Source organism: Argiope bruennichi, chromosome 3, assembly GCF_947563725.1.
Source record: "Argiope bruennichi chromosome 3, qqArgBrue1.1, whole genome shotgun sequence".
Taxonomy (NCBI): Eukaryota; Metazoa; Arthropoda; class Arachnida; order Araneae; family Araneidae; genus Argiope; species Argiope bruennichi.
Genome location: NC_079153.1, coordinates 143,605,777 through 143,727,672, shown reverse-complemented (window position 1 = coordinate 143,727,672; position 121,896 = coordinate 143,605,777). Strand labels below are relative to the sequence as shown.

At 31.3% G+C, this 121,896-nt stretch overlaps 3 protein-coding genes across 3 annotated transcripts; 1 reads left to right on the top strand and 2 right to left on the bottom strand.

Annotated features, from left to right (window-relative positions):
• Nucleotides 1-3,520: 3,520 nt before the first annotated feature.
• Nucleotides 3,521-90,780, bottom strand: LOC129963350 (uncharacterized). Its single transcript, XM_056077676.1, has 31 exons — nucleotides 90,668-90,780; nucleotides 83,949-84,003; nucleotides 65,095-65,183; nucleotides 60,513-60,841; nucleotides 56,662-56,772; nucleotides 53,001-53,291; nucleotides 47,999-48,202; nucleotides 46,133-46,304; nucleotides 45,752-45,877; nucleotides 42,856-43,040; nucleotides 41,697-41,990; nucleotides 40,081-40,251; nucleotides 39,127-39,398; nucleotides 38,447-38,687; nucleotides 36,503-36,794; nucleotides 35,057-35,235; nucleotides 33,764-34,017; nucleotides 31,596-31,686; nucleotides 30,456-30,614; nucleotides 25,595-25,898; nucleotides 22,732-22,975; nucleotides 21,797-21,977; nucleotides 21,186-21,411; nucleotides 19,248-19,364; nucleotides 17,980-18,152; nucleotides 12,823-12,997; nucleotides 12,221-12,265; nucleotides 8,143-8,218; nucleotides 7,327-7,373; nucleotides 5,764-6,003; nucleotides 3,521-3,945 (listed from the first exon to the last, which is right to left on the bottom strand). The coding sequence occupies exons 1-31, from the start codon at nucleotides 90,723-90,725 to the stop codon at nucleotides 3,866-3,868; spliced, it is 5,481 nt and encodes a 1,826-aa protein (XP_055933651.1). The 5' UTR covers nucleotides 90,726-90,780; the 3' UTR covers nucleotides 3,521-3,865.
• A 9,973-nt stretch (nucleotides 90,781-100,753) lies between these two features.
• On the top strand, nucleotides 100,754-108,133 carry LOC129963475 (ribonuclease H2 subunit C-like). The gene is made up of 2 exons (XM_056077882.1): nucleotides 100,754-100,982; nucleotides 107,255-108,133. Exons 1-2 carry the CDS (start codon nucleotides 100,822-100,824, stop codon nucleotides 107,547-107,549), a joined length of 456 nt encoding a protein of 151 aa, XP_055933857.1. The 5' UTR covers nucleotides 100,754-100,821; the 3' UTR covers nucleotides 107,550-108,133.
• A 5,024-nt stretch (nucleotides 108,134-113,157) lies between these two features.
• Nucleotides 113,158-121,260, bottom strand: LOC129963211 (ankyrin-2-like). Its single transcript, XM_056077397.1, has one exon. It carries the CDS (start codon nucleotides 121,040-121,042, stop codon nucleotides 117,809-117,811), a length of 3,234 nt encoding a protein of 1,077 aa, XP_055933372.1. The 5' UTR covers nucleotides 121,043-121,260; the 3' UTR covers nucleotides 113,158-117,808.
• Between the last annotated feature and the right edge of the window lie 636 nt (nucleotides 121,261-121,896).

Here is a 121,896-nt window from a genome sequence, read left to right as displayed (position 1 = left end):
CCTTTGCTGGCATTGATATAGTTGCATTATATATGTTGAAATTAAATATCGATTTTTTTTAAGCCCCAAAGAATGTCTATTGATAGACATTTGCCAAAAATTTATATATAATATACTTCTTCAAAAACCTGTAACCTAGGATTAATAACCAATCTGCTTTCATAAATTTCTCTGTTTTAGGCACATTGTGTTTTTCCTTCTGGTGTCCATTCTTCTGGTTTTATATCTGCTTTTCCAGAAGATTCGCATTCATGACACATGTCTGTAGAAATAGATATTTCAGCATTTTCAGAATCGAATTGTATTATTCTTGAAATCGATTGATTTTCCTTTATGTAATAATTCTGCTATACTTTTAATATCTGAAGCACTTTTTATTTTATTGTACGTTTTATGTATTTACCTAGATTATTCGTTTTATGAAGTTTTGCTTATTTTTTTGTTTCAATTGTTTGTGTGTCATGCCTGAGTTCATTATCATCATTTATTGGTTGCCTGCATGTGTTTTTTGTTTTTAGCAATATTTCCCTATCATCATTTTTATTATCAATATCAGTTAAATATGATGGTGGGTGCAACAACAGATTTTGACAACTTGAGGTCACAGGCCCTAAATTATTCTAAGGTCCTCTTCTATATAAATTGTATTGATTAGAAAGTGACAAGAACTAAACTTATTTGCACCTTTAAATTTATCTTTATGTATATTTTATTTACGTAATATTATATATCAAATTAATAAAGTTGCTAGTTAATTATTCTAGAAGTTCTTTGAAATGTCCTCTAAAGAAAGAATACTGAGCAGGAATGTCTAAACATTTACTCTCCTAAGCATAAATCTTGGCATTCTGGGTTGGGAAGGGAGATACCAGCATCCTCCATTTCTTTGAAGTTACATGATCAACTCTCAACAAGATCTTTTATTGCGACAGTCTTGCGCCTTTTCATTCCTTTATGGAAAATGCACAAACCGAATAGTTTTAATCTCTTTCCTGAATGGAAAAAGCAGCTGGGATGCCAAAATAGTAACTCCAAACTGATGAAGGAATAAATTACTTCAAAGAAACATGACTATCCTTTCAAGACAAGGTTTTTCAAAGACGGTGTAGAAAACTTTATCCACCAATATGAGAAATGTCTGAATGTTCACGATGATCATGACTTTTGATAATAAATTCAATTTACACATTTTTGTAGACCATCATATTATGGAAGGAATAAAACGGCTCTCTCATATACTTATTTCTTTAGATTGGTTATGCTGCAACGAAACTTATCTTATGTCCAATAAACACGACAGAACCAATCAAATCAACTCTTCATATTGTTTATAATCGCTGCAATCATTTGATGGTGAATCTGTACTATTATCCGTTATGGTGTTTGTCTTACAACACTTTTTAACTTTCAGTAATGAAATGTATTAATCGATGTCCACACGTTTCTTTCATTGCTGACAATACTTACAACAATGAAATCTAACTATCGAAATTTGCTGTAAGTAATAGTAAACAGCATGTGATGTTGATTTGTGATATTAACACAAAGGAATACACTGTCAATAGATTCTGTACACTAGAAATTTTAAACTAAGTTGTTGCAATTAGATTCAACAGTATCTTAAGTTATATGATGAATTATAGCTGTCGTTGTAAGATATAATATGAAGAGCTAGACTAGATTCACCATTTTATTGTAAGGATTTAATTGTGCCTCGACTTTTCTTGCACACATTTCATGATACCTGAGAAGTTTATAAATTTTTGTTTTAATTCCTTCTCACAAGTTCAGGATGCTTTCTTGGTTTAAGTACCATTGCTTTGTTTTGTCTTCGGGGAAGAAATATTGATCGGCTAGGTACATCAACCGAACTCAACTAACTTACTGTAGAACTCTATCGTATTCTTTTACCCATATTACAATTGGCTTGGTTTTTTTCTGTCTTTTTTGTTCTACTTTTCGCTTAGAGAAATGAAGTGCGCAGTTAAAATCTATTCCTCATAAATTAACACCGGTGAAGAATTTTTTCCTGGCATCTCCTCAAATTTGGAACAACGATGCAACCGTTCTTAGTATGTGATTTAGCAATAAATTAGATTTAATAGCTTGAAGTCGCTAGTAAGATAAGAAAAAGAAGCGAACTTGCGAAACTCAGAATTATACATTTAAGGAATATTCTAGAATAATTATTCAAAGCTTTAAAGAAACATATAAAATCGGTTAGAAATAACATTTTGAATCAAATGCTAGTTCTTAGATTAAATTATTATGGCCTGGATTCGAATCATGGATGGATTAAAAATTCAATGTTCTACCAACTGAGCTACGGGACTACTAGGAAAGTTTATTTCTCCATCTATATTTGGACTGAATTGATGAAAATTATAGTAAAGTTTATTTTCATTTTAAACATAGGGCTTCCAATATAATTTTCCAAGCTAGTTATTAAAACTCCAATGCATAAATTTTCGTAGATATTTTAATTATTTTTTCGGGAAAACCAAGATGTTGATCTTCATGTTAAAAACTTATTGCATGTAGATGCTAAGTTACAATATCTTTTCAAACTACCCTTCACACTCGGATGTCTCTTCTCAGACACATTTCAAGATGGTGCATCAGTTTGGCGTTTGATTTATTTATTAATTTTGATTGTTAAAAATGCTTACAGGATGGTAAAAAGATGCAAATTTCTTTGGGAAATTCAACTTAAATAATTTATTTTTCGGAGCAATAAAGAAGTCATTGTATTGGGTGAATAATTTTGCATCGAATTACTTTTCCAAGTGCAAAGGGTTACTTATTCAAAAGGTTTATGAAAGCAGACTTCAAGACACAAAGCTTCTTAGAATATTATTAGTTATTTTGAAGTTAATAATATCGATTTGAAACATTATTGAAGGCAGTCTTTTGAAAATGAGAAATTGTGTTAAAGATAAGAGTGTACGGGCTTCTACTCACTGCTACGACTTCAGCTGGAGAATGTTACATTATGGTAAAATATTTTTTTAATACATTGCAATAAATGTAAATGTACTCCGCAGTATTCTTCCTAAAAGGGAAAGCATTCGTTAAATAAGTATATTCAATAATAAAATATTGGTAGCTTGAAAACAAATATAATGATGACATATACAGTTAAGTTTATAAACATATTATTATGATTTTTGTCGTTATTGTTAGCATGAAATGGATGTTATTCTCGAAACTGCCATCGCAACATTTACCATTAGAGCAATGACCATTGAATACACTTTCAAATTTTATTTAATCCTTTGGATTTACTAAGGTGTTTTGCTGTATCGATTTACTTCATGCCTTTCTATAAAAATAAAGATACTCCATTAACAGATTATAAATAAAAAAAAAAGGGGGTAAGTAAAACTGCTTACAGACTGCTTAACATTTTTATTTACAGTATTTGTACATTTTTCAACAATAACTTGATAAAATACATTCTAATAATTATTTTTTCTGTTTAAATATTTCTTTTTAAAACACATCTTCTCTCATTGTTAGACAGTGAAATATATTGATTTAATCAACTGATGAAATTAATATTCATAGTTTGATGTCGAAAATAGTCACGTAATATTTTAAAAACAATAAAGAAAATGAATATGATTATTCTCAAAACAAACCAATTGGAATACTTTACAAAGGCACTGGCCATAATAAAAGATAAAACCTTCTGGAATAAATGAAAACTCTCGTTTTAATAACACAGAACAACTTCAACTCTATTTCACAAATGTTTCATCGAATCTATTTTTATCGGAAGTTTTTTTCTTGCTTCGTGCTGTAAATGTGCTTTTGTGCTACAAATACAAAACTTGTCAACTATGGAGAGTCGCTCTGCGGCGCATCACTTCCCCATTTTGCAGCACCGGCTCCATCGAGCTCTGGGATCCGGTTTCCCTTCATACATCAGGCCCTCAAATGAAGCTAAAAGAAACGATATCACTGAGCTGTATGGACATCAAAAAGCTTCACACTGTAACTACTTTTCTGAATTATAATAAATTTAATTAAATGTTTTTCTGAATAATAATAGATTGATTATATTTTTATCAGGGTAACAGGCGGCAGAATTTTTTATTTTCTACATCTGAATGTTGTTTTTCAAGCTCCACTGATGACGGAATCAAAAATTAATGTAATGAATGCTTAAGTGAAAGCTAAATTCTGAAAAATATTAATATAATGAAATGTCACTGAGAATGCTGCACAGTGTGCAGCATTTCATATACCTAGCACTGAGACAGTAAAGCATAAAACTGATTACAAAATTCCATCTTTAAAAGCATGAAAAAGTCAAATTAAAAAAAGTTTAATCAGGAAAGAAGTGGATATTTAAATCCCGAGCAAAAATGCAAAGGGTATTAAATAATATTCACTGAAATACTTTCCTTTTCCAAGTAAACCAAATTTAGACTTTTTTTAAATTAGAATGTAAACACAAAGCCGTGTGCAGCTACTGTGTTCCATGAATTACGTATGGCGTTAGCGTGACGCGAGTCAGCGTGTAAGTAAACGCTTGCATTATTATAAAAAATTATCATTGTTTCATTTAATTATCACTGTTAATTTTTTATAGAACAGAGTTGCAATGTTTGACTCCTAATTGATATATTGTTTGAAGAACTTTGCATGCGCATATATACAATTTTCTATTTATATCTGCATCTGTGAAACATTATCTGTCGTCTGGTTTACGTTAAATTTATCAGGATCGGCGTCAGTCAGTGCGAGTTCGCAAATTGTACAGACTAAGTCTATATCAACGAGTGAATATCAACACGATCTAATTTTTATTAATATAATTGTTTTCTCAAAATATTACTAGTAATACTACTAATACTAATTATTAATAATTATTATACTAATTATTAATAATAATAAATATTACTAATAATACTAGTAATACAAGTAACTAATGTTGTTTATGCACAGAAGTATAAAAACTAAATAAAAGTAATTACTCAACATATGATGCAGCAATTAAATAATTCTTATTTTTCTATGATTTTCGTGCCTTTATTAGATAATTTATGCAGTCATTGAAACTTGTTGATGAACGTTTCTTACTTTCCCGTTAACTACATATGGGGAGATGATTACTCAATGCCCAAAACGTGTAAATATGTAAGCTTTAACGGAAAATTTGATTTCGTAGCTAATTTTTTTAGTTATATCAAAATAATATTAAGAAGAAGCACACACAAAAAATATTTTAAATAGTAATTTTTGTATTTCCTGAATTTAGGTTTCAGGATTTGATCTTTACTGCCGTTAAACCGTAAAAAATAGGGGGGGGGGATAAATTTACAAATTTTATTTTTATAAAAATATATTTCGGTATGGCATTTTTTTGGCAAAACATTGCCAAAAAGATGCCAAAGCTTAAACCAATCAGAGCACGTCGGTATCCTTTGCCATAGACTTAGTCTGTACAATTTGCGAACTCGCTCAGTCAGGATTAAATTTATCGCTGGAGCGATTTAATAGTTTAAAGAAGATTCAACATCATTTCATTATGGTTCAGAAATACGAGGTTTGTCTCATAGATTATAGATCCAACACGTTACAGAAATCTAATAAATTAAAATTTTCAAATCTTTGAGTTAGCATTAAGCATGACAATCATTTCATCCTGATATCAGATTTATTATCTTTCTCTGGCAATCTTAACGGCATCGTTTATGAGATGCAAAGGATGATTTTATAAATACATCTGTGATATTGGCAACAGAGGATGCCTACCTTCCCAACGTCCCGTTTTGGTCTCCAGCATGTCGATATCTTCGGAAGTGAAGGCGGGCACCGGCTGGCTCCTGTAGAAAGTCTTCCTGATTACGGTGTTGTTTACCTCGATGTCGTCCACCGCGATCCAACTCATGCCATCATCACTGGCAATGTGGGCTCGCTTCCGCTTGTCGAAGGCGTACGTCCGGCCTGTCTTCTTATCCCATCCCAGCACACCACCAATGCTCTTCGGCAGAACTGTTGGAACGTTGAAAATGTTATTTATTCTTGGAAAATTTACCCGATGCATCATTAAAGTATGAGATAAAATTTAGTATGTATATAGAAATTTACTTCAGATACAAAACCCTTTAAAATCTCACCATTTAAAATAAAGAAAATTGCATCAAGTTTATAAAAAAGGCCATTTTAAAATTGTTCATGCAAAATTTATCTTTGACAATGTGAACGTATACAATATTCAGTTCTGCAACTAAAACTTTGGTATGCGTGAAACTATTTAACACGTGGTGATCAGTAGGACTTTATTTTCTATATACTTCAAAATATAATTAATTAGGAAAATAACTCCCTATTACAAACCATAGAATCAGTATATTTACTACTAATAACAATGAATATGTGTGTGTTGATGCCAGATCGCTTGACATAGAACTTTCAAACTTGGTGCATATATACTTCGGAGGGTAGTAATGAGGACCTCAAAGCGTTTTTTTTTTTTTTTAATTTTTAATAATAATTAAAATTAGTTGAAACTTGACGTTTTTACACCATAATTTCCGAAATTTTAGCAACACAAAAATGAATTTCACTTCATCTTAAAATTTAAAAAAAAAATATTTTTCATGATACTAATTTAATATTCGTGCAAAGTTTTTCTAAATTTTGGCAATTAAAAAAATTTTTTTTGTTGCCTTATTCCCAACGCAGACTGCGTTATTGTCCTGAAATTCGAACCGTTTTCATTGTTCCATCAAATATTTAATCGCGCGATTTTCTTTTGTTGTTGAAAACTATACGAAGATTTTATTTAATATCGGTGTAATTAAAAAAAAAAAGAAAGAAAGTGAAATCACAATACCACAAAATTTAGAAGAAACTGAACATCTATGGTTTTTTTTTTTTTTTTTTTTTTTTTTTTTATCGCTATGATATTCTGGAACTGGTATCCATCTGTTAGCAATGAAGAGAACATATGTAAGATAATTAAAGTAGCACGGTTTTAATATCTGGAAATTCGTCGAAATAATGTAAATTAAATTTTAAACTGAAATGAAATATAATTCAATATCTCTTTTGAACCAGCTGGTCGCCAAAGGCGAGTAGTGTAGAATAGAACATTTACATTCAAATTAAGTTTTCTTTACTATTTTAATAACGGCAAACAAAGCTTATTTCGGGTGAGAATAAACAGCTATATAAATAAGGATATCAAAAATTCTTTTGCTAAGCAATTGCCAATGTTTGAATTATGAATCAGAAACTCAAATAGAACAATCAGACAATTTGCAAAGTTTTTAAAGCCTATTCTATTCATATTTATATCTATATAAAACTTACTTTTCCACGAACTTCCTGCATCTACAGATGAAAAGCAGGCCAATGTCCTAAAAAGAAATGAAAGCAGCTTAACACGGAATGTATGACAATGAAATTGTGAAAAAAACTATTTGCATATAATTCTATAATTTATTCAAACACGAATATGAATTCATAATTTAATCAATGATAACTCTTATTAGCAATACTTGAGAAACTATGAAAGATCACATCACCCGCACATATATAATATATATTTATGTGCATTTAAGGGCAAATTGAGAATTTGTATAACTTTATCTTTAAATAAGGGCTTTTATTTAGGACAATATTGATTAATAGTGTTAACTACTAAATTGAGTTGAAATACGTTACATATTACTTTTTAGTCTTATTTAACTTTCAACTGGAGACTCTAATGGCGTTTTCCATAAGTGAAAATTTGAGTTGTCACTGTCTTTAGTGATTTGATAGGCCGCGGTGGCCTGGTGGTAAGGTCTCGGCCTGGGAGCCGTAGGGTTTCAGGTTCGAGACCCGATTCCACCGAAGATTCGTCGTGTAAGGGGGTCTGTTGCATGTTAAATCCGTCATGCCAAACGTCCTCCCTCTGGTGTGGTGTGGCGTGGAGAGGGGGGTGCCAGCTCAGGTGTCGTCCTCGTCATCTGACCGCGCTTCAAAATTGCGAGGTCCGTCCCAAAATAGCCCTAGTGTTGCTTTACAACGTTAATATAACTAAACTAAACTAATGATTTGAATACAGTAAATTTCTAAAATAGAATAGTTTAAAAGCAGTGAAAAAAAAACCGATTTCATTCAATCATAAAAATAGGAACTCACTCCATGTCATATTCGAGATCGCAGAAGTAAATGATGTCCCTCTGAAGGTCCACGGAGAAGTGCCTTCCATATTTATCTGAAAATAGTGAGAATTTTCAAAATGGAGCAAAAGCATGTGTTTCAGAGGAATAAAACTTGTTGATGACCATTACATAGAGTGCATTTTTTGAAGAAGAAAAGGAATAAGAAAATGAGAAGTGTAGATTTGAAAATGTCTAGAACTAAGTGAACTTCTGCTGTTTTGATGAAATTAATGGATTCGAACATTTCTTGGGAAGAAAATAATGAATGTCGAAAATCGATATCTTTGAGAGCAAAACATGATCCGGAATTCTTGAGGCAAAATGCAGCGAAGTATATGCTCTTTATGAGGGGGAAAAAAAAAAATATTGCCATTCAGTAACGATACAAAATGGGTGTCTAAATAAATGTCAACTCACTACAAAATGTTAATATTTAATCTAAGCTTGAAACTTTATGTACTCTCATGATTTGAATGACGATAAAAGAACGAAAGACTTCAAAACTTATAAAAGGAAGTATTTATGTGACGTGGTGGGAGGGCCGGCGCTCTGCAGGACCAGTCCTTGAGCCACCAAATTCACCATACTTATTTTTGAAAATGGGAATGCACGTCCGAACCGATTTAAAAAAAAAAAAAAAATGATGAATTAAAAAGTGAGTGAAATTTTAAGAGACATCAGATAAAAAAGGATCGGCGATAAAGACCCCAAATTAGTTGTTATTTTTAATTGCAGATTCTTTCGCACTGAAACATTGCTTAACCCTTATGTTCATTTTGTATAGTATACCATACATACAACTTTATAAAATTATACTATCACTATAAAATAATTTTTAACTTATTAATATGTATTAATATAACTTATTAATATATTATATAAGTATAATAACTTATTAATAATTTTATAGCGTAAAGAAGCTACCTATATACATTTTTTTTCCTTCAAAAAAGCAATCTTGCCACGATAAGGGTGAATGCAATTCAATCACCAACTTGTTGCCATTCAAATTGCCGTTGAGTGACTATCCGTCATCAGAACCATCATATATGTGACTTTATATCTACACATTATGAAATGTAATATGTATCATGACACAATTAAATGCAATTTAATAATTTAAATTGCATTTAAATTATTAAATTGCATGCAGTTTAATAGTTTGCTTATTAATTATTTGCATTTGCTTGCTAATTTGCTTATTAATGAATTAGAATAAAATGCATTTAAATAGAAAAGCAAAAACTTTTTGTAATATGCTATGCATTGTAAAATAGAAAAGAGTTGTATTTCTGCCTCATTGCTGAAAATTGTAAACGGTATCGTGAACATTTAATAGCAAAAATATTATCTGTAAAACGTGTCCTGGCGTCTGTAATAATAGTAATAATAATAAAAATAAGGTGTTTTTCTTTCCTTTCAGAGATAACTTTTCGAACTCATTGTTTTATTGTTTAAGTTCAACGAACTCCTTTATGATAGTTTTAAAATGAAAAGGCCTTAGCACAATATTTTCTTTTTTACAAGGATATCTAACATGAATTTTATGGCCCGAATTTTAATACTGCAAAAGCGATAAAGTTTCGAAAACATCTGCATTTTTTTGTAAATTTTTATTGCTAAAGTATCTTGGGTTTATTTTTCTTAAAAAGATGAGAAATAGTCAGTGAAGCATTTTAAAAGTGGTGATGTCATATGTTTTTCTTATCTTAATAAAGGCATATTAGTGATAAAATATTATCCCTTTTATTGAAAATATGTATCGCACTAAATCTGTTTCTAAATAATAATAATAATAAAAGCACGCTTTTATTTCTGATATAAACTGATGCAAATAATGATTGCATTTTTTTCAGTGCCAGAGAAATTTATTTCAGTAAATGGCTATTAGCTAGAATAAAAAAAAAAAAAAAAAAAAAAAAAAAAACACGATTTCTTTCGAAGTGGCTTTGAATACGAAGGATTAATCACAAATAAAAATAATTCTGTTCTGCAGCATCATAACATTTATTTCAGATCTTGAATCTTCCGTTCAATAAGCCTCCACAAAAACATGAGGAAAGTCTAGCATTATAATTTTTAAAGATCGCGGATATACGATAAATTGTCTAATGCGAATTATGAAGGAAATTATTAGCTTTTTATGGAATAAGAAAGAATGTAACAGCACGCTCAAAGAACATTTAAAAATATACTCATCATTCACTTATTTTAAATGGGTTTTAGTCATAGAGGTAATTTGTTGTTGAAATATGATCAAGAAATAACAGCAGCTGTTCGGAGCCCTGTAGCGTGTTATGTACTGGGCGAAATATAACAAAATTTGACCACCATACACATTAACGTATGCGGTTGATTTGTCAAGAAAAAAAATAGTTCCAAAAACGCCGATAGGAGAAATTCTGGTGTTGCGATCGAAAACTTCATTATGTAATTTGTATATACGGGTACTTTGTGACATGATATCGAGGATAAAAGGAAGGATTGCCGGAATTTAACTCATTCTGCAAAAATTCGTCCGTAGATGGTGTCACTACATAAACGTATCTCATTAGTCAAGCTGTTTTATCAGCGGAGTGAAAATGCCAGTGCTGCTCTTCGCGAATACCGGCAGTTAAAACAGTTACATAGAGGACCGATGACCATAACTAACTTACGAAGATTTGAAACAACAAGAATTCTTGTTGTACAACCAAGCCGTGGATGATTTCTGGTTGCAGGGCTACTTGACAGGCATTGTGTATCAAGATATGTTCCTGACATTCCTACTTTAAAAGATCAGCTAAAGATCATGTCAGACGAATGCCGATATGCCGCGAGCCACCGTCGGAAACCTCGTTTACCGCATGCAGCTATTGTAACATCAGGCTATTGGTCACCTTGAACTAAATTGGTAAGTTGCTATAATAAACGTTTTCCATTGGTATTTGGTGTGTTATTATTTACTATTTCCATTGGCAGTTATGTATTTTTTTTTCAAACATTATGCGCTTGCAACGCCAGAATTTCCCCTATTGCGTTTTTTGGTACTAATTTTTTTTTTTTTTTGATAAATTAAAACCGCATACTTTAATGTGTATGGTGGCGAAATTTTGTTATATTTCGTCCAGTGCATAAAACACTACCGGGCTCCGAACACCTCCTGTTATTTCTTGATCATCCTGTATATTTGTTTCATTAAATTAAGTTGCTGTATAAACAACCAGATGTTAAAGTATAAAGACCAAAGGAACGAAAAGAAATGTGACACAAGATTTTAAATTGTCCTGATCTACAATTGGTCTAAGAACGGCGAATTACGAATTTGTAATAAAGCTGGCTGCATAAAAATGAGTTTTATTAGTTTTCCACAGAAGCCAGTGCAAAATTCATCCACAAATTGCGTTAATATTTTTTCCTTCCAGATTTCTCGTTCATTAATTCTGTTCTGGAAACAAAACGTTTTACATTCCGTTTGCAGATCATTCTTTTATGAAATGAAACATAAGAATTTCACAAGATTTATTTTGGATGTTAATTTAAATGAACAATAAAATTTTGAATAATATATATGTAAACATATTTTAGCATTACGTAATCAAGAAGACACTTTTGAATTTTTAACTTTAATTTATTCCAACCCGGGAGGCAGGATTTATGTACTAGAACAAGTAGTAAGAAATACGTCACAATCTATATCGCGACACAAGAACAGAAGAGTAAAAGAGGGCGAAATTTTCCGTTCAATGATTTTTACAATGTGATTTTGATAGGGATTTTTTTTTTTTTTAACACGTGTAGACTTAGGGCAATTTCGGTACCTTTAAAAGAATGTTTCAAACATTAATGAGTTTTATTCCTTCGCTCAGAGCGTGAGAACTGCTGAATTTACAGTTTCTTAGAGCACGCGTTAAAAGTAATTAAAAGTGAGATTGGATCTGGAAATAAGAGACCATTTTAGAATGAAGTTAATATGGGTTAAATTAAGATAAAAATTTGGAAATTAATTAAGATTAAGAGGTATCATTACGTTTATATAAATATGTATAAAATCTTGCAAAATTTGAAATACTTACTTTTGTCATCAGAGTACCATGTTGGATCAAATTTCGCACATGTGACTGAAAAATGAAACAAATTATGTTAGAAAATATTTGACAGAGATTCGAAATGTTTCAGTTTAGAAATAAAAATGAAATCATGGCTTTTAAAGAAAAGATTTGTTGCATTAAGAAACTTAATCAAAAAATTCTGAAAACACGAATTTGAAATAAAACTTTCTTGATGATTTATAGATTTTCCGTGAATAATTAAAAGAAAAAAGTTCCCAATATAGTTTATAAAGTATATAAAAATATTCTGAAGAAACAACTTGAATTTATTTTTAAAGCGTTGAATTTTATTGCAGTAGGAAACAAAAAAAAAAGTTGGGGGGGGGCACAGTAATTAACAGAAAAAAAGCACAATAAAACATGGTAAACGACACCAAAATTGAAATGATGATAATTTTTCATCATTTGTTTTATCGATTGTACTTATTCCTTCATACACTATTTAATTTATATCAATAAAAGATTTTTTTTAAAAAAATAATATGAATGACGAAAGCCAGTCACATCCTTTATGGGCTTTATAAAATGTCTATTTAAATTTTACTACGCTTTTACATTTTGCTGACCTGAAGAAGATTTTTCTGCCAGGTAGCAGCCGTACATCTCCATCTTGAGTACGATGTACTGCGTATCCTCATTTTCTTTGTCCACCTCTTCCAATACTACTCGGACGAATCGTGTCTGCACAGGTTTTTCCAAGGTATCAAAGGCCTTGTTCTTCTTGTAAGTCAGCTCAGTTATCTGTGAGATGTAAAGACATTACTCTTGCTGTACATTACAATGGCAGTAAGTGTGTTGTATTAAGTGTTAAAAGATAGATCTCGATTTTCTACTGATTTTTTTTTTTACCCAACAGATTCAGAATCACAAACTTATAACGAAAATAATTTTTTCCTCGGAAGTTTCTGGATTAACACTAGCCTTGGTTTTATGCTCCAAAAAATGAGTCAACTCGATTAACACTTTCGCTGCCACGACTCACACCTAACATCCGGGTCCTCTATCTAGTTAGATGACCCCTTCTTTGCTATCTCTTAACTGTAGTAGAGAAGGGGTCATCTAATAACATAGATGGTTTGGTACAATTACATATTATCTGTAACGCACTGGCGCGTCACGCGGCAGTCAATGTGTTAAGCAGCGAATACGATTCTATGAGAGTATCATTGCGCGATAAACTTTCATCTTTTCGGCATTAAATTTGTGAAAATTAACGAACTTCATCTTTCAGCGAACTTTTTTCCAGTTTTTGGAGTAAACTGTTTGCTCCTAACCTTTTATTTTTCTATTTTGCACAATTGTAGAATACCGTTTCCTGTATTATTTATTCCCTATGGTATTTAAATGAATCATATTGTTGTTACTTATGTTAAGAATATATAATTAAAATGCTGCCAATATCATCAGAAATCACTATTACTTAAGTAAAGCAAGAAGTATTTCTGGCCGAAAATGCTTCAACTTCTGATATTCGTGTTGGCGATTACACGAATTTCTTGTGCTCTTTGCTGCTATAGTCGTGTCCTCAGCCTGGATTTGAGGAATTTTATGTTGATTCGCTCCTTCACCAACCAATCATCTGACCCCGTGTCAATGACAAATGCGTAAAAATCATTGAAAGAGAGGGAGTGAATGAATTTATTACCCAAGGATGTTTGTCAAACATGAAAGGACAGAAAGAAAGATATTCCAACCGGAAAGGGTTTAGAGCAGGGGTGGCGAACATTTATGGATCAACGTGCCATTTTTTCTAAAGAAATGTCTAATGAGGTATAGATGTGCCGTCAAATAATTTTGGCCTGTGATTATTGTGAAAATAATAAAACTAAATACTAGCAAAAAAACTCTTAATTTACTACGAAAAAATACATTTTGCACTGTATAGTAGTAAATGTTTTAGTTATATGTGCAATTCAAGTTAAAGTAACATTAATGTGACTTCTGTTGTTGCAGATTAGAAAACGCGAACTTATATTAGGATTGTACGATGTTCAGAATGCACGCTGAATTGGAGTCATCGGCCAAACGGTTTCTAAGCGAGTCTTTAATGTTATTCCTCTCTGAAAATGATTCGCAGCCATAGATGAAAATATGCTTAAAATAGAATGAGCCAGCTTCTTCAAACAGTTAAATGTTTGAATCGAATTCCATGTTTCCAAAATTTTGTTGCTGGCATTTTTACTTACGCTGCTTGTTAACCTTTCTGTTTCAATCCATTCCAACTTTTTTCTGATTTTTGAATCCACATTGAACTAGACTGGAAATCAATCAGTTGCATTTCAAATTCTTCGATTGCCAACCAATTGAATTGGGACGAGTTCAGTTTATCAAATGAAGTCACATGCAAGCCATTTTGCAAACCGTTTTGATCGGCGGCGTGCCCAAAATATTGTGTCGCATTCCATCGATGGCACGCGTGCCACTGGTTCGCCATCCCTGGTTTAGAGCAACTGCTGAGCAACCTCGCCGTGAACGTCGGAAATCCCATAAAACAAGTCGAAATAAAAAAATGAATTTTGGGATGAAATCGTGTACTGTTTCTGCGAATTTGGTCAGTGGTGCAATCACGGATTTTTTTTTTAACATTTAAATGACATTACTCCTGTTGCCTTACTTTTGTTTCTAAATGAATATCATTTGAGAAATTGATTGCAGAACAACTCATAATATCTGTAGATTAATTTGCGATGTATGCCATACATTGAAGGTTTTAAAATTAACGATTAATTTTATTTCTGATATTATTAAGAATCAATATCAGAATAAACTTGTTGAAATACGTGTTCATTTATGGAATCTTTTGCAACCTCTGTAATGCGAAATGAATCTGAATTCAATCTTTAGATGCTGCCGGCTGCACTCGGGAAAAGTTAAAAGATGCGCGGTTATTCACATCCGAATAGGCTCAGTGCTTAGAAAGCAGAAAATAAATATATAATTATTTATTTGTTTTAATTCCTGGATTTTTTTCTTGTTTAAAATTTTTATACTAATTTATTATTTTTTATTATTATTTCTTGCCTTATTATTAGGGTACTTTCACCATCAAAGCCTGTTATCTATAAGCCTCGTTTCAGACGAGCGAATATCTTTTGTCCAGCTCGCAAGCATCACCTGCTTCTCTGGTCCAAGGAATTGATCTCTCTATTGTAATCCCGCATCGCTTTCAATTCACATTTCAATGAACTGTGCGAATCGCACAGTTCACTGACGTCATGAAGTTTGTGAACTTGCAAATCTTGAAAAGAACTTTCATATTTAGCACCTGCCAGGAAAGATTGACTGGTTCAATCGTGCAGTAATATCTCGAATACATTTGTTGATTGGTTCACTTAAATTCTGATTCCATACAAGTGACACGACTTTGTAGTGAATCTGAGAAAATTTTGATTTTAAGCAGTTTTCTCAAGATTAAAGTGAAAAGGAAAATTAAAGTATTTAGAAACTCCATGCTTGCGTTACCTGAGGTAGTTTCATTACGGATAGTTTATTGCTGGGACCAGAAAAATATTATGGACTTATTCACTTATTTTTATTCTTGCTGCTATACTATCAATATCTTTCGATAAGCTAGAGTGTTTGATATGCGATGCTCTGCAAGTATCCGGTTAAAAGGGATAACAGTCCGTATTGCTTGATTCCATTTTATTTTCATTCAAGTATCTGCCTGAAATAGGAAGGACTTTGTCCTGGACATAACTAAGTTTTTGGGTAAAGCAAAAAGGAATTAATATAAGTAATAATAAGAGAAATTTATTTACAAAGTATGAAAGAAATCATGTAACTGAAGTAAAAATAATAAATTATTAGTAGAGAGTTTCAAAGCTTCTTTGATATGAACGTGAGCTGAATCGGGAACTGAAACGCTGCCGCTAGGAAATAGAAGCTCCACTTCGGATTATCAATAGGAAAAATATAGTTAAAGCGCTAAAGCAAATAAATGATGCAGTTTTCTGGGTCCAAACAAATAACTAGTAGGAACAATAGATTTCTTTAAAACCTATAATACATATATCAGTGAATGTCAAGTTTAAACTCAGATGACTGAGAAAGATTTAAAAAGAGAAACTAAAATCAAGTCGAAACACCTTAAAAATAACTTCTTTTATGTTCTAAACATAAATTCGTAATTTATATTTCATTTACATTTTAATGGGCTTGAATTTTGAAAATTTTTACACTCCTATATTACCTAAGACAATGAGTTTTTTAAAAAAATATTTCCAAAACTTAATTATAAATCTATTGATTGATATGATTAAATTTTGATTTCATACAAGTGACACCACCTTGTAGTGAATTTTGGAAAATTTTAATTATAATCTTCCATAATATTTATAATAATAAAGTAAAAGCTAAAACGTAGAAATTAATACGAGTATTTTTAGCAAACTGATAAAAGTGTGCTTTACATTTTTTTTAATGAAATAGAGGGCGCGTATGAATCTCTGCACATTTTCCTGAATTCCAGATATGTTTGGAAGCAAACTTTGCGAAAAAAGAGTCTCTGACGAAGTATTACTCGCACTCTACAGGGCCTTAGAAGTTTTTTTTTTTTTTTTTTTTTTTTTTTTTTTTTTTTTTTTGTATGTTTATGCGTCCTCTGAAAAAGAAATCGAAATGTGACAGAAGAGGCTCGCCAAGATCAGTCCGGAGATTTTCATATCAAATTCTGTTTCAAATAACTTTCTATACTATCTATTACAAAGTGATTTTAAATTTTTTTTTCTTAGCACTATTCAGTGCCATGATGATGGTGTGTGTAGGGAGGGTGGGGGTGTAGCCGAGTACATCAGGCTTAAAGGGAGCCAAGGAGATAAAATATTAAACCCTTTGCACTCGGAAGAGTCATTCGATGCGTAATTATTCACTTGTATATTTATTTTTAGGAGCAATACAAGATTATTTTAAATCTAATTTGAGTGAAAATGCAAAATAATATACTTCTTACTCTTCTATGAATAGTTTTTAATACTAAAAATTAGAAAAAAAAATACATAAATAAAACATCAAAATGATGAATCGTCTTGAATGGTGAGTGACAGGAGATATTCCAGTACAAAGATTAGTAATATGTATATTTAAAAACTCAAACATGACGTTTGGGGGAAAAAATTAATACCGTGTCACGATTGCTTTGTTATTTAACGTGAAACCTCTCTCGCCATTTATCTTAAATATGAAACCAGATTTATTACCATTTACAATTCGGTTTGGATATTTTCAAAACATTTTTTATAACAAATTGCGCAATGATAGAATATTTGAAATATATAGAGCTCATATGAATGAATTAAAAATACAATAAAGTAATACATTCTTTGAAAAAAAAAGCGTTTTGCTTAAAATCCAGCCGTTGGAACACTTTTATTCGATTTCATTAATTTTGGATTCGTGTTACATGCCAAAAATGATAGCACAATAACATCGAATGAGAATCGGGTTCCTCACAGAAAAAAATCCTGATCTGAATTCCCTCCTGAAAGTGAACTTTGATGCAGCTTTGAGACCAAATTTATTTTTAACCCTATTTGTTTTTAATCGTCAGTTAGACACAGTTCTCTTTTGGATAGCATTAGAACACTTTTAATCCCATATTTAATACAGGCCCTTTTGCAATATGTTAATCTGTGAAAAAAAAAAAAAAATGTGACATGCCCCTCTAACCCGTGTATACAAAAATAATAGAAATGTGTTTTACTGACGCTAAAAGCAATGCTTACTTCGTTAGCATAAAGCCAGTCTGATCCGGTGTGGCTGTATTGCAGACGATACTTCGTGACGCTTCGGGCGCCTTCGACCTTAATGAATTCGAGTTTCGATACTCGAGTGGTGCGCAGGAAGTCGATCTGCAAATAAGGTTTGTACGGTCCTATTCGAAGAGCAGGGGACCAACCTACAGAATGAAAAAAACGAGATCTTCAATTGGGAGAATTCTTTCCGTCGCATGAAACAGTGGTTTTATTGCTGCAAAATCATAATGGGACTGGGATGTTCTCGACAACGAAAACTTCAGTTGTAAATAACCAGTTTTTTTTTACTTCTTTTTTTTGCAAGTACATTTTATATCTGAAAACAAATTTAAGACAAAACAGTAGAAAATATGTGCCTTTTAATGGCAAACCAAATATGTATTGTGATGCGATAATTTTCAAGTTCATAACCACAAATCGGTATGCTCAGAAAATATAATTCTGAGTAAAAATGAGCATAATTTATGGGCTTATAATTATTTATACAGTTACTTTATTTTAATTAAATATGCTAATAGTAAAAATTTTAAAAGCTAATGAATGCCATATAATTAAAAAATATAAAAATATGTATGATATTTGGCGTAATAAATAGTCTTTAAATTTTAAAACCATTGCACGAAGAAAAAAAAACTATGCTTAACAGATGTATAATGCTAATAAATATTGTTTATGAAATTTTGTACGATTGTAATGAGTAGAACGCTTTCAGTGCGTACCGAAATTTGAAGAAAACGGCTTTTTTTCCCCCCTTGAAAAAGGCAAACAATCTATCTACCATAGGAGTTCTTGTTAGATTATTTTTTTAAAGATTATTAATAAACTTTCTTAAAACTTTACAAATTATATATTTATAAAATCAGTGAGATGTCCCCATTTTATTAAACTAAAATTGGAAAATCAATCTTTCGAAGTTACAAATGTTTCCAGTTCCCTTAAGGTCATTTATTGATTTTTGTTTCAGTCTGTTTGACTGAGTAACATAATACAAATTATCATACTACCGGCTACCAAATGAGTTACCTTCAAAATTGATTAGAGAAACCTACACTCTTAAAATTCGAAATTTTTTGAAAGAAACAGTATAATTAACCACTGATTTCAAATACAAATGAAAAAGAACAAAGTTATGTTAATCACTGACGGATTTGACAGCATTGGAAAAAGCAACATCATTGTGTTTCTGAAAATGTAGCAGATTTGTAAAGCATTGCATTTTCGAAATAAATTCCACTAACCTTTGCCGCCACTTCTGGAATAAGAAGGCCCCGTTTCTCTCTTTGCTGCAGATGATGCACTAAACTGACATTTGTAAACTTTGTTTTTACTGTTCAATCCCAGATTGTTGTAGCACTCTGCAAACAAAAGGAAGGGAAAAAAAATCAGATAACAGACATTTTGTAAGTGATATCAACCAATTTTATGTGCAAAGATTGAGATGAACTGAGAATGTATGGATATAAAACGCTAACATACATGACACGGAAATCGCTCTTATTACTTATTGTAGAATGGCAACTGTTAAATGTAAACAAAGCATCGTACAAATTTTAGACTGCTTCACTTAATATTTTTATAGCTGTCATGCTTCGGTTAGCTAATTAACGAAGCTGTAAAACGGAGGAATTAATGTTATGGAAAAAGTTCACCGTGTCGTCAAAAAATCCGTTTAGTCAGAGGAAAGAAGTCTAGAAATAGGTTCAAAACAGAAAGCTTAGCAGAGAGTAAAAATGGATCTAACCATCATCAGGTGAGTAATCGCCGTGACTTGCCTATGAAAATTGACGTTCATATCTTAAAAACAATTATCTTATAAAATTGTTTTTTGTAATAATTTTGTAAGATAATTGTCGGTTTTCTCCTCTATACTCAAAATATTATCTTTTTAGCAATATTTTTTGAAATTCAATTTGCCACACCGTCCATAGCAATGTTATGTTGTAATTCAAACTCATGCGTCAAAACACTCAATCGCATGCTGCTGATCACTAACTCCGTAATAGGATTTCCACTTCCGCTTGTATTTCATTACAAATATATACGCTTTTTAATTTTCAGTAAACTGATTCAATTGAATTCACGATTTTCAATCGTAGTAAATAACAAGATAAAATTTTTAAAAATATGCATATTAATCATTTCACAGTCTGTAAAATAAATCTAAAAGAACAAGTTGGTCTCCAAAGGCGGCTAGTATTTTAAATTTTAGAAAGGGTATAATTAATGAAATTCGCTTTCATTTGTTTTTTGATTGTCATTACATTTCTTTTGTACCTGTCACAGGTACATCTTGCGGTACGATTTCGATTCTTTTTCTTCTACAGAGTAATTATAAAATAAACTCACCTGTCACATAACGCCTTAGAAGGGGTAACGCACTGGGGGTAAAATATAAAATTTTGAATGAACTCAAGAATGATGGGTGAAGCCCTTGTTCAGCTTTCACAATTAAGGTTACGGTGTCGAAATTTCGAAATCTTCAAGCGACTGCTTCTAATGTTTGCTTTTTCGTATACGTAATATACAAAGAATCAAATTACAAATCAAAGAATCAAATTACAAATATTTGTAACTGAAAAAAGAAAAAAAAAAAGACTTCAATTTAATATTTTGACGGATTTTCATGTTTTATACCTCGTATCTTTCTTTGTCGGAGAGACATATTTTTGGAATTATGTTTGTGAACATGATACCTCTAAAACGCATTAAGACAGATGCATGAAATTTGGTTTGTGATCTTAAAATAAGATTCGTAGATTTCTATGAAATTTGGAACGAAATCTAACTGTCTGAAAAGGTGAACATGAAAACTGCAAAATATTATGAGATAGACGAATGGTGCACAGATTTAACATCTCAAGTGCAGATAATTTCAGCAATTGGTTGAACATCCATCGGTTTGTACTTTCGAATGTAGGTAAATATAACTGAAAACCGCGACGATTTAAATGAAATAAAATATAACATACAACGTCAGCATTTAAAGAGTGGAGTTTATCAAAATTTAAACTAAATCCGACAAAAGGTTGACAGTTTTTCAATACGTATTTTCGCTTACACGTAAAAACGCAACAACTTAGATGTATGAAGTTTAATACAAAGAATTTTAATATCTGAAGGGCAGAAATGACCCTGCAGACGTAATCTTTTAGGTTGATTGAAAAAGATTGTCTTACCTTGACTGTTGACTATGTACATGATGTGATCGACAGGACCGCAGCTGACGATGGTGTCTGATGTTTTAGGGTTCACTGAAGGCTCCTCCCTGAAGTTCTGCAGGCAGAGCACTCTAAAGGGGGTGGTAGCATTCACTTCACCTCTGCCGAAACCCCTCTCGTTGCGGGGATCGGCGAGCAGGCTGACGATTATGGTCGCCGAGTCAGAAAACAGGAACTGGGGAATCTGAAAAAAGGAGCATTTTGTTGAACAAGAAATGTGATAAAACTAAGATTGGAAATAATTTAAATTGATTTGAAATGAATTTAAGTTTTATTTCTTTTTCTTTAATAAGGCTTGTTTTAAGAGTACAGTAAGGTAAATTTTACTAAGAATAGGGCAAAGAAAATTTTAATTTAATATTTTAAAAATTATTTTTTTAACAAAGTCATATCAAATGATATCCTAATCACGAGGAGGTCATGTTTCTAATGAATTTAATTGTATCTCTTAAAGTCTCTGCCATAAAGCCTTCATATATTAAAAAAATTTTACTATTTCTCTGATAGATATATCTAACCATTCATTCAGGTCTAAATGACATGCAAATTACAAGTAGCAAAATTCTTACAACAATGTCCAGTCCACCGTATTCTGTTATAAAAGATACTGGGCCGACAGTTGTTGCATTGCTGAAGACTTTATTTTCGAATTCCACGTAGGGTGGCAAGTACAATCGAATGGTAGCATTGATTGGCTCGGCTGTTGACTCAGTCTTGTGAACAACGGACACCGACACGTTGATGCGTTCTCTGGAAATAAGTTGGCATAAAAATCAAATAACGATTAACATAACAAAGGTTATTTTGATGCTCATTTGAAGAACTGAATGAGGCGTATCACTAAAATAGTCAATAATAAATAATGAAGAATATAACTAAAATAATCCCTCGGCCATTTATAAGGTCTTCATCAAACTCTGCAGTTTCACGAGTTTTTTCAATCCCGTTTTAAGAGTGTTCTAATAGATTAAGTTTTTTTGCAGCATTTCGTGTACTGAAACTATTTCACCCACTGTCCGATGTTTTGACAATGCAGTGGTTCTTTACCAAAAGACGGAAAAAATGTCTTTGAAGAAAGGCAAATGAAGATGATTTTGCATATTTCAAAACACAGAACGTTTTCTGCTGCATGAATGATGCCATTTTGTTAATAACCGATGGCACCGCTGGAAAGCATTCCAGTGACGATTCCATTACAAATTTTCTCTATTGCCGGATAAAACTCATATAATTGCAGTTTCAGAATAAATTTGTTTCGGTTAAATAAATTATAGAATTCGTAATATGCTATTCTTTTACCCTATTCAATGTAAATCACCCTGAACAAGTGATAGTTTTCTTTACTCTACTGCAAAGCAATCTGAGAGTTCGTGACGTTCACAGAGTTGCCCACGGTCTACAATTTCAGTCAGAAAGAAGAGGAATACCGTCTTTAATAGAGAGTAAACGAGAAAATTTCGGGAAGACTAGTCTGAAGTCGATTTCAAACAAATGACTCACTCACCCACTCTGGTAAGGTTTCTTGTTATCCACTTGAACTCTGACGTCCAAGTCTGCTCGTTCCTGTCCATCTCTAAGAACTTGCATCGGCTGATCGATTTCTGCAACGGCTTTGCCTACCTCTGCAATGAATTTAAGTGGGAACACTTTCTCATGCTCTGCCAGGGGATGATCGGTCATTTCTACCTCTACCTCAATGGTCAAATCGTCGTCGCCTTCTTGGGCCATATTCATTTTGTGAGACAGACCTGAAAGCAGAGGTTTATTTTTTGTGATAATATTTCTGGTAATGGTTTTCTATGCTAGAAATCTTGATGCATCGATTTAATACAATCTACATTTCGTTGAAATTTTTGGAAACCCAAATACTGGTAAAAATAATTTATAAAACTTTGCTGAAAACTAAAAAACTAATTCAACAGTTACAACTAACATTTTTTGAAAGAAAACCTGCATACCCTATTTACACAAAATGCCCATCAATATTGTTACGATACCTTCACGATATTGGTCGGTGTTTAGAACATCAAACAACATCGTGAGTATATCGTATAAATCTTTCGCTATACGATAAAGACAAATTTCAAAAAAAAAAAAATCTTTACACAGAAATATTGTAGCATAATTATGTTTAAATTTTAATTTGTCTGTCTTGTCATCGCCTGTTTTGATTTCTTCAGTTATCTTATTCAGTGTGCAAGGATTGAATGGTGTAAGGAAAGCAGTGATTGAATTACAATCTGATATAATAGATACTGGCCTTTAAGGCATATATTCCTTGGATGTTGTCATGCCATTATGAACGTCCTGTAGGACTTGTTTTCAATTAAGTGGAATTAGTGAACAGGCATATCTCTGATTCCGAATTGATGGAAATAAGTTACACAGAAACGCTGATTACTACATCGAAAGATATACACATTACAAGTAAGTACCTGCATTGTAAAGGATGTAATAATACCGTTGCTATTGTTAAATTTACAGCCCTTATATACGCTTCAGTTTAAAAAAGGCTGTTATCCTCTGTTTCGTCTGTTTCATAACAGTTATATATAGTATAAGTATTTTCCCTTTATTCTTATTTTCGATGAACACATTTTAAGCAATTCCATCATGAGGATATTTAGAGGATCGAACAACAATAATAAAGAAGAAAAAGATTTTGGTTCACACCGTTTCACAGGAAGAAGCTAATGAATTCAACAATGTTTTTATTTGCTGGGGGCAATATTTACAAGAAATTTTGGGAGAAAAAAAAACAGTAAATACATTTGAGAAGGTCTAAAAATTAAAAAAAAAAAAATCAAAAGTTTGCTTATAAAATGTAAGAGTTTTCAACCAAATCAAATGAAATTTACAGAATGAGTGGCAAATTAATTTTAAAGTAGTATTAGACTTTAAACTTTAGGATACATATAATTGGAGAGATATGATTTTGTTTAGTAAATAAGTTTTAACTGTGCGAAATATAGTACCATTTTCTTTTCAAAATTATAAAGGCAATTATACTGGACATCTTATATAAAGATTCCAGTTAAATGCTTTTAAAAAGCCCTTCAAAAATGAAAAAATATACACTCAATAAAAAAATTAAAAGACCCCGAAATGTCACTCTAATTCAACCCTCTGCGCACCCATTTCCCAGTCTTGCAAAAAAAAAAAAAAAAAAAAAAACCGTCCCAGAATCTTATGTTTCGTCAACAATTATCCTCCCTGGTTAGGGTATTGCTGATTGATCCTCAGAGAACAAAATATTATTCGCCACAACCAGCACCTCCATCTTCGAAATTGTTCCACTTTTTCCGGAAAGCATGTGAGCAAGCCAAAATTCCATCTCCTTGACTGACGATCCACTCACTCCACCAAGATACTTTCTTGCTCTTACCCAGATTTATTGTTCTCAGCCAGGCGAACTACTCTCTCCATCTCAAATCAGGCCAGCAACACCGCCAAGTGCATCGAATGACTCCTATTAGCACCGGAGGTAGCCTCAGGCTCAAGGCCTTTACTCCGTGAAATCATCATATTGTTCATCCATCTTCGGAACCGATGGATTTCAGAGCCGATTCCACGGAAGAACCGTCTTGTAAGCGGGTCTGGTTCACGTTAAATCCGTCGAGGCCAAACGTCCTCCCGCTGGTGTGGTGTGGAAGTTTGAAGAGGGGCTTGCCAATTCAGATGTCGTCCTCGTCATCTGACCGCGGTTCAAAATGACGAGGTCCATCCCAAAACTGTCCTAGCGTTGCTTTAAGACGGGATGTTAATATAACTAAAGTAAACTAAAATTGCTCATCCATCCCACTTATGTGAAAAGAGTTTAATCGGTTTAGTTATATTGGTTTGAGTTGGTGCTTGCATGGAGAGGAATCTCCAAATCTCATAACCCAGCTGGAGGAAGAAATTGCTAGAATTTCTTCGCAGAATAACCTTCTGGAATTTCTAACCCAAACCTAGTTGGAGCCGAGTTTTAATATTAGCCAAGAAATTGTAATTATAAGAAAACTGCTTATTTTGAAATTCGCGTCAAGTGAACCATTGAATTACTGAATGTGCATCGGTATCAAATGAACTAAATTTCAGTTTCCCGGGAAGAGAAGCTGAATTACAAGTGGTAAGCCAAAATCTTCTTCTTCTTCATCAACTTCTTGTCGGTCCCTTCATAGCAGAATCATCTCAATACAATGTGAGCTCAAGTATATTCCTTGCGAAGTTGATTTTCGGATGTAGTTCTCTACAGTTGGAGGAAAACGTTTGCAAGCTTTGTCACTTTCATCTTAAAGATCCTGGTGATCTCCAAAACAATCCATTAGAAAATCGTGATGTGCACCCTTCATCGCTTATGCGGATTTCTTTTACTAATCACTTACCTAGATTAGTGAAATAGCCAATGTAGGCCCTGATAACGTCACTCTGCGTCGTGGGACCGGTGGGGTTGAAGACTACTTTCGGTTGGGGATAGAGCATGGGACATGGGATGTTGACACCTCCCGACACTAGCCTCATGTTGTGGACAGTGAGGACGGCCCTGTCTTTTTTGTGGTAGCCCCGGGCCTCTGCCTCCACTTTCACTACTGCATCGATGGGAATGGTGATGTTGAAAGGAATCCACAGGCGCTGATGGATTCGGATCGGAATGTTCTCAGGATTCACGAGTTTCACCGAGGCATTCACCTAGGAGACAGAAAATAATCAAAGTTTCTGAAGTTTTTCAAATCTGTGATTGGACAATAATGGGGACGATATAAAACTTTGACAAAGAAGCACTTCGGGTTATTTCCTTTCTCATTCGAAGTTAGTTTAATGCACACGGAAAAGCAGAAAAAGGGAAGAAAATTCTTATCTTTCTCTGATAGACTAAAAAGATTGATTTTTTTTCTTTATCGATGAAAACTCTATTGAAGAGCATGCAAAACTTGGTGCCGTTTGAAAGTCTCATTTATGTGTTAAACAGATATAGAAAGAAAACTTTGTTAATAAACGTAATAAAAGGTATGACAAATTATATTCCTCCACTAGTAGTCGCCAGTTGTTTCCGAAGCAAACAAAATAACTGCTTTAAAAGCATTCATAAATGTAGAATTGAATGAATATAGGGGTAAACGTTTACGAAACAACACAGATGATCAGTTTGTTCAAAATATCTTGAAAAAATCTCATAAATTGTTTTTTTTATTTGCTATCTTTATTTCCTAAAACATATTATAGTGTGTGCTTTTATTATGATTATTTTTATTATTTACCTGTTGCTAATATATTACTATTTCTCTAACGGAAAGTAATGTAAATTTTTTAAAAATTCTATTTGTCTTCCGTTTTTGATATTTTTTATTCTATAAGTAAACGAAAAAAAAAATCATTTCATAAAAAGCTGAGCATAAATACATTGTCAATAAAAATAGCTAATATGCAAATGCAAAAAAAAAAAAAAAAAAAAAAAAAAAAAATATGTCTAGTATCACGCTATATTTTTTTCGCAATGGCTTTAACATACATAGACTGGCGCTTCTTTTTGAAAGATGGCTCGCATTTTATAGTTACCTTTATTTAAATTAGGTTAAACAACGTGCAGTTTTGAAGCGCGGACGGACGAACCTCGAAATTTGGAATCGGATGCTGGTGTCTGCACAACCTTTCCAAACGTCTTTACCACGTCAGCTTGAAGGCAATTAACCCTTGGAGTTAGATTGTACCAGGCATCACATGCCATGGGAGGCTCTTTAATAGATCTACTTTCGGGCCTGGAATTTTCAGTCCTGAAGCCGAGACTTTCCATAAAATTATAGAAGAACAGATGATTGTTCTTTTTTCTCTACTTTAGGGAGATAAACGGTTTCATCTCCCCCCCCCCGAGAAATTGTTATTTTTAACAGTTGAATGTTTTTCTGTCACTTTTTCTTTTTTTCTTTTTTCTTTTTTCTTTTTCCTTTTTTACAGTTTATCAAAAGTTTCTATTGAATACAGTAATATTTCGATACGATAAGATTGGATAAGCGAATTCAATAGATAATGCCCAAAATAACCGAAGAAACGGAGATTTTCATTTACATTTTGGGCCAATACGTACAATTATGAATCGATAAACAATATTTTTCTGTGCTTACAACTTAGTCAATTAAGTTATTATTTTTAAAAAATCTGCTTTTATTTGAACAATCTTTTTTTTTTTTTTAAATTCTGATTGAACTTTTTTCAACATTTTGTCGCAAAAAGATGCCTTATTTTTTCCTTCAGGCATTGAACAAAAAAGGGTGGGTGAAAGGAAACCGTGGGTAATCGTGAGCATTGTTGTTTTTTCTCACAAATCCATGGGATACTCACTTCATAACTCCAGACATTGGAAGGATCTCAAAATGAATTCGATATCAATCACTATGCTGGAGCAATGCCAAGTATATAGCACTGGGTAGGGAGATAATTATAAACAACTACTCCCGACGCGGAATGAGGCATACGGAAAAATCTGAGTGACCGGACACCGCGACAGTATTGGCGAGAGCAAAAATTGAGTCCTAAGGACCATCGCCTGTCAAGGTACAACCTCTCCCGTAGGTGGCACGTCCTGTCATTGACCTCGCACCATGCGCCCATCAGGGCAGAACGAACCAACCACTATTCCGGAAGCTTCTCATTCCCATATCTACAATGAACCCTCGGGGGGCGGGACTGGGTATAAAAATAGACCATAAAACAGGGATGGGCAAACTTTCTTCGATCGCGGGCCAAACATTGAAAAAAAAATTTGGTGGGAAAAGATAAATTTTTCTAAAATTTTAAAAACAATATAAAAGTATTACAGTTTAAATATATATTAATGAGATGAATGAAATTGCGATTTCATTTTTAAAATTTATATTGAGGTTCGAAGTGAGATGCACTGATTCTAAGGAACGAGGGTAAATGATAATCTGTCAGTCTACTTCTGAATTAATTCTTTCTAATGTTCATAGTTGAAAACACTTGTTCACATATATAAGATGAAGCAAACATAGCACTGATTTCTGAGCTTGAGATATTAAATTTGGGAAACTTACTTTCGATAATGATTTGAAAACTCTAGCTTTTGTATATTTAGAAACATCTGCTTGAAATGATTGTTGGATTGCAACTCAATTAATTGAAGCTGCAAATAGACCTCGCTGCTTCACAATTTAGGTTGAAAAGCATGGCAAAAAAGATCCAATTTTGTTTGAATGGCACTGAAATCTTGAAATCTGCGTTCGAACTCAAAGTGCAATTCTTTCAAGCCATCTTCATAATTCTTAAGCTTCTCGTCATTCACTAAGGGTATTGAATTTAACCTCGGGAAATGAGAAAAGCAAACATATTTAGTTTAAAAGCTTTGAGATGGGCCCAGATTTCGTCGATAAATTGATTTTTCTCCTGCATCTTGACATTCAAGTTGCTTATATGACAAAGAAGATCTATGAAAAAAACGAAGTCCGAAAGCCATTCTGTATCTTCTAACATTTCGCACTCCGCAGAACACTGTTTTCCATGGAAGAACGACACAATGCCGTCTTTGAGCTGCCAAACTCGCTCGAAAACACATCCTGCACTAAGCCATCTTACTTTCATGTAATACAGTAAGTACATCAGAACATTAAGATTGCGCGTACTGAAGAAAATCTCGAAATTTCCTGTGAGTAAGCTCACGAGATTGAATAATATTTACAAGCTTCATGACTGTATCAAGTAAGGGTTTCATATTCAATGCAGATTTACATAGAGAATCTTGATGCATAATACAATGTAGAAAAACAACATTGTTCCCTGGAAAATTTTGATTAAAGAGTCCAAGAATTCCAGATTTCTTCCTGTCATATTTGGTACTCTATCGGTCGTAATATTACATATATTTGTTATAGACACTTTCAAAGTTAAAAGCCTTTTCTGAAATTCACAAAAAATATGACATCCCTTTGTAGTTTCCTTTTAAGAACGCATGCACGACAGTTCCTCAGTAATTTCAAAGTTCTCATCAATACCTCTTATAAATAATACTAATTGAGCAGTATCATTTATATCTGTGGTTTCATCCATAGCTATGGAGCAAAATTTAAACTGGCCAATCTTTGACTCTAATTGTGATGTCCAATTTTTATCAATGACTTCGATTCTAGATGTCGCCGTTTTTAGAGATAAGTTTACAGTCTCAGAATTATTTTTCTTGTCTGGGCATAGAACATCACAAACTTGGAGCATGCATTGTTTAACAAACTCCCCATCACTGAGAGCTTTATTATTTTTAGCAATATTGTTTGCTACAATGTAACTTGCATGTGTAGCTGCTTCTTGGATATTTCTGCTTCCCTTATTGAAAAAATTTTGTCCGCCTGATCATTTTTTACAAAGACTTTATGCATTTTGTTTTCTTTCATATTCGGACATTGCTTCGTAATTTAAATTCTTATGCTTAAATGTAAACGGATGGGAAATGTTATATTCTTTGAAGACTGCTACAACTTCATTGCAGATGAGACACACTGGTTTATCTTTTACAACTGTAAAAAATATTTCCAGGTTCATTCATCATTATAAGCACGGCACTCTGAATCAACTTTACATTTTTAGTAGCCATTTTGGGGTTGAAATATTTTACGAATAACCCAAACAAACACTAGCTATGTTATACTTTTAATAATTTCACCACTATTCGCAATGATGCTGTATGTCCACAATCTTTCCATACGCAATCAATAATATTAGAACTCGGGACAAAAGATAAAGCCGCTGGCTGGACCTTAAAATGCGCATACTTGAGGTCTAATTCACCTATATTGAATTCCTATATGTCTGATCCCCGAGAAAGAGATAACGCTTGTTGGCACCAATCTACAGTTATGAATAACAAAGAACTTCCTCTTTTAGCACTTTACCGATTGAAAGATGTCTGTGCTTGCTATTTCAGTCGATTTATGTTTTGTAGAACAAAAGTAGAGAAAGTAAAAAGATCATCAGTCCTTTGAAAAAAAGGAATAAAAAAAACTAATATTTAATCAAAGTAGAAAAGGAGATCAATATATAAGATATAAATATATATTTCTTTTAATTTGCCTCGGACCGGCAAAATTAAAATTATATCCTTCCGGAGGGCCGGAGTTGGCCCGCGGGTCGTAGTTTGCCCATTCCTGCCATAAAACAATTTTGCATCTATGATTTTCATATTGTCAGAACCTGCAACTGATCATGCGTTTACTGAAATTGCATGTTTTGACTAGAGGTACTTACATTTGTTTCGACTTGGTCTGCATCCCTGGCTATGGTGAACTTGACCGTATTTATCTTCTTGTGGTGGCTTCCAACTGTAGCGTAACCTTCCACGCCAAACTGTTCCTTGATCTTCAGAGATCCGTCATCTGTAGGCCGCATCGCTACACGAATGGTGACCTGCAGAAGGGCAAAGTTTCTCCATTTACTGTGTAATAATAAAACTACTTTCAATCCCAACATAACCTTCACCTCTTGATGGAAAATATATCTTGGTAAATCGCAACAAAGCTTAAATAGATGAACGTTATAAAGCGCTTTCTTTTTAGTTTTAAAAAAAGTTTTTTATTCCTGTTTTGAAAACGAAACTTTTCTATACAAAAGTGTTAGCAGAAAACTCGAACGTTAAGATATACGAGGTATGATACATATGTAATTCTAAATAGGAAATGTAAAATTCTTGCTTTCTAAAGTGACTGCACGTGGTATGGTATTTGTGTTCATCTCTAAGTGAAAGAACTAAACATTAAATATAATCTCAGATATTTTAATTAAAATTTTTTAAAGTTTTATCACTTTTGTTTAGGACAGGAATTTATTGAACAAAGAAAGAATTATAAGAAGGAAAAAAAAATAAAAATAAAAACGCAGTATATATAATAATTCATTCACGCGAAAAATAGCAGAACGCGTCGATTCGCTCAGAGACTCAAGTGATAATCTCAGAAATTTTTTCCTCGGTACTTTTAGTGAACGATTTTCATAGGGACTTTTTTTGCAAGCGTAGTTCTGAAAAGGGAATCTTAGGTACCTTCAGAAAAAATTCCGTTGGCGCTAGTGATTTTTATTCATGTTCTTGAATCTTGGAAGCTACGTTAAACATTAGCTTTTTGGATCACGAATTTAGAAATAATTAAATAAAAAAAAATGGAATTCAGATGAAGAGATACGAGAACATTTTAGAATAAAGTAATAGGGCCTAATTTAAGATAAAGATAGGAAATTAATTAGTATTTAAATTAGATTAAGAAATGTCATTACATATATGAAAAGTTTTGTCAAAATAAAATTTTTAAGAAAGGATATTTTCTAAAAGAAATACATGCAAACAAGTGAGAGGCATTACTAAACGAATGTTCGATACAAATACGATGCAATCACCTTATTCTCTTCATCTCTGCTGTCCACAAAAGTGTTGCAAACGAGACCCAGATTGTACACAGCGCTGTCATTGCGATTTCCATTCGAACCGCTGAAAAAGAAAAGAGAGAATCTGATTTAATTTATGGAAAATAAGATCACAGGATAATATTTTCAGTTGCAAACTATTTTAAATTTCACTGCAAATTATAATTTACAAATAAATATACTGCTGCTAAAATCATAGATTTTTATACTATACTATATTATATAATTGTATAAATAAATGAACTGAAAATAATTCTAGATTTTAAGCAGTTTCCTTCATTTTACAACGTTCATTAATTCATGAAAATGTAATTAATATATTATTTGAATCTTCTCAATTTTATCAAAAAATTTGGATATTAATACGAAAATCATTATTAACTGTTTTTTAAAACAAAACTAAATGCAAAAGTCTGCCTGAAAGTCTATGTAATACTGATTCCTGATTTACGATTTAGGATAGCTTTCTTCTGGACTGCCATTTTTTGTGTAAAGCCACGTTTACGAATTTTTTTTTGTTGAACTGTAAGAAATTTTTAATAAACGTAATATTTGATAAAATAATCAAATATTAACTAGCTTTTTAATAAAAATAATAATTAAACTAATTTTATACCGTTAAAATACATCGAACTAAACCTCCACTGTTTCGTGGGAGTGTTTAGTATATTGACCTATCGCAAAGAAGAGATTGTTACCATTAATATCTTTGCTAAGAAATTCAGAAGCCCTAGGTAGGTCCAAGAGGAAAAATTCATTCCTCCAAAATAATTTCAAAGATGGGCCTTTGAAGAGTGTTTCTTTCGGTGCCCCAGCGAAACGAACCTACTTCGTTACCCAATTCTCACTCGCACTCGTCAAGAGGCACCATTTTTTTCCACGCAGGTAATACGCTCGATTCTGAAAAAAATACTCAAAGAAAGTTAAAATAGTGTTATATAAAATAGTGTAATTTCTTTATTTATAATATAGGTTTTTACAAGAAAATTTTCTCAAGACATCTATTTTTGGCCGTGCTTCAAAATTTGGCGAAAAGGAGACACAGCATTATCGTTAAAAGAATTTATAGACTACATAATTACTGCCTTGTTAGGGTGGTATTTATTAATGTACGATGCAATAATTCGCCCCGTTTTCAGCATCTCCCTAATTTCACTGCAAGGTTGCGTCTATTATGTCTTCTTCTCCTGACCAAATCTCCAGCGCAGCTTTTTACTGTGATACAGAATGCAGTTCTTCGGTAGTTCTGGCTATGCTCTCTGGCCTCAAAATATTGGAGAGAGACAGAATCTCGTCGATCGAAAGTCCACAAGCACTTGCTCAAATCCCTCGGAGTCGCTTTTGAAAACTCTATCCTATCAAAACTTTCTCCATGTGGATATAAGGGCTCTCTTCAAATAAGCATTCTACACAGACTTATACAAGCCAGTCCAGCATATGGTGACTCTTCTGTGAAATGTCGCTCTTCAAGCGAGTCTCCCCCCCCCCTCTCTTACATTTTGTTTTACTCGTTAAACAAGGTTTTTGATGTTACAAGTGTGATACTTGCAAGTTCCTGCTTAGGTGCTAACAAAAGCAATAATTTTTTAAATCTACGTATTGCTTGGTTTGCAATGTTCCTAAAATTCAGGTAGTTTTATTTGTTCCTTTTCTGTTATGATACTCATGTTTAACGATATTGAGCTCTTTATAAAATTTGACCCAAAGAAAATTATTGAAAAGAATAATTTATTTGAACAAAGAAATTGTTCTCCTTGCTTAACGTTGTCATAAAATATTGTTTTCATAGAATTTTTCTTCTCCTTTCTTCTTGTTTATTTTAACTGCAAATGCAAATAAACAAAATCTATGTAAAAAGAAAGGGATTTCAAGAATAAGTTCAACTATTACTGTTAATTTTTAATACACTAAATATAACATCCATTAATTGTTAAAAGGTCATCATTGATCAAATTTGTCTAGCCCTGAAATATTTGTGGCATAACGCTGTTTGTTCAGTATTTGATCGTGATCTCTATGAAATCGTTAGCAGTAAGTGCTGCTTAACACATTACAAACTGTACAATAGATCTGCAGACTTGTAGACATTTCTTTAACAAGAAGTTTCATTTTGGTATTAAATATGTATGTGAATTAGTCACCTTGAAGAGAAGTTACTCTCCACTTGAACAGGAGAGAAGCAAGGGTAATTCCTACCCCGAAACCACACCCCACCGAGGCACATCTCGTAAGGGAACTTCTTGTTGGCGTCCATGTTTTTGATTTCGACGATGACAGGGGCCAGAGACCCAGGTTCGAGAGACACCTCCAGATCCACGACTACAGGACTGCCAGCAGCTATGGCTTTGCCGGGATAAGCAGCTTTGAAGGCCAAAGCCTTTGGTTCTTTGGCACTCTGAAATAATGAATAACATGTCATTTATTGTGGCGATGATTACTCCATTTTTTTCCTTCTGTTTCTTATTTTTGCTGCTTTCCTCTCCACCTATCATTTGGTAGACAGCGAAAAAATTTTGAAAAAGAAAAATCCTTCGTTGTTCGTTAATTTCTTCAATTTGAATAAGAGCAATTCGCAAAATCAGTTGAAAAAGAAATTAAAAAATTCAGAAATTTTTCATAAATATATGTAAGCCAAACATATAAATATTATAAGCAGAATTCAAATTATAAACCGAAAATATCAAAAAGTCGCTTAAAATTAAATTCTTTGTGATAAAAAAAAAAAAAAAGATATGTTAACATTGTATGTAACGAATAATTCAAATTTGATGCATGGCAAACTTGCTTTTTTTAAGATGTATAAAAGTTTTAAATGCCATTATTCTAATTTCTTGAATTAGTCAAACACAGCGCGCCGAAAGACGCTGGATCACGCTCATTGACTAAGGAGCGTGATTTAGATGCACTATTCGATGAAATGCCTCCTTCTCTTCTGCATTTAAGAAACAGTGGAGAAGGTGTTAGACAGAATCACAGGCCGTTGGTTGGTTTTGTGGTGCTCATCCAAGCAAAAGCCACACTGCACCCACCTTCATGTGACATGGAGGCGAGCGTCCCTTTCCAAGAAAAAATATGTTTGTTATAAATTCAGTCTTAAATCGATATTCATATAAATTATTTTTGATCACAAATTACTGTTAATTTAGTATTATTCTTACAAATTAGTAATTTAGTTAATGATTTTTTCATTACCTTTTTTAAAAAATTCGATTGCAGGTTTTAAATGAACATCTATTGAACTGTATAAATGTTTATAAATTTGGGTTATAAAATGTTAAATGAACCATTATTACCACTTTCACTGTCTGATACTTTTAAATAATATTGTTGAGTCTTAATCATCATTAATCCCACGAAGAAGATGGCATGATCTGGTTTTTATCTTTTAATGGCGAGGAAAACCGTTTCTTTGTTAAATGTATCGGCGCACTTACGAAGGACATGTCTGAAGTGTCTGCGGTTAAGTCGACTTGGATGGTGGCTTTTCCTTGCCGCTTGCCGCCTCCGAAGGTCACTCTCCATTCCAATTCTGTGGTGGCTTTCTTGCAGGTGGGACTGATACGAACCAGAGCAATGGCCACCAGACGGTCATGTTCGATATCAGAACGGAAACCTAGAAGCGAATGAAATATATTAGATAACTGTATTTAACTAAAGTTTTTTTTAGTATAAAAAAAAGGGGGATTCTTCTTTGAATTAAAAGAAATCAATTTGTAAGATGGTGACTGAAACCTTACATGAAAAAGGAAAGCAATTATTGCACGTTTATTTTCATCAGGTCTTCTGCAATATTTCAAAAAATGTTTTATGATTTTTTTTTCTGAAGAGGGGAGCTTACATAATATATATTTATATGATCATTATAAAAAAAGGAGAGAAAAGAATTCAATCAGTAGTTGGTATTAAAGGTTTTCTAGAAAATCTGTGAGTGAGCAAGAAAAACATAAACAAATTATGGTATAAAAGATTGTAACAATATAATAAGTATATTTAGAATATTATAACATTATTAAATATAATTTATTATTATTATTATTATTATCAATGGAGTTTATCTAAATTTCGTTGTAATAGGATGCTTTAAATAAATCTAATGATAGCGAAATTTACAAATAGGTCTTTATCTTTCAGACTGCTCAGCGTTTGTAATTAGAAATAATTTAAAAAAAAGAATGGGATACATTTAATCAAAAGTTTTACAAATAATTATTTAATTAGATCTTAAGATTAATAAATAAAATAGTAATTGTGCAAATATAACAAATAAATAAAAATAATTAAAAATAGTTGAGACTTATTTCCTAAAAATGTTTTAAATAATTGTTTTCAATGAGTTCCTTTTCCGCTAATTAGCCTTTTTTCTAAATTTTTTTTTTTTTTTTTTCATCTTTGAAGTCGGTAAAAATTTTTTGACTGAAATGGAGACGAGAAAACTTTTTCCCCCAAAAGAGGTGCGAGTGAAAAAAAAGTTTAAGAAGCATTATGCTGAACATATACTGCAAATCTCCATTGTGACTCATCCGGTGCTTTTGTATTAGCTGCATTCCAGCTATTAAACGTTTAAGATAACAAACATATTAGCCTATTAACTACATTTGGCAATGACATGCAGTGAATCCAAAAGTTCAATGGCATGGTTAGGCCAAAAGTTCATTAATGAAATGCAGTTAAAAACAAGTACCGCTCACCCTTTGATACATGACCAAATTTACAGAGTTTCCTAAAAAATTTAGTAACAGTGATGAAAAGAACAAAATTAATATATTTCTTTTCCAAATCAATAGAACTGCACCTTTCCCTGCCTCATTCTTCCTTTCATACTTAACTGAATTTGAAAGTGAATATATTTTAATTCAAGCATTGGGCAAAGTAATCCATACCTATATTAGAGAGAGCTGAAAAATTCAATCCCGCCACTTTGTTGCCATCTAACGGGTTTTCGTGCGGAAAATAGAAGGGTTCTGTATCCAAGTCTATGCATGGCAGATTCCGGCCAAAGGACTTCACCTTCAAACCGCAAAGACTAATGTCTTTGGTCACTCCCTCCACTTCTATGGTCATGGCAGTGATCGTCTGAATCTTAGTGTCTACCCAAATTTCCACTTCAGCCAGATGTCCGGGAACTATTTTCTTTTCCTCGTTATAGTGCGCAGACGCTTCAGGCCATTGAAACTGTAAAATAAAATTAGGTTTGCATTATGAACAGCAGAAACCATCATTTAGAGGACGTTCGCATATTGGTGGGAACTCCATTCAGGATGCAACATGTTATAAAATGATCTGACTTGAATTGTACTACGGTGAGATAAAGATTTCGTGTGAATAACATTGAACCGATTAAATTATTTGCAGTTTTATTATAATAATCGTTAAAAAATATATAATTTTTTTAATGCATCATCTGCCTGGTACGTTTAAGATCATCTGCGTCCACTTGGTTGATAATACTTAACCAATATCTATCTTACTCATTCTGATTTTCTAAAAAACGAATACATAGATGGCAGTGACTGTTTCAAAGATTGTTCTCAAACTACCGTCTTAAAATATCTAAAAATGAGATATACTGAAATTATCTATCTTATTTGAATGTTTCAAAAAGATTTTCAATTCATTCTTGGAACTAAAACTTTATTGTAATTTACAATAAATTGCCCGCTACTATCTATTTAATTTTTTTTTCTGTCCAAAAATAAGAATGGAAGGCAAAATATTCAATGCTTTTAATGCTTCAGGATGAGGTAACATAGAAAGAACGGCGCGATTAAAGGTTCTCTTAACAAATGAATTTATTCGTACGGTCAGAGGTTGTCAGTATAGAACAAATGGGAGATATTTTGTAATAATAATTAAAAGTAGCATTTTTTATGGTTCATTTGGTTTTGAAATTTAGGCATAGATGCTTGTTGGTAGTCAAGAGTTTTTGGTTACGTTCTTTAAAACAAATTAGCCTGTTTTGCTTGCACATTTATTTTGCATTCATTAGAAACGTTGGTTTTATCACATGTTTTAATTTAAAAAGATTAATATCTAATGGTAGTCAAATGATGAATAAATGATGATATTAAGCCATAAAAGTTACTAAATTTTTAAACTTTAGATTTGGAAATTTTTGGAATTGCCGCCTAGGGTTCGAGGCTATCTCCTTCCCGGATAATTTAGGCTTGGCAGAAGATGGTCCCTGTGCTGGAGGAAATTTGCGAATGCTGTCCAGTGAAGGCATAGGTGGGTGAGTGGGGGAAATCTCTCGTCCAATGGGATGGTTTGGTCCTGGTGGAGAGGTGAAGTAGGTGAAGTCATGGTGTGCCGTGTGCACTCCGGAGAAAAGTGTAGCTTTTTAGGTTGTGGGGTTTTAGGCTTCGCCTAAACTATTGTTCGGGAGTGACTAATAGGAAGTTAGGCTATTGCTTGTGGGGCGTTGCTGATACATGAAAACTTTGAACTTTAGATGCCATTATTGTGTGATAATAATATTTCGTGGCCTTTTAATTTTAATATCGGCAGTATATTTATTTATATTCACGAGGGCTTCATTTTCGTTACTATCCATTTCTATCTTTTTTTTTTTTTTTTTACTATCCAAATTTTTAAACCTTCGCAAAATTTCGAAATTCAACCCATAAAATTAGAACAGTTTTTTTATAAGCAGCAGAAGATTTTTTCTTACCCCATGTAACATAAAATGCTATGCGCTATTGTACAATATTGTTGGATGCGGTACAATATCTTAAAGTAATGTACGTTGCTGAATGATTGTGAATGTCATTTCTATAGTATGCAACAACCATGAACTTCTGAGAGTCTGATTAGTTTTTATACTTTACCTCTTCCAGGGGCGGCGGTGAGCTCTTTTTCATAGTGTAATTGGCCATCGCACTCCAGATAGTGTTGGTGGAGATCAGCAGACCCGAGCTAATGGGATACTGCTCATCCTCCTTGATGATCACTCCTTCGGGTAGTTCTACAACTACAGACACTCGAGCGAAGTTCTTTCCCTCCACGGGTAGAGCGCCGACATCTCCCAACATTATACTTGTCATGTCCGGCTTCGGACGATTCTTATCTCTGTGGATAAAAATATTCTTGTAAATAGATGATACCACAACCTTAAAAGTAAAAGAGCTTAAGATCTTGCTGGGTTTACCATGCGTCTCTGACAGTTTCCAAGGCACCCCCCCCCCAATATTTTTGCTACTGCTTAATACCTCTTATAGTTTTACCTGAAAGACATTCCTGTAATTTTTTTTTTCAATAACGATTCAGCAAACTTTTGTAACTTTGTAAATATCAGAAATAAATATGCTAAATTCTGGAAAAATAATACTTTAATGAACCATAATAATGAAAAATGTTTTACTAAATTCCAAAATTTCACATACTTGCCAGATATGCTGTAGAATCGAATTTAAAACTGAATCCCTTTTGTCCCGAGATTGAAATCTTACCATCAGGCCGCCAAAACTCTGAACAAAAAAATGCAGTATCAGTTATCTTTGGTACTTACGTTTTGGAATATTTAGTGAAATTTGCATTGACTTCGTCCTGGTGCATGCGCAAACAGGGCACATTCCTGCCGACGTCACTTAGCTCCGCTCTGCAGACATGCACGGCTGGCAAGGGAGGGTTGTTCTCGCCAGAAGCTTCCATGAAGACCTCCGCGTAGCCCTGACCTCTAGGCACAAACATGGTGATGTTGAGCACGATGGCACCTCCAACGTACAGGTAAGGCCAGTCCACCCCATTTTCAACCACCATAAGTGGAGCTTCGTAATCACCCTGGAGGAGAATGTTAATCAATGACATGTACAGTCATGGATATTTTATCGTGAAAACCAGTCAAGAGAAACTATAATAAACTGAATCTATAATTACCCAAACTTCAATTTTAAATTTTGAAAAGTTAACAGATATTTTCAAATTTACATATAAAATACGTAAGTAATATTTAACTACGATACCACAATTGAAGAATTTTCACTTTTCTGAAAATCAAAATTTCTGTTCCTTCTGCAGATTAAATAATTCAATTAAAATCATTAAATGAAGATTTTTATAATGAGAATTTTTTCTGTGGTTTCAGTTGCTCTTATTACGGACAAAATTTCTAATAATAATATATCGTTAGCACGTTAAGCGTCACATCAGTCACCGGTGACTAACTAGTTAAATTTTCCGCATATACACTGATACTAATATCGTCTATCACGGTATCAATATCAGTGGTAAATATTTCATAGTTCACAACAAAGCAATCTGATATAAGTAGATTATTTAAAGGATTCTGAAGATGGTTTTTCCCTTCAGTAATATCTATAGATGCAATTGCATAAATCTTCAGTAATATCTATAGATACAATTCCATCTTGAATATTAATACGGAAACCTAATTTCTAAGTGCACTACTTTCCCATTATCAGAAGAAGAATAAATAAACTGCAGAAATTTCGATCCAACTTACCTTCTTTTTGATTTCTAGTCCGGGCACCTTGACATCGTGTTCCGGCTTTCCTTGCGTTCCGACTCTGACTGTCGGCGTGAGCCTCGTGCTCTCCTTGTTGACCGGAAGGGCGCTCACCTTCATTACGAGATGGACGTAGATCATGGAGTCGTTGTAGATGGACGGTGTCCGCTGCAGGGCAGACGAAAACCGTGGATCATTACGGTTACTGCACAAAAACCGTTTATGCTGATTTCACAGAGACAGGTTTTTTTTTCACTTTTGGACATCGATTTCTTTAGTTCAAAAAATATTTTGATATCAAATGTTTTTTATCATCTGAGAATTTATAGGATTGAGAATGAGAAAATCATGAAAATAATCTTGATGATAATATATTTTCATGTAAAGAGAAGGATGAGAACATTCCCCTGAATTATCCACAAAGTAATAATAAGGAATATGCGAGTGTTAAGAGCTGACTTAATTATCAGTTTTGAGAACTAATATTTGATAATTTTTTTTCTTTCTCTAGACTAAATTCCTTTTTATTTTTAAAAAGTAATATTTAATTTTTTTTTTCTGTTTTATGCACGCATGGCCATCAAATTCCGACCCTAATCAGGACAAATAGTGTATATTTTCTTAACTATTTTATTTTATTAAATATTCAAGTATTCAATATAAAGCTATCTAAAAGCATTTAATTAAACTGTGTTATGTACACATGCTTAGTTCTAAATTTTAGTTGCACGAAAGAAGACAAAGCATAGAATTTCTCAGCAGAAAATCATGGAGCTTAATTACCATATTGCATACATGCAGACGGTAACAATCCATTGCCAAGTGTTTTACAGCAGACGAGATTTTATTATGTTAACCATCAGCCTTTCGTGACCAGCTTGTTCGCTCAGACGACTGCTTATTTCTGATTGTCAAATTTTTAATGCATTTATTAAAATATCACTTTGTTATTTAATAACACTTAAGTGTATGAATTAAATGGAATGAGTCTACAGAAAATGACTGCTCTGCCAAATTAAAACGTTTATATATTATCTTTAAAGTGTATATAGTTATTTCAATGAATTCTTGGTTATTTAATGAAATAATGGATTTTATGCTATAACATGGCGGTTCCTGCTTGGTGATGGTTTTAGTATAATTTCTCGTTGGATTAAATGTTTTGTTTAACGTCTAAAATTGATTTCGTTTATATTTCTTCCCTCAAACTGGATGAAGTTTCCAGTGACTTTTTCGAACATTCCTAATAATAGTTTGCTAATTGTTAATTTGCTAAGTGAAACGTTTAATTTAGTGCAATTGTTAATTTAGCATTATATATATATATTGTTGAAGGAATATAGTGTTTCAAATCAGTAATAAATCTAATCTCAATCAAAACTATGAAAATTTATTTTTACATAATCATTTTAATCAAGTCCCAGACAAAAAAATATTGACGACATTTATAATGAAACCAGATAATTAGCTAAACCTTTAATCCGAGAACTTTGTAATGCCGCACATGTTGTAAATTGCTCAAAATTTTATTTTCATGCGTTTTTTATATATTTTCAATAGTTAAAGAGGCGAATTCATTTGAAGTATTTGAATTTTTGGAAACATCATCTCACCTGGCCTGTAATGTGGATTCTGTTGAATCTGAAGATAAATTTACCGTCAGTTATTTCGGGATCGATAAAGGTGGTGTTGAGATAGGGCACATCGAAACTGTCTTTGTAGTTCCACAATCGAGCCGAGCAAGCCTCGAGTCTAGGAATACCTTTGTAGCGTTGGACGTCCACTTCTAGTACGTAATCTGCGAATCCATTATTGGTGAGATTGGACCAGAGAGTATACATGGCCATATCTCCAACGCCTACATCTGGAGTGGTCAAGTCGCCGTAAGTGGACCGTATATCGATCATCTGAAATACAAAAAGTAATAATAGAAATTAAGGCAATGATTTTTTTTACTAATGTATCCAATTTTTGTATTCATTGTCATATTAAAACTCCACAAAAAAAGTGGTTTTAAAATGCAAAATTAAGTTCAGAAATCTAAATTTGCAAAAGGATTCTAGAAGAAAAATACAAAAGAAATTAAATAAATTACTCTAGATATAAAATAGTGAATATCATGGCTTAAAATTTAATAAAATGAGATTAGTATATAAAGATCTTGCTCTTGTGAATGAATGTTCTGAATTTGCTTGTTCAATAATCTTGAATACATGCCCAGAGAAATTTTTCTATGTCGTCTGCTCTTATCTCGGCTGAGGTGAATGCAGTAGGAAAGTCAGACTAAATGAACAAGCATGTAGTCGTCAGCATCTTTGATTACTTGTGTTTCGGACAAATATGACTAATGGCATCAATTATAAGGATCATTCTTGAAATATTTGCCTTTTTCCTCATTCTAAAGATTTTTCTCTTCTCCTCTTTAAAAAAAATTGTCCTTGTCTGAGACCATTAATAGTAGAATCATTTGTAAAATTGAACTAAATCAATTTTCGCTGCTTTGAAACAAATTCGATGCTATCATTGAATGAATTTTGGGATTTTTAAATGAATCATAACCATGCATTTTACATTTTCCATTACAATAATTAATGAATTATAATTATTTTGCATTTTGAAAATTTCTTTCCATTATGCTTTAAAATAAAAGACTTGTAAAATTTCAGCAAGCAAGCAGGAAAAAGTGCTCTACTAGTATTTAGTTTTATTTTATTCTTTAGATACAACTTCTCTACTCAAATAGTTTCATATCGGTACGTGGACACAACTCACCTTATCTGCGTCTTTCCGAGCTACCAACTTCACTGCAGTTTCTTGAGAGTACAGGATTTCCCTCCCAACTATTATTTTGGTCGTGAAGCTCACTTCTTTGTCTAGATGCGTCTCGTTGTTTAAGGCGTAGATGGCGAAAGTCACATTTATCACGTTGCCGTCCTCCCTCGGCTCGCCGTGATTGCCTGGAAAGAAATAAACAAGATGCTGTTAACGTGTTAAACGCAATTGTGCGGGCTAGTAATGTCACTGTTTTACTCTGGGCTCTGATGTTACGTTATTATTTCACCCTCAGTCGATTCCAAAATTAAATCCGCGCAGCCCTTTTCTAATAATATATCACATTTAAGATCATTCACCGTTTTCAAAATTCAATTGTAATGCCATTACCGCCAAATATCGCTCAACAGGCAGTTCGCATAACGTGCAAAAGAAAATGCAAAGCAGTGACTTGCTTAATGAGCGATGTTTCGCAGAGCGAGTGACGAGGAGATACCGTGACATCACATGCTAGATTGACCAGTATGAATCTGTATTAAGCTCCTTTATACACAGACGGAAAAAAATCCCAACACCAAGAAAAAATTACTGTAGAGTAATGAAATTTGGACAATGTATTTGTCTAGTTAACATGATTAAATTCAAGATCACAGGTTAATTTAAGCTCAAGAAAATGCATTTCAATTGTGAAATGTTGTAACATTAATAACCGGTGTATCGTCCAGAATTTTGAATGTAAGCCTGAAAAAGTTCATGCATTGTGTCATACAGGTACCGAATGTCACTTTATGGTATGGAATTCTATGCTTGTTGTACTTGTTCTGTCAATACTGGGACGGTCAGTGCTGACTGTGGATGATGCTGGCGTTGTTTCCCAATGATATCCCATACGTGCTCACGTGGAACGCACGTTACAGGGCACCTGGCTCGGAGCTGCCTTTGAAGTAACCGATTTCTAACAGTTCATTATGTCACTGTGGTACCAACTGCAGCTGCAGAACCCGGTCTTCTTAAGGCAGTACCATCCCCTGACCACTGCTCCCAACAATCATTCACAATGGATACATTCAGGCCAAGTATTTCTGCAATATCACGGGAAGAAAATCCACCATGTTAATAATAGCTTCTTCGTCTTCTTAAAGGCATTCTTGGTTAACATCTACTCAATGCATCAGATTTCAAAGATAAATAACGCTCGCGAACTTTACAGCATGCATTTAAAGCAAGTCAGATATGTAAATTCTGAGTGGCGCTACTAGCGCCACACTTATGCAGTAAGCGCGAAATTTGAATCGATGTCATTTTTCAGATGTATAAACACGCCTACCAAATTTTGTTTATCTAGCACAAGTCCTTCTTGGTGATGGGATTTAAGCAAGTAGCTGTGGCGCAGTCTCCGCGTTTTATTTATATCCTAGATTATGGGACTAGAGGTAGATATAGCCAAACCGAAGAGTTTATGACGCTGTATTCTGTGTCACAGAATATCACGGAGGATATTTGGTCTGGAGAGGAAGAAATAGTAGACGCCACAGAGCAACAACTCTGTGAAATAAAGAGGATAGTAAAAGAAAGAGAAATTATTGCATTGTGTGTTAAGGAACATCATCCTAACAAAGCAATAGCTATACACGCTATTCATACATTTAACGATAAAGCTGTTTTTCATTTTCACCAAATTTTGAAATAGAGCCAGAGGCAAATGTTTTTAGACAATTTTCTTCCCAAAACAGCTTACATTACAAACAATAAATTACACTATTATAAATTTGCTTGAGTATTTTCTTTGCCTTTGAATTGGAATTGTTTACATGGATTCGCATGGAAAAAAATCCTTTCGCTTAACGCATTACGATTAAGATTCGCGGACGAATTATGCCCGTTAAGCGAAGTTCCATTGGATTTGAAAGAAAAATTATTAGCCATGCTGAGTTTTTTAAATATTATTTTAAAATAATAAGAAGAATATTTTCCAAGAACTTACTTTCTCTTATATTTTTCAGAATTTTTATCTATAAAATTTTTTTTTAACTTCCTTAAAAACTTCTTTTTAAAAATCATTACTTTATTAATTATAATAAATTCTTAAAGATCTTTTTTTAATTAGTACGATATTATTTTGATAGAGAAGTATTTTTTCAAATAAAAATGGCGTTTTCTATTGCGTTTATGTCGAAATTAGAATTTTAAATATCTGTTTTCTGGACTGTAATCTGAAAGCATTTTTCATGCATTATTCAAGATTTTTAAACCATCTAAGAGAAAAATTCGTGAACATATTGGAACCAAAAGCTAACTGAAATAACGGCTTTTAAATTTTACTCGTGGTTATTTTTTTAAACATTTTAAGCACGTTTTTTTTTCACAGTTAGTGTATTCATATAATTAATATTTATGTTGGTTAAATCATTTTTTTAAATTCCAAAATACATTTTAATATGATGTCATGTTTTTCCTCACTTCAATTATCTACCATCGTTCGCCAAGAGCGATAATCAGAATTTAATGTTAAAAAATAAAACGCCCACTAGTTCAAATAAATTGGTTAGAAATAATGCATATGCCATCTGAAGAAATACATATTAATTATGAAAGATTTACGACAAAATGCAGCTTAATCGTGCCCGTTGGCTTGTTCAGTTCATTTGGAGCTCATTCCTATAATCGATGTAATTAAATCCCGGAATTTCACGTACAGTTTGATGCAAGTATTCAAAAATTTTCTCTCTTAACGATTAAAAAAAATAAACGAACACGTTGCACGACATGGATTGAATTGTAAAGACTTTTGTGAATTATCAGCGTAAGGCATTGGATTTGTATGGTTAGGCCCTCAAACAGTCGTGTCTAAAATATAAATGGGTCTTTATTTTATTTTCGTGAGATGATTTCTTACCAACATTCGTCATGATTCCGAGATTCAGCCTTGCAGATGTATAAATCACATCGTCGTCCGAACCCTCTTTCGTTGTGTTATAGAAGTAGATGCTTTGAGGCACTGGATCATAGTTCGCATCAAAATCTGGAAAGTCAAAATAGCCATATTAAAGTACAAACCAGAATTAAAGTAGTCTTTAGCTTGAAGTGTTTCCGCTTACCCTTCAGAAACTCACGCGATCAAATATTTGTTAAAAAAACGGGAATGATCAATTATGAATTGATCATTCACAATAATGATATTTTGATTATTGTGAATGATTTTGAAGCTCTAGGACACACACACGCATCTTTATTAATAGAGATTTGAAAAAGAATTGTTTTTCGTAGTTATTATTACCTTTGACTCCTAGGTTTCCGACAGTCACTACCTCGGTCTCCTCTGGGGCGATAACTTCGAAAGTGAAGTTGTCCGATCTGACGGAGCAGTGGGCGATCAACACATAGACTCCGGCACTGTCCAAAGGAATCTCTTTCGGTCCCACGATGTCCACTTCTATCCTCTTCTCCTCCTTCAAAATGAAAAAAAAAAAAAAATGTAGGTTACATTCTCAATTTTTGCATCTTACTATCTTCAATAAATTGTCCAATTTCAGGATTTCAGTAATTTATAACAAGCCTTAATTATTTTATTTATTAATTAATTTTTTCTTACGTGTTCCCTAAGACGAAATTCTCTAGTCATTTGTTTACTGCCTGATGCACTGGATTTCTGAATTTTCGAACAGTGATGGGCAGTACAACGTTTTAATATTTTTAGAACACATTTTTCAATTAATTGCTTAGTTGAACTCAATTTTTTCTCCACATGAGAGGTTTGACTAATAGAACGATTGCTAAAAAATGAATTGTAAAATTCTCTAATGTTTATAATAATTAATAAGGAAATTTATTTGAAAAATAGATGAAATTTAAGTGTTGATTTACAGCGGCGCAGCGAGAGTAAGATGCCTGAGGCAGAATATAACTGTTCCGCCTCAGTCGTTGTCAGTGGTTTAACAATTATAAATGGCACCCGGGCATTTTTTCCCACCCTTTCATCCTATTTCATTTCAATAGATGATATCAACCCACTGATATTTTTGTTGCGATGGCACCCCATAAGACTTGCGTCGGAAGCCTCAACCCACACCTCTCTTTCGCCCGTTTGCGCTGTCACTGTTGATTAATAAGAAAGAATATAAGAAGCATTGATTAAAAAACCTTTTTGATCGATTTTTTTATCTATTATTTAGGATGAAAGATGAATCTAGCTTTTCTAGTGTTGGAATTAGCAAAGTACATTAAATTTCAGATGACTAAAAACAAATGGAATGGAAACCTCGGTGGAAATTAGTCTCTGATTGAATTTAAAGTGTAGTGTAGCTTCTTTTGGACTGTCTTGTATGTGAGATTCATCACTAAAAATAATGCCATTCAACTGCAATTTACATTTTTAAAACCATAGGGCATGAAAAAAAATCATATTATTGATCAAGTAAGTGAACTGTATTGTAAGTGACTCAGCGATAGGAGAAAGCAAGAAGTTCCTCCTACTATTCATTCAGCAAACTCAGTTGCTGGCTCAGTTCCTGTTACTGGTCAAGTTTGGGGCACAATCATTTTATGATGCCTTCTCCCACCCCCCTTGAAAACTTGACAGCTTTAATTCATCATCATTCATCTTTTAATCAGAAATCACTTACAGAGATCCGTTGGAGATGTCGAAACTTTCATGCACATTCCCTAATAAAGACGCTACCTCTCCCCCTCGTGGCATAAAAATTGTGAGCTTCAGGCAAGACAATGCAATGATGTGGGGTCCAACTGAGACTACTCAGTCTATTCGGTTAAAAGCCGGATTTCCGTCTAATAGCCCTATTAATCTCATTTGGTGATCCGAATAAACTTCAGGATTCAGCATGCAAGTGTCAGGACTCGGAGAATAGTATGTTGTTAAAACTGTCTTAAAAATTCGAAAAATATTGTGTGTGTATTAAAAACTTTCAGCCGTTTTTCCAAAAAAAAAAAAAAAGTTTGCATAGTGAAAATTAATTAAATCTAGTAACCTAAAGCTTAATTTTTTTTTTTTGATAAATAGCACTATTTTTAACAAGATTACGAAAGGTAAAAAGAATGAAACTCATCATCATAACAACTTTATTAAGTTAAATTTATCTAAAAAAGAAAAAAAATCTGAAGTAATACGCTTTGTAGTGTTACTCACAGTGGAATTATGCACAGTAACTTCCGACTGCCCGACCCAGACGTACGTTTCTTTGTCGTATTCGGCTCCGGCAGTCACCAGATATTTGGTATCAAAGACGGTTCCGGGATTCTTGATCTGTGTCACCGAAAACGTCATGTACAGAGGAGCGGGATCCGCATTTGTGTTTTTCACTTCTCCGAAAGTGACGATCGCTCGGTCATACTGGAAAGCAATAATTTTTCATTATACTGAAAAGCGAAACTGTTAATGTAATATTTAATAACGTGGTTTTCGCACAAGATGCGAAAAAGAAACCTCTTTTGAGATTTTGATTAAAAATCACAACAATTGTCCCGATTTAACAGACAGGAGAATCGTGTTTGCACATAATACAATCAAGCAAACCGATATCAACATAGGCGTGCATTTCAACTCGTTGTTTATCCATATTGTATTCAATGTATAGGGATGATAACAAATTAGTAAAACATTTTTATATTAACTTGTTTATCCAATCTAACTCAGCAACTGTGCAAATAACATGAGCAGAGTTTTACACATCAGATTTTATGATTCGTGTGAGTGATTTCAAAATGTGTTGCGTGCAATACTCTAAAATTCAATATATTTTCCCTACTCACAAAATAGATTGTACGATATGTCCCCGATAATGTTCGATATATTCTGAATATCGGACATTATCATGAAAGCATCGTAACAATGTTGCCGGACATTTTGTGCCAGTGAAGTGGCACGCATCGCTAAAAAATTATATGAATAGAAAACGTGGAAATATTGCATCACGGTAATGAAAGATCTGCATACAGAATGCTGCAAAACACGTTTTTAATGCAGAAAAAAAAATGTCCTATTTCTGCAGCTACTCAATGAGTCCATGCGATGTCTTTTTCCCTTCCCTCATTAGAGGCCGAACTGCATGGATAACAATTTATATCGATTGATGAAGCCCAAATTGTGGAACAATTTCTCTTTAAAACTGTCTTAAAGCAAAGTTTACGAAGATCGTACTTATCAAATGGCAAGACTAAATTTAGTAATATAATCAGATACGAATAATTTTTGAAACAAATCTTTGTGAGTATAATTTTATAATTTTTTACAAATTCTGTTATTTACTTTTACGGTTTAAAAGCCCATGCTTTCATTATAAAGTGACAATCAAAAGAAAATAAACACCCATGACTGAAATAGATTTTTTTTTCAAATATATTACTAACTTTTAAATATTTAGCAGATATTTACAATTGTTTACTTATTCACTTAGGATGAAACAACTTGTAAAGGTTTAATTAAAACAAAATGCAAAAAGAAACAATTCAACTAAAACAGAAAAGCATCAAATTTCATGCGTCAAAAAAAGGTAAACAGAGAATGCTGATACCGACAAAAACAATGAAAGTTGTAATATTTTGTCTGCAGTCTTTTAGATTTTATCACTGCTTTTAATCATCTAGACATAGATGTGACCAATTTTTTGTTACTTTGGTAGGGATTTTTTTGCCATTCTTCTATGAGAATTTGTTTCGACTTTTCTCTATTAGAAATGGTTCGTTGGCGTACATTTTTCTCAAGATACGTCCATAAATTTTAAATAGGATGTAGATTAGCGACTGAGGAGGATGGACCAAAGACTTCGCAACACGATAGAACAAGCATTCTTTCACAATCTTTGGTGTGTGTTTGTGATCGTTAACATATAGGAAGATCCAGCTTCGTGATAATCCTAATTTCATCGCACTAGGGGCAATATTATCTTTTTAAATATTTAGTCAGTTCATTTTGTTCATTGTAGATTCGAAAAATTCTAAATTTCCGACTCCTGCTGCAGCCATATACCCCAAGATCATTATAGATCCACATCTATGTTTAATTTCCTTAACTGAAGACTTATTACTGGATTTTTCATTCTTTGGTCTCCTTAATTTTCCGATTTTCTGTGTGCCAAATAATTCAATTTTTTTTCTCATCACTAAATAAAAAATTATTCCAAAAATCTAAATTCTTATTAAGGTAATTTTCGGAAACAGTAGGGTTTCTTACGTGGAATCCCACCATGTAACCCAAATTCATGAAAAGTCGTCCTTGTTGTATTTGAACTTACTATCTTCACTGATCTTTACGAGATGCTTCGAGATATTTTAACAGCACTTGTAGTTGGATTAGCTTTGATCTCTTGTACTACTGCTCTTTATTCTGAATCAGTAAGTCATCTGGGTCTCCCTGTTCTCTGAAAATCTTTAATCGACCTGTATTTGGAATATTTGACAAGAATTTTCTTCACTATGCAGTGACTATTTCACGTAAGAATTTAGCATTTTTCTTCAAGTTTACTGTCAATTTTCTTGTTTCTAGTGCTGTTTGTTTCCCTATCATAAAATCTCTCAGATTTTGATAGAAGTTTACATAAATTCAGGCAGAATAAAAGACTTTAACTTATGTCAAGATCCTCTATGAAAAATATGGTGATATTTATAAAATCGAAACATTTTGAAAAGAAAGAGATAAGTGTTTACTTTTTTTGACGCATAAGTTGAGTTATTTATTTATATATTTTATTTTAGCTGAATATTTAAAAGTTGTTCGATTTTGCTTAATTAAGTTAATAATTGTATATGCAGTCTTTACAAGCCAAACTCGGAAAAGATAGGAAAAAAAACTTGCTCTGCCAAAATATTTTAACTAAAAGGAATAAAAAAAAAAAAAAAAAAAAAAACGTGAAAAAGTTTTTTCAAGATTGAATTTATTGTATATCTAAAAACAAAACTAAATAGCTTCAATTCATAAATTATAATTAAAAATTTAGACATAAAAACCACATTTGTGAAAAAGAGTCCGTAAGTCAAACTCGGACATCTCACAATTAAGCACCAAATAATTTCAATCCTGGGTAAAAATTATTGCCACCTTTATGGTTAACGTAATAATTGTTCAGGGGAATTTCTCAATTGTGTTATTTTCATTTACTGTGGAATTAAACATTAATTTAATTAAAACATCAAGGCAAAGAAGCCAAACGAGCATTGAGTTAAGAAAATTGGCTATTAAGCATGCTGAAGATGGAAAGTCTGTGCCAGAAATATCAGAGATTTCCCACAGAAGTCATTAAACGGTTAATGACATCATAAAACGCTTCAAAACCAATAATCAAGTGGAAAATGAGCCTAAAACAAACCCCAATAAAATTTCCAAAGAAGCAGATGAATGATATTTAATTAGAAAAGTAAAAGAAATCCGTTCCTTAGAGCACCAAACATATCTATTATTGCAGAAAAGGAATTAGGAAAAAAAGTTAGCCCATTAACAATAAAAAAAATGTGCTCTATAAGGCAGTTATCAATGGAAGAAAAGCCTTTTATAAGTAAGTGAAATCATATTAAGACTTAAATTCGCAAAATCAGGACTTAAATTCTCAAGGAACGTGAAAACAAGGATTTTTCTTTTTGGAACTATGTCTTATTTATTGATGAGAGCAAATTCGAAATTTTTGGATCCGATGACAAGCCTTGCGTCAGAAGAAAATCAAAAAAGGAATTTCGCAAAAAAAAAAAAAAAAAAATTGAAAGCAGTTGTGAAGTATGTAGGTGGATCAGTAATGGCCAGGGGAACTTTTTCAGTTACTGGCCCAGGAACCCTGCATTTTATTGAAAGGAGAATGGATCAGAATGTGCACCTCCACATTTTAAAGAAAAATTTTAAATAATGTGTGCTAAAACTTTCTTTTGGCAATAACTGATGATTTTATCAGGACAATGATCCGGAAACATAAAGTTTATCGAATGCGTTCCTTTCTTCTATATAATTGTCCTCACCTCATGGACACTCCACCCCAAAGCCTTGGTAAAAATTCCATTGAAATGTATTGTAATACCTTAAGGAAAAAGTTCGGGAACACGCCATTTCCGGGAAAGATGAATTGAAAATAATATTGTTGCAGGAATAAGAAAATATTGAACTTAATTTTTGTGGAAAAATTATGCAATCTATGCCTAACCGTCTCAAAATGGTTATAAAAAACAAGGACTTACATACAAAATAATAATTCATTTGAAATATTAACTAGTTTCTAAAATCTTCTTATCCGTCCGATTTGGCTTGTGCGTTATTTTTTGTTTGGTTTTTCGCCATCATTTCTGGTTAAAATGAATTAATTTATAATTTTTATTATTTGTTTTTACAATTACAACAAATATACTTTTGAAAATTCATTTAACTATGTTTCTTATCCTTTTTAGTTTACAAATTTTGACTATATTAGTATCTTTTCCTTGATGCCCGAGTTTGGCTTGGAGCGACTGTATCTACTTTATATTATAAGTTAATAATTTATCTGTAATGACACATAATCTAAATCAACCATGGCTGTTTACTTTCTTTTGATTCTCAGCAGTGTCGATTTCCCTGCAACTGGAAAAATGTGTTGATTATTTTCGCAGCTGTTTTTCTCATGCGTCTCAGACGCATAAATGGTGGCTGTTTATATAAATGGTCAGATGTGTTTGATAACATGCTGGAAGCTAATTGTAAAGAAAACTGTGGCTGGATGTTCGAGATCAAAGAAACTGCCAGAAAATCCAACCAGATGTATATCCAGAGTCACAAACTTTTCTGTGCAGTTCATCACATTTAGAATTGCAATTTCCATGCACTTCTAAATATGACGAACCTTTGGTAGATTGGTAAGAGCGATGGTAGAACATGGGACCTTGTGGTTCGCAGCCCAGTAACATGACCACAATACAAAAGCAATTGCCCGTGTAGAGTAGCTGTTAACTGGCTTATAAGCTTTCACTACAAACCCATGCCTAAGAATTATAAATAACACCTTTGATTTTCATGTAAATGTATCCTGGGTTGAATCGACGAGCGAGTTCAATAGCACTTTCCCTGAGTTACTAATGCATTGCATAAAATGAATATAATCTCTTTTCGAAATCCTACTGCCCTCAAAAAAGTGCTACCAACATGCTACATGAAAGCAGGTTCTGAATTCGATCTTTACCGCAGTCATGATTTCATCGCTGAGCAGCATCTCTATGTGCGGCTGATCTCCTCTTGAAAACGTCACACCATCGGGCTTCTCCAAAATCTCCACATTAAATATGGCCAGAACGGGAGTGTAATTTCCATTCCCAATGTCCTTGGTGAAGAATTCAACTGTCAAATCCATTCCGTCTGTCTGGGGCACGGTGATCTCAAGAAGATACTTTAAGAAGCCACCTGTCTCCATGTTCTCGGCTTCCCCAGTCACTAGTGTAAAGTTGAATTCTGTGTTGTAGTTTTTGTTCTCGGTCTGAAAGAGTTGAAGAAAGATGTAAAATATAGCATTAGTTAAGCCTAAAAAGAAATACATGCAAAGAGATTACTGGTTTGCTCTACATTAAAGTAAACAAATATATATTTTGTATACATCACTGCAAATCGGATTGCTATAATAATTTAAAACAGATTCAATTTGTTGCTTAAGGGCTGCTTATAAAACAGTGATTAGTTCAAAGGGAATGTAATATTAAGATTTTTCTGTAATACTTCAGGCCTTTGGTGACCAACTTGAACGTTCAGATTATTAACTTTTTAGATTATTAAATATTAATGAAGAATGTATGTGTATATTTATTTTAAAATTTCACCTTCCTATTTGATAAGATCGAAAATTATGGATTTAATTGAATAAATTTAAGCAAGTTATAACGCATGCAAATTAAAATATATACCACGAAATAAAAGCGAAAGTGGAAATCCTATTTCGGAATTAATGTCCAAAGAAGTCTCTTTTTTAGTCTTTATTTTAAGATTGGCAAAAGTACGCATTTGAATATTTTGATGCTAGAGTTTCAAAATCATGACATTAAAAATTGTTACAAAAATATGTATTAAATTTTTAAAAAATTATCATAAACGACGAAAACATAGTGCAAAAGGGAAAATGATATTAAAAAAGCAATGTTTTGCATGCATTAAATTTTAAAAAGTTATCAAAAATAACGAAAAAGTAGCGCAAAAAGGAAATCGATATCATTAAAAAAGCAATGTTTTGCGTTTTAAGATGATACAAAAACCATTTTCATGAAATAATAGTTTTGGAAGATATGGACATTAATTTCCATAGATAAGTCATAAAAATTACCCATATGGAAATGTTTAAATATGTTTTTGCGTCCGACTAAACACGATTTGATACCTATTTCTTTAACATGTTTCTTTCCTCTGAATGACTATAGATTTTAGTAAGTCTTATCCGGAGCATTTCTAATAATAATTTTCAGCTTCATCAATTAACGAAAGGTTGAATTAAGTGCAGCTATGGCAACGTTCAACGAAGTAGTTCGAAATATTCATAGAATGATTTGTTTCGATTTGACTGTTGCCATTCGACAATATGTAATAAGAAAAATTCCTGTGCCATGTACGTTAGCACTTTATAGATTTTGTTTAAAAAACATCAATTTTTAAAAATATGTTTGTTGAAGATGGTTCGCCACAGAATGACTGCATCCAACACGCCCATCAATACTTGAATTCTTCCAATTATATTATTTTCGTACATTTGCTGCTATTTCATTTTTTAATTTTCCAAAAACATCAGTAGTTTATTTTTCACTGATAACATTCTGAAATGTCTTATAAATCGCTTTATTTCAATTTTAGCTTTGCCATTAATCTATTAATTTGCAATCATATAAAAATTTTTATTGAATTATGTTTACCTACTTTTTGCTAAATGCACTATTTTAATGATTTTTAAATACTAGTTATTACAAAATTATTTATATCTCAGTTGAATTATTTGAGAATTTTTTGTAATAAATCTTTAATTATTCGAGTAATATTTGAAGATCTAACATTGCGAAATTACTTTTCAACAGTAGTATTAAAAAAAAAAAATCTAATATTGCAAAATTTAGCTTCTAAATTATCGTGCTCTTCAAAATCTTGCCTAATTTGTAAGCGAAAGAAACCTTCTAATGAAGATTTCATTGCCGATATTGTGAAAGCGATTCACATGGAAAATATATTTTTTGCTATTGTGAAGAAGGAAATTAAATCAAATTCTAATAACGATGAAGAAAAATAATATATATATATATAATATATTATTATTATTATAATATATATATATTATTATATACATTTATTCTATTGTATTTTTATGTATTTTATAGTAACATATATATATTTTATAGCATAATATTATACCAAACACATATACATATTTTATTTTATATAATATACCCATACATATTTTATAGAAGTTCATTTATAAACTTATTCACATTGAGGAACCTTAATATTTTAGTAAATTTCGACTTAGTAAATGTATTCTCTCTTCTCGAATATTTAATTTTAAAGAAATTAATTAGTAGCTGTAATTAATTGCAAAAATATTCTCTTATTTGTTGAAAACGAACTGGATAAAAAACTATACTATATTCATAAGTGAGTTATATTAAAAAACTAATTTCTGATTAAAAAAAAAGAACCCTTATCTTTTTTACAAAAATCCACATTGTATAAATCTTATTCAAAAACCTGTTAAAAGTAAAATGAACTCTTTTATTAATTTTGAACAAAGACAAATATTAGATACGAAAGTGAGTCTTTCTGCTTCAAAGGCAGATTCGCGACTCACACCGCCGTTGGTTAGCTCTGCTTGTGTAATAGCGAAATAGATCCAGTTGTTGAGTTTAGAGGATTGTTTAAAGCTTTATTTTACTGTCACTCGAAAAGGAATGGTGGACAGTATGGGAAGAGTATGGGAAGTTTATTTTGGAGTTTTTCCATACTTTTCGGAAATATTATTTGTCAAAAAAAGATCTCTATGCCGTTTTAAAATTCAAAAAAATTATCTATTTAATGGCTGGCATTTTATTTTATTTCTGTTTTACATCCCAATTTTAGTAAAATTTAAAAAATATCTTTATTCAAAATTTCGAACAACTTTTTTCATTGCTGCCATGAAAAGCAAACATTTTTGTTGTCTCATCAAATATTTAGGTGTTTTTCGATCAAGATATGAAAATTCAGTTACTATTTATGCATTCTTTGCCAATGCCGTGATGATTTATATTTTTCGAAATTTGTTTCATTCAATTTTTTTGTGAAATTTATAAATGCAGCTTTTTAAGATGTAAGAGCACATTTGAGATATAATTTGCTATACTAAATGGCTGCACTTGCTTTTATTCAGTATTTTTTCCATCGGATTATCTGAATTCAGCTAACATGTCGTTTTAGCAATTAATACTGGAATTAACAACTCATGACAAATAAGAAAATGAAACAGTTACGATTCAAACATTTGAATTGTTTCTTTAAGAGTATTCAGGCACACTGAGAGTCGAGTAGGCGTCAGATGCATCAAATAATGCTGCCTAAATTTCTGAATAGAAGTTTCGATGCACTTTGCTAAAGAAACTGTGAACATTAAGTTATGCATGACAGAACTAATTCAAATCAAATGAAAGTATGTATAATGAATTAAAATCAATTCAATTTATGTATGAAAGAATGAATTGAAATTAAATTATGTATGAAAGAATGAATTGAAATTAAATTATGTATGGAAGAATTAATTCAAATCAAACACAACCAATGCTCCAGGCAAATGGGCTGTTCACCAAAGAGGAGGGGGGGGGGGTGAATTTTAAAAGAGAAGAACTCACACTTCTTTTTGACCTCGGCAAGGTGTCTTCGTCATCACCCAGCCAAGTGAGAACGTTCTGCTGCAAAACTTTGGCCAAGTGGTGGTGGAGATCATCAATGACAATCCTCAGCTAGAAAAAGAGAGAAAAAAGATTCGACTGTGAATAATTCTGAACTTTGCAGGAAATCTCAAGAAGTTAGGTTCTAAATAATATTTTGGGAAATAACTTATGCAAGCGCCAAGTGAATTTATTTATGAAATTGATAGATACAAGTACAATAAAAAAAGATACTGGAATATTTAAATAAGTACTTTCGATTTAAGAAAGTATTTTTCATTCTATTTTTAACTTTATATATTTTCTTTTTGCTAATATCTGTTTCAATTTACGAAAAAGAATCATGCAAATTTCCCTAAAAAGATAAACCATTAATGGAAGTTGCTTTTTTTTCAATATTCAAAGAGCTAATATGTTGAAACATTATACAGACAAATGAAAAATGGAAATATAGAAATTCGTGGAAGGACACATATTTTTGATTACGTTGATAGTTACCAAATAACTGATGATTTGATTTCGCGTTGACAATTACCAAATAATATAATAACTCTTGACAACATGGTGAAAGCTACTCATTGTATCATTATGTTTAGTGAAATAATTTTGAGTTCACAAAGCTGTCATTAAAATGAACATCTCATATATACAGGATTTGGTATAATAAACTATTCATTGCTCTGAAATTTTAAATTTTAAAAGAAAACTGTTATTATGTTACACAGAACTTTTCCTGTAGCATCAAAACACACATAAACATTCTATTGTATCCTTCATCCTTAATGCAGCTTTTAGTTCTTTTCTATGGATTGATGATCAGTTCGAATTGTAATTCTTCACAGTTGCGGTTGAAGGCAGTGCACATCGTGATGCCTCTTTTTCAGTCAAGATAGACGTCACTCGTTTTTCACATATTTATTTTATTTTAATTTTTTATTCACTTTTTGCAGATGAATTAGTTTTTACTTTCTGGCATACAAAATATAAAGAAAATAATGTAAATCTGAAAAAAAATAATATTCGAACTCAAGATTTTGGCGAATCTACGCGTTTTAAAACTCTCTGGATTCACAGCACATATTTTTGGCGTTGGGTCTGCGCGTCTGTCTGTGACAAAGAGAACTCAAAAATGCTTTGAGCTAGAAGTATAAAATTTAATGTACGATCTTTACACTCAATTTATAGATTTCTATCAAATTTTGAACAAAATCAGTTTAGAGGAAGTCTATCTGTCCGAATATACGATGACTTCAAAAAGAAACGGTCTTACACGAATTTAACATATATAGTGTAGACGCCTATCAAATTTTGATCCAAATCCAATAAGAGATGGATTGTCTGTCGGTCCGTATTGTCAAAGCATATAAACGCAATAACTGAAAACACTATATCTTAAATTTATCAAATTTGGTATGCAAATTTATTTTTACAAGTTTAATTTCGTGCCAAATTTCGGTTTAAATCGTTTAGGAAAAACTAGTTTCAAATACAAATTCACTTTTATTCGGAAATGTTTTGGAGAGAGCCATTCAGCTGATTGTTTTCGAAAATGAACAATGTCAATAAATTCTTAAACATTAGTATTAGTGGACGCGTCTGTGCGTCGGGATTTACAAACCTAGGGTAAGGGATTCGAACTTCACAAACAAAAATAACTGACATTTCAGAATGGATGATGATCGATTCTTCATCTTTTAGATGATAAAGGACAAAATAATGATGTCATATGTTGCTGTGTGTACAAGTGTCCTGTCAGAGTCAAGTGTGAGTGTTGAAAAATATTTCTAGATATTCCTCATTAACCATTTTTGTCCATTAAGATGCCAGCATTTATTTCTAATTCAAGTCCATTCTTAGAAGCATTCTCGTCATCCCTAAGAAGTATTCATCCATTTACAAGCGGCCCATTAAAGTGATCATGTCCGAAAAATTTCAGTTCGAATAAGAAAGCATTGTTTAACAGCGTAAATGGTCTCAATGAACACTGTGAGTGCTCTGGTATTTATTTTCAGATTCCTCACGTGAAAGTTTGTATGCTTCGTGGTAGAATAAAGAAAATGTGTGCATTATTAACGGCATTGACGAACAATCATTGACGAAAGAGTCTGTTAACGAGCGATCTTTGACGATTATTCACTGGGATGCGGCGGCTGATACTGAAGTGACAAAAAGCGGAATGTGTATTTTTATTTAAGGCACAGCGTTTTTGTGTTACCGTGTTTTCATGCATGTGAAAATACTGAACGTCAATCCTTTATCAGATGGGGTTCAGAATGTGATACGCTCAGATGCTAAATCTGTGTATTAAATTTTATTGATTTGGCTCCTGAAGTTTTGCAATGATTCTGTTCACTCTTGGACACCTGACGAGCAGGTTTCCTATGAACGGATTTCAGTTCGAAATTTAATAGAAATCTATTTATTTATGTAAAGGCTGTATAGCAAATTTCATAAGCCTGGTTCAAAAGGCTTTCGACTTATCTTGTTTACAGACAGACAGGAATCATTCCGAAATGGGTTTTTCTTTCGGACTCTGGAAGGTTTGGAATGTAAAAATTCGTCAAAATCGCCAAAGTCCGATTTTTTTTTCGGGCTTATAACATTTTCTTTTTGTACATTCCGTATATAGGAAGTAAAAAAAACTATTTCTATTATTAAATCCCGAATCCACGAATAAACAGATCCACAGACACTCAAATCTTTAGTACAAATTCGCTAAGCTATATTTTTGAAAAAATCTTTGCATTATTACTGAATTCGCATGCCTTCGGTTGGAGGTACAAACAGACTTTTTCGGATAAATTTCGGCCAAAATTCGACAGAAATCTCTGATTTCTATACATATCAAATATCACCGTCTAGATCGTTACATTACCGAGTCATTATGGTCGTAGTCAGATAAATAGATCAACATAATTACATTTTTTTATTATTATTTAGGGAGGTGTAAAACATGCAAATTTGTCAACATTTTGAGGTCTGATTTTTGAACCATTGTAATACTTTTTTTTGTATTATCTCTATGTATACGAAAATAATTTCTCTTAAATTTGACTTTACATGTTCTGGTAATGGCATCCTGATCAATTACTCCGTTTGACCCATCTTAGGGCAAAGAATAGAAAAAATAGAAAGAAAAAGTAGATAATGTTCTGGTCCTAGGTCCGTTAGGAACTACCAGCGCGATTGGCTAAATGCCGATCCGTTCGCTAACTTTCTGTAAATTTACGGTTTATTTTTTATACTATCATTTAAATTAGGATGCCGAATAATTTATACATAGTTTCTGATTCGACATAAGCTGACTTTTTGTACCAATATCTTTTTACCATATGGATATTTATTCTGGAACCTTGAGCGGTTTTGCGCATGAGTCAGGAAGAGTTTATTTCGTCAAAAAAAAAAAAAAAAAAGAGTTGAGAAGAAAGCTGAAAAGAGAGATGTTTACATTTAACAATAAACTCAAATTATTCGCAGAATTGGGAGGTGTTATAATTGCTAAACTTCCTGCGTCTTAAGATTGTTTCAACAATCACATGAACGACAAACATACCAAGAGTGTCATATAAAGATTGTGAACTTCGAAAACTGTAGGAACTAAAATAATTTCGTTGAGTTTGATTAATGTTCCATTTTGTAGCTACATGAGGAGGTATCTTCATAATTTTGATCCATGGCCAATTAAAGAAAATAGTACCTGAACTGACAATTATTAAAATTTCACGTTAATAATGTGATTGTATAAAAGAAGTACTTCTTAGTTTTTTTTAATTATGTGCCTGCATGTATGTTCACGAGCTATGGCAACCTACCAGCATATGCGCATTGGGAGAGGGACTTATCATGCCCCTGGAACTTCTGGCAGTCAAGGTCAGATTATATGTCTTCCCGGAAACCACCTGTGAGGCTTCCTTCACATACACTTCTCCTGTCAGGTTGTTGATGTAGAAGAGCTTGTTGGGATCCCCAGCCGTGATGGAATAGTGGGTCTCGGCACACTCGCAGATCATGGCTTCTGCGGGACACTTTGATCCAAGATCTCCGTCCAAGGCCTGAGCCATGTACACCACTTCCGGGCTCCAGGGGTCGCTGACGATGGCCGTCTCTTCTTCCTTGTTGAACTCTGGCAGGAAATTGTCCACTAAAAAAGAATACTGAATTTATACATTAACTCCTTTGGATACAATGATGGGTCTGATTCGTGCATCGAATTACTGAATTTTTCACATTAAACCTGCAACTAAGTGAAAGTATTGTAAATTTAAAATTCAAGAATCCCTTTGAAACGTTGCTCAAATGCTTTTTATATTATTATAAGAATTAAAATAACAATAGATATCTCAGAAAGGATGTGCCATCGGATGACGTAGGAAGTTCAGCAAATTCATGTGTCAAGAAGTTGAAGATGAAACGAAGTCGAAAAATGTTAATGTTATACTGATTTTTGTATATATTGTTACTATTGTTCATCGATATTTGTTTCCTAATTTTTTTCATTAATTTCGAATAACTTTATAATTGATTAATATTTTTATCACCTTCTTGAAAATTCCCCTAGAAAAGAAATTTTAATTGAGTAATTAATGTTTTTATTAATTTTGCATTTTAACTAGAAATGTAATTCATAATTAAATTTGTAATATTTTACGAGTAATTCTTATACTCATTTTTATAATTAAGGTATATTTTTTAAAAAAAGAAACTTGTAATATATGATAAAATTGAAACTAAATGACTATCGACTATCTTTAAAACAATCGCCCAGTTTTGAGGAAATTATTTCAAAAATAAAGGTAAACAAATTGCCTCAATTTTGAAAAACATTATTAATTATTAATTCATGACAATAACGAATTCATTAAATTTGGTTATCAATGAATTAAATGTATTATTATTTAAGATCAAAAGGATTTTTGCTTGTTTTGTTTTAGCCTATGCTAGAAACAAACTAGAAATAAATCTGATTGTACTTTCAAGAACTCATCCCAAATGATTGGGGTCCTCCCCCTCCTTCTTAAGACTTTTTTTTTGTATCAGCAATTTATGCAAACTTCAGAGAATGGTAAATCGCTCAAAAACAAATTTGAATCGTATTACATCAATGACCTAAAACATAATCATTTTTAAATTGGCGAAAACCTGATAAATGGAACGCAAGCACGTAAATGAACGAACTTCACTGAAAATTCTCATGACCCCAAGAGGTAAATCTATAAGTTGTAACACATACCTTGACATTTTTCAGGAACTCTGCTATTTCCAGTATGTTGAGCGACTAGATCCTTAGAATTGCTAATTGATTGTTTATCAAATTTTCAGATAATCTCAGAAAAAGTAATTTAAGTAGGATTGGTATGGTCAATATATGAGACCATAACACTCTGTTTACTGGAACTTTAAGTGTTGTTGAACACCAGAACAAAGCTGAAGGAGTCTTTTTTTTTTTTTTTTTTTTTTGAACCACACTTCATGGTGAAGCGAAAGTTAAAATTGTTCAACTGAAACTTCTCCTTGAATAGTATTGGTAAAGTACAATTATTTAGACCAGAGTTATACACTTTTAAGTTAGATGACGTTTACCTGCCTAGTTAAGATTCTGATTTGACTTTGAGAGAAATTTCACTAAACGTTACACTGTATTTGTATTAATTACTATTTAAATGTAACAAAAAATTATAAATGCTAAAAGTTTTAAATTCTGCTTAGTCTACAGAATATTTCGCAATCAAGATTTAGTCCGAAAAATGGCAAATATCAATTCAAAATCGAAGCATTGGGAAGTCATCGCCAGCTTCAGTAATAAAAGTTTTTAATCAATTGCAAAATTTATACCGAATAGATAAACTGACAGACAAACAAGAAAGAAAGTTTATATTGTGTTGCCATCCAGTTTTGAATTATGTTCTATGAACTAAGTCTCTAACTCATTAGGAAGTTAGCTTAAAATCGATTGCAAAATTTGCATCGAACAAACAAATAGACTGAGCAGAAGGAGAGTTGTAAAGAATAAATAACCAGATTTTGAATATATATATTGTCAAGGCTTGTTCTTTGCCTTTGCAATTCAGTCTCAGAAGACTGAGCATTGTTTATTTTAATGATTACTTAATATTTATGTAAGATTTTGAAATTGCTATTAAGTCATTTCCTATCATTTGAGTTTCTCTTTTATCTCTTTTAAAATGAGAGAAAATGCTTTTAAATATTGAAGCTCTTGATTGTTTAGAATAAATGAAGAAAAATCCTGTTTGTAAAATATCATTTATAAAAAGAAGCGTTTTGTGTCTGCACGTCGTCAGCATCCAGACAAATCTATCGCACTTAGTGTCATAAAATTTGGCGTATAAGTCATCTCAATGATCATTTAATGCACATCGACGCCAGAGTTTTAAAATTTCACGAAAATAAATATTTATTCCATATTTTATTTTGTTTGAGTGTTCCTCGCATGCATTTACCCGTGGTATCCTTTGTGATAAATATAAGGGGATGAGGAGGAGAGAAAAGAAATTTATCGTTCTGATGAAATCTCTTGTGAGCGTCTAACATAATTTGCTGAATTTTCGTATACGTAGAGACTGTAATCGTCAAAAAATCCGAGTTGGGGATTTTAATAAATCTCTACGTTTTAAGTCTCATTTTGAACACTATAACCCAATAAAGTTTTAGCTAGACGGTTGATATATGTCATGACGACCCATTTGCAAATTTCTAACACATTTTGAACGGGATTTTTTGAATCTGATCAGACAACTGTTCGAGTTCACTTTACTCCACCGTGACAAAGAGTTGGGAATATAAAATTGAGTACAGAGGTTTCACATCTAAAATAGAGATATGTATCAAATTTTGAACCAAATTCGCCAAATGGTGGATAGTCTTTTGATCTATGGTTTCGTATACATGTAAAGACAATCACTCATAGAAGCAATGACTGACGTCAGTGAAATTTTGTAGGTTGTCTTGTGGGGTTAACGATAGTTCGGTGTCAAACTTTGGTGCCAATCGGCAGTCAACACAACATCGAAAATGCATATTCACGTCGTGGACTCAAGGAAATTCACGCCACATATCAATACTTCTTAACTATCGTTCAGTAATGCGCGGTCTTACCCAAAGTTAACAACTTTATATGCAGAGCTTTATTGGAGAGAACGCAAGAAAACCACTCTTGCGCGTTAGTTATTGGTTTCAACGTTTCTCTTTGGTAGTTCACTAGATAGCGTCATTGTTGTGAAGAAAATAAACATTCAAAATGAATACTTCTTTTTTGATTTCATTTTAACTTTTATTTTTCAGGTTATTGAGGTTCAGCTTAGCTGACATGTGTCATGTCACGGCAGTTAAGTAAAATATAAAAACATTTGATATCCATTAAGCAATTATTTAATTATTAATACTATTAAATAAACTGAACCCTATTCAAAAATTTAAATAGTTTATTCATTTTTACTTATTAAATCAATGAATCAAATGACGGATTCATCATATGAAACTTTTATTTAATGATATAGTGAAAGTAGTTTATTCAATGATACGACTGTCGACGTTTTTGTGATGTTGCGTAAGCATTGCAACTCACTCTGCTGTCAGACTTATTCAGAAACGCTCCGTATCAGTTACCTTTAAGCGAATCATAGTTAGAGATGAATCCATTTCGAACGGATTAATATCTGTTGTATTATAATGATGTGATTGCTTTTGAGATTCTACAAGAATGAGAAGGGCCTTGAATTTTCATTTTAATTTACGAAATGTTACATTTATTGGCTACTTGTACTTTTAGTCTTAGTGCTGTACTCATTCTCGTATGCGAAGTATCTCCTCCTGAGACCTCCCTGAATTCGAAAGACACATTTTTGTCATTATGTCTGTGCGATAACACAACTTTTTGACCTAGATGGATGAAATTTGGTATATGATCATCTTTCTACCAAATTTGTAGATTTCTATCAACTGTCCAGCTGCCCGAATATAAGTTGACACGATAACTTCAAAATGAAGAGAACTAGAAGGATAAAATTCAATACACCTATCGAATTTTGAGCCAAATCCAACAAGCGTTTGAACGTCTATCGATTTGTACTTTCAGAAACACGTAAACGTGGTAGCTTAAAAAAGTAGTGACTTAAATAAATCAAATTTTGTGACTGTAATTGTAGCTCTGTTTCAAAATTTGACATGAACCTGTTCGGAAAAAATAATTTAAAATGCAAATTTTCTTAGAGCGAATGCGAGAAATCACTCTCACTTGTCTTTCTTCCGCGAGTTCCGGGCCATTATTTGTTATACGAATGAACTAGAATTGAGCAGCGGCGAGCCTATCATGGCACCCTCATAACACCTTCATTAAAGATTTCACCATCCGAAATCACCCCATGTTTATGAACTCACCGTATCGGTCGCAGTTGTCTCCTTCCCAGCAAAGGTCACACTCGCAGGTTCCCGCATCGCTGCAGTCCCCATGGTAGCACGCAATCGATCTGGAAAAGAAAACAAGAGAATGGGAAGCTTTTCATTAGATGACACCGGGTTAAATGGCGCATGACGTGACACATTACACGTCCCCGGAATGCATTATTAATGTCCATTAAAGGATTGTTTCGGTGCACAGATTGCTATAAAAAAACAAACGCTCGCTCGCCCCAAGGCCAATTAATTTCGGTTGCCTCCATTTCGTGGATATTTTTGGAAAGAAATGAGGGGTTTGTGTAGAATCAGGTTGTGAAAGATTACATAAAAGAATTCCATATTTTTCCCCCTTTAGAATTATTATTTGAAAAAGTGGGAAGAGTACACAATTTAACCGCCTGACAACATCAATCTCGCAATATATAATCTCTAATAAGAAATCTCGCAATATAGAGTCTCTTATGAACAGTGCAATAAGCTTGATAATTTTTACATCCCCCCCCCATAATTTTGATATTCTTAGAAAATGCTTTCAAATTATTTTTTATATAAAGCTTAATTTAATAAGTCTTATAACTCTCTTAATCTCTGAAGCATAAAATGAATATATGAAACTAAGAACTATTCCCAGTGATATGTAAGAATATTCTACTTCACAGGTACTAATTCATATAAACGGTATTCAATTAATTACAAAATATCAAAAGAAAACTTTTGTTAAAGTATGAAATATGGTTCTTCGAATAAAATTTAGAACAACACATTTCACTTGAAAGCTTAATTTAATATGCGAGGGATATCTAGAAATCAAACTCCGTTGAGCCACTGAAAAAAGGAAAGATTATTAGAAATACATTATTACTGTGTAATAAAGTGCAATACTTAAGTTATTTCTCAATGCAGTTGTCACTATTTTTGAAGCATTCATTATTGTGAGACCCGCATTTTTGTAGGACTCTATCGCAGAGAGATGCCGCTTTCGATGATGAAAAAGTGAACAAGAAATTTGTGGAAAATGTTTTGGCAGTGTCATAATGACGAATTTTCTGTCCTCCTCCTCCTCCTCCTCCTCCTCCTCCTCCTCCTCCTCCATCATCATCATCATCATCATCATCATCATCATCATCATCATCATCATCATCATCATCATCATCGATCAGAGACTGTAGGCCGGGATAGTCTGGTTGGTTGAGCGTTGGATTCGCGTCCCTTAGGTTGCGAGTTCGAACCACACCGACCGAAGATTTCCCGCGTGCCTGGTGGCTGACGCGCGTATAAATCTGTCGTGGTCACAAAGTCCTCCATGTCGAGAGTAATACCACTGGAGGTACTGGATCAGGGGTGACCGTTCTCTGATTCAGGTCCAAATTACGATCTGTGAATGAAATGCGTGAATGAAGTCCGCCCTGTAAAAAGGGTTGTGACGTGTGGACGTGTGTGTAGTTAAGTCGTACTCTTGGACCTAGTTGGCTCTACGATAAAAACAAGAGGTGCTCCCCCTCTGGCTTAAATCGGCTGTCATCGAACAGCGGGCTTGTCCGTGGCAAGTGCCATAAGAAACAACATCAATCAGAGACCGCCACCCAATTCATTCCTCATTTCGAAAATTTTTAAATCCTTCATTGAAAACTCCTATCTCCCTACCATCGTATTACTCATTGCGTTTTGTTCAAAAATTTCACAAATTTATCTGTGAATTTCAATTGATTTAATATTCCAAGTATTGAAAACGCTAATGATAGAGCTTAACTCGCATGTGGTGGGATATTCAGTTAAAAAAAAAAACATTTTAAACGCTCAACATGTAGCCGATGCAATGCTCAGTTATCTAAATATGACTTCTGTTGTTCGCCGATGAGTCAGCAAAGTGGATGCGCATGCATGAAACTAAGAACTCAGCACTTCTTCAGCAAAAATTGAAAATGGGACAATTTCTGGATACTCTTGGTAAATAATTCCACTTCTTGGAAACTGTGAATTACGTTCACATTTTTACACATCGTCATCCTTGTATCCGCACGATAGGGTCATTACTGAATTTAAGCTATGAAGGCTTCGTGATAAGAGATTTTGATGCTATTAAGAGTTCCAAACCCCTGTTGCCTCTTAAACACAGTTAGAGCTCTCTCTCTCTCTCTCATTGTTATTTTGCAGAGAACTTTCTGGTTTTTCCCTTCATGTCATTCGAATAAAGATTGCAAATAAATATCGTAGGAAAGGTTTTTGAGATCATTGCCAGTGGATTATGGGATTCACACTCTATTTTTACCAAATATTGACTATATTTTGCAATGATTGTTCCATCGTTAATTTACCTACTGCATGAACGTGACCTGAAGGGAGAGGACTTTTGTTTTTCAAATACAGTCTACAATGACGATGAGACCCGTATAATTATCGTTTGTGTGAATTTTCATGGTATATAAATTCGAGGACATTTGAGCCAGGAGTAAACTTAACAGTAAGGCGATGATCATTTTGGTTAAGGCTGAAAGAATCAGGAAAGACTGATTGGAGGAGCAAAAATTCCGAAATTATTCTCGAAGACTTTCTTCAATATGATCTTCTTTCGATTTCTTCAAAATGATTTCTTTAATAAAACGTGATGAAAAAAATATTATTTAAGCGATATACAGACAAATCTTTTGATAAACTTCCATAAAAGCATTGAAAGGAATTTAAAGTTACCCTCGGCATTATCGAATTGTAACTGATGCTTTCTGATTTCATAAGATTCATGTGAACTTTTATCTAAAGAACATATTGAATAAATATACTATTATTTATTAAATCATATTAGTTTTATTGTAGAGATATTTTTCCACAAGATTTAAAAAAAAAACTCTTTAAATTTATAAATAATATCGTATGCATAAAAGGCACTATCTTACCATGCAGGGCTCAAACACGCAAGTAAATACATAAAATAATTAAAAATGTTTTCATTTTATAGGGATAGTAATACCTATCTAGTATAATCTTTCTAATGATGAGCAGTTTTTTTACAGAAAATTCTATGGTTCCATTTCCATAATATCCTGCATTTTAATAACCACATTCCAAATTTCACATCCCTGCTTTGTTGCATTATCCTATTCACATAAATCGGTCTTTTCAAAGAAGGATCTGATGCCTCTATAATTAGACACTGACCTTCACGTGAAAATATGTATTCATTATGTTCCTTTCTTCTTTTAATTATCGTCCACTCATACAGGTAGGCGAAACCATCAAAGAAAGGTACACAAATCTCATTTGCTGAGATCTGGGCCACTGACTCAACTGTCGTTCTCATTTGTCCTTGCTTCAAAATAAAGGAATGTATCCCAAGATACCTTTTTTGTATCTTCAAAATAAAAAATTAATAAAGTTTAAATAAATTTATCCGTTCATTAGTATTATTTCATCAGCTTATAAAATGAATTAAATGGACTGAAAAATAACTCTTATTATTATTTTTAGTGTTTTAATTTTTTTTTTTTTCAAAATTGAGAAAAAACCAAATTTCGATCTTTTTTTTTGACTGAATGTGAGGTTGTAATTAAAATTTGACTTTAAATTTAAAAAAAAAAAGAATTGAAACCTCACCAATGTCATAAATTTGATTCCAAGCCATTGCGGCGGTACCTGGTGGTAAGGTCTCTGCTCGTGAGCCGTAGGGTTTCAGATTCGAGACTCGATTACACCGAAGAACAGTCGTGTTAGAGGGTCTGTTGCACGTTGAATCCATCAGGGCCAAACTTCCTCCCGCGGGCGGGGCGTGGTATGGAGAGGGGGTGCCAGCTCATGTGCCGTCCTCGTTATCTCACCGCGGTTCAAAATTACGAGATCCATCCCAAAATAGCCCTAGTGTTGCTTTACAACGGCACGTTAATATTACTAAACTAAACTAAAATCCAAGCCATTGCAGATCACGTTTGCTCGAATTTAATAAAAAAAAATCATTCATTTCAACGTCACTTGTTTAGAATAATTTAGTTTGTGTTTCATGAGAAGAGAGAATTTGAATTCGTAACACAATGCTGAAGAATAAAATCATTTATTTTATATAAATATATATTTATAAGAAGTACATAAAAGTTAATCATCGGTGTGCATTAACATCATATAAGCAACTTTATATGTTAGAAAATCTTTTACAAAACTCCAAAATGAGCGAAATTGTTGATATCTGGTATACAATATTTTATTTGGTGACAATTTCACGAGAAATTATTGCCTTTTATTTTGGATTTATTCACACATTTCTTAGGATATATCTTACAACTTTTATATAAAAAAACTTATTTAATCAAGTGCAAATCACAGAATTTGTCTTTATGCATTTGTTATTGCTTTTTGAAAAAAAAATCATCACAGAACCATTTGGTAATTGGGTGGCACCAAACTATATGCGAGAGCATGAGGAACAGGATAATAAAGATGTCCTGAATGGATCAATATTTTATGAAAAGAACCATAAGGAAGCAAAACTGGGACAAGCTTGTTGTTGTTCATGTCAGGTGATACTGTAGGAGCTTCTGTGAAGCTTTCCTTAACTTTTGTGGCAGTTTCAGATTCAATTTCTGACAAACTTTTAGGTCCAAGTGATATTGATGTAATATAGTCAATTGATGAATCTGTTACAGTGGAAATTACGCTTTGTGAATCTGTTGCAGTGGAAACTACGCTTTGTGAATCTGTTGCAGTGGAAACTACGCTTTGTGAATCTGTTACAGGGGAAATTACGCTTTGTGAATCTGTTACAGTGGAAACTACGCTTTCTTGAGCTTCAAAGTCCTCTGAAATTGATTCATTATTTCTGCCCTCTGTATTTAGCTGGGCAACTAACAAGTTTGTTGGAGTGACATTGTTATAGTATTCCAGAGGTACATCACCAAACTGAGGAAATCCTTCTCCATAAGCTTGATAGCCCAGATCCGGATCAGCACGGTACCGTACAGTACGAAGGACACCACTGGGATCCTTGTAGCTGTACATGCCAATGACACGACCAGTTTCATCTGATTCCTCTGTTCTTGTATGCTCTCCAGTATCACCAGTTTTAAAGTGGAACTTGTATTTGGAAAACATTTCTTTCATACCGGATTCACTGCTTGTTGCTACAATGAAGCACGCCATCAATACAGAGAACAGAAACTGAAAGAGAATATAAACGTATGATTTACCTGAGAAAACATTAAATGGCACAGCAAACAGTAAATACTATTGTTTCTATTTTCTTCATCTTTAAAAAGCATCCAGAATATTAACAAAAGATATGAGTTTATTGATGAAAATTTATTGTGTCTCCTTCAAAGTAATCTCTTTTGATTTTAATGCACCATTTCTGCCAACTTTTTTTTGCCAATCATCAAAATATGCCTTAAAGCGGTTTTTGCGAAGCCTCTTCAGAATACGCAGTGAAATGTCTTTTATCTAATTAATGAATTTAAAACGATGACTACGAAGAGACAATTTCAACCATAGAAAAAAAAAAAGAAAAGTAACGCTGTGCTACATCAGGTGAATACGGAGTTTCTGGAGTCGCATTTGATGAATTTTTGTCAAAAATCATAAATACATTACGGAAAAACGCATTATCATTTTCGCATTATTACTTTTGCCGTTTTCATTATAGGAATTATATATACAATATAAAGGGTGTCCCAAAATTAACGCAATATTTGAAACTGCCACCATTCGTGCAGTAAAGTGTTGGCAATCCTATTAAAAAAACATTTTGACAGCTTATAATTTAGAGTTTAGTTTAAAACAACGTGTTAGAGCAAAATTTGAATTAAATAAAAAAAAACAGTTCTTTTTTCTTTAAATTGCTATATTTTTATTGAATATTAAAGTACACAGGATAGGGTTATGTATGGAATAACACATAATATGAATGGCTTCCACGGCTTTGCTGGAAAATGCGCACTCTTTTGACGATATTTTCCATAACCATTTTGCACAATGTGGCTGAATTTCGTTGATACAGCTTTGAATTTCGTCCTTCAATGCATGCGTGCCTGTGAGCTTGTTGGCACAGACTTTTGAATTCAAATAACTCCATAAAAAGAAATCCAATGGTGTTTAATCACACTATCTAGGGCGCCAATTCTGAAAATTTTGAACTGTGGCCGCCAGAGTTAAATTATTTTTCAAATATTATTCAACAATGAAAACACGTTGTTCTATCGTGTAACGCTCCATTTTTATTAACCCTAAACTATCAGCTGTCAGATGGTTTTCTTTAAACAGGCTTCCCAACACTTTACCGCTCGAATGGTGGCAACTTCAAATCTTGCGTTAATTTTGGGACACCCTTCTTTAATACTTCTAATACTTGAATGAATAATGCTTCTAATTATTGAAGGACGATAACTAAGCACCAATTCACTTATCTGACTGATATGTTGATGTTAAGACGAAGTAGATGGTTCATCAAGAGTGTGATTCATCCGAGTGATAAACTCTTTACCTTCTTTAAATTTTTAATTTCGTTGAAACACTCATGTTTTTGATAAGCGGATTTCAAATATTTCTCTCTCAAGAATTGCTTTATACAAAGAAATTTTAATTCATGTTCTGTCATCAATTACATTCGCCATTTTGGACAATCGGTGAGATTAAAATTTGTATCTCATTAAAAGCAAATTTATTTACAGACGATAAAATAATATAAACTTCTGACAGTTGCCAAATGTTTATAGAAGCCGTAAAAAAGTCAGATAAAAGTTTGAAGACTGCAGTATCTACTACAATATTTTAAATATATCTGCTACAGTTCTTTAAATATATTTACTACAGTATTTTAAATGAAGCATTCCTGATACTTTTTGAGCCTAGTAATGAAATATAAAAATTGACTGTTATCATGAGGTTATTGTTTGCAATTTCAGTTTCCCGTTCTCCTGATTATTCGCCGTTATTGGCCATCCGTTATTCTTCCTTATATTTTAAATTGGAACGAAACAGTGCACTTTCATTTTTAAATTTTAAATACTTTACTTTAACTTACTTTACCATACCTTTAACTTAAAAAATTTATCATATATATATGTTCTGAATTCCCATTTAGCATTATATTATGAACTTTCTGATTTATAAGCAAATTTCTCTTTTTTTTCCCAGCAATGAGGCCTTAAAAAAAAGGTAAGAGCGTGGAATTTCCAATATAAATTGAAAGGAATGATTCGGTGTTCATTTAAAAGAGAGCTTGTTTTTAACGTATTTTCTATACTGTGAATGCCTTTTTATTTGAAGTGAAGGTATTTTTATTATCATTTTTTTTTCCTTTCAAAAGCGAGTGTTCTAAAAACTTGGAAGATGAGCCGCTCTTTCGAAAATATGATTCGCCATTCTAAACACGCGGAAGATGAAGATATTATACCAAAATATAAACAGATTCTGGAATACTCTTGCTAGGATTATGTGATTTGGCGGAGTATTCACGGAGTATTTATATATTTTATTATTTCGCTTTAGTGAACGTACTTGAAATAATGATAAAAAATTTCGTACACTAAATCGCATCAGTAGCAGCTTTAACTATAACTAGACAAGCAAAGATATCGTAAGTATAGGCTTTAAATTTACATTCTATTTGCATTCACAATGACATCATTTTACTTTGAAAATGAAAAGGTTTATTTATGAATTTGATAATAATGCCAATTGAATCCCATTTTTCACTTTGCAGCTCGTTTTCTTTAAAAGATTACAAAACCATCTGCTACTGAGATTGAGAGATGAAAAAAAATATGCGTCTAGTGAAGGGAGTGATTGATGAAAGTTATCAAAGATCAGATAAGGCTCAGTTTATGAGTTTCAAACTAACAGATTCATTTTGCATGAATCGAAATGAGTAAACTCATGAATGAACAACTCACTTCTAATTATTCATCATTGAATTCCAAATCTCATTATTGAGTCCGAATAAGGATATGCATTCCATTTTTGGGAATTGCCTTGGCTTACTCCTGTTTTATAATAAATACCGTTGTGGCGTAGTGATAAGATCGGGGCCAGATACTTCCAAGTCGAATGCCTTTGCAAAAGATCTATTGTGCGTACGGGTTTGTTGCACATTAAACCTGATGTCGTCCTCCTGTTAGGGCGATTCGGTGAGAGGTGCCGCATTTGACCGGGGCTCAAAATGATGAGGTCCATTCCAAAACTGACCTAATTATTTTTTCAAGCGAGACGTTAACATATTTAAACTGAATTACATTTATTTTCTAGCGTTGCAGAGATATAAATGGGGGATCACTTCGATGGATATAGTGCAGCGTCTCTCTGTTTATCTAAATATTATTAATGAAAAAAAGTCTTTTTAAATGGAGAGCATTTCTTGCCTGGACTGATTCAAAAATCATTCCAAATCCTCTGAAGAGCGGATCCTTAGAGTTGCCGAATCCGGGGTGCGGCTGCCTCTGGGGTTGCAGATGTTCAATAAGAAAGAGTTTTTCAAAATTTTGATTGCATTTTTAATTAATAAAACATCAATACAAAATCTTAGTTTTTCAGAGCATATTATTGCACATGTGCCATTTTTGCAACACATTAAAATTCAAAAGGTTAGATTTACAGAGATAAACATTTTGTCTCTGTGCAATAATATCTCTATTTTTTCTCTAGTTTTGATACATTTTATTCGTTTATTTTCAAAATTTATTATAGAACTTCTAAGTCTATAGATTTTTTTATCTACTCCCTACTGGAATTCTTAAACATTAGTTTAATCGTGGAGATGGATTTCACGACATTCATTAAAAAACAATTTGTAAATTGCATTTCAAAAATGAATCATTTTTTAACTTACATTTTTACTTTCGTTTCAAATTTAATAGCAAAAATAATAGTATCTTGCCATTTATTCCATTATAATTGTATGCATAAATAAACTAAATGAATAATGAAATAGCGTTAAAAAAGAAGCAGACAACAAAATAAACAATGCTTCTTCGCATGATATCATTATAATAATTCGATACCTCGTTGGAAGAAGTTATCTAGAAATGGATATTGGGAACCGGTTTGACAATAGGATATGCATGATTGGAAAACATCTGCAATGAGTACTGCATAAAAAGATTGTTTCACATTTCAGAACTTAATTTATTAAATTTTGAGATTTTTTTTTAAATAATAATTTTTTCAGGTAAACTTTTTAAAATTCCTGAATCCGACATTCCCAATCCATTATCTTTTCTTAAAGTTGTTCAGTTCATTATTCGGTTATTTATCTCCAATTTAGAACAGGAGCAATCAAAATACATTTCTTCGTTAATTTTTAATTAACTGGTTTCTTAATCAATTCAAAGATTTTATTCACTGATCCACGGGAAGAAATTTTATTTCTTTGCTGATCTGGTAAGGAGTTAAATTAGGAAACCAAGAATCATGAGGATCATTTTTATATAGTTTCAATTCTAATAATATCATTTGCAGCCAGATTTCTCTCTTCAGCGCCTCTCTATTTTCGGTTATTTGTTTCGATTTTTATCGTCTATGCAACGTTACAAATAAAACCATCGTGAAAAGTCAATATTAATAGCTTTCATAGCTTTATATGACATTTCTGGCATTCATGTTCTTATGGGAAATGCCGTGCACGATCTGATAGTACTATTTATTAAAAATGAAATAAAATATAGCACCAAATCTGTCTTGTGAATGTTATTAAGCGAATTAAAGTAGTTTCACTCTTAGGCTAACTTAATCCTTTCATATTATCAAAAATATCTTTGAAAGCATGGAATCTTCTTTGAATGATGTTTTGAGTGTTGGCAAAAAAGGGGTATTCAAAAATATAAAATAAAATATTAAGCGAGAGATACGGGAAAATATATGGACTGGGAAGTACTGAACTAGGTGTTCGAATCACTTTATGTTTTTAGAAATTTGCATGGGTATATGTTGACAATGTCAAAATGGTTAACTGGAGCCTATAGCAAGACATTAAAACTTGAATTAAGAACCAGATCTTCGTTGCAGTATAGAGGCTAAATTGCATTTATTTACTGTACCTTTTGGTATAAGAAATTTATGCTCTAAGATAATTACAGTAATTTTAAAAGTCTCCACGTGTGAATAAAAATGTTTTAAAAAAATCTTGAAATAATTTCTTCTCCATTTGGGAGTTTTTTCTCCAAAATGATATATTCGAACAAATCATTAGTTCTATCACCAATCTAAGCTGAACCCATTTCACTTTTTTTTTAATGAATTTGCATTACTATTCTGTCTCATTTCAAAGAAGTGAAAGGACAACTTACCATCTCCATGAGGATTTCTTTACTGTCAGATGCTTTACCAGTTCCAGAAACCTGTATGATGAGAAGGGATGATCCATGAATGCTCTGTTCCGTCTTTATATACTGCGATGAATCCTTTCTTTCCCAAAAAGTGACCTTAACATAGATGACACGGACCACAAAATTCGCTTTCTTTGAAGAGAAATACTAGCGAAGCGCTTCCGCTTCACCTTCGACTGGAGGCAGAATGTAAAGCATTAAGATCGCCGAAGTGAGCCGAATTACTTCGTTCATTGCCGAGATTCTCATAGTTGGGATGCTTCGGACGCAGGAACACGGCGTAATATACGTGAGTTGTTTTTAAAATATATCGCTTATAAATTATGCAACAATAGAATTTTTATAACTTGCTTGATTGAGTTGAAATGTAAAAAATTTTTCTTAAATATTTAAACAAATAGGGTTGATTAGTTAGAAAAAAGGAATTACATTTCTTTTGCTCTGAATCTAGAATTCATTTGCAAAATATAGTTTCCTTAAAATTGAAATGAGTGAGAATAAGAAAAAAAACTAAATAATAATATATAATTTTACGCTTCTATTTTTGTTAAGTGTATTTTCAAGAACTTTCTTTAGAAATTCATGTGAAATATTATGTAAGGATATTTGAGTTTAATCTAGAAAGAAAAGTTTTAGATACGAAATAGAATAGTTTAAAAGTAAGGATTAAAATTTGTTTGAAAAAATGAAAGTTTCTGCATGTTCAAAATGTGAAATACAATAAAAGGCAGTTTAAGAATATAATCTAACCTCGAACAACAAACAAAATAAAACGTAAAAAAGTTACTCGCTTAAAAAGCGATGTGTCGCAGAATAAGTGATGAGAAGACACAGTGACGTCACATGCTGGAATGGTTTGTATCAGTCTGTATTCAGCTCTTATTTGAGGAATAAGAGATTTCGGCTGGATAGCGTTGTGGAACGCGATTCCGAAGGGTTTGAACAAGTGCTTGGGAGTTTTAATAGACGTGATTTTGTTTCTGGTCAAGATTGTGGAGCTAAAGAAGACATCGAAAAGCTGGTGAAAGAACACAGCTAGAACTCTGGAACAATTTATGGAGTTGCATTCTGTGACATATAAAAAGAAGCTGCCGATGAGGTTTCATCAGGAGTAGAAGAAAAAATGGATGCAACAGCCTTCCAATGAATAAGGGAGATAGGGAAAGCATGGGAAATGATTGCATTATGTGCCGAGAAGCGTCACCCTGATAAGGCAGTAGATATGCGCGTTACAAATTCCTTTAACGGTCATGCTGTTTTCATTTTTGCCAAATTTTGAAGTATAGCCAAAGAAAAATGCCTTTAGACAATTTTCGCATGGAATATTCGTTCGCTTAATGAAAGGTTAGGAATATAGGCAAGAATCCGAGACCGAATCCTGCCAGTTAAGAGAGGTTTCACTATAAAATTCGTAGAACAAATTATAGAGTGTAGTCATAAAACAAATTCCCTATTTGGAGGCATCTGTAGCTAAAACTAATGAATGTAATGAAATTAAAATTCATATACAGACTCCGAAAAATGACAGAACATTAGTCTTCTTTTTCCAAAAAAGAATTAGTGGGGTTGTTATCCACTGCTCATAGGAAATATGCGTAATCTACCAAGATCGCGGGTACTTCCCGTTGTATGTGTGATTGCAAGACCAAATCTGTCCTGTCATTTTCTTTACAAAACTTTCTTTTGAAGAATTCATTTCTCCGTGAATAATATATAGATGAAATTTGAGCATTATTTCTGGCTCTAACAGAACAAATTATTTTATGGCTATCCAATGTGATCACGCAATATTTACCGGGGAGATGATTTTCTGAATTCCCTTGCATAAAAAAGTAATTATAACAGTGTCGGAACCTTAATGGTGCATTTTTCAAGGAAGTGGCTCGATGCGTACATTATCGTACTCAAGGTAATTCGAGAGATTCATACATTATCACTTAGTAGAGAAATAAGACGTAACATTATAAACCAAAATATGAAGTTAAATAAGTTCCGAATAAATTGCCTGTGTGATATCCCAGCACCTGAAATCAGTACAGCTATTTACAAAATAAACCAAGCACTGACTTAACTTTGTCTAGATGATAATTTCAATTAATTGAATCAATTTAAATTATTTTTAATTAGTTCAATCAGTTTAAATGATTTTTAATTAGGTATATCAATTTAAGATGTATCAACTTAAATTGTTTTTTAATTAGGTGTATCAATTCTTATATGAGGTGAATATTGTTCATCTTCGTGTCATATAATTGTTAAAGTTACAATTTTCTGAATCAATTATAGTTTTTGTTCCAATGGCAAGATTTACAGTGATTTACAGGGACTAAGGAATGATAAGGTTAGGTGCCGATGGCGATAAAGACTTTTTTCCGATTTACTTTTCGATCATCTGAATGATAGCTAATTCAGCTTTTCGTTTTATCTTTAAAAATGCCCATAAAAATAAATTTCTCCCTTTTCATAAATACGAAAGGAAAGAAAAGGTTTTATTGATGTTAGATATCGACAAGGAGTGTTTTTACAAAATTTTGTAACTGTTATCTTGTTTTATTTCGCTCAATTTTATGATCAAGAATCAAGGTTTTTAAATGGTTCGCGTGCTATGCGAAATTAATTCAGTAATACCACTGCTAATAAATTGTATTATTTTTTTTCCTTTGTCTTAATATAAATTCTTTCAAAATTTCGCAATTGTTTTTTTCTCTAATAACCAAAAATAAATTGCCAAAATTCAAAATCTCTTACCAAGCGGATTGTTTCGACCAAGCTTTTATCTTCCGCATTCTGAATTCGTAAACATTTAGAAACAGCTTATCCGGTTCCGATTGTGAATGTTTTGCTTGCTGAGGTAATGAAGTGAGAGGAAATAACCATGATCGGGCACAGAAAGAATAAATTTTCTGTTTCAAATCACGTCAGGTTTTAATCCTTTCTTATATGACTTTATTAAACTAAATGTGTAAGAAGTTGTATAATTTTTTGGATAAATTTTAATAAAAATTATAATAATTCAAATATTTATATATTATTATTCCAATAAAAATGTTAATATTCTAACTCTAATCAGAATAATTCGGATGTTCATCTCTAATTTTTAAAAAAGTATCACAAAAGGAAACAAATACGGAGTTATCGCAATATTATTGTAATTACTGATCCTGTCATTTAGGCTGAATGGAATTGTCTCATTTATAGCGTGAATGGCATAAACAATCTTATAAAGTAAATTATCTAATTTTTATGCATAAGTTACATCTTACATATTCTAGTTATTGCTAAAATATCTTTAACAATACTTCTAACGCGTTCATATTAAATCATAGTAATTAATTCAAAATAAAATAATTGAAGAAATATGTAAGACTACATAAATTTTAGTTATTTCACTTTAAAGAACGATAAATAAAATCGAGGTTCGTGTTTGTGGAAATTTTAGTAGAAAGAGAACTGAAAAATTCTTTTTAAAATATATATTTATATATTTTTTAAGAAAGATAAGATTCAGTTAAATCGCTGGAATTAAATAACACTCAGAATCCAATAAAAACTGACCAAAAAGAATATAAATAAATAGAAAATGGTGGTAAAATCCTTTGTAAAATCATGAAATTGGAATAAAAATTAGAATTTGCAGAAAAAGAAAAGGTGAAATTCAACTAAATTATTCTCAAGAGGCAGTTTCTAACTGCAAAATGCAAGAAGCTGCTCTTAAAAGTTAGCGCTGTAAAATTTATACTTAAAAGTTAATTGTTGTAAGTAAAATCGTTTGAGACTAACTATTTTCAGATAGTAACTGGAGAATCCCCTTTTGCCATAAAGATAAAAATTAATTAAATTTTTTTAAAGATAATAACTTTATCATTTCTTTTCAAAAGGAAATTATTATTTCTTGGACTTAAAAATACAAAATTTATTAAAAAAAAAAAAAAACGTTTTATTTCTGCTTAAACCAAAAATATTATCTAACTTTCAATTTGTTTCATATAGAGAGTTAAAATACGTTATTTGTTCAATTTAATTAATTTTTTAACGAAACACAAATTTAAAAGCAATTTAAAAAATTGACGCAAAAACAGCATTTCCTATATTTTTTGCAAGCTCGCATCATAAGTATTATAAGGAAACATTACACTTAAGACAACTTTCATTAATGAATTTCCTTAAGTAATTTACTGCAGTATCAAATCATTTGAAGTAATCAAAAAATTTATTAAACTGTATGAAAATGTAAGTACACAAATGAACAAATAAGTATTCAGGTAACAGACTGCGTTTTTTTTTCATGGTAATATTTTATTTCATGATGTAAAAACAAACAAATAAATAATAATTTGGGTAAACTCACCACAAACCACAAAACCATTTAACCATTTAAAAATCAAATAAACCAATATAACCAAAACCATTTAAAAATCACAAAAGGCAGAAACGTGTCGTTTAATTATAAAGAAACAGTTTATTTTGCTTCAAAACAAAGATTAATATTCTAATTTCGATACGCATTCTTTTTCGCATTTAAATAAAGTACTATTAATCCGAGCAGAAATATTCGAATGAAAAATTTATAGGAATTGAAAAGATCTAGTAAATGAGCTGTGGAACGTTATAATAATTCATTTATGCCAAGAGTCTTTTTTAAAAAAGGAGCTCATTTGTAAAAACATTATTCATTTTTTTTTAATATGCATGAAATTTTTGGACTTTCATTGAAGACTTGTTCTATTGAAAGGAATATCTGGGAAAAACCTCAGACTGCATCCCTGTTTCAAAAACGAGATCTTCGTTGAAAAATAGTGGAGAATGCTTATAAATATTTCTTCTGCCAATCAAAATTCGCGAACAAAAAAAAAATCTTTCTCTCGGATTTCAGGTCGTATCATTTCATAAAAGTGTGGCAAAAATTGAGTTTGAAGTTAACATTTTGTGTCAATCATTAAAGCCTGAATGCATTTCCCGTTCACTTCTTCGCTCGAGAATTTTACTGTTTAATATTTTTTGAAAACCAGTTTATACAAAGTAAGACTTTTTTTTTTTTTTTTAGATTGAATTTTCGCCACTTTTCTGAAAATGAATCGTTATATCATTTAAAATCTCAGAAACACCATTTTTTTTTTCTATCCGGAAACTCTGATTGATAGAAAAAAAAATTAAAGACATTTTTCAATGATTCCGTTTTTTTTTTTTTTTTTTTTTTCAGAAAAGTCGAAATTGACAAGAAATAATACAGACATGCATTTAAAATTTTTACCAATTACTTCCCTCTATGCAACGTGTATTTAATTGTAATTCCAAATATTTAATTCCCGTTGGGGGAAAAAAATGAATAATATTTTTTCAAATTTATGTAGTTCGAAAATTTATCCACACCTAATTCAAGTACCACAACGTTCAATAGCTCATTTTAACGCCAACACTTTTCAAATTTAAATGTTTCCTCTCAAATTTATAGTTGTATTTTTATTTAAAGGGGAAAAATTAGTATTTTGACTGCAATCGATATCACTACCACAGATTTTATTCTGGAACAAATCCAGATGCAAATGAAAGAGTCCTGTTTTGTATAGCCGATTAAAGAAATTAAACCAATAAAATTGTTATGTATTTTATCCATAATTTGATATTTTTTGTGATAATTTTGATGCATTAGATGCGGGAAAAAAAGCTGATAGCTAGCAACTAAGCAAACGCGATTTTTTTTTCTGCAGTTGTTTTTAAAAGAAAAAAAAAAAAGAAAACTCAGTCATTAGAAAAGGACATTCAGGGAAATTATGATAATTCTAATACAGGAATTTAATTATTTCGTTTTTTTTTTTAAGAATGGATAAATACTCTTAAAATTATTCACTCATTTATCAGACCGAATTTAAGTGCGATCCAAACAAAAAGCCAACGTCAAAGAAATAAGTAGGTAGTCCAGGCTAGATGTAATAAAGGTAAATTATAGCATACATTTTACACAGACGTTTTTAAATTATTTAATTCGAATTTTCGCCAAAGATGATTCTTGTGATAGACCCTAGTACATAAGTCTAGTATACATCAGGAAAAAATATTTCATAAATTTTGATTTAAGATAAGTTACTTGATCTTTTCAAAATATTGTTACTTATTTATCTCGTCTATTTATTAGAAAGCTTCCCTTTTTTTCTAATCGCAATATTTTTATTATTAATCAGCAAAAATGTCCAAAATTGAGCTATGCGGCAAGTTGAAAGAGATTATAATCTGCAGAATTCATCTTTATTTCAGCTTCATTCATACAATTCGACTTTCTGCTTTAAATATCATATTAAATGTTTTTAAACATCATATCAACTTGCGTATGTTCGAAGCAAGTTGTAACTTCTGACAAAATATTTCTGGTGCAAAAATCTTTGAATTTATTTTGTATGAATATTTTGTTTATATATTATGAATGAATAACAGAACAATGGAAAAGTAGTTGCCATCAAGGAATCGTAAATATATTTAAAAAATATAAGCATAATAAATTTATTTTCTAATATCATTTTAATAATAAATATAATTTTCTAAGAAGGTGTTAGAGTCAGTCCCTCTCTCCTCTGTATAAGAGTGTTTCAAATATCTAGTGTAATGATGGCAATGCAGTTATCAATTTAAGCTGATAATTGCTGCAGTTGCAGATGTAAGGATTATATTGTATGTGTGATTTGAGATTACGCATTCATTAACAAACATACGAATGTGCAGTGAACACACTCAATTAAACAGATTTAAAATTTAAAGGAATTGATAGGTGTTGCGAAGGAAGTTGGATGAAAGAAAATGTTGAAAATAAAATGTGTAACCAGAATTTTATAAGGTCTTATTATTATTGTGTAAGAATATGTTTATGCACATTAAATATTTTACATTTGTATTACGCAGCACGATTTCAAGGGTAACATCTTAATTTAAATGCATTTCATAACGTAATTTAAATTTACGCTTTTGCAGTTCATCCTCTTGGCGAAATAAGTCTGTTAAATCGAATGTGTATTGTACCGATTTCCGAGAACTGTTGGACATAAGGATATTGCATTGTAAATGTGACGCCGTCAAACAAAATTTGAATATAACGTGTGCTCGGAAATGAATTCACATTTTGAATTTTTAGAATTAGAACTTTTTAGAACTCCACTTTTCTGGATTAAAATTATTCATCACAAATGTAGAATATCATTACTTATAGAAGATGTTCGTATTTTCAACGTATTGCTGATAATGTTGGCCACTTCCCTAAAAATATAGTTCCAAACAACATGTGGTCGCCTTCCTTTTCAATAGCTACATAAACATTATATAAAAGTAGTCAATAAAAAGCAGCCTTTTTATTTTCTATAAATATGTCTGTGTCAATTTAATCTAGGCGAGTAGCAACGATTTAAAGGAAGACGGATTTTTTGTGTCGGTTTTGCAACAGGAGCGAATGATGACAACCTTGCTATTGTGGCGTCATCCTGTAAAGAATGGCGTCAGTCTCGTGCATTGCAGAAAAACGAGTGTGATGCGTTGTTTCCATTGGCAGCTACCGTATCTCAACACACTCACGGATAGTTTTAAAATGCGGGTGAACCTAGCAATGTTATATTTTTAGCTTTTGGAATTTGTCTCTCGAAATATTTATCCTAGTGGTTATGAGAACTAGGTAACAACAACAGTAATTTTTTGATTGAAGTTATAGCCGTCATTTGTATTTATGGAAGGGATAGTCCATCACGTAGCGATAATGAAGGGGTGTAAAATTTTGTTTCATTGTTTATGCAATGGATATCGAGAGTGAGGATACATCTTTGAAATATTCCGTTCACGTTCGTACTACATAAGTAATGATTGAAAATTCGTTCACTTACAATAAAAGAAAGTTACAGTGGCTATGAGGAAGTCAGTTAATGAAGCTAATGATCCGATTGATTCTGATGGAACTAAAGAACAACGCTGTACAAATGACAAATTGTTTTAATGTGGGCTGGAGGAATATTGCTTAGAGCTTTCCAGGCCAGGGATGATGCAAGAATAGATAGTACCCCTGAGTAAATAATAAAAAATAAAATGTGTTCCTTACAAATACGTGTCTTCACACGTATAACCAAAACAAAGTTGAATATATGTAATTTGATAGAAAAAAATGATTGTTTTGTTACTAAACACAATTTAATTGGGCAAAATGTGAAGCAGTTTAACGTAATGTTCATTAATCTACCTTTTAAGCATCAATATGTCTTTGAACTATTTAATGATAAGTGTGCAGCCATTAAATGCCAACTAATACATGCCAGTTTCATTTAATGAGCAAGCATCTCAATGTTGTTCCATCCGATCTTTTAGGATTACCTCATGGTTTATCCAGCTGTAATATGGCTTACCTAAGTCTATAAAATAAATTAATAAATCGGAGTTGGGAACTCAAAGTTTTCCATGCTAAAAGAACTAATTAATCCTCATATGCTAACTTAAAAAAAAAAAAAAAGAGGAAGATAAATCTTCAAATGATCATTAGAAAATATATCAAGTTAAAAGTAAAACACAATTTCTTACTTGTAACAGGAATCTCCCTCGCAGTTCTCGAGTTTCTGTTCGCATAACTGCAATCCTGTAAAAGTAAAAGGAAAAAAAGCTATGACGCAATATGTTCTTTTTTTCTATTAAATTGTGAACAAATAAATGAGACCCTTGACTTAAATATAATTTTTTTTTTATGAAATACAATTTGATTGTAATAAATGACTTAAAATGTGGCATAAATGCCCTATTGTTCACAATAAATTCGATGCCTTAAATGTGTCTACGATTGACTATAAAAATGATCTAAGGCTCATTTGCCTTATCTAAATCTTCTTTATTTGCAAACTCAATTCGGGTTGTAATAAAATAAGTAGGGTATACAGAATAGCAAGACTGCTGCTGAAACAATTGAATTGAATCACTTCAATCGATATGTCATCTATACTATCACTAAGTATTTGGGCACCATTGCAAATGATATTTGAGGTCCTGATCTACGTTACGCTTTCTGTGCCTAAATGTCGTGTAGGAAACAGCCTTTGTATTAGTTGCATGCAAGATGCCACGAAATTCAAACCTGCCTGATTTCGAGAAAGGCATAATTTTCGGATATCCTAGAAATGGCCGATCCTTAAGGGATATACCTAGTGAATGAAACATTCCAAAATCGACAATGGCTTTTTTGATTAAAAAATGGAAGATGAATGGTGATTGTCGGAATATGCTTCGACTCAATAATCCACGAAACTAAGAGTAGAAACCGACGAGTGTTGTTCAAAGAAATCCGAAGAAACCGGACCAAACCGATGGTCCACATATTCCAGGAGTTCCAAACAAGCATCGGGGACTGCTGTTTCGATAACTACTATCAGCAAGGAAGCACATTTGCTTGGTTTCATGGTCTTACTGTTACCCATAAGCCTTTGATTACAAAATATCCAACCGCGTTACTCAGTTGGGTTGGTGCAAGTCACGTCGAAATTATACAGTTGATGAGTGGAAGCAGGTTCTCTGGAGTGATGAATCAGGATTATATTTCAACCAGTCGGATGACAGTGTCTGGGTTTGGCGTATGCATGGAAAAAGTCTTTTGCCAGAATGCATTGTGCCTACAATAAAGTTTGGCAGAGGTGGAATTATAATCTGGGAATGCTTCTCGTGGTATGGACTGTGACTCTTGATCCCAATTCATAGTAATCTCAACACCGACTCCTAATCTACTAATCTAGAAAATAATGTACTTCCTCCGCTGTGACAATTTTACGGGTAAGATCATTGTTATTTCCAGGATGACAACGCCACTTGTCATGTTGCGAGGTCCACCATGGATTGGTATGATTAAAATCGGGTGAACCGACTGGACTGGCTCGCTCAGAGTCCGTACTTGAATCTTATAGAAAACCTCTGGAACGAGTTGAATAGCCGAATTAAGGGGCGCAGCAGCCATCGAAATTGGTGAAAGAACTTGCATGTCTTCTCCAAGCCGATTGGAAGAAAATAATACTGTCCATCATCCAAACACTTGTGGAAAGCATGCCACGGTGGCTTAAACAGTAGTTAGACTCTACCAGCTATTGAATCTGAATAAATAGTTTATCTCTTTTATCACAGTTTATTTATTACTTATTGAAAGATAGTGTGTAAAGATATAGCATCATAAAAATAAGTTTAGAAAGCAGTGTTGGTTGCAATTGTTGGAAATTAAAGACTGTTGTTTTAAGAGATGAATGGTCTCTCTTTAAGAAGAAAGAAACAAAAAACTTTTATGCTTATTCATATGCGCATGAGTTATCTTTTTATGTCCTACATTAAATGAGACTTTAATTGCAGCATTTCTCAATCCCTCTCTGTCTCTCTTTTCATTGTATATTTCTTGGCCTATCATCCTCGCTCCACGCACCCCAACTCAACTCGAACGTCCATCAACACATTTATTTTTTCTCGCACAATATTACGAACAGATGTGGTAATGTATTACACCCATATTACGTGATCATAATACTCACGAACGTTTTATGGTTCATTATGGCAAAAGTGAGGGTTTTATAACTAAGGCAAAAAATTTAACGGAATGTGGAATAACACGAAGAATCAATTTAGCAAATTACATTTGATATAAATACACTACCGTTCATAGAAATTACAATGTCTTAAAAAGAGTCTACGTTTGATCAAAAATTGAAAAAATAGCTTGTTTCACTTGAAGATTTTCCAGATGATTGAATCCTGTTTTTCGTTGCAAATACAATTGAGTTGACTTTTTACATTAGAATACACAGAATAGCAGCAAAAACGAAATTCCCTAGATATTGTATCGAACTTCATTCATGGCATTAATATAAATAAGTATTATTGTGGCTATGTATGTATGTTCCACATCTCTTCCTAAATGATTTGATTGATATCCGCCAAATTTTGTGCACCTATTCCTTAAGACAAAAGAAAGAATACTATCAACTTTTTAAAGCTCAAATAGTTAATTAAATATTCAGTTGTATAGAAATTAACCAAAATGTTGACGTTTTCTGTTATAACTTCTGACCAAACATTCTTATAAGAAATATTTTAACAGCACTTTAAAACTGAAAGTTTTACTATTTCGTTGATATTAATTTCATTTCTACAATACTTCCTTCGATTCTTATTTATTTTTTATGAAAAATTAATATCATTAAAATCGTTGTTAATTTTAAGCTGCTCTTCTACTATGTTTTTTTTTTTTTTTTAATTTTGTAATTTTTCAATACAGATCTTTTTTTTTACTAGATTATCATTTGTTTTCAAAACAATATTTTAACAATTTCTAAAAGCAGTTGTAAGTCAATCGCTTAAATGGAGGCAAGAAAAATAAAGTCCTTGCGAGGTAATGAAATAGATATTTGACGATATCAGCCAGATCATGAGAAATTAAACAAAAATGTGTCCTTTTTCCATAGAAACTTCGGAAAAAATAATTCCGAAAAATATTTAGGCCATCCTAAATTTAAAGATTTTACTTTTTCAACGATACTAATTAAATTTTTGTGAAACTTTTCTTCCAATTGTAATTCATTCTTTTAAAAAATTAACGTAGATTATTTTGAAATTAGAAATTTTGTAGGTACTTTTTTGCTAGGCAACAATAAGACTTTGAACGACTCTACCATTATATTCTTTGAATTTCTCTTTTATTTCAAAGTATATATTTTAGAAATTGTTTTGCATATTATAATATACAAAAGTAGTTCCTGCGTTTAAAATATTATAAACGAAAAGATTTTAATCTTGAGTAACGCAAGGTATATTAACCAGTCTTTTAATAATCATAATGCCTTAAAAACACTTATCATCTATATGCCAATGAGATCTCTGAACCAAATGCCAGACGAATTCCAATGAAACAAGAGAAAGCTAGATTATGCTTTTCCTCTCCTGTTTGACAACCGAGTATCACTTTTTATTGGTTCGCAACTGGAATCGAAATGGCAGAGTAATTCCGTCTGTAATCATGAACAACCTGCAGACTGTTAGGATTATGAAGTTATGCTCTATGAATAACCATTCATCTTATCTTTCATGCTTTCTGACTTTTCCATTCCGCTAAAAGATTATGCAAGAAGTAATGAAATCAGCGTATATTTTTTTTAATTTATAATTCTTGTTCCATAACTTTTTTATTTATACGTATCAATTTCATTGTCTCTTACAATAAGTATTCAAAAAGGAAATACTATAAGCGTCAAAAAAATTCGATCTCGTTTTCGAACAAGTCTCTACGTTTCAGATCTCTTTGAGTTTGAAAAACGCATCTGTGGAGTTATGTTTGCTTATCTGTGATCACGACAACTCAAATACGCTTTGACCTAGATAGATGAAATTTGGTACATGATCTTTGCAGATTTCTATCAAGTGTTGAAGGAAATCCATGCAAAGAAAATCTGTCTACCTGGTTGTCCATGTATAAATGAATAAGATAATTCGAAAATGAAGAAATCTAGATGGATAAAATTTTGTACACAGATTTAAAATCTAAAGTGTAGATGTGTTTAAAATTTGGAACCAAATCCATCAAATAGTTGACTATCTGTCAGTCGGTACTTTTGCATGCATATAAACTTAATAATCCAAAAATGTAGATAAATGAAATTTGGCTCATAGTTTTAGCATATAAAGTATAAATTTTTGTTAAATTTTAAGTTAACTCTATCCGAAGGACGAGCGTCATTCGGTGAATACTTTCATAAGCATGGCACCGCGATGAACTCAAAAACGCAATGATATCAAATTGGATATGCGATCTTTTGACCTCAATTTGAGTTCTGCGACGAATTTTCAGTCGGTGCAGATTGGTTTTCTATCACTTGCATATGAACAGCTATTAACTGCCAAAAAAAAAAAAAAAGTCAGCCAAGATAGCACTTTGTCAGGCTCTTTTCCTCCAAAGGCATGTGGCTAATAATAAATAGATACATTCTTTTTAAAAAAAGTACGAGAGAATATGTCGAAGAGCCCCCGCTGGTGATACTCTTCTAATGCACAACCTTATTGGCGTTGTAAATTTTTATGAACTGCGTAACATACATTATTCACTTCGGAATGTTGGTACATTGATCATAAAGTATTTTTAGAATTACTTATCTCTGCTCAAAACACAGTATAGAACTAGATAAATAAAATAATAACAAGTGATTTTAAAGATGATCTATCTTTATTGCTCGTTAAAGCGTTCCATATATATATATATATATTCCTATACAATTCACCATTCGTCATTGATATGCACTAAGATACTGATTGAATTATTACATCGAGGCAACAAATTGTCTCTTATTTTTCATTTTTGGAATTTATTTTATGTTATTCTTTCCTCTTTTTCTAAAATGAAATTTTTTCTTATGAATGAGATCTAGTTTCTTGTATTATTTAGCTGATTCCCGCTGTAGCATTCTAGACACGAATATTTCATTTAAAACTACATTCTTCACATAAAATTACTTCAATTAAACCACATTTTAACAACTTTAATTTCAATTGCATTCTTCGTCTTATAATTTTTAAATGATTTTCAATAAATTTTTTTAGGAAATGATTTTCGCTTATTCTTTTTTACTTTTTTTATGTAGCATATGACCGCACTGATTTTTAGAAATTTTAATATTTTCTAGATTTTTGCTATTAAAAAGGTAAAATATGCAAATCATTCTAATAAATCTGATTGATTGCATATTTAATATTTTTAAGGCTTGCATTCACCCACTGAAACAGTTTTTCCATTTTGATCTTATATCTACAGTAAAATTCGCTTTAAAAAATCAAATAATTCTGATGTAATGATTTTAATGTGTGAAAAATTAGTTTTTCAAATGAATGAGCTTTTTTCAACTGATTGATCAACTGTAATTCGCAAGAAAATTATTTACAATTACAATCTCTATTATCATAAATTATGCAGAAATCTACGAAAGCGTAAATATATACATCATATTATCAACAGTTCTTTTTATGGATTTCATGCAAGTTTAAACTTAGTATTTTATATCGATGCAAAATTATCTGGAACAAACGATGGGTTGAATCGACGCAGAATAAAAATATTCCAGTTAAATCTTCAAAATGCCAGCTAAAGTAGGAACATATCACACAGGAAAACATGTACATATCAAGAAAATAATTAATAAACTTGCTGACTGACAGATGATAGCTGGATAAAAATAAAAAAAATGATAAACAAATTCTTGATAAAAACTAAAAAATATAAGGAAATAGCATTAAAGTTAGGTTCACTTGAAATGTAATTTTTTCAATAAGTTTTATCAGCATAATTACGCAAACGGCTTTGCTTATTTCAATTTTTTCGGGAGTTTTTCAATCTATTTTTATTATGCATTCTGAGTTAATGAGTTTTTATTTGTTTATCAATTTGTTTTCGTTTAATCGTAACCAAAGTATACATGTTCATAGAATCGCTCCTGATTTTTTTTTTTAATATGAATGAAGTAAACGTAACCCTTCAAAATTTCAGGTCAGTTGTGCCTCGTAAATTTAGTGCTCTGCATACACAAAGTTTTTTCAGTAGAAGCGAATCAAATTCAATCAAAGATCTGCGATTACTAAATCAAACTCAGATTACCAGTGATCACTCACTGTATAGCACTGCTTCTGATGAGATGTTGAATTGAACTACTACCGCAGTTAATAACTGTAAAAATCAGGAAATACAAATGCAGAAACATTTATTCTCATTTTTGTCCAGGAATAGGACATTTGGAAATGGATTCTTTTTGGCGATACTTTTTGTAAACAAAGTTCAAAAGCCACGCTAATTTCGTATGACTTACCCGTCTGTCTAACATGAATTTCTCAATATGCGTTGAACATTTTAGTGAAATATTCACTACAAAAGGCAACATAATTTGTGTAATCATTCGAAATTCCAATATACCGAGGTCACCGGTGATCTCCAGAGGGCTGAAATTCCATGTTATAAATGTTTTTTTTTTTTTTTTTTTTTTTTAAAGAATTGTATATTGTATATTGCCTTAATTTCTTCACGCCCTTTCAGCAACGATGATATTATTGAAAAATTTCTCAAATTAAATTACAGCATTGAAAGTTTATTCGAATTATGTGTTTTTAGTAATATTGGCTTCACCGATTCTCGGTGACCCCTGTGGTATTCAACGTGTTAATAAAAAAAACCAATACTGAATTTATGGAAAGACTTTGCAATTTTTCTTGAATTCATTCAGAAAGGGGAATTGCGGAAGTCTTACCTTCGACGCAGACGATGACCAGTAAGAATGCGAGGGCGACTTGCCGGCCGGACTTCATATTCGTGCACTTGCCGCGCTCTCGGAAAAAGGAATTAGCTGGGGCTGCGCGATGTCGCCTGATTTGCCACTGACTCCGGGCGTTGTCTGTGTTTAGCTGAAGATGTTACCCTGGTAGCGAAGATTTCGTGCGGAACGGGAGCTTTCGCGAATTATAAGCTATCAAAATTTCATTCGCGCGCAACTGGAGCCTGTCTGATTATTAAAGAACCCCGTGATTTATTATTGTGACGTAGGAGTGACATTACTTTTTCAGGACTAAAAGAAATGACCTTGGAAATCGTTTATTCTTACTCTATTAATATATATATTACAAAACAGGCTAGTATTTAAAAAAAGTATAATAAATCGTAGTATAATTCGTTTAATATTGAAATATTTCAAAAATATATAAATTTTTAGACATAAGAAACGAGCCGGAGTGATCTTTTCAAAAATTTCTCGCATATTCTCTAATAAATGTGCTATTCAAGAGAATGCTTTTTATGGCATTGGTGAACAAAAGTTTCGAAATGTTGACCTTTTATATGAATTCAGTACTTTTATCAAATCTATCATGCGATTTTTATCGATTTTTTTTTTTTTTTTTTTTTTTTTTTTTGCGATAAATGGTATCCGAAAATTGAATTAGACACCTTTTTCCTGCCGATTGAATCCAAATTTTGACGCAGAACTAAAATGGAAGTCACAAAATCACATATCAAATTGGAAATATTTAAGTCATTCCACTTTTAAGTTATAGCTTTTGCATGCTTCTGAAAGTACAGACAAACAGACGGTCAACCCCCACCTGGGGGTTTCCTTAAAATTTGATAAGCCCACACTGTAAATGTTATGTGTACGTAATTTTATCCATCTTTCTACCATACTCGTATCTCTCTCTGTACTTCGTATAGGAGAAAGTAAAAAATGAATTGAACGAGATGTCAAGCTATCATATGCATCTTTCTGTAATCCGAGTAGCTAGTAAGTTGCCGGATTAATGAAAGAGCAGGATTAGTGATAATTCATTTAAAGGTCTCGTTTTGATAGCAAAAATATTTATTGAACAAATTGCATAAAATTATACCATATATAGTATAAATTGTGAATGACATTCAAAATCTGAGCAACAGCTAATTGCTTATGCAGTCCTTACTGATATGGACATGCATTTACTTCAATTCCCTTTAATGCTCCTCAACCGCTATTCTGAAGAAAAAAAAATTGAATCTTTGAAGGTTCGGATTAACAAAATGCCGGTTTGAAGAAATATCACTGAAATAATATAAATAATGTTGAACTCGCATTTGAAATAATGAAGCAATAGTATAGATACCCAATTGATAATTTAAAAAAAAATGGGCCAAAAAAAGAAATCTACAATTAAATAGTGTCCCTTGATTTGAAACTTATCTCCGACAGCAATATATGTTTTGGTAATCTCAAAGCATCATCAAAAAATCTTTTTCTCTGACTAGAATAATCATAATGCATTTCTGATTTTAAAATCAGAATTTTTACAAATTTAAACTCACTTGACTAAAGTAAAATCCTAACTGCTTAATTTTATGTTGTGTGAATGTAAATGGGATATATTAAATATGAGATTAAATTGACAGAGTCGACAAAAGAAGACTTCAAGAAAACAAGCTTTTATATTGATTCATAACATCTTGTTTTCAAAGGAGTTCATTCAAGTTTTCGTTTATAGAGATCGCGTTATAAATATGAGCCAACTTAAAAACATTCATAATAAAAGAAATATTACAGTGAAAAAAATTCGGTTTGCGTGAATATGAACAGAGGAGGATTGTTATTTTTCCCATGCATAAAAAAAAATTACTCCAAAAGTAACCGAAAAGGGGAAGTCTTACGTCCTACTTAGACGTTTTAAACAAAGCGGGCAAACACGAACACATAATGAAATAGACAACAATAACATAACATTGTGCATTTTTTTAAATAAAAAAATATTCAACATGACTCCCACCACAAAGTTTCAGGCAAGTGAGGGGCGTCATATGCCTATTACGGCTGAGTGTAGCATGTCGCCATGCCTCTGACGATCCTTAAAATGGCATCTTTTATTTTCATCAGACCAGTGATCTCTGGTTCATACAAGAATTCAAGTGTCTACGCAACGACAAATGTACTCGGGTCAAGTCTTCGGTGTGCTTCTTGAGCGCCATTTGCAACGTCGACTGCATGAGAGTGACTGCAGGTAACTCATATTTTTCTGGCAATGCAGGCACAAAGTGATCACGCAAAAGTGCAACATATTGTGCATATTTTTCAGATGGATTTTCAGATGGATGGACAACTCTCTTCAAGAAAGATAGGGCTTAAATTGATAGACGCGGTGAAGACGCAACTATGAGGAGAATATAATATCTTGGGCATTCTCTCACGAGGGTTTGATGTCGCACAGCTGCGCATTTTTTGTATATTGACGTCACCATGCAATGGAAAGGAAGTTTCATCCGTCCACAAGATGTTTAGTAACTATTGTGGGTGAAGTTTCAGTTTTGTTGGCAAATATGTAAAAAGTGTAGTCTTTCATCTGTATTTGCTGATAATGAACGGAGAAGTGCTTATATCTTGTACGAATGCAAATCCAAGATTCTGTGCAGAATACGGCAAGTCGACGATTCCGGAATCTCCGTTATTCAGGCGGCTTCACAAATACTGCTGTACCTCACTGATGTCTCGATTGCCAATTCTTCCATAATACTTTTCACAACAAAGATACGGTCCGCGCTCAAGGACCAAGATGATCTTTCAATTCTCCGTTTTCTCAAAGCGTAGCTCTAAATTCATTATCCCAATTAATAAAAAAAGATTTTTTTTTTTTTATTTCGACTTTAGTTCTTTCTCCATACGAAATCTTCGCAACGAAATAGTAGTGAATTCAGCATTATTGTTTAAAAGAGTAACCACCAACATTCTATCTGATGATTATAGCGTAAGAGGCCTTTTTCAATTACTTTTAAGATCATTTTTTTTTTGTCTATACATGGAAAAAATCCAATCATATTCCACAAGCTGAAATTTTTTCTGAGCTTTACTTCTTTTATTATGAATTTTCGAAGTTAACTTGAATTTATGATGTACCCTTTATTCAAAATATTACGAGAAGTACTTCAGTGGCAATTGGTCACCGCATCGATATATTTAAAATAAGTGGCGAAACCAAAGAATCATACCCTCAGCTGAAACCAAAGCACTGGTCCAATTCGGCAATTTTTATTTCATATGAAAGTGAATGATATTTATATGCATTGTCAATTGTCCCCTCCTATCTTCAACCATCTATTTGATATCGGAACATCAAAAATGCAACTTCATTATACATTCTGTGTGGAGAAAAATCTTGATATGGTTTCTCAGTCATGAATAATGAATAAAATACTTTATTTGCTGATTTAACCTATTTTTCACCTCCTATAATTAACTAGTACGCTGGGATTAATATCCCTAGAATTTTCAATCAAATATGTTATGTAATTTACTATTGATGGCTCATCAGCAAAATATTTTTAAACTTTAAATTTTGTTAGTCATATAACTCGTACTATTTCAGAAGCGTTACACCATTCTATTCATTGTACTATGCATTTTTCTAATTTTTTTGCCATCTCCCATAATATCTGAACTTTAATTTGAAATCGAAGTTATTAAACTTTAACTAAATTATTAAAGTCAAACTTAACTACTGCGAAAAATTTTCTACTGAAAACCAAACATTTTTTTAAAAAAAATATGCCTACAGAAGAAAGAACTGTTCAACATTGAAGTTTTATACTGTATAATATTTTATGTAATAGTTATTTATACAATAATTATTTCATCTTAGTCAATAAATGCACTTCTGAAAAAAAAATGGCATGTCTAAATTGTATATAATCCTTCAGTCTTATGAATCATATTCAACAAAATAATATTCTGTACTTTCAATTTTTCAATCAAAAACTGTTTCAACGTTTTACGATCAAATCTGTCGGAGTTATGAAAATTTGAATATCATTATTTGGGACAATCAAGAATTTCATTATTTTAAGCCAAACGGCCTTGGGGAAATTTTGGACTCTAATTGTTGTATCTTCTTCAAAACAGTTTATAGATTGGTATAAATTCAAGTTTTTTTTTATAATATAAATTTTTATATCTCATTCTGTTTTAGTGGCAATGGATTAGACTTCTCTCTCTCTATTTTTTTTTAATGTTAGAATATTTCATCAAATATGACTCAGAAGGTCGACCGTCAGTATAAAAGTATAAAATTCGCACTTCATCAAACCATTTATTGATTCAAACTACATAAAATATAATTATTTGCTTCTTAGAAATTAGTTAAATAATTTACTTGGGATCCGATTAGAGTGGACAACTTATTTATACTATTTATATATAAGCCATGTTGCCTTAAACACTAAGAACTATCGAATTAATAGATATTTAGAAGATAAACACTACAGAACTGTTGAATTAATAAATATTTTTATATAGACATTTTAAAAGATGAAGGAAAATTGTTTCTTGTACTTATTTTTATAAAAAACTAGCTGGTACCCGGCGTGTTGCTGCCGCAGAAGAAATAATTTTAGAAATATCGTTTGAAATTTGAAATAACTATCTTGTTTCATTAGGAATGATAGAAAGAATGGTATTTATTAGCTTATCGACAATGAATACATTCGATGAAATTGAGTGATCTATAAAGGAGAAGTATAAATAATATTTATTCTTTATACTTCAGGGGAGACAATATTTTTTCTTTCACAAAAGCAAATAGATTTCTTAGCTGTCCGCCTCGTGAGCATCCAACCTACAACTGGCCATGTGAGAAACGTGGATTTTCTAGGTTCAAAGCAATAAGTTGGCAAATTTTATCGCCATTTGATGAACAGTACGACAGCGCAATGAAATAAGAACAAACAAAAATTCACTTTTATATATTAAATATCATATCCCAAATTTATTTCTATTCTAACAAATCTGAACTGAAAATTACAATCGTCTAGATTTAGTTTGTAGTGAGACTAAATTTAATCTTTTAATTAATTTGCTTTATTATTTTATTTTATTAATTAATTAGTTTATAATTTTTTAACTTTTATCAATTTGATTATAGTACATTGATAAAAGCTATTTTAACTCATACACGCGAAGCGTGCTCGTGCATGCTAATTTTTAATTATATTTTGTATGAAATATATTGTTGCAAAATATGCTTTAAATACTTTTGGGAAACAGAAAAAAGAAATCTGTGGTTAAAAATTGATATCATGGAAAAGATAATTTTTAAAATGATGCAAAAATTCCTTTTTTGCAATTTTACTATCAAACGTTTTCGCAGGAAAACGTCAAAATGCTACTCCGTTTTAAATTAATTAATTTTTTTAAAAAATTTGTTCCATTTGTGTACATTCTCATTCACCAAACTGTATATATGTCTAGTTTGGTAGTTCCGATTCGATTTTTGGTTCATTCTTGGTGGTTCGATTTTTTAAGAATCAACACACACACGTACGTATTCGGAAGATAGAGATGAATGCCCAGATTCGTTATTAGGGGCTCCTTCCGCCTACAGATATCATGATACCGATGGATATCATGAATGAGCCCCCTACTTCAACAAATTGACTGTTTTCGCCAATATTCGTCACCAATTAATTTAAATTAAATATAGCTTTAATTTTAATAAATTGATTAAAACTAAAATTATTTAGAGGTTAAAATTACTAACCACTAAAAATTTTACAAACAAAAAGTATTCTGCAGGGTGGTTGTTTTTTTAGTTTAACAAAATTCAAAAGTAGAAATCAGTCAAAACTGTAACTACACAACCAAGAAATACAGCTTCTAATTTTTTTAAAAAAATTCTGCTTAAAGACTGCATTGATCAAAGATGTAATTTTTTAAAAATTTAGAAACTGAATGAAATTTTCCACACTTCAGAAAATCAGATTTTGCTTTAAAAAACAAAGAAGGATTAAAAGTTTGTCCCCCCCCCCCTCTTTAGGTAGGTATGTTAAAATAGAATATAAAAGTTGGATAAGTTACATTGAAAGAATCTGCTAGTCGTTATAAAAGATAAAATCGGAAAAGAAACCATTAGAAACTTTTCCCTAGACAAACTGTTGCATTATTTTTCATCAACGTTTTTATTCTTTTTATGAACACTACAGCAAAATGATATTCAAAATTGACGATGATTTTAAAGCAAAGAGTTTGTAAAAAATGAAAGATAATGGAATAATTAGCGCTTTATCTTTATATATATATATATATATATATATATATATATATATATATATATATATATATATATATATATATATATATATATATATATATATATATATATAGGGGGTATATCGAGTTTAAAAAAATTAATGCAAAATTTTATTAATATGGTTTTAAATGATGCTCTGATTAAAAGCTGAAAATAGTTGTGTTAATGCATAAGTTATTAAATCTTGACAAGTTAGTTCGAACTCTTCTTAAAAAAAATGTACATTAAATTATTGAAAGCCTTTTGTTATCTAACTTATTTTCTTAAACTATTCATTAGAAACAATGCAGGATAGAAAAATGAAAAAGAAAAGAAACCGTCGTGAGAAAGCTCGAAGAAGCAGAAATTCAAAACTATGGATTGAAAATTACTATTATCGTATTCTAAAAAGAATTAAAACAATTATTTCAATGACCAGAAACAGATTTTGTATGGAGAACTGGTTCCGCTTTATTGTCTTGCTAATGTTTTTGAATTCTTACAAACTAAATTTTCTTACTTTTATATTCTTTGCGTTTTAAAAGAAAAACAACAACGGAACTTTCATAAATGTCATACTTTAATATTTAACGAACTACTTCACAGAGATATAGTGATTCCGAGAAGTCGATCACTTTAGAAGGTTCTAAAAAAAATTTTTAGCTCTTTATTCGAAAAAAAATTTATTCAGTAACTTTTAATATCATTTGAATTCACTTATAAATAAAACACTGACATGCATTTTTTAAAAATTTAAATATGAAACCATTTTTTCGTCTAAAAATGAAAATATAAATAGACAAGGAACAAATAAGACAGAAAAATGATCCGATACCAGTTTATTTTTGGATCAACTCATCGATAATTTTCTGATTAGCCGATACTTTTTATTCCCATCCTGGTGATATTTAAAATGTAATTTATCTTTCATCGTATCTTTTCACATTTCACAAACAATATTCAATTTATCAGAAAATGATTTTCAACCGTAAGGAAATGGCAAATGATGCTCAAAAAAATGTTTATTTTTTCCTATAAATGTGGTAAATTAGTTCAAAATGGTGCTCATTCAGTTAATACATCCTATTTGAATGTTTACTTTGTGATAGCTATAGCTAACTCGATGTGATTCTGGTAAAAATAGAGAAGAGTCGACATTTCACTACGGTAAAAAGTATGTAATTATTATTTGACATAGAGTGATCCAATCACTGAAAGGATTAACTGGCTTGTCGTATTTCGAAGTTTTCTCGTTCAGATATATACAAATAAGCAGTCGCTATACATCCAGTTTTTTTTATGGATTTGGTCCAAAATTTTATACAGATCTAGAGCTTTATTAATAAAATAAAACGGAAATTGTCATTAATTGTGTTCTGTAGATTTGTCAGACACCGTAATCACATGCTGAAGGGCAGACATACAGACTTCATTTTGTCAGATGTCATCCGGAATTTGATAGAGTGAACAATTTTGTATTTAAAACAGCATGCCAAATTTAATCTCCCTAACTTGATGCGTCTCCGAATCATCGTGTTCAAAGATTGACTGACAATTCTACAAATATAATTTCTATTTTTTTTTTTTTAATCAGAAATTTAAGAAGTGAGAGTTTATGAAAATCTCGAGGTTGAATTTTTGGCTATATAAATTTTTGATTTTGTATACATCATATATAAAAACAAGTTTTAAGAAAGCCTTATATCACATAATTCTGTTTCCTTGATTAGAGTTATTTCAAATTTAAATCAGGTCCAAACAAAATATAGAAATAGGATCTGAATTCAAATTATAAACCATGCAATCCAGTTTATATATATATATTAGAGCACATGCCATTTATTCAAACGTAAGAAAAGCGTTTCTTTAAAAAGCCATAAATAGATAGTGTAATTTTACGTTCATTCCAAGACATCCAATGGTGCATTCCACATTATATATATATATATATATATATAAAAGGATTTTCATTCACCAGCTTGCCTCACTCACAGAAGCCAGACCGGTGGCAAGGGGGATACATCTTTTGACCTCTGATGAAGAAAAGACTTTTTATATGGTCAGATCTTAGCCTAGATAAGAGCGATTGAACACTCTTTGGATTGATACGTGTCAGAGACAAGCCTGGACACCTACCGACATACCGTCATGCTCTGGGGAATCCTCCATTTCGTTTTAGTTCCTAGTTTAAACAAGGCGTGGATTTCTGTGGTCTGCAGTTTAGAAGAGTGAGGATTGGGATTTAGGCTTCCTTCCTTGGCCAGAGCATCTGCAATTTCATTTCCGTGGATGCCCACATGAGAAGGGATCCACTGTATGCTCACTGATTCGGTCCTTGCGAATATAGTTAATTTGGAGATAATGTCTTGACCCAACTTGTCAAGAATGTGTGGCCAGTCCTTTAAGTATTACATTGAGTTCTTGCTGTCTGTGAGGATCCAAATTTCGGAATTATCTGTCTCCAAGGCAGGGTCCAAAGCTCTGTTAATAGTAAGAAGTTCAGATCGAAAAACTGAGATGTGGTCTGGGTTTCTAAAACAATGCCTCAATTCCCCTCTACTTGATATTAAAAATATGCCACTTCCATTTCTCCCAGACTCTATTTTGCTTCCATCAGTGTAGATTTTAAGGCTTGGTCTTGGATATCACCAATGTCCTCAAGGGTCATCTGGAGCAGCAACTCTGGATGTTTGCTGTATTTTGTAAGATTAATTCTCAAGTCTTAAAACAAATCTAAAAACAATATTATCAAACAAAGTAGTTGGTGTTACTTGAGAAAAAAGAGTACATGGCTCAACATCCATATTCGCCAAACCCTGTCTTCACATCAAACCCTAGAGGAGTGTCTTTTTTCAGCTTCTGGTTGTTCGTCCAGTTCAGTAAGAAATTTGAGGTCCTGTTATGGGGCGCAAAACTTTTAAGCTTGGCCAAATACTTTACGAATTTGCCTCTTTTCGTAGAGACAGTGGCTGAAGATCGGCCTCTTATAACATACTTTCATTTGAGGAGCAGTGTCTGAGGCCATTGATGATTCTGGTTGCATTTAGGTGTATTCGCTCTAGTTTTTTTTAGTTTAGATGGTGCAGTACTTGATAAATTTAATATCCATGCTCAAGAATAGATCAGATAAGAGTGGTATAAGTAATTTGTTGAGTTTTAGCATCTGAGTTCGCAACTAGAGAAACGTACTATTGCAATAGTAATAAGTTTTCGGTTTTAATGCATTTTTCTTCCTTGCAAAAACAGATCCATTTTTAAATCTTGTCATTTGCAGCAATACAATGAACCAAAAGCAATGGTATCTGCTCTTCAAAAGTGTTGATGACTGTGGCACCAATTTTTAATACCTAACAGCGTCAAAGACACGGATTTATATATGTGCACAAATAATGAGCTAATAGTCTTTTGTTCTGTCTTTCTTGAGAACCCCATAGATAAAGGACCTTATTTCACTTCTGTATATCTTAATTTCATTCATTAGAGTTGGAAGCCGAGACTACCCCTCGTAGATTACCTCGAACCTTTTCATATTCGTTCCTGTACATAAGTACATGATTATACACCATACATATGAAGTTCGCCGAGAGTGCTTCATTCTGCTGAAACTCATTCTGACATCAAAATGTGAATATAATATAAAATAGCATAATTATCAATGTATCTAATTTTTCTTTGACGATTTTTCCTTCCTTAATAACACGACTTAATTTTAATTTCCTTAACTTCTTGTTCTAGTGCGACACTAGTTTTAACTTTTTGAAGTTGTTATTGAAATTTCGTTTTGTTACGCGCGAAACGTGAAGAATCAAATCCATTTGATGAAAGTGTTATATTGTGAGAAATGACTTCGATATCATTAGGTATTCCTGCAGAAAAAGTGGAAGAAGATTTAATCTGTCATTTAATACCGTGCAAAATAAACTATAATGGGACCACTAACGTTTCTGATTATTTTACACCATTCATTCGAGAACAAGATGGCCATTTTACGTCTTCCATTAGGTGATGACATGCTTACCACTTGTTTTTATTAAGTTACAGTATACCCGAAATAAATTATAAAGATTCAAATTTGATTAAAAACTGAATTTTATTCATTTTCAATATATATATTAATAAAGTTGATATGTGATTTGCAAATAAGCAATTTGAAAATGTATTTCCAAAAGACTCTTTTGAGTCTTGGAAATTCATTGTCAAATTGCTTACATTTCTTTTCAGTGGTCAAACCTTTAGTTTTTAAAGCAATTCAGTTTCAGCATTCACAAAGATCTTCAGAATTTTTTTAACCACTTGTGTGATTTTATTTCTATCACAGTGTTATCAATAATTTGGCAATTATTTATGCATGATTACCAAAACTACTACAAAATTCGTTTTGATCAAAGCTCTTTTAAAAAATTCAATGTATGTTATCTTTTTTTTTTGTTTTGTTTTGTTAACGGATTTTAAATAAAGTTTATATTGTTAGAACAAAGTTGCCATTTTAATTGTAGCTTAACTTTGTTTATTATTCATATAATTTATTCAACTAGCTTTCCATATGTGTAATACTGAGGGTTCTCAAGGTCCTTTAATTTTATCTTATTGAATTTAAATCTGCTGAAAAGTACTTGATTTTTTTTTTTTTGCACCCTAAAAAATATGTAAAATGTGCATCCATTATTTTGGAAGGGAACAGAAGAGAAAGATAGTTTGTGATTTGGTTTGCCTTGAGAATACCTACAACTGATAAAAATGGTGTTGAAATTTTAAAATGTTATCAATTACCAGTCTTTTCACTCTATAGTTTTGAGGAGGAGTAAACAAATAAGATTATCAGCACAATTGTCAAGAAAATTTAAACAGAACCAGCAGCTGGAGGTAATTCTCTTATGTGATTTATTGTATCTTCATAATACTTTGGTGCTGAGCTGAAGTGGTCTTTAAAGTGTGTGTAGAGTTATTATTCATATAATTCTTAAAAAATGATTTCAAACTTGTTTTGAGAAATGTTTCCATATAGTAAGATTGCTACAAAGATTTCTTATGGCCAACAAAATACTTATAATTATTTTCATTTAACATTGCTTCATATATTAAGATTTTTTTATTTCAATATATATATCTGATTTTAATTTGTATATTCTATTGTTTAATGCAGCATTCTATAAATATTTGTAAATTAAGTAAAACGGATTTATTCATTCAATTTTGGAATGGAGAGAAAAAAAAGGGTTAATTGAGATTTATGACTTTAACTTGCATGGACTATTCTCCAATTGAGACTATTTTATAATATTTTTATAATTCTATTGACAAATTGAAATTGAGGAATTTTTATTCATCATAATAAATGATCCATAAAAAAAAAAAAATTGGAATTTTTTGTCTGATTGAATGATATACTGCAGAAAAAAAATTCATTTGTTAATAAATGCGGTTAGCTATCAACAAATTGCTGCATATTGTCAGCAATTCATATAAGCGTGACATAATGTATTGTTACGAGAAACTTAGTTTTTTTTAAATATCTAATGTGCTTTATTTATTCTTGCAATTTGCTAGCGAGAAAAGAGGATTACAAAAAAAATTCAGAGAGTGGGGAAACTTCCTAAGAATCTAGTGAATTAAAATGTGATAGGATTCAATCTTAGATGTTGGAAAAGACAAATTTCCCACTATGAAATCTAAATAATTTGAATTTATTGCAAAACGTAACAAAAATCTGCATCCTATCTATCAAGATTTTTTTTTGTCATACACCAAAATTGGCTAATAATTTTTAACATTCTCCTAATAAAAGCCCTATTTTAGGCATACGATTAAAAAAATGTTCATTGACTGTTTAGGAATTTGCAGTGTGTTTCAAATGATATTCTTGAAGGCCAAAGAGCTATAAACAGCATTTCTAAGTTTTAATTTCAAAGCAAAAATTTGTATGCTGAATTTCAGCAAAGTTAGAATAGGATTCATTAAGGACAGAATGCTAAACAGCCTTACTAACCAGATTTTTTTTTTAAAGATATTTGAAACGTGAATATCAGGTCTTTATATATAGTTTCATTCATAGAGGTGTGGATAATTCTGCTCTTCAGTTATGCTCTTGTGAGAAATATAAACTCTTTAAATCTAAAGAGAATGGTTAAATAAGCCTATTCCGTTATAATTAAATGAAAGCTATTCTTTCTGTTCTTGTGAATTGCAAGTGAAAAAAGTAAGAGTGTGAACTTTTTTAATAGAAACGAGCAATGTTTTTTAATGATATTACTTTCAATTCATTAAAATTTAAAGTAAAATCAATAAGTTTTTATCAAAATATTTAGAAGGCCAGGAATCATTAGAAATTCTAAAAGGTAATTAAGATTCTGATATTATCCAATGGTTAGGTTATAGAAAAAAAGTATTTTCCTTAAATAAAAATTTTGAGATTAAAAACTGTAAGAAAGAAAACATATGTTACAGAATATTTGGTTGGAGATTGAAAAAAAAAAAAATGTAGAGTGGAAAAATTCTAAAAAGGTTTGCATTATATCAAAAAAAGGCCTTTAAGTATGCCAAAAATATGAATGTACAAGGGCCACAATCTCAAATTAAGGGAAAAAATAAAGAAAGAAATGCTTTGCAGATGAATTAAATGATTTAAAATAAAAAGGATGGATATGTGAGAGTTTCTACTTTGCAAAAATGTGCAAAGTAGCTTTAAAGGCAGAGATTAGATGTTTTCAATGCTTAGCAGAACTAATTAAAAAAGAAATTGAAGCTTTAACAGAATAACTTTAAAAAATATAAATCTAAAATATTTGAATAAAATGCTTTTTTCAGTTCATTTGCTTATGTGTAAATAAAGATTATTTCAGTTGTATCCCTGGCATTTCCCTCTTCATTCTGCTGAGAAATGAAAAAAAAAGTAAAATTAAAGATGTGTTTAGAATTAACAATTATTTTGATGAAATTTGTTTCGGATGTACTTTTGGTACTGCAGATGATTGCAAATAGTAGACAAAGTGATCAGTAGTTCACCGTTTTTGGTTACCTACTGTAAGTTTTAAGTTTTGACTTTTTAACTACATAATGAATATAACACACTCTGACTGCTTTTCACTTAAGTATCTGGAGGTAATAAGTAAAGAAAATGGTGCATTTGAATGCTAATAATTAAATATTTTATTTAAAGTCATAATTCTCATGCTTAAATTATGTAATCCTTCAATGTCATACTAGTCAAAAATCGTTTTTTTTTTTTTTTTTTTGCAATGAGAGTTGGAACCTTGGTATTGAACAGGAAGGCCTCTTTATTCATTAATTAGTGGATAGAAAATTTACCCCTAGTGGCTGATGCTAGTGAATTAGAATAGTATTAGAAGATTTTTTTTTTAAATAATGCTTTTGCTGGTAAAATTACTTTTTAATGCTGGTGTTAGTAAAAGAATTTTATGTTAAGAAATTAATAATTTATATCATTGAATAAATTTGATTTGGATTACAGTAATTTAAAACTGTGTATCAGATATATCATTCAACAACATAAGGATTTTTAAATTTAAATATCAGTTTTATGATTTTCATCATTTATATTGTTATCCTGTAAATGTTCAATACTTTTTTGTTCAATACTAAAAGTAAATGCATGTTCAATACTATATACTTTTTCTCCATAATAACTAATATCTCAGTTTTATTCATGTACAGATATGTCAACAATATATATATATATATATTAATAATTATAAGAAAAGATGATGAAAAATATTATGAATGGTAAACAATCATGACTTCATAAATTGAAATAAATTTCTAAGATCACCTTTTTTTTGTCATGTTATTGTATAAATAAGAAATATAAAAAAGAATAAGAACTACTTTATTTATTTTTTTACTTATTAATGCTTTATAATATCTGTATTCTTCAATTTAATTTTCATTGTATTTTCTGTATTGAAGAGAATTTACTATTCATTTGATTAAATTTTAAGTTCTAAATGTTTTTAAAAGTACTAAAAAATTGATGAATTTAGGCTCTAAATTTTTAAAGTTTGAATTAATTTTGCATTATTGACTGTATTTCATTTTGCCAATATTGACTATATTTTGCCAATTTGCCTTGTTAATTTATTGATATAAACTTCAAGTGAATTCATATACATTGTAGTGGGAAGCAGTCAATGGTTCTATCAACTTTAATTGTGCCAGTATACCAGTGTGAAATTATTACACACTCCCACCTTATCGTTCCACCAAATGATTTAATATTTTATTGAATTGTAATTAAATATTTATCTAAATATATACATAAAATAACAAATAAATCTAAATTTTGTGAATGTTTTTAAATTTATAGTGCCTTTGTGTATATAATGTATGTCGCTGTGCATTTTTTTTTTTTTTTTTTTGTCGTTTTTAATAATTGATACAAAAATATTATAGGATTTACTGACTCTTGAAATATTTCACTAAAGATGATCATAAGTGCATGGAACATTTAAACAATATAATCTTAAGTGTGTTTGCTTCCAACTAATAGCATTCTTAATTAAAAATTATGTCAGGAGAATGTAAAAAAAATTACCTTATATATATCTCTGTAGCTTTATATTATTTAAGATAAAAGGATGTTGTTAACCGAAAGAAAATATGGAAGAAGTAAAAGAATATATAAATATATATATTCACCAAACTGGTCATTTGAAACATTTCTATAAAATTAAACAACTGGGTATACAAAATTAAAAAAAAAAAAAAAAAAATCAAGATTTTGCAACTTTATTAAAAATTAATTTTTAAATATACAAAAATTATTCTTGCCTTAAAATATAGTGAAAGAATGAGAGTTTTTTCCTTTGCTCAATTAGATAGCACTGCTAGTCTTCTGTAATGTCACAGCAATGGGGTTTTCTCTCCTGGTTATTCTTACAATCTGAAAGCATACTGCAAGAGATGCAATGTAAATTAAATATGTTACGTCAGGGAGAAAAGGCCCTAGATGATCTTGAAATCGATAGATGAAACAATTGAAAGATGCTGGAAATACAGTAAAAAGTGCATCAAGACAACTAGGCACTTCAGGAGAACAATTAGGGTAGTTCTATGTTGGAAGTCTTTAAAGCCAATTGCTCACTACCATTTATCTTTGAAAATTCCAGAAACTGCTATTCAGTATGGTCTTCATGAGCATTTCAGACTTAATGTCTACAAAATTCAATTAGGCAAATTTCAACACAAAAATCAAGTTGAGATTTAGGCCAAGGAACAAAGCCAAGTGAGTTGAATTTCCTACCCTATGCTGCTGTAAATTGATAATGATAATGAAAGCTCCTTAAATCATATTCTTTTTACAGACAAGGTAACATTTCATATTAATGTCTGTGTCAGTCATCATAACTGATGCATATGGAGATCACTGCAACTGACGGACTCCTACCAGTATGTTCATGGTTCACCAAAAGTGAATGGTTGGTGTCACCGGATATATAATTGTTTTGTTGGGTTTTTCTTCTTCGCCGAGAAAAGCATAACTGGAAATATCATGATTTGCTGAAAATTAATGTCTTTCCTCTATTTAATAATTTGGTAGCTTTTACTGGGTATACCATTATTTTAATGCAAGACAGAGTTCCTCCTCATTTATCCAATTTGTGCAGGAAGCATTAAATGAGAGATTCCCCAAATTATAAATTAGACGAGATGGTTCAGTTTCATAGCTTCCATAAAACTCCAATCTTATGTTTCTGGGGGGGGGGGGGTTCTGAAGATGTATTAGAAATGTTATGTACAAAAAATTAATAACCACCTAAAATGTTGAAATCCTAGCCCCATTGAAATTGTAATTTCAGAGATGGAGGAAACGAAAGATACATGACATGGAGGAAAATTCACTATCATCTTGAGAGCTGTCGAACAACTAACAGGTCATATATTAAAACGGGTATAAAACTTTTATTTTTCTTGATATATTAGTACCAAATTTATGATCATATGAATTTATTAATTTGGATAATACAACTTTACAATTCTGGCATTCTTTTTTTAATAATCCTGTATTTAACTATTTTATTATTAATTAACCCTTCAGTTTCCTTCTTGATATAAATAGATTTAGAATTTCAAAAATATTTTCATACATAGATTGAGGTTTCAGAATATATTTGTATCTAAAATGAGAATCATTCTTGGAAAAGTTTTAAGTAAACCTGGTTTATGCAACTAAAATTTAATTATGCATTCATATTATTCTATCTTTAGTCTATTGGGTTTTTCCTTCCTATATTTATATCTTTTTTTTTTTTTTAATTTAGAGGTCATCCTTTAAAAGGACAAAAGGTCAAGATTCCTGATGGTTATACAGGTGTAGTTCTCAAAGAAAATAAAAAATTTACATCTGATGACAAAAAAGATTTAAAGAAATTTGCCACTTTCAAAGAATTTACTGCTTGGAACTGGGATATTATACCTTCTTCTGAAGATAAGTTAATTAAAGCCTTAGAGTGGATGGATGTCGCATTTATTTTGCATAAACCGGTTAGTGAATATACAGATGATAAAAAAGACAAGTCGCATATAAAACGGAAATTCGGTGATGTAGAAAAATGACTGTTTTGATTAATTACTTAATTTATTCTTAACCAAATGTATTGATGCTATTGAATCTATTTGCCTTTTATATTTATAAAATCCATGCTTCATAATAATAAAGCTTAATAGTTTTTCTAAACACATATGAGACAATTATTAAGACATATTCTTATTTCTAAAAGCCAAATTAAGGAAATAGGCACTATTGCAATTTTTATTGACCAACATTCAAACCAGTTAAGGATTCAGTTAAGGATATTTTTTTATTTTGATTAGGTTTGATTGCATGTAACATCTAGCATGTGTTTTTCATGAAAATAAATGTATTTTTATTGCTGCTACTTTTATCTAATGTTGTTTTTCTTGTCAAATACTCTTATTTTATCTAATATATATATATATATATATACTTCATTTTAACATTATATTTTAAGTTATTGTGTCTTTGATTTGCTGACATTCTATAATCATGTACAATATTATACAAGAATAATGAAAATTATTTTTATATGACATTATTTTATTAGCATTATTTAAACTAAATTTAACTGATTTTGTCTCTGATTTATTTGATTTTTTTTGTGCCTATGTTTCATCAGATGATATTATCATAAAGAAAATAAAAGTTCAACTTCAATTAATTTATTTACATTGTTTTCATAACTTTATGTTATTGTAAGATATAGTAATTAAATATTAAGTGAAGTAAAATAAATTTTTTGAATCTATTTACAAATCATTAAATAACAAATTCTAGAAAAGTAGTTTTTACTTTCATTATTAAAAGTATTTCCTATTGTTAACTAATCTAAGCGCAAGAATATTTGTTAATAAATTCTGTGTTGTGTTAAATTTAAACTTAATCAAATCATACACTAGACAGAGAAAATGCTTTTAAAAGTGAAATGAAAATGTGGTTTATAGTGAATTTGCAGATCCACATGATTTGTAACATGACAGTTGTTAATAGAATTAAAACTGCATTAAATTATTTCCTTTCAATGTTTATTGTCTCATTACCTTTGTAAGATCTGTAATTATATACAATATAGTCTAATATCTTGGTCAAGGCCAATCAAATAAGAGAGTAGCGTAAAAAAATAATTCTTTTAATTACACTCTTATATATTTACAAAGAATAACTAGTTCTCATCTAGATTAATATTATTTACAAAAATCAAATGACAGTTCAGTCACGAAATAGTTCCTCGACCAATATAATTGACCAATTGCAAAATAAATCACCAAAAAAAAAAAAAAAAAAAAAACACTAACAGGCTGTTAGCTCTAAATGGCTTCTCCAGGGCAACTCTAAAAATCCACCAATCTTTATCAGGTGGACCCTAACACAGAAACCTGAATCAACGAAGCTTCTCAAACAATCAGGAACATCTCTTCTGCACTCCAAAGCCCTTCTTCTTTTTACTCTGAATATATACATATATATATATATATATATATATTTTCATGAGATCTTTGCCTCTGGTTTCTCATTGGTGAACTTGAGTTCCATATCACCCAATAGCTGTTCAGCAACTGACCCAATAGCTGACCAGACAGAGGGTGTGTCTATTAAAGAATCATCTTTGTGGCCGATTGCCTCTTGTGCACATATCAATCACAAGCAATTTGCAGCTCACATTGGTTGAAGTGCACTTGGTCTTGACAATGGTTGCTGGTGATCAATAGGTTCTTGACTTGAGGAGTCTCTTCATTAAGGGGGAAAAAAAGTTTAGCATCTGGATGTTTTGACATTCCTCTCCCTTGAAGACATGATGGATCTATTTAAAAATCAGTATCTATATCTAGTTTCCCACACCTAGATTTAGTAACAATTAACCAGACCTAATGACTCTCTTAGCGAAAAGGATCCACATCTGAAGGTTCGAATGTACTTAACTATGTGATGAAAAACAGGAGACATTACAACTAGTCTGGATCCCTTAATCATGTGAGGGAAAATGGGAGACATTACAATAGCAATAAATCTTATAATTAAAAATCTTATCAATTTTCAGTTAATAAAGGTAATCAAAAATGATATACTTCACAGTATTGTCACATTTGTATATTAGATTCCATCAAATATATTTCTTTAATTCCACAACATTCATCAAAGTGTTAACATTATTAAATATGATTCAGTTTTAACTAATGAAATAAAATCTTTGTATGCTACTTTGAATAGGTAATTGTCCAGATAGTATTAGTTATTTTGAATTAAAACCATTTATCAGAATTATTTTAAATTAAAATTTCAGCGCTAATAATTAAAAAAATATATTTTTAAGAATGGTTTCTTTAAAATAGTAAAGTATTAAAGAGAGAAAACTAAATCAAATTTTCATTGATTTCAAATGGATCCATATAATTCAAAAGACAAAAGTCTAATAATTTTTATGAAATTAATACATACCTGAAATCAACTTAAAGGAAGAATATGAAATTTCAAGTTTTATTCGGTTTAAACTTTGAAGCCACATTGTGTAAATAGCACATATTTGGTTCCTTTTTTAATTTCTTTGAATTTTAGTGAAAGGGCATACTTGAATTTAAAAAAAGGAAATTTCCAAAATGACAATTGGTATTTCTTAAATGTTTAAGTTCTCATAGGAAAATTGCTTACTTTTTCACTCTATACAGCATATGATTTATAGCTAAAAGTGTCTACACTTTTTTTTTTACTATGCTTAATTGGACTTGGTGAAAATTTTAGTGATACATAATATTTCTTGAATTTCCCTATGTAATATAAACCTGTGATTATCTGGGTATTTAAAACTTAAGCAGTTCATTTTTTCCCATATATTTGGCAGAAGGGCATTGTGATCTTGCTTGCAAAGAAAATTTCTGCTTGTTTCTATATATTGTGATGAAACTTTTGAATTTACCAGGAAAAAAATTAAATGAAAATCCAACGTAAAAGGCATTCCCGCCATTTTTGTTTTATATTGGGAAAAATATTTAATTATCTAAAATATGAAGAAAAAAAAAATGGTGAAATTGAAAGTCAAATTTTAACAATTCTTAAAATTGTTTAGTAAAACTGATTACTCCCTACATTTATTAAATTATATTATTAATGTCATTCTTCTAAAGAAATTCTTTCACAACACTTTACTTTCTTTGATGGTATACTGTTCCTGCCTTACAATTATCAAAAATGAAATGTGGAAAGAACAAATAAAATATTTAATAAAATTTTCCCATATTAAATTTAAGCTTTGAATTGCCATTATGACTACTTATATACTAAATTTTACAGGTATTATGGGACAAGTCTGGATACTAACACACACATACACTTCATTTCATTAGTATAGATAAAGAAGACTAAAATTCAGATTCTGACTAAAAATGATTTAATAACTTGTAAAGTTGAATAGACTTTGAATTTTTGTTTAATTTAAATTAATACCTTATTCTAAAATCTGACAACTATTTTGCAATTTAGAGCTGTGATTAGCTGAAGAGAATAACTAATAAACAGGCACATTTTTTTAAAATTTCTATGTTATACTAATGAGCTTAATAATAAATTCTTATGCAATATTTTAAATTGGAAATAATAATTCTGCGATTTGGGATTTTAATAAATTTTTTCTTCTAATTGTGATTCTTTTTCTTAATAATCAAAGTAGCTTTATAAAATTTAGTTTAATGTTTATAGTTAAATGTTATTTTGATACCTATTTAATCCTATGAAATCAAAATGAGCATGCTATTTGAAATTATTTAATGTTTTAAAGAGAATATGAAAAAATCAATATAATTAATATGGAAGTTTGCTACCAAATTATTCAGTATATATTTATATTATTAAAAAAAATACTGCATAAGATCTCTTCAAAAAGCAAACAATTACTTTATCAAATTTAATTTTTTGTGTTTGAATTTATATTTGTGATTAAACAAACTATTTCAAATGAAATAATTTCCTTGTTAAAAAGTAAAAATATAAATATCACTACTGAAGTTGAATTTTTCCAAAATAAAATTTCCCATATATATGTATATATTTTGTTTAAGGACTTTACCTCTCATCTTATGCAAAAATACTCCATTTATGATTTGATTTACTTTTTTAACTGGCTTACTAATCTTTATATTTTTTCTTTAAAACTAGTACTGTTGAAGCAACATAGACAAATATGGCTCTTACTATTAAATACCAAACTAAAACCAATTGAAAATTTTTAATGTCTCTTTTCAAAGGATTGTTTAGGACATATTAAGTCATAATTTGGTTGAGATTGAAAAAAAAATATCTGCAAGAAATTCTTTTAAAATTATGAAATCTGCAAATAATCCATATTTGAATATATTTTCAAAAAGATAATATCCCTTCCATTATAAAACTGTGATATTTACTAACAGAGGAGAATAAAATAAAACAGCAATTATTATATTTAAAAAAGGTTAAAATCCAGCGTGCCTCTTGACTTTGCCAAATCACCAATCAAGGTTTGATTAGATAAACATTACTGTAAAACAGACATTGTCAGCCATCTTGATTATTAGCTTGGTAAAGTGAGGGGCATCCAATACTAATTTCAACAACAAAATCATCAGGGTTGAATTTCTTCATGTTGTTTTGAAAAATGAAATGTTTCCTATAACAGTTAAAATGATGTCATATGATCATTACCATCTTAGAATAAAAAATAAAAGTAAATTACTTCTAGACCTGTCATTGATAAATAACAATAGTTTTGTTACCAGCTGGAAGCAAAAAAAAAAAAGATTTTATTTTATTTAAGTATAAAAATTTAATTTTGCTACAAGTTACAAAACTGGGAAATTTTTTGCTAATAAAAAATATGTCATGAAATTATTAATGATTAATAAGAAAAAAACCTCAGTAATTCATATATCAATTATTTTCTAATACTGTTTAAAAATTATGACAGTCATACAGATTTCCCGTTTTGTAATGTTTAATAGGATTCAATGAATTAAAAGCTTAACATGTTAAGCATTAAAAGTGGTTATATATATATATTATGAGTAGTATTGTAAAAAAACTCTCATAAATCAAATATGATAAATAAAATCAGCCTGATCAAACAAATAACAAAATGAAATTATTAAAATTACTATTTAGTCAACATTCTATAAAGAAAATATATTTTAAAATCATAATCAGTAGATATTTATCCATATATTGTTATTCCTAAAATTTCCGAATATGTTCAATAGTTTACAAGTGTTTACTGTTCGATTCAAAATTAATGTTCTCTATTGATTTTTAAGGATAACTTTTGTCATCAGTAAATTTTAATTTCATGCAACAGTTTATTTTTTATATTGCTCAGTGTTTCAAAATAATTAAAGGAATGTATTTGAACACTTATAGGGGAAAACATCATACTACTTCCAGATGAAAAAAAATTGAACTATTTTATAGATCTTTTTAAAACTCTTTACAATTTATCTTGATTTAAATTTTTGTTAAAACTGCACAGTTCATATAACAATAAAAAAGGAATTTGCAATTATAAATATATAAATTATATATATATATATATACCTTGAAAATGAACATTTAAACTTTTGAATCATTCATTTCATGAAGAGCGAGAAGAAAAAATACGAAGAACGAAAGATTTGCACAGCAATGCTACCAAATTATTTTGCAGCAATTATTTTACTCTTTAGCAAGAATATAAATTAGAAAAAAAAATAATAAAATTAGCTCAAATAATGGTCAAGGAATTATAAAATTAAACAATGCTTCAGAAGGGAAAAAAATAATAATACAGCACCAGTTCGGAAATTTATTTTCCATCCTGCTTTTTTTCTTTTTACAAATTGGTCATTCCTACTCATTTCATACCAAGAGAGAGGCTTAAAAAATTAACATAATTAAGACATAAGTTTAACTGTATTTATTATTACATAAAGTACATTATTCTTTTATTTCATTATAATAAAACATACCATTTGGTAAAGGACATTCATTACATTACATTAATACATGTATACATAAAATGTTATATATTTTTGCATCATTGTAAAACACATTCTGTTCATGATAGAAAAGTTTATGCAATTGAAATATTCTGTAATATACTACAAAAATATGTAAAAAAAACATATCAAATTTAAGTTTATTGACATATAATATTGATTTTACAACACATCAAGTACATTAGCAGATTTAAAATAGACTATTCAAAAAGAAAAATAATCTTATACTATTATTAAATAATTGCTATTAATGGATGAACAATTAATCGATATTTAAATTATATTGTTCATTTATCTTTCAACCAATTTTATTAACTAAGCCCAGGTTTATTACAAATTTATCATCTACTTCCTTACAGCTTTTTAATTATCTTTAGTAAAAGTAGAAACGCTCAAAATCTTAAATTTTATTAATTAAATGATTATGGAAATCTCCAGTTAAAATATTTTTATTCTAAAGCAGCAATAAATATATATATATTAAATTAAAATGATTATGATTAATTATTTTATTAATAATTAATATTTGAAATAATATTACAAATATTAACATTTCCCTTACACCACAATAAATATATGCATTTTAATGGCATGAATAAAAGAAAGCTCAAGTATATAAAATACCCGTAAACACTGTCAACTCTGTGTAGTGTATACAATATAAAACAATAGTAATCAGTATGAATAGTACTTATGTAATAATAAGTATTACTATCAGTACCGATACATGATAGTATAAAATTGATCGTATTCATCAGTATCAAACTTTAATAAAAAGTAATGTATATTGATTTTTTTTTTAATTTGAAAGCAATAATTTAGATGCACAAAATGACATTGCCATGTCATCAGATTTTATTAGGAACTTTTCTGCTGGACATAGAAAAAATCTCAAAGGTTGACTGATAAGGCTCCTTTTAAACTGGTACATTAAAAGGTGCACATTTCTTCTTCCTTCAGTGAATATTTGTCAATACATCAAGCTCATAATGCAACAACATTGAATCAAGCAACAAAAATTTTACTGATAAAATAGGAAAAAGCTCACTTTAAGATAAAATTAAAGGTTCAGCTTTCATTAACTACTAAAATTCCAAGATTAAGAAATGATGGAAATGTTTTCATTCATTATTTTATTGTCAAAGTTAATAAAGATTTAAGCCTCTTGTTTAGTCTACATTTTTTTATTAATTTAAATTTCACACTGGACAGTGATACATATTTAGATCACATACAGTTTTGGCTTTTAAAAAAATGTGGTTTTAATGATAAAATGATTTATCCATTTCATTTTTACATAAAAGCAGAAGTTTTTAATTCAGAATTTTTAATTAAATAATTTAAGTTGCAAATAAATAATTATTTTCTATGCAAGCTGCACTCATTCACATAAACATTACTAGAGTTCAAAAATAAAAATATGCAGAGAAATTATATTTTTATTAGAAATTAATTCTTATAGATTTATTATTCCAACCATGCTATTTTCCCAACCATGCCTATAAACAAAAAAGTTTCAATTTGATGATTAATGATAAACAGAATTAATTGGGAAAAAATTACAAATGCTGCATGGATAAATAATTAAATTGACAGTAAAATTTACATTTAAAAATGCAATCATACAGCCCATTTATATATATGATTATGTAGCTATCTTGTAGAAATATCTAAATAAATAGAGCACAAAGCAATATGGATAGTACAGTATAAATATACTGGACAAAACTAATAAGCACCAGAAAGTATAAGATGGGCATTTTCACATACCATTTTGCTGTAAAACATGATATCAGTTTATAGATAAAAATAATGATTCTTCTCAATCAATGAAAATTTTTAAACAACAGTTTATAAACATATGACAAATGCACATATACTTATACACATACATTGAATTTACAGAGAGCTAAAATCGAATCTATTTGTTAGAATTTTGAGCCTAATGTTAAAAAAATAGATATTTTCATCAAGACCTTTCACCTACAAGTTTACAAAAGAAAGATTTGGCAATCTTAAATAATCATTTCATCCTAATCTTTTATGATTAGGTTGAAAATTATTTAAAACCTAAAATGCTGCATAATGTATTACAACAGAAAATCTCTTCGTCCAATTTACTTTGAGTTTTAAAAAGAGGCTATAAAAGTTAATATTATGGTCTATATCTATTAGGACAAAAAAAAAAAAAAAAAAAGATTAAACTTAAACAAGATAATTTAGATATCTTTTCTTCTTTCAATTCTGTAATTGAATAACATGGAAGTATAAATTTACATTAAATCCTATAATTATAAATCCTTTTCTTTATGTTTTAAAGAAGTTTTCATTTTCTTCATTTATTATAAATATTTCTTTCATTTAGCAAAGATTAATTAAGTACATTATACTAATTTGGTTCTATTTTTTAACCTATAATAAAAATATCTTTTTAAACAGAAAATTAAAAAGAAGTATATGATCCCAGATACTATTGCTAATACAAGACACTTGAATAGCTGCAAATATGCATTTTATTTTTTAATTTTAGTATAATTTCAAAAATATAGATTTTTTACAAGCTTTAGTTTTATTTAATGATCTTGACAATATGTTATTACTCTTTTTATATAAAAGATTAAAAATTAGATTTTAAAGGATAAAAATATAGACCAGACAAAAGGTCAAACTATTCAAATGAATTTTTGAATTTAAACTTTGTTACCTAATTAAATATTGATGGCAGAAAGGCTAAAGAGCTTTTAAAAGCAGAAGGATGAAAACATTAGTTTCGACATTAAACTTAAAAATTCAGTTCCATACATTTACAAAGTCTTTTAAACTATAAAATAATTTCAAACAAAATTAAAAACTTCCAAAATTATTTAAAATGAACAGAAATGCATTTTCGACTATAACTGCATTATCAAACTCTTCCAGTTATTTTCGATATACTGACTTTACCACATACTTACAGTTATTCAATTATGATTTTTTTACTGTAATCTTTCACCTTAACTAATAATCTCAAATCATACATTTTGAGAAACTAAAAATGTGCTATTATGTTGAATATTTAGCTACAATTTTTTTTTAAAAGGATTAAATTAATCAAAAATTCACAAAACAAGCTGGCAAAAATTGAAGATTTCCTATTTGTAGAGGGTAGAGGAAGGCTTATGATTAATCTGGAAATTTAATCATTTCAGATTATTCTTAGAAATTAAGTCTTCTTAAAAAAAGTCATTAAAGAAATATTATAGGTTCAATTATTAATCCTCCTGTAAATAAACAAGAAATAATGATTCAACTTTATAAAGTGTTACTTTTTTTATCCCATTAAATAAAAAAGAATTTACAAATACTAGCTTTTGTTCATGGAGACAAAATAATTCCATGCATTTTATATTTATCCACTGAAATACAAAGTTAATATTAATAATTACAGTAAGAAATATAAGATAATGTTTATTTCATTATAATTAAACTATTTTATAACTTTCTATGAAGCAACATTGATTACAGAAACAAAGAAAAATTATTCAATATTGATGATTTTTCCATTATTATAATTAAAAACATTTTTACTTCAAAATGTCATTTTGTACTAATATTGACTAGCACAACTTAAAGCAGTATGGCACACAAAATGTAAGCTATAAGATGAAAAATATCCCTTACCCCAAAATAAAGATTCATACAAAATGCAGCTACGCAATGCCATTCTTTAATACTCTTCTATTCATAGGAACAATGTAAAAGAATATAGGACATAGAAACATCTATACAACAGTGAGTACAAAACTACCTTTCTATACAAATTAGTACAACTATAAAACATGAAATTTTGAATTTTTAATCATAATTGTTGGTACAATATAGTCATGTCATTTTTTGTTAGGAAAGGGGAAGAAATTGCTCAATTCACACAATATATCAATAATACATATTACAATTAAAATATAAGGCCCAGCAAAATTTATTACACTAGTTAAAAATAATTTTAAAATATTTTATTCGCGATTTAAAACCTTTACTGGTTGATTAAAAGGCCATATTCTTAACAGTAGATAACATTTTAAAAGAACAAATATTTGATTTAGAATGCACTTTTTTATATTTCAAATTAATTATACTAATATACTGGAGATTCTGAAAAGAAAAAAATTTATAATTTAAAGTCATTTTAAATTTGAAAATTTTACATACAGAAAGATCGTAATTTTACTGCAATAGTTCTTCTTACTCATTCTATACTAAATTTCATATTAAGCATATCAAAATTTTAATGATTAAAATTGAATAAAAGCAGCACAAAAGACCAAGTCTTAGTCATAATGTTTACATTCATTATCTGTAAATGCTAACAAAAGATTAAATATATCAACATTGCAAACATAATTACAAATGGAAGAAAACAGCTTGCGATTCAGACAAATTTTTCCTTCTTTAACTGCATTATCAACTAAATCTAACAACTTTTTTTTCCAGAAGCTTTTTTCAAGCCTTGTAGCTATTAAATAAACCAAGATATCATAATAGATAGTATACTCAGTTTTGCTGGAAATTTCAATTAAATACTCAACAGCATTTTCAACATATGGGCTTTGACTTAAAGACTCAGAATTGCTTAATGCCTGATTAACAAATTGATAGAAAGAAAAATTTTTTCCCAAAATCTTTTGTTTCATGCAGAGGGCTTCATCACAACATTCTTCAACAAAGTTGAGCAACTCAAAAACACAATTGGCCTTCAAAACTTTATGGCGTGTGAGGTACAAGCCTTTCTTTAAAACATCATATTTAACTAAAGTCTTTGCAGATAAAAGAAAGCGGTTAGCACCAAATTTTCCTAAGTTTTTTAATACACTTTCTCTGCAATAGCCAAAAGCATATTTCAAAGGAGTAGCACCTCTACGATTCATAAGGTCCATGTTTGCTCCAGACTGAACAAGTATATTAATAACTTCTGCTTCACCACAAAATGCAGCAAAATGTAGAGGAGTATTCATCTCATTATTTTTAGAATCCACTGCAACACCAGACTGAATGAGAGCTTTGACTAATTTTGGCTTACCATATACTGCAGCTAAATGGAGAAATGAATTCTCTCTTCTATTAGCTTTGCAGACATTCCCTGTACCATATCGAAGAAGAGATGCTATTTCATTCGGATTATCATTAATCAGAGCACGTTGCAAATACTCATTTCCAGATCGATTTCGACCATTAATACCATAAAACTTGACAAGATTATCAATAATTGCAGTTTCTTCCACTCTAGAACTTCTCAGGAAAGGAGACCAACTCCAACTCATTGGATCACCTTCACTGTCAAGTTCATCCAGGAAAGCAGCATATGTATTTTGTACTTGTTGTGGAAAATTAGTACTAGCTCCAGACTGAGATGATCCAACAGCACCATGATTCCCACCAACATTTGCTAAAGTCCAAGCTTGAACAGCAGCTAAAGATGGTGGTTGTGCTATAGTTATTGGTCCCAATACATATGCCTGTTCAGTTTCAAAGATAAGGTCTGCAAAAGCATTAGCAGATGAAACTCCTGTGCTACTGACAAAACTTTCCTGTGGTGGTGGAGATGATGGAATAAGCCCTCCCAATGAGCTCATCGAGTTTGCAATTTCAGAAATGGTTTGTGCAACCACTGGAAGTAGATTATCCTGAACAGGATTTACCTCAATATTCTCAGAGTGATCCGAGGACTGATTAGATCCTTGAGTGCTAGAAACAACACTTTCAATGGTCTGAGATGACACTGATGAAGTATTTCCAACTTGTGGTGTAGAAGTAGCATTCGCAGACTGAGACAAAGTTCCCGAAACAGGCAGAAAGTTCTCTGGCATTCCAGGAGGTGGAATATGGAGAATTTGTTGCATTTCCTGGATTAAAGAGCTAGCTTCCTGTGCAGAAGGAGGAGGTCCTGTAGAAGGCCCAGCACTACCTGCCGATATTGTGAAAGTTGTGACTGGATGACCAGCAGGTGCAACAGAATGAATAGGACTTGAAACTGAAAGGAATTGAGTATATGTCGAAGATGACGAGGACTGAGAACCACTATTTATAGCAGAATTATTCTGAGTGGCAGACTGAGAAGCTCCTGTACCACCACCAGCTGTTCCAGACTCAGAATGATTACTTGTTGCAGCTTGTGTAGCAGCATTAGAGTGCTGAATCAATGATTGAGCAAAAGAGCTTATATATCTTCTACCTTGATTTCTTAATTTCACACGCACTCCATTTTGAAATAAAACATTAATTAGATTTACATTTCCATGAAGTGCAGCCACTTGAACTGGTGTATGTGAATCTTGGTTTACTAAATCTGTTTTAGCTCCAGATTCAATGAGCTTAACAACAATATCTGGTTTATCGTAAATTGAAGCCAAGTGTAAAGGAGTATTTAGTTCTGCATCTCTACAATCAATATCTGCTCCAAAGTCGAGTAACATTTTTACTATGTTCAATTTATTATCAATTACAGCTAAATGTACAGGTGTGTACCCATTTTTATTACAAATATGTTCTGCTCCATTCACAATAAGAGTTTCAATTACATTTGGTCGATTATGAATTACTGATAAATGTAAAGGGGTATTCCCTTCTGCATCAGTGCAATAAACAGGAGCTCCATTATCATTCAATTTCCGAATAATTTTACAATTACCATTAATTGTAGCCATATGCATAGGAGTTAGATGATCTTTGTTAGAACAACCAACATCAGCTTTAAATTTAATTAAAACCTCAATTATATCAAATTTATTATGGGTAGCAGCCAAGTGCAAAGGTGTATTACCTTTTGCATTCATACATCCAACATTGGCTCCACAACTAAGAAGACTCTGAATTATATTCAACTTCCCATGGATTACTCCTAGATGCAAAGGTGTGTTGCCTTCTTTGTTAGAATAATCTAAATCAGCTCTAGATTTAATAAGAGTTTTTACCATATCTTCTTTGTCATGGATTATAGCCATATGCAAAGGTGTATTTCCCTCTATGTTGCTGCAATTAATATCTGCTTCATGACGAATAAGCATTTCAGCAGCATATGGTTTTCCATGAATCACAGCAATATGCAATGGTGTATTTTTTCTGATATTGCCACAATTAATTAAACTTGTATCTGATTTCAAAAGAGTTTCAATAATACAAGGCTTACCACGCATTGCAGCGACATGGAGAGGTGTGTTCCCTCTTTTATTAGTCAAGCGAACATCGCCACCAAATTTTATTAATTCAAGAATGACATGCACATTACTTTTCAACACTGCTAAATGAAGTGGGGAATTTCCTTCAGCATTTATAGCATTAGGATTACCTTCCATATTTAGGATTTCGCGAATCAAATCTAATTTATCCGAACAGTTTTGGACAACATAATGCAGCGAAGTATTCAAGAAACAATCTTTGTAATTCACATCGACTTTATGAGCAAGTAGTTTCTTCACCATGTTTATATTACAATTTCTCTGTCGAAGATTATAGATAAGCAATTCATTGAAGTTCTTCAAACAACAATTCCGAAAATCTAAAGCCATTTTGCTTCCAGGTGGATGTTTAAATTACTTATTACAATGCTTTAAGTCGGCAGAATTTTTAACACACCTTCCACTCTTCAAAACTATTTTAACAATAATTATTTATTGATCAATTGCTTAATACTAACTTCCTCATAAAAAAACAAACAGATATTGCAGTATAAAAAACTCTCTTGCATTGCCAACTTATACGATAACACATTCCACACCAGAATACATGAACGAGTCCAAAAAATTAGATCTCCGTGAAAGATATGCATAACTTGATTTTTGTCTCTACTTCATCAATATGACCTTTTTAATTTAAATTATAATATTATACAGCGATTATACATAAAATTATATAACATAGAAAGAAAAAGAATGGCACCCAACACTAAATTAAAAGTTATTTAGTTCTAATTAAATTGTACGAGGATCTTCAGCACATTTTCCAAATATAGGTATTTGCCATTTACGAAGGGAAGAAGAATCGAAACAACTAAACATAGAGTTGTATAAAGATTTGACTTTTATTTGATTGATTTTTGAAATAGTGTCTGCTTATTTATTTTAATTGATTTTGTAAAACAAAAACTATCAAAATGCCCCAAGGTTCACATATGAAAGGAGGGAAAGATAATCCAAAAAAACCGAAAATTACTAAACCTTCCAAAAGAGGTGAGGTTGTTAAATGTATAATTCTCTCTTTTTTTTTTTTTTTTTCTAACGGTTTTCTGATTGCTATGATGTTTGTTTGCACAAACATATTTAGGTCAAAATAAAGTTTAATTTAGTCTGTAGTGCATATAATGTATTATATTACTACTTATCACGTAATAAATTATTGATAACAGTATTGATTATATATTCTA

Coding starts and splice junctions, on each gene's coding strand:
- LOC129963350 (XM_056077676.1), bottom strand. CDS start 90,725: ATGAAGTCCGGCCGGCAAGTCGCCCTCGCATTCTTACTGGTCATCGTC. Junction 31,687..33,763: donor GAGAGTAACTTCTCTTCAAG/GTGACTAATTCA, acceptor TTTCTTTTTCAG/CGGTTCGAATGGAAATCGCA. Junction 25,899..30,455: donor CAGACCAAGTCGAAACAAAT/GTAAGTACCTCT, acceptor TCTGTCTCCTAG/GTGAATGCCTCGGTGAAACT.
- LOC129963475 (XM_056077882.1), top strand. CDS start 100,822: ATGACTTCGATATCATTAGGTATTCCTGCAGAAAAAGTGGAAGAAGAT. Junction 100,983..107,254: donor CATTTTACGTCTTCCATTAG/GTGATGACATGC, acceptor TTTTTAATTTAG/AGGTCATCCTTTAAAAGGAC.
- LOC129963211 (XM_056077397.1), bottom strand. CDS start 121,042: ATGGCTTTAGATTTTCGGAATTGTTGTTTGAAGAACTTCAATGAATTG.